The 103973-nt window shown below is 41.3% G+C and overlaps 1 protein-coding gene and 1 long non-coding RNA gene across 3 annotated transcripts; one reads left to right on the top strand and one right to left on the bottom strand.

Moving 5' to 3' along the window:
* Window positions 1–10340: 10340 nt before the first annotated feature.
* LOC108717245 lies at window positions 10341–36669 on the bottom strand. Its single transcript, XR_001935831.2, has 5 exons — window positions 36522–36669; window positions 32960–33069; window positions 13103–13189; window positions 11645–11869; window positions 10341–10554 (listed from the first exon to the last, which is right to left on the bottom strand). It is a non-coding gene; the product is annotated as an uncharacterized LOC108717245 (long non-coding RNA).
* A 132-nt stretch (window positions 36670–36801) lies between these two features.
* hmbox1.L (homeobox containing 1 L homeolog) lies at window positions 36802–88944 on the top strand (the record flags this gene model as incomplete). 2 transcript variants are annotated; one of them, NM_001093630.1, is given in 11 exon segments in its annotated part: window positions 36886–37024; window positions 58848–58999; window positions 63424–63473; window positions 64497–64967; window positions 73034–73119; window positions 73896–74006; window positions 78064–78220; window positions 81872–81954; window positions 84854–84949; window positions 85930–86018; window positions 87468–88944. In NM_001093630.1, coding segments are annotated over 8 exon segments (1086 nt in total). In that variant the 3' UTR covers window positions 87474–88944.
* Between the last annotated feature and the right edge of the window lie 15029 nt (window positions 88945–103973).

The following is a 103973-nucleotide window of genomic DNA, read 5'->3' as shown; positions in this document are numbered from 1 at the left end:
TATTTAAGGACAGTAAATAAGTAAAGCAAGTACAGTACGTAAAGTACAGTAGTAAATACAGTAAGTAAGGTAAATACAGTAAATAAGTATGGTAAGTACAGTAAGTATGTAAATAAGTAACATAAGTACAGTAAGTAAAGTAAGTACAGTAAGTAAGTATAGTAAGCAAATTAATTACAGTAAGTACAGTAAGTAAAGTAAGTACGTAAGTAAAGTAAGTATGAATGTAAAGTACAGTAAGTAAGTACAGTAAGTAAAGTAAGAACAGTAAGTAAAGTAAATAAGTAAAGTAAGTACACAAGTAAAGTAAGTACACAAGTAAAGTAAGTAGGGATGTAGCGAACGTCGGAAAAAAAGTTCGCGAACATATTCGCGAACTTGCGCAAAAATGCGAGCGGTTCGCGAACGGTTCGCGAACCCCATAGACTTCAATGGGAAGGCGAACTTTAACATCTAGAAAAGACATTTCTGGCCAGAAAAATGATTTTAAAGTTGTTTAAAGGGTGCAACGACCTGGACAGTGGCATGCCAGAGGGGGATCAAGGGCAAAAATGTATCTGAAAAATCTGCCTGTGTGTGCTTGGAAGAGATAGTGTAGGGGGAGAGCTGTTAGTGATTTCAGGGACAGATGATAGTAAGTTTGCTGGCTAGTAATCTGCTTGATACTGCTCTGTATTGGAGGGACAGAAGTCTGCAGGGATTTGAGGGACATTTTAGCTTAGGTAGCTTTGCTGGCTAGTAATCTACTGTTCTCTTTAAACAACTGCCATACGTTGACCTTGTAGGCATTGTTTGCCCAGTTTTTTTGGACGCAGCCACTGAAGCACAGTTGCCAGAAAAAATATGCCATATAAATGCTGAAAATAGTCATTTTTCGCCATACGTTGACCTTGTAGACATTGTTTGCCCAGTTTTTTGGACGCAGCCACTGAAGCACAGTTGCCAGAAAAAATATGCCATATAAATGCTGAAAATAGTAATTTTTCGCCATACGTTGACCTTGTAGACATTGTTTGCCCAGTTTTTTTGGTTGCAGCCACTGAAGCACAGTTGCCAGAAAAAATATGCCACATAAATGCTGAAAATAGTCATTTTTTGCCATATACGTTGAGTCAACGTATGGCAAAAAATGACTATTTTCAGCATTTATATGGCATATTTTTTCTGGCCTCTGTGCTTCAGTGGCTGTGGCCAAAAAAACTGGGCAAACAATGCCTACAAGGTCAACGTCGTTGACCTTGTAGGCATTGTTTGCCCAGTTTTTTTGGCCACAGCCACTGAAGCACAGAGGCCAGAAAAAATATGCCATATAAATGCTGAAAATAGTCATTTTTTTGGTCGCAGCCACTGAAGCACAGTTGCCAGAAAAATTATGCCATATAAATGCTGAAAATATAAATTTTTTTGGTTGCAGCCACTGAAGCACAGAGGCCAGAAAAATTATGCCATATAAATGCAGAAAATATGCATTTTTTTGGTCGCAGCCACTGAAGCACAGTTGACAGAAAAATTATGCCATATAAATGCTGAAAATATAAATTTTTTTGGTTGCAGCCACTGAAGCACAGAGGCCAGAAAAATTATGCCATATAAATGCAGAAAATATGCATTTTTTTGGTCGCAGCCACTGAAGCACAGTTGCCAGAAAAATTATGCCATATAAATGCTGAAAATAGTAATTTTTTTGGTTGCAGCCACTGAAGCACAGAGGCCAGAAAAATTATGCCATATAAATGCAGAAAATATGCATTTTTTTGGTCGCAGCCACTGAAGCACAGTTGACAGAAAAATTATGCCATATAAATGCTGAAAATAGTAATTTTTTTGGTTGCAGCCACTGAAGCACAGAGGCCAGAAAAATTATGCCATATAAATGCAGAAAATATGCATTTTTTTGGTCGCAGCCACTGAAGCACAGTTGACAGAAAAATTATGCCATATAAATGCTGAAAATATAAATTTTTTTGGTTGCAGCCACTGAAGCACAGAGGCCAGAAAAAATTAAACCAGTAGGGTTTGCACCCTAGTTTGTAACGGTGGCGGAGGGAGGAGGAGGACGCTAAAGGACAGCTGTGTGTGGAGTCATGAGGCTTGAAGAGAAGGACAGCTGCATAGAAGTCAGAACAAGTCTTCCGGCGTGCAGTAACCCTCCGAGATCCACCCCTCATTCATTTTAATAAAGGTCAGGTAATCGACACTTTTGTGACCTAGGCGAGTTCTCTTCTCAGTTACAATCCCTCCTGCTGCACTGAAGGTCCTTTCTGAGAGCACACTTGAGGCTGGGCAAGACAAGAGGTTCATGGCAAATTGTGACAGCTCTGGCCACAGATCAAGCCTGCGCACCCAGTAGTCCAGGGGTTCATCGCTCCTCAGAGTGTCGATATCTGCAGTTAATGCCAGGTAGTCCGCTACCTGCCGGTCGAGGCGTTCTTTGAGGGTGGATCCAGAAGGGTTGTGGCGCTGCCTTGGACAGAAAAACATTTGCATGTCTGACGTTACAGACTGGCCAAAGGGCTTTGTCCTTGCAGGTGTGCTCGTGGCAGGATTACTGGCACCTCTGCCCCTGGAATGTTGATGAGTTCCTGAAGTGACATCACCCTTAAAAGCATTGTACAACATGTTTTGCAGGCTGGTTTGTAAATGCCGCATCTTTTCGGACTTGTGGTATGTTGGTAACATTTCTGACACTTTATGCTTGTACCGAGGGTCTAGTAGCGTTGCGACCCAGTACAGGTCCTTCTCCTTAAGCCTCTTGATACGGGGGTCCTTCAACAGGCATGACAGCATGAAAGACCCCATTCTCACAAGGTTGGATGCAGAGCTATCCATCTCCGCTTCCTCATTATCAAGGACTGCATCATCCACGGTCTCCTCCCCCCAGCCACGTACAAGACCAGGGGTCCCCAAAAGGTCACCACTAGCCCCCTGGGAAGCCTGCTCCTGTTGGTCCTCCTCCTCCTCCTCCACAAAGCCACCTTCCTCCTCTGACTCCACTTCTGGCACCTCTCCCTGCGTTGCAGCAGGTGCCTGGGTTCGTTCTGGTGATTCCGACCAGAAATCGTGCGCTTCCAGCTCCTCGTCACGCTGGTCTACAGCCTCATCTGTCACTCGTCGCACGGCACGCTCCAGGAAGAAAGCGAAGGGTATTAGGTCGCTGATGGTGCCTTCGGTGCGACTGACCATATTTGTCACCTCTTCAAAAGGTCGCATGAGCCTGCAGGCATCGCGCATAAGCACCCAGTAACGGGGGAAAAAAATCCCCAGCTGTGCAGATCCAGTCCTACCACCCAGTTCAAAAAGGTACTCGTTGACGGCCCTTTGTTGTTGCAGCAGACGTTCCAACATAAGGAGCGTTGAATTCCAGCGAGTCTGGCTGTCAGAAATCAAACGCCTGACTGGCATGTTGTAGCGCTGCTGAATGTCAGCAAGGCGTGCCATGGCTGTGTAGGAACGTCTGAAATGGGCCGACACCTTTCTGGACTGGGTGAGAACGTCCTGGAATCCTGGGTACTTGGAGACAAAACGTTGGACTATTAAATTTAACACATGTGCCATGCAGGGCACATGTGTTAAATTGCCTAGTCTCAACGCTGCCAACAGATTGCTTCCATTGTCACACACCACTTTTCCGATCTGCAGTTGGTGTGGGGTCAGCCACCGATCGGCCTGTGACTGCAGAGATGACAGGAGTACAGATCCGGTATGGTTTTTGCTTTCCAGGCACGTCATCCCCAAGACAGCGTGACAACGGCGTACCTGGCACGTCGAATAGCCTAGGGGGAGCTGGGGGTGCACAGGTGTGGAGGAGGAGAAGGAGGACCCAGCAGCAGAGTAAGAAGAAGAAGAAGACGAGTAGAGAGCGATGGAGGAGTAGAGGTGGTGGCAGAACCGCGTGCAATCCGTGGCGGTGACACCAACTCCACTGTTGTTGTTGAGCTACCCATTCCCTGCTTCCCAGCCATTACCAAGTTCACCCAGTGGGCAGTGTAGGTGACATACCTGCCCTGACCATGCTTGGAGGACCATGCGTCAGTAGTCATATGGACCTTTGGCCCAACACTAAGTGACAGAGATGCGGTAACTTGGCTCTGCACATGTTGGTACAGGTGTGGTATTCCCTTTTTAGAAAAAAATTGCGGCTGGGTACCTTCCACTGCGGTGTCCCAATTGCTACAAATTTGCGGAAGGCCTCAGAGTCCACCAGCTGGTATGGTAAAAGCTGGCGGGCTAAGAGTGCAGACAAGCCAGCTGTCAGACGCCGGGCAAGGGGTGACAGTCAGACATTGGCTTCTTACGCTCAAACATGGCCTTCACAGAAACTTGGCTGGTGGCAGATGACTGGGAATGGGAACAGGTGGTCAAGGTGGAAGGCGGAGTGGAGGGTGGTTCAGACGGGTCAAGGAGAGCAGAGGTAGAGCAGTAAGATGCTGGACCAGAAGGAGTGTGGCTTTTAGTTTGCCTGTTGCCTTTGAGGTGTTGCTCCCAAAGTGCTTTGTGCTTGCCGCTCATGTGCCTTCGCATAGAAGTTGTACCTATGTGCTGTTGGCTTACCAAGGCTCAGTTTCTGACTGCACTCATTGCAAATTACAATGCTTTTGTCAGAGGCACACACATTAAAAAAATCCCACACTGCTGACTTTTTGGAAGTGTGCGATCTGGCGGTAACAGTAGAAGTTGGCGGAGTTGGCGGTATTGGCGGCAATGGCGGGTGCGTTGGCCGGCTGAACACAGGTGCCGATACATGTTGTTGCCCTACTGATCCCTGCGGGCTGTCCTCCCTGCTTCTTCTAAGTCTTATTCTCCTACTGCCTCTCTGACTCTCCGTCTCTCCATCTGAACTACCCTCCTCTTGCTCTCTTCTACTAGGCACCCACAAAACATCAATCTCCTCATCATCATTCTCCTCAGATGCATCAATTTCTTCTGACACATCACAGAAGGAAGCAGCAGCGGGGACCTCCTCCTCATCACTCATTATGTCCATCTCTATCGTGTTCTCTGCCAGAATTAAATCTGGTGTAAGGTCCTCATCTCCTTCATCTTCTTCTGGCAATAATGGTTGCGCATTACTCAGTTCAAGAAACTCATTGGAAAATAACTCCTCTGACCCCAGTGAAGAAGGGGCACCGGTGGTGGAGGAAGTGTTACGTGGGGTGGCCATAGCAGTGGAGGATGAGGAGGATGTTGTGGTAAAGTTAGAAACGGTAGAGGATGGGGTGTGCTGTGTAAGCCAGTCAACTACCTCTTCAGCATTTTGGGAGTTCAGGGTCATTGGCTTTTTAAAACTGGGCAATTTGCTAGGGCCACAGGATTGCATAGCAGCACGGCCCCTAGCACGGCCTCTGCGTGGCGGCCTGCCTTTGCCTGGCATTATTTTTAAAAAAACAACAACAACAACAAAAACTCAGTTGGTTTTTCTGGAAACGATAATACACACAGCTAGATGGCGGGTTGAAGAAAACACTGTGCAAATAATGCCTACAAAGTCAACGTATACACTACTACAGCGGTGGATACGGATTACGTAAAATATATGAATGCTGCTTGAAAAAAGTAACTCAAGTGGTTTTTCTAGAGACGATAATATTATCAATATTTAGACAAAATGTGAACAAGGTCACACAGCTCGATGGCGGGTTGAAGAAAACAGTGTGCAAATAATGCCTACAAGGTCAACGTATACACTACTACAGCGGTGGATACGGATTACGTAAAATATATGAATGCTGCTTGAAAAAAAGTAACTCAAGTGGTTTTTCTAGAGACGATAATATTATCAATATTTAGACAAAATGTGAACAAGCTCACACAGCTCGATGGCGGGTTGAAGAAAACACTGTGCAAATAATGCCTACAAGGTCAACGTATACACTACTACAGCGGTGGATACGGATTACGTAAAATATATGAATGCTGCTTGAAAAAAAGTAACTCAAGTGGTTTTTCTAGAGACGATAATATTATCAATATTTAGACAAAATGTGAACAAGGTCACACAGCTCGATGGCGGGTTGAAGAAAACAGTGTGCAAATAATGCCTACAAGGCCAACGTATACACTACTACAGCGGTGGATACGGATTACGTAAAATATATGAATGCTGCTTGAAAAAAGTGACTCCGGTGTTTTTTCTGGAGACGGTAATATTATGGATATTTAGACAGAATGGGAACAAGGTCACACAGCTCGATGGCGGGTTGAAGAAAACAGTGTGCAAATAATGCCTACAAGGCCAACGTATACACTACTACAGCGGTGGATACGGATTACGTAAAATATATTATGGCTGCTTGAAAAAAGTGACTCCGGTGTTTTTTCTGGAGACGGTAATATTATGGATATTTAGACAGAATGTGAACAAGGTCACACAGCTCGATGGCGGGTTGAAGAAAACAGTGTGCAAATAATGCCTACAAGGCCAACGTATACACTACTACAGCGGTGGATACGGATTACGTAAAATATATGAATGCTGCTTGAAAAAAGTGACTCCGGTGTTTTTTCTGGAGACGGTAATATTATGGATATTTAGACAGAATGGGAACAAGGTCACACAGCTCGATGGCGGGTTGAAGAAAACAGTGTGCAAATAATGCCTACAAGGCCAACGTATACACTACTACAGCGGTGGATACGGATTACGTAAAATATATTATGGCTGCTTGAAAAAAGTGACTCCGGTGTTTTTTCTGGAGACGGTAATATTATGGATATTTAGACAGAATGTGAACAAGGTCACACAGCTCGATGGCGGGTTGAAGAAAACAGTGTGCAAATAATGCCTACAAGGCCAACGTATACACTACTACAGCGGTGGATACGGATTACGTAAAATATATGAATGCTGCTTGAAAAAAGTGACTCCGGTGTTTTTTCTGGAGACGGTAATATTATGGATATTTAGACAGAATGGGAACAAGGTCACACAGCTCGATGGCGGGTTGAAGAAAACAGTGTGCAAATAATGCCTACAAGGCCAACGTATACACTACTACAGCGGTGGATACGGATTACGTAAAATATATGAATGCTGCTTGAAAAAAGTGACTCCGGTGTTTTTTCTGGAGACGGTAATATTATGGATATTTAGACAGAATGGGAACAAGGTCACACAGCTCGATGGCGGGTTGAAGAAAACAGTGTGCAAATAATGCCTACAAGGCCAACGTATACACTACTACAGCGGTGGATACGGATTACGTAAAATATATTATGGCTGCTTGAAAAAAGTGACTCCGGTGTTTTTTCTGGAGACGGTAATATTATGGATATTTAGACAGAATGTGAACAAGGTCACACAGCTCGATGGCGGGTTGAAGAAAACAGTGTGCAAATAATGCCTACAGGGCAAATAATGCCTAAAAGGTCAACTTATACACTACTACAGCGGTAGTAAAATAAAAAAAAGTAAAATAAAAAAAAATGAATATTAAAAAAAAAAATTAAAGTTGGTGCTGCTGAACTACTAGGAGCAGCAGATTAGCACACCAGTCCCACTCCCCAACACTGCTAGACTAATAGCACTGGGCTCTTATAGTAGTAGTAGTAGTAGTAGTAGTAAAACAACAAAAAAATAAATAAAAGCAGTCCTTACAAGGACTACTGTTATTGCAGCAGTCAGCAGATGAGATCAGAAGCAGGACAGCTGCCCACTGCAGCTACATACAGAGCACTGCAGTAGAAGGTAGATTACTAGCCAGCAAAGCTACCTAAGCTTAAATGTCCCTCAAACCCCTGCAGACTTCTGTCCCTCCAATAACAGAGCAGTATCAAAACGATTACTAGCCAGCAAACTTTCAACTGTCCCTGAAATCACTAACAGGCAGCAGCTCTCTCCCTACACTATCTCTTCAGCACACACAGGCAGAGTGAAAAAACGCTGCAGGGCTTCGGTTTTTATAGGGAAGGGGAGTGGTCCAGGGGAGAGCTTCCTGATTGGCTGCCATGTACCTGCTGGTCTGGGGTGAGAGGGCAAAAAAAAGCGCCAACAATGGCGAACCCAAAATGGCGAACGTCGCGCGACGTTCGCGAACTTCCGGCGAGCGCGAACACCCGATGTTCGCGCGAACAAGTTCGCCGGCGAACAGTTCGCGACATCTCTAAAAGTAAGTACAGTAACAGTAAGTAAAGTAAGTACAGTAACAGTAAGTAAAGTACGTACAGTAACAGTAAGTAAAGTAAGTACAGTTAGTAATTAAAGTAAATAAGTAAAGTAAGTATGTAAATAAAGTAAGTTAATAAAGTAAGTACAGTAACAGTAAGCAATGTAAGTACAGTAAGTAAGGTGAGTACAGTACATAAATAAAGTAAGTACGGTGTGTACAATAAAGTAAGTACAGTAAGTAAAGTAAGTAAGTAAAGCAAGTACAGTAAGTAAGTAAAGCATGTACAGGCAGTACAGTGAATATGTATGTAAGTACAGTAAGTAAGTACAGTATGTAAGTAAAGTACAGTAAGTAAAATAAGTACAGTAAGTAAGTATAGTAAGCAAAGTAAGTACAGTAAGTAAAATAAGTACAGTAAGTAAGTATAGTAAGCAAAGTAAGTACAGTAAGTAAAGTAAGTACGTAAGTAAAGTAAGTACGTAAGTAAAGTGCAGTAAGTACAGTAAGTACAGCAAGAAAGTATAGTAAGTAAAGTAAGTACAGAAAGTACGCAAGTACAGTAAATAAGTAAAGTAAGTACAGTAAATAAGTAGAGCAAGTAAAGTAACTACAGTAACAGTGAGCACAGTAACAGGAAGTACAGTAAATAAGTAAAGTACAGTAAGTAAAGTAAGTACAGTAAATAAGTAAAGTAAGTACAGTAAGGTACAGTAAGTACGTAAAGTAAGTATAGTAAGTACTTAAAGTTAGTACGTAAGTAAAATAAGTAAAGTAAGTATGTATAGTAAGCAAAGTAATTACAGTAAATAAGTACAGTAAGTACGTAAAGTAATAAGTAAAGTAAGTAAGTACAGTAAGTAAAGTAGAGTAAGTAAAGTAAGTACGTAAGTAAAGTAATTACAGTAAGTAAAGTAAATACAGTAAAATAAGTAAAGTAAGTACAGTAAGTAAGTAAAGCAAGTACAGTAAGCAAGTAAAGCAAGTACAGTAAGTACAGTAAGGTAAGTACAGTTAGTAATTAAAGTAAAAAAGTAAAGTAAGTATGTAAATAAAGTAAGTTAATAAAGTAAGTACAGTAACAGTAAGCAATGTAAGTACAGTAAGTAAGGTGAGTACAGTACATAAATAAAGTAAGTACGGAGTGTACAATAAAGTAAGTACAGTAAGTAAAGTAAGTAAGTAAAGCAAGTACAGTAAGTAAGTAAAGCATGTACAGGCAGTACAGTGAATATGTATGTAAGTACAGTAAGTAAGTACAGTATGTAAGTAAAGTACAGTAAGTAAAATAAGTACAGTAAGTATAGTAAGCAAAGTAAGTACAGTAAGTAAAGTAAGTACGTAAGTAAAGTAAGTAAGTACGTAAGTAAAGTGCAGTAAGTACAGTAAGTACAGCAAGAAAGTATAGTAAGTAAAGTAAGTACAGAAAGTACGCAAGTACAGTAAATAAGTAAAGTAAGTACAGTAAATAAGTAGAGCAAGTACAGTAAGTACAGTAACAGTGGGCACAGTAACAGGAAGTACAGTAAATAAGTAAAGTACAGTAAGTAAAGTAAGTACAGTAAATAAGTAAAGTAAGTACAGTAAGTAAAGCAAGTACAGTAAGTAAAGTAAGTACAGTAAGTACAGTAAGTAAGGTAATTACAGTAAATAAGTACGGTAAGTACAGTAAGTACGTAAAGTAAGTATAGTAAGTACTTAAAGTTAGTACGTAAGTAAAATAAGTAAAGTAAGTATGTATAGTAAGCAAAGTAATTACAGTAAATAAGTACAGTAAGTACGTAAAGTAATAAGTAAAGTAAGTAAGTACAGTAAGTAAAGAAGAGTAAGTAAAGTAAGTACGTAAGTAAAGTAATTACAGTAAGTAAAGTAAATACAGTAAAATAAGTAAAGTAAGTACAGTAAGTAAGTAAAGCAAGTACAGTAAGCAAGTAAAGCAAGTACAGTAAGTACAGTAAGTAAGGTAAGTACAGTAAGTACAGTAAGTACAGAAGTATGTAAGTAAAGTAAGTACGTAAGTAAAGTACAGTAAGTAAAGTAAGTACAGCAAGAAAGTACAGTAAGTAAAGCAAGTAAGTAAAGTACAGTAAGTGCAAAAACGGAGTAACGTAAGTAAAGTAAGTACAGTAAGTAAAGTATGTACTGCAAGAAAGTACAGTAAGTCAAGTAAGTACAGTAAATAAGTAAAGTAAGTACAGTAAGTAAACTAAGTACAGTAAGTAAGCACAGTACCTGTGGGTGTGGTGAGGAGAGAGGAGCCAATAAACTGTCTCTGTAGATTTCCTTTTCCTTTAAGTGCCCGCTCTTATAAATAGCCTAAAAATGTGGCACCGGATTTACATTGTTTCTGTGTGGGACTGGTTTTGGTGCATCGGTGCCATTCCATTTATCGGGTGGCTATAAACCACAGCATCCTGTGTGCCATTCTCCTTCCCTGGAGTCTGAGTGGCCCCTGTACGGAGGGAAACAACAGTTTGACAAAAATGTAATGTATAAAGGCTGGAGTGAGTGGATGTGTAACATAATAGCCAGAACACTACTTCCTGCTTTTCAGCTCTCTAACTCTGAGTTAGTCAGTGACTATAAGGGAGCCCACATGGGACATAACTATTCAGTGAGTTTGCAATTGATCCTCAGCTCAGATTTAAAAGCAACAGATATGTCCCATGTGGTCTCCCCTCAAGTCTCTGATTGGTTACTGCCTGGTAACCAATCAGTGGAAACCAAGAGAGCTGAAAAGCAGGAAGTAGTGTTCTGGCTATTATGTTACACATCCACTCACTCCAGCCTTTATACATTACATTTTTGCCTAACTAACTATATTAGATACATTTTTTATTTTGCACAGCCTATCTATTTACCCAGTGTTTATTTTTATACTGAACTGTACCTTTAAAAGCAGCAACTTTCAATATATAATGTATAAAAAGATAAAGCCAGCCTCCCCAGAAGCATATGTCTGCCCCATCTAATCTGTCAGAAATCCAAGCGGAGGGCTGCACTACATAATATATATATAATACACAAAAGCCATGAATATCTTGTAAATTATATCCTTATAAACAGTGAGTTCTGATGTCATCAGTTATAAACAGTGAGTTCTGATGTCATTTCTGTCACATGACTCATTGAAATTTGTGTATTATAATAAATAAAGTACCCCCAGTTGTAAAATATAAGGATATTAGAAGTTACCTCGGAGTTCCATGACCTGTATAAAAACACTCGGCCTTCGGCCTCGTACTTTTATATGGCCATGAAACTCCTCGGTAACTTATAATATCCTTATAATTTACAAGAGGGGGTACTTTATTCACTATATATTGAAAAGTTACTTCTGTTAAGTGATCCTAATTGAATCCCTAAACTTTCTAGGAAGCCTTTAATGGGATTATTTACTGTGGGCACTAATGATCTTAGAATCATATTGTTTATGGCACAGTAAAAGTGAATAGTCATCAAAAGGTGAGTTGGGGGCAACTGGATAGGGAATCGGTGCAAGAGCTGACAGCTATTTAAGCATAAACAGCAGCATTACTTACTTTATTTTGGGAGTATCCAACGAGCTGGATCTTGCTTAAAGCTGCATTCACCTCCTGCATTCACCTCCTGCATTCACCTCCTGCATTCACCTCCTGCATTCACCTCCTGCATTCACCTCCTGCATTCACCTCCTGCATTCACCTCCTGCATTCACCTCCTGCATGCTGTAGCATTTCCTCCAGGTGAAAACCTCGACTGCGTCCTTCAGCGGTGCGGGCAGCAGCCTAGAACATAGTAAGTCAGGTTGAAAAAAAGACTCACGTCCATCAAGTTCAACCTTTTAAGTCTATATATAACCTGCCTAACTGCCAGCTGATCCAGAGGAAGGCAAAAATAACGAGCCATACTGATAATGACATCATTTAAGTTCAGCCTTAATCAAACATCCATAATTCCCAGCATCCCCCAGATTCAGGGGTTAACATCCCTGTGCATTTCCCAAAAGTACCCACGGGGTTAAGAGGGCACTGCTCTTTCTATTACTCACACATCCTCTCTTAAACAGCCAATCGATTTCTCTGTCTGAGCCTGACTGACGGGCCGTAGAGCTAAATACTGAAGCCACAAACCTCTGCCAAGGACTACAAAGATAAATGGCTGTGTGATACATTAATACCGAGCCCATTAGATGCTCAGCCTCCCCTTGTACAGTAGTGAGTCGTTACTACCTGCACAATCTCCAGCGCTGTGTCCTTTTATTGCTATTGATCAGCCAACAGACCCAGCGATGATGTGCAGAGGGGCAGAAACGGAACTAGAGGGGGCCCTGGCACAGGATGCGCAGCCGGGCCCCCCGTCCCCCTCCGTAAACCCATAACTGGCCGGGATATGCACGGCGCGCGGACTGCCGGGGGGGCCCTGAGGGGGTGCGGGCCCTGGCCCGCTCGCACCCCCTGCTCCCCCGGTAGTTCCGCCCCTGCAGAGGGGTCCCGGATGAAATTATTTGCAGGGGGACCCCCGAAATTACACCCCTGATGTATAATCTGCTGTGAAATCTGAATAAGGCATAATACTAGGGATGCACCGAATCCAGGATTTGGTTCGGGATTCGGCCAGGATTCTCTCTTTTTCAGCAGGATTCGGCTGAATCCTTCTGCCTGGCCGAACCGAATTTGCATATACAAATTAGGAGTGAGGAGGGAAATCGTGTGACTTTTTGTCAAAAAACAAGGAAATAAAATATGTTTTTCCCTTCCCACCCCTAATTTGCAGATGCAAATTAGGATTCGGTGCGGTATTTGGCCGGATATTTCGCAAAGGATTTGGGGGTTCGGCCAAATCCAAAATAGTGGAATCAGTATCATAATACTACTACTTCTCCTGTACAGCGCTGTGTACAGAAGAAGCACTATATGAATATTTATATATAATATATAAATAATAATACACGCATGTTATTAATAATAATAATAATAATAATAATAATTCTACACCTCCGCAAAATGGATAGTGAATACCTTTGTACTTCTTTGTGCTTCCACAAGGTGGCAGACTGAGCCTTGGGTACCCGCTCAATGGAATTCACGAGTTCTTCCATGAAAATCCTGCAGAAATACAAGTTTATCATAAGAGGGCGCCAAAGAAAAAAAAAACCCACTAAACGCATCCATGAAATTATTATTAAAAGGAACAGCACCCAGCCGTGGCTCACTCCCAGACTCCTCCACTGCAACATACACATACCAAAAGTTTTGGAATTCAAAAAAGTGGTGATATTGAGACAAAATAAAAATGGAGATAAAAATGTCCACCAAATTCACAAACCTCTATCTCCACTTTTGTCTTTTAAACAGACACTTTTCAGATTTTGTCTTTTGCACAACATTTTGTCTGAATTTGTCTTTAGCTCCTACTAAACCCGACAGTCAGCCATTAAATTGGAATTTCGGGTTATTTTACCTAGGACAATTATTAGGGATGCACTGAATCAACTATTTTGGATTTGGCCAAACCCCCGAATCCTTTGGGAAAGATTCGGCCGAATACCGAACAGAATGTGAATCCTAATTTGCAAATGAAAATAGACGCAGCCGGATAAAGAGAGGCGTCCCTTGTTTTGCCATAGCAAATTAGGGGTGGGAAGGGGAAAATGTTTTTTACTTCCTTGTTTTGTGAAAAAAAGTCATGCGATTTCCCTCCCCCCTAATTTGCATATGCAAATTAGGATTTGGTTCGGCCGGGCAGGAGTAGGTTTTATTATTTTAGGTCAAGTGTCGAAGTGCTGCTAAAACTAAAAAATTGACTGGGAGGCTTTACTTTTCCTTTAGATTTTTTTAATATTTTTTTTAATATATATATAATTTCTCCTACTTAATGTAACTGAATCAGTCTCATGGGACTTGGCTTTTACTATTGAGTGCTGTTCTTAGATCTACCAGGCAGCTGTTATCTTGTGTTAGGGAGCTGTTTTCTGTTGTTAGGCTGCTGGGGGGGGGGTGATATCACTCAAATTTGCAGTACAGCAGTAAAGAGTGACTAAAGTTTATCAGAGCACAAATCACATGACTGGGGGCAGCTGGGAAACTGACAATATATCTAGCCCCATGTTAGATTTCAAAATTGAATATAACAAAATCTGTTTATTCTTTAGAAAAATGGATTTCAGTGCAGAATTCTGCTGGAGCAGCACTATTAACTGATGTGTTTTGAAAAAAACATGTTTTCCCATGACCGTATCCCTTTAAGATAAAACTAATGCAACTGTAAGTTAAAAAGATATAAAATACACTTTTTTGTTTTGAGACGCAACATGCTGCATTTTTCCGGCGTTCGGCACCTACACGCGCCTGTGTGAGTACAGCCCCATTTGAAATAATGAAATACGTCTATTCCTGCGCTCCCCTGCGGCTGAACGCCGAAAAACGGAGCGCAGGTAAAAACGCTCATGAGTAAGAGCCCTAAGGGTAGGATTACACGAGCGATTATGACAAGTCGCATGCATTTTTTTGCAGCGTGTCGGATCGCCACATAATCGCTCGTGAAGTCCTACCCTTACATTGGGTTTTACTCGATTTTTAAAATGTTGGGAGAAAATGTTGTTTAAAATGTTGTTTTTTTGCCATATTTATTTTGTTTGAAAGACAAATTCATAAAAGTGTAAACTGTCTCTTTCACTAAAATATGAAAAATGGTGGTTGAGTCAGAATTTAGGCGGATTTTTGTTTGTGAATATGGAGAAAGTATTTTACACAGTTTACCATCACTTTTACTCCAAAAATGGGCTCTTTCCACTAGATCAGAGCAGGGCCACCATCAGGGGGAGGGGACAAGTGTCCCGGGCATGAAGGGGGGCCCGGCAGTGGCGCAGTTTTGAAAAGAGTCGGGCCCCTCTCGAGAGCACCGAAGCCGTGCGTGCGGCCATCCTGAACAGCCGAAATGTGGAAGTGCCGAAGGACCCGAAGCCACGAAAACAGCCGAAGCGGCGAAAAGACCCACAGTCACGAAAGGAGGCGAAGTTGAAGTCCACAAGTTCAATTCTACTGAACACCAATGTGTTGTTTTTTTTTAATCCCCTGGCCACCAATGTATTATTTTAATATTCTATAGGCCCCTGCCACCAATGTTTTTTTTTTTTAAAAAAATTTAGGGCCCTAATTTTTTTTAACTTGTAAGGGGAGCCCTGGCGCCAATGTTTTTTAAAAAAATATATATTTGGGGCCCGAATTTTTTTTTACTTGTAAGGGAGACCCTGCCACCAATGTTTTTTTTTTTTTTAACTTATAAGGGGCCCTGACCATCAATAGCTTTTTATAACTTGTGTGTGGGGGGGTTACTTTTTTAGCGCTGATGTCTGTGTGGTCTTTGGGCAGGATGGAGTGGGGCTTGGGTGGAGTGGGAGGGATCTGGGGTGGGGCTTGGGTGCTAGTGTGGGTGGGGCCCAGGGGGCCCCCCGAAAATTTTGTTGTACAGGCCCCGTGATTTCTAATGGCGGCCCTGGATCAGAGTTAACTATTCTCATGCTTGAACATGGCTCTGTACCCATGATCAACGCTAATAGTAATTTATATTCCAATCCCCTGAATACAGAGCCTTTGGGAATGTGTGAAAGGGGTTGCTCACCTCTATTTTAACTGTTAGTATGATGTAGAGAGTGATTTTCTGAGACAATTTGCAATTGGTTTTCATTTTTTATTATTTGTGGTTTTTGAGTCATTTAGTTATTTGCAATTTCAGCAATCTGGTTGCTAGGGTCCAAATTATCCTAGCAACCATGCATTGATTTGAATAAGAGACTGGAAAATGAATAGGAGAGGCCTGAATATAAAGATGAGTAATAAAAAGAAGCAATAACAATACATTTGTAGCCTTACAGAGCATTTGTTTTTTTAGATGGGGTCATTGACCCCCTATTTGAAAGCCGGAAAGAGTCAAAAGAAGACAGCAAATAATTCAAAAACTATAAAAAAAAGAAAAAATGAAGACCAATTGAAAAGTTGCTTAGGATAAGCCATTCCATAACATATTAAAAGTGAATGTAAAGGTGAACCACTCCTTTAAGTTAACACATCCATGTGCTGTAGGGCAAATTCCACAAGGAGGGGAGGTGAACAAAGTAGTCTCTGCACTTGCTATGTCTGCTGTACTGGGTGCTCCCTGCACTAGTTTTGGTTCTAACTGTAGAGCTGGCCAATCATAACTGGGCCTGAAGCATTGATTCCTGGTTTTCTGGTCAGTTCTGGAACAATAGAGAAGCACAAGCCAGTGGTATAAAGGCCAATTAGGGTGAAAGCTTTTATACAGTCTGATATGATTGGCCATTATTTACCATCTCATAGAGATAAGGTGGGGTCCAACCAAATGTTTAACCACAAAGGGGTGGGTGTATCAGACAATCAGTCATTTCACAGCATTTTATACTACAGATATGGGATCCGGAAACGCATTATCCAGAAAGCTCCAAATTACATAGACTCCATTATAATTAGGGATGCACCGAATCCAGGATTCGGTTCGGGATTCGGCCAGGATTTGGCCCTTTTCAGCAGGATTCGGATTCGGCCGAATCCTTCTGATTGGCCGAACCAAATCCAAATCCTTATTTGCATATGCAAATTAGGGGCGGGGAGGGAAATAGCTTGACTTTTTGTCACAAAACAAGGAAGTAAAAAACGTTTTCCCCTTCCCACCACTAATTTGCAAAAGATTCGGCCCGAATCTTTTGAGAAGGATTCAGGGGTTCTGCCGAATCCAAAATAGCGGATTCGGTGCATCCCTAATTATAATGAAATAATCCAGGTTTTTAAAAATGATTTCTTTTTTCTGTGTAATAATAAAACAGTCGCTTGTACTTGATCCCAACTAAGATATAATTAATCCTTATTGGAAGCAAAACCAGCCTATTGGGTTTATTTAATGTTTACATGATTTTCTAGTAGACTTTAGGTGTGAAGATCCAAATTACGGAAAGACCCCTTATCCGGAAAGCCCCAGGTCCCGAGCATTCTGGATAACAGATCCCATACCTGTATAGATATGGGATAGCTAAATGATTATTTTTATCTGGGTACTAGACAACCATTAGGAATGAATATTGACTATAACGGTTCTTGTTTTGTGTAATTATAACTGTTTATAACACTGAAGTTGTCACCTACACACTTATTATCTTGACCAGGATCTATTGATACAGAAAATATTTCTCAAATGTAAAAACTTTTTTTTAAAAAAACAAAAAAAATCTTTTAGAGCTTATGCCTCTATGTATAACATTGGACAGTCTAACTTATTTAATGTTGACGACTGTGATTGGCTGTCCTATGCTTGAATTTGATTGGTTCAATTTCATTTAAAAATCTTTGTGTGTTCAGAAGATGTCCAGTAGTGATGCGCGGGCCCCATGGTTCGAACCGACTCCTGCACAAAATCTTCATGACCTTGCACTTCCAGCGCCAAAATGTATAGACTTGCGCCTGTCCCACCCCTTTTGTGATGTCACTGTGGAGCGGGCGAGGGTCTATAAATAGAGGGCAGCAGCGGACCTGGCCAGATGCGGATTGGGAGGGGGTTAGGGTCCGGTGCGGATGGAGAAATTCTCGACCCGCACATCACTAATGTCCAGCCTATGATTAAGTGCCCACAAGGCACGAAACGCGTAAGGCTACATCATTTGTGATGTTTCTTTGTTACATAAAATCTACTTGTAATCGCATGAAGCATTGGAGTGAAGTCCTACTATGAATATCGAATCGCATTTATTGCCTCCCAAAAGCTGAAAGTCTGGGGCTTGTGCACCTGGTCCCCCCATCCTTATTGGTAAGTCAAATGTTTACATGATTTTCTAGTAGACTAAGGGCAAGGCCAGACGTGGCGTTTTTGCGACGTTTTTACGTTGCGTTTTTAAAAAAGAACAACCAGGCGTAATTACGCATAAACTGCACTACCACTGAAACTAATGGAAAACGCACTATGGCAATTCACACAGGGCGCTTGCAAGCTGAAATCCGCCACAGGATGCGAGTATTGGCGTTTTTTAGCAGAAACGCCAATACGTCAAGAAACTACCAAATCAATAGACTCTATTTGAAACCACACCTTGTGTAAATACGCAGTGTATTTTAAATATGGCGTCCAAATTCTCAATGAAAACAATGAGAAGTGCATGTTGGGAAAAGAATCCTACGTGATGAAAAACGCATGTTGACGATCGCATGTGGTTTCAGTGGCGTATTTACGCCTGGCTGTTCTTTTTTAAAAACGCAATGTAAAAACGCCGCAAAAACACCACGTCTGGCCTTGCCCTTAAGGTAAGAAGATCCAAATTATGGAAAGATTCATTATCTGGGAAACCCCAGGTCCTGAACATTCTAGATAACAGGTCCCTTTTTACGTGCCAATCTGAACTGTCGGCTCGGTGGCATACACGGTGCCAGTGAAGCCGGTGCGCTCGGTGATGTATGGCAGCGCCACCATACAGTGATAGTTAGAGATGAGAATCACATCTACAGTAGACAAATCTATCAACTGTGTCTGAAAAGAGAGAACAGGAGAATATTAACCATGTCTGCGGCACTGGCTGGTGTCTGGCATTTACACTCCACTCACTGAGCACAGAGCTGGAATATACCACCCGCACAACATCAGTCCTGGAAGCAAATGGGTTACAACTACCCCCCCCCCATCACCCCAAATCAATTATTCTGCTGGGGGGGGGGCAATGATGCTACGAGTACAGTGTTGACTCTACTTAGATAAATGGAGAGAAAAACAAAGCTTCAATGCCAAATTAATATCTAAAGCCTCCAAAGTTGCTCACAGATAGTCTCTCCAAGCGGCAGTCACTCCATCTTGGTGGTGGCATAACAGGAGGGACTGTGTATTAAAGCATAAGTAAACATTATAAATAAGTGAATGTAAAATTGACGACATTCATTAATTATTTATTTTTTATTAACTTCTGCTTAGGAAAACAATTAGAAATCTTTCGCAAATCTTTCCTAAGCAGAAGAACATCAGCCTCTTTCTTTCTCCTGACAACTTCCTTGACTACTTGCTGGTCAGACTGGTGGGAAACTGACCAGCAGGTGGCGCTGTTGTAACAAAATTCATTCATATTAACAGTACATGTATCCCTTAATATCTTGAAAATTAAAACAAAATAAATAATGAATGTACATTGCAAAAGTGCTTAGAATAGTCCCCTCATCAATTTTACTTTCATTTATTTTTAAGCATCTAAAATAAGTAGTTCTAAAACAACTGGACTTGCTGAGTAATCAATGAAGACGTTTCACTACTCATCCGAGCAGCTTCTTCAGTTCAACTGGTGTGGGAAGTCCTCGGCATATAAACTCTTCCACTCTATTGGCTCACACCCTTCCATTTTCCATCCCCTTTTGTGACATCATAACCCCGTCTCTCTATGGGGCAAATTCACTAACCTCCATAAATTCGCCAGCGACGGGTTCGCTCACATTGCAACACTTCGCCAGGCGTAGATTTGCCAGGACAACGCTAATTCACTAAAATCCGAAGTTGCGTCCAAGGAGCCAAACTCTGGCTAAGTTGCGCTATCTGCGGCAAGCAAAGCGAAGTTGCGCTAGTGTTGGCTAATTTGCATAGGGCGGGACTACACAAGTCAAGGGAACCTTAATAAAATGAATTTGAGTTGTTATATTGCCCTACACATGAGTCCACTGTATAGTTTATGTGCCATATGTGCGAAATGTATGGGGGAGCCCAGGTACCCAAAAAATTTTTTTACAGACTTTTGCAGCCTATGACCCTTAAAAAAACCTGAAAACACTAAGGGGGTTATTTATCAAGGGCCGAAGTTATCTCAATATCGGCTGCTACAAACTCCGATTTAACCCGCTCAGGTTTTTTCAACGCTTATTTATTATTACATTTTCCCGAAAATCAGTTTTGCGGGAAAGCTCCGATTTTCAAGATTTTTTCGTGAATTTTCCCCGAAATCTCCAAATTTTTCAGAGTTTTCACCCGAAAGCTCCGAAAATATCGTGAAATTACCCGAAACCCCCGACACAACCAAAAATCAATGGGACTGTTCCCATTCCCATTTTATGCAACCTCGACAGGTTTGAGATGCTGTGTTTTTATATTGGGCTTTTTAGCCCTCGGGGTTTAATAAATTCCGAAAAATTTATGATTTTTTTTTAAAAGTCCGATTTTATAAAAAAAATCACACATTTTTTGGATTTCGGGGAATTACGGGTATTTGGAGCTTAGTAAATAACCCCCTAAAAGACGCCAGCATTTTTTGGGACTTAGAAAAATTTTCAGCTAAAAATTGAAGAAGCCCTATACATTCCATTGCACTTCGCCTGGTCTGAGGTGGCGAAGGCAAGTCTGGCGCAAGAGGTAAGGTTCAGCAAAATCCGCATTTTAGTGAATTTGGGAAGTACTGCTCTTTTGCCAGAGCAAAACTTTGCCTAGCGTAAGAGAGCGAAGTAGCGCTAGAGTCTATCTCCATCGCTAGCGAAGTTACGGCAGTGCCAGTTAGTAAATCGGCGAAGTACCGAAATGACGTTGGCAAATTTATGCTAACGTTAGTCACGTCGCCCTTTAGTAAATTTGCCCCTATGGCTTTTGGAATGGCGGACTAATTTTTTGTAATGACAATCGTTCAATATAAAAAGGACTACTGTATTGGCTATTTTCAGTTGGTGATGAAATAAAGTTCAGTGCACCTCGGTCACATAAACCTGCCCTGAGTTTTTTTGTGTTTGTTTTTTTTTAAATGTAATGCGATTGCATCAACACAACAACCTGTAAATTAATAAATCTGCCCCTAATGTTGGGACATGCTTTTTTCAGTTATTATGGGAAATATTTTAGTTTTAATTTTGAACACATTTTCAAAGTTGGTTGGCAAAAGCATTGAATGTTTTTTATAATTTCCATCAACCTTTTAAGGAAAAACTACTGGAAAGGGCATCTGGAACATTTATCAACATCTGAATTTTTGCTGTAATTCGATTTTTTTTTTTTAGCTAAAATAAACATTCAAATGATAGTTTCAAAAACTTACAAATGTTTTATGTGTTAATCACTGAAAAAATTAAATGCACCTAAAAGTTTGCAAGTAGAGGTCAATCAGAGCTGTCCTAAGCAAAATTCAGGCTTTTTTCTTCAAGATTTTTTTTTACATGTTTCTAATAGTTTGTAGACCCATTGAAAATAAGTAGAATTACTCAAGTATTTTTTTGCAGTTTTATTGAATAAAGGTTTTTTTTTTTAATTTTTAATCAATACACAAACATTCAAGTTCATTTCAAGCACAAAATTGAATTTTGATAATTAGGCCTTCCCATGTATAGTGTTTCAGGAGGGATAAGAAATGCTACATGTGTTTTGTTGGAGCTGCTTTATTTATTTTTTTTTTACTAGGGAATCTGGTAACATTATGTTCTTTATCTCACTTTCACTTTTGCTTTGGACTCACTTTTTATTTCCTGTATTTTTTTTTTTTGCTAATTATGGTCTTTCCATTAAAAAAAATAAAAGAGTTAAAAAAAACCAGCAAGACAAGATAAAGAACTAGCTCACTTTTTTTTACGGGGAGCCAAATTAATCAAAATCTGAATTTTTACTTTTCTTTAAATGAAAAATAGAAAAACTTATTTATGGAAAAGTGCAAAATTCAAACGTAAAACATGATTTAGTGAAATCAGATTCTCAAAAACTATTTTATTCCTTTATTCATCTTACATCAACAAGAGCAGGAGGAGCCCTCTATGTCTATTAAAGGGGTTCTTATATATCGTCCAGATTTCATCAAATATTATTCTTATTCTTTGTGTGTGTATAATGCCATGAGATATGGTAGGGAAATCATATACATATATTAAGGCTACCCCTGTGTGTGGGAAACAGCCCATAGCCCTGAACTGTTAAAAATGATTCTGTGGTGTTGTTTTTATTTCTGTTTACACTGCAAATAATTCATTCTACCATATAAAATTTAATTTAAGTTCTTTGAGAAAGAGTCAGCATCTCATGATGGAACTGCTTTCAGATAAGCTATTGTTTCTCCTACTCCACCTAACTGAAGGAGTCGCAGCAGGACTTGGATTTTTACTACTGAGTGCCGTTCTTATATAACTTTACCTTCCCATTGTTCTGCTGATGGGCTGCTGGGGGGAAAGGGAGGGGTGGTATCACTCCAACTTGCAGTGCAGCAGTAAAAAGGGTCAGAAGTTTATCAGAGCACCAGTCACATGACTGCGGGCAACTGGGAAACATGTCTAGGCCCATGTCGGATTTCAAAATGAAATATAAAAAATCTGTTTGCTCTTTTGAAAAATGGATTTCAGTGCAGAAGTATCCTGGAGCAGCACTATTAACTGTTGTGTTTTGAAAGAGACATGTTTTCCTTTTCATCATACATAGATGCAGAACTGCAGAGTTGGAAGCAATTTTGCCTGGAGTACCTGTACCGGTACTTGGAGTCTGAGTTGGCAAAAATGTACTGACTAACTCCCAATACATTTAAATTGACAGAGTAGCAGTTGCAGAGTAGCAGTTGAAGGATTTCTGTGCCAACTCCACATCCCTCCTGCATAGCTGTGTTACAATGACATTTTAATGGAAACTTATTTATCAAAGTCTGAATTTATCTCAATATTTTCTACTACAAACCTCGATCAAATCCGCTCTGGTTTTTTACACTTATTTATTATTACTTTTTCCCGAATATTTGCTTTGCGGAAAAAAAAATCAGATTTTGCGATATTTTAAATTTTTTTTATCTGAATTTCACCCGAAAACTCTGAAAACTTTGGGGTATTGCACGAAACTCAGCGCAAATCAAAAAATTATTGGGACTTCTCCCATTACTTATATGAAACCTCGACTGGTCTGAGATGCCGGATTTTCAGATTCAGACTTTTCCATCCTCGGGGTTTAATAAATTCCCGGGAAAATTTGTTATTTTATAAAAGTCAGATTTTATAACAACGTGATTTTTGCATTCGGAGTTTAGTAAATAACCCCCTAAACCTCTTCAAACAAAAACCAAAGCATTTCCTACAACAAACAGAATGGAGGTATTAAATAAGGAATGGGCACTGAATTTATCCTGCCATGTATTCTGGGGTTATTAAACATAAATAACTGCCAATATCATTATTCTGCCATGTATTCTGGGGGTATTATAAATTACACTGAATTTAACTTGGGTGTTCTGGGTATTCTAAATTAAATCACCATTGTATTAATACTAATATGTCTTCTGGGGGACATTTTATATGGAATTAGCACTGTATTTATCCCGACATGTTTTCTGGGGATTGTCTCTATATTTATCCTGATCTGAGGGGTTCAAATTGCAGCTGCTCCCACTGGGTATTATATGTGCAACTAGGCCTGGAATATTATGAAGACGTTTATAGAAAATGTCTTAATTAGCGCCCCCCAACACAAAAATTACCTTCCACCTATATGTATACCCTATATTTATTCCCAAACCTAAGCCGAACAAAAATCAAACCTTGCTGTAAACTTTTTTTTTTTAAAAAAATGAAAATGGCAAAAGTGACCTAAAATACAATACTTGTCTAGTTTATGTTTATATAAACTTCAGTTTCCCGGTTTAAGCCAAGATATCAATGTCATAAATGAAAAAGAGTCAAATGTGAATTACTTCCAAGCATCTCCAATCGACATTGTTCCAGTAAATACAATGAGAAGCCATTAACCCCGTTGTGCCTGGGACTGACTCTAGGTCTACCTGGCACGGAAAGGTAAAAAAACATACGATCAAAGCGGCAAATGAGGACAGGGAGCTCTAATGGCTTTATTTTATCCATTAATGGTGTTTAGTAAATGCTTTAAATTAATAGCTCAGACACATATTTATTAGCCACAGTAGCATTTGCTAACCAGATTCAAGCTGAAATTGCCAGAAGAGTCATTTTTAATAGCTGTAATTAGCGACAGAAACCCAAGATAACGGAACAGAGCTCTTAGTTTCTGTCGACTAATTCTCAGGTTACCTCTGAAGACAGTTCTGTAGGTCAACGGAAAATGTTTGCAAGGCTTCATAATCTTGTTTCTTTTCCTAAAAGTGATCAGACAGAAGATCATATACATAGACATATATATTTTATAGAAAGGATAACAAACTGTAAACCACTAAAGTAACTCTGCTGGACCAGCAGGCTCTTCCCCAACACCTTCTTGGATTATGTACTAGAGGAAGATACAAACAGGCTATGGTGACCACAGAGAAGACTGGGAAGATCTAGCAAGTAATATAGATTTTAAAGTATGACATATGCCATCAATGAACTCTTGAGGAATCACTGATGATTCCTGAAGAGACTATTTTACAGGGTAAATCAATTTAACCTACTTTATTCTTGTGTATGGAGGACCATCCAACTGTCCCACATTGACTCAAGACATGGGGACCATCAAATAGATCTACGATTACCTATTTTTAAAGCAATGGGGTCTATAAAAAAGTCAATTTTATCATCGCTTTGTCTTGGAAACAACAGGACTATCTTGGAGACCAACCCATAATGATCATTACCTAAAATACACTAGGCAAGAACTTCTTGTGTTCAGATAAGGTACCACAACTCAAGTGACTCATTTGAACTTAAAAAAAGAGGCAAGTTACAAAAATAAAACTCTTGAGGAACCAAAGTCCTGCTAGTCTAGAGATTCAGCGCCATTCTTGAACAAAATCATTCTTTTGACACTGCTTCAAATTTTCCTTGTCCAAGAAGAAACATCTATGCTGGGGGAATAACCCCGAACTATAAAGAGTAACCTCTCTTTTGTTACTGCAGTGAAAGCCCACCTTTCTTTTTTTTTATTCGTTTTTACAAGATCCAATAGAGAATTCCTAGTAGGTTCTTGAACGAGCTGAAATAAAAAGTTGTCATTCAGCAGATTTACAAATGCATTCACTTTTTCAGTTTTGGCAACCCCATTACCCCAGTCAATGTCTGGATAATTGAAGTCACCAATAGTAATAACTTGACCTAATTGTGAAGCCGCTTCTATTTGGCTTCATTCTCGTCACTTATACAAGATGGTTTGTAACATACACCAATGATAATTCTCTTTGTAACCTTTTGCCCAGTCAAAATCTCTTCCCAGAGTGATTCTACACCCTCACCAGTGCCAGCTATTGTTATTTCTTTAGTGCATGGCTTTAATTCAGGCTTTACATACAAACACACTCCTCCACCCTTTTTATTCCCTCTGTCCTTCCTAAAAAGGGTTTAACCATTTAAATTCACAGCCCAGTCACATGTTTCATCCCACCAGGTCTCAGTGATACCAATTATATCATAATTTTTAAAGCATGCAATTAATTCTAGGTCTCCCATTTTACCTGAAAAACTCCGTGCATTTGCCAGCATACAGCGGAGGTTACTACTTTTACCTTTGAAATTTACATTGCTTAATGGAGAATTATATCTAGAGTTATTATTAGCCTGTTTTCCTTGTAACAGAGGGACCTCCTTAGCTGGTGAACTGTAAGCCCCCTTCACTCCTCCCCATGACCCCTTACTAATCCCACTGCCAGTCTACCCTAGCTTCCCCAAAATACTCTGGCTCACCCACCCTTGCCTAGTTTAAACACTCCTCCAACCTACTTTTTGCCTAGCACAGTGGACCCTTCCATTGAGGTGCAATCTATCACGACTGTATATGTTGCACCCCAAGGAAAAATCAGCCCAGTGCTCTAGGAACCCAAACCCTTCCTTCCTATACCAAGACTTGAGCCACACATTTAGCTCCCTAAGCTCCCGCTGTCTTCCTAAACTTGCACATGGCAGGGGCAAAATTTCAGAAAAAATTTAATTAAGGACTGCATTAACAAGCCCATTCAGACCTTGCCAATTTTCCTTCAGTGATTTGTAAGGCCAACATGCTGCTGACATGGTCTAAAGGGCCTGAGGTAAGAACTTCAGGTGGCCAAACATTAAAAGATCCACTTGTTTGGAGAGGTCACCAAATGTGTGGATCTTTCCCCAATACAAACGAGGATCAAAGGTTCAATTCACAACAATGAAAATGCTGGCTGTTGGGACAACGACTCCATTAACAAGCCAATGTGGTCCTTGCCAATTTTAGACCAGAGATTGGCCGGGTCGGCCTGGGGGGGTCCCAAACATGGGCCAGAACACTTCCAGCTGGGTCTAAGGGGCAGAATTGTCAGCTTTAGTCTTCCCATGTATGGCCACCTTTACTCTTGCCCAAACATGTGCTTAATCATGCCTAATTCACACCCAAGCAAAGATTCCCAAAGATCCGCCAGCCAAGACATTACCCCCAATGAATGCCACAGAAGAAGTGACAGCCTTTGTAGTGAGCCTGATTTGATACAAAGATGTATCACATAAATATTACAAGCTTAATGGGAATTGTACTTTTGTGGGCTCCTGAGGGCAAAAGCTTTTCTACTTCCCATCATTCCCCAAGGGCCCCACACACAGAGAATAAGGCAAAAACTAGTGCAAACACCTGCACTTGGAGCTGAAACCATTTTTTAATAGCATATGCCATTTTCTTCTCCATACTTTCAAGGAAACCAAATCCTCTAGATGGATATTTACATTTTTTAGACAATTTGGGAGCAGCCTGATTCACTTGAAGAACTTTGTTCTATAGCTTAACAGCTCCCTCATTAAAAGGATACATGGCTTTAAACAGCCTAGTTAATGAAAGCTTTTTGTCAGGCTTTAACCACTGAGGCTTAATTAGCTGCAAAATTGTATCACGAACAGGAAAGTTCTTATCTAACTGGAGAGGACCCCCCTGAACAGAATATCTTCCGTAGTGAGGACTATTTTGTCCACTCTAATATCTATCATTTCAACAATAACAGTCTGCCCCAGTTAGCCACATTAAAAGTAAATTACCTTCTGGCTCAGTATCAGACTAATCTACCGCTGAGGGATTTAAGGCAACATTAACATCTCTAGACTGAAGACAAGATAGACACCACTCACCTTCACTGACATCGAGCAGAGGCGAGTGAAGCAAAGGTAATTGGGGAGTTAATCCACCAAGTGTGTTTTCAAACTGACATGAAAGTAGGGATGCACCGAATCCAGGATTCGGTACAGGATTCGGGCTTTTTCAGCAGGATTCAGAAAGATTTGGCCGAATACAGAGGGGAGGGAAATTGCATGACTTTTTGTCACTAAAAAACAAGGAAGTAAAAAATGTTTTCCCCTTACCATCCCTAATTTGCATATGCAAATTAGGATTCAGATTTTTTTCGGTATTCAGCCAAATCTTTCTTGTAGGATTGGGGGGTTCAGCCAAATACCAAATAGTGGATTCGGTGCATCCCCACTTGAAAGTCTGTAACGTCTGCTTTTAAGCTGCATTAAAAGTGGAAATATCAGTACGACAATATACAGCCACACACTAATATTTATCAAGAAGGGGGATCCACCAACAAAACATATTTTTTCATGCTTCTTACTAGTGATATGCGGGCCGTCCCGACTTCCGCACAAGATTGACAGGTCGCAGGCAGGTTCGCTCTTCCTTCCGCTCTCCCCGACCATACTCTGCCAGTTTCCACCATCAGCTGGCTCTATTTATAGGCGCGTGTCTGCCCCACCCCCTTTTGTGATGTCAGCGACATTGGGTCGGGTCAAATCGTGACCTGCACCCGACCCAACCAATAGGTCCTCTTCTACTTATATAACTTTGCCTGATCCACCTCCTGCCTCTATCACGGAGGGAAGGAAGAGTCCATCCAGAAGATCCAGGCACTGGGGATTAATAGGAAATAGGTCTTCTCTTCACTACTGAAACACCATTTAACGTCTACTCTTCTGGACAGGCTTTCTACTAGATGTTTGAACATTTCTTCTGGGATTCACTCTCATTCATACTTAAAGGGTAAGACGCACAGGGAGATCTTCGGGTTCTCTTGGTTGCTGGGGCGAAGGCACGCCTGTTGCTGACATCACGCGTCTTGTACTGACGCCAGCATCACTGCGCTGCTGTTGGAAGCTGAGCATCAGGACGCTCCCGTCATTATGGCGAGCGTAAGGACGTCATCTTTTGTATTTAATTTTGGCGCCACAATTCTTTTAAAAGGCCCATTCTCCATTTTGAAAGTGCCCAAGCTGGCTTCAGTTTACTGATCCTGCCCAAGCGTTTACTCTGCCTGAATTCCTGGTTTTGACTCCTGCCTGACTCTTTGACAACGGTTTCTACTGCCTGCCTTGAACCTTTTGCCTGAATCTCGTCTTCCCTAAATCCTTGCCGGTACCTCATTTACAGACTTATTTCTAGTTACGCACTTTCCTTGTTGGTTTCCGCAGCAGAAAGCCCGGGCCCCCACAGAGTTTACCCTGTGCATTTGAGTGTACCCATCACTGTGCAAGGTTCCTAAAAAGGCATTCTGTCATCATTTTATGGTGTTTGTTTTTTCTAAATTACACTGTTTACACCGCAAAAAAAAATGATACCATGTAAAATTTCATTCTTAACCCCACAAGTGTATTTTTTAGTTGTAATATTGCTGTGTAGGTGCATCTCAGGTAATTTTGCCTAGTCAGGTGCTTTCAGAAAGAGCCAGTACTGCACAATGGAACTGCTTTCTGATAGGCTATTGTTTCTCCTACTTAAAGTAATTGAAAGAGTCGCAGCGGGATATGGACTTTTACTATTGAGTGATAGTCTTATATCTACCAGGGAGCTGTTTTCTGGTTACCTTCCCACTGTTCTACTCATGGGCTGCTGGGGGGGAAAGGGAGTGAGGTGATATCACTCCAACTTGCAGTACAGCAGTAAAGAGAGACTGAAGTTTATCAGAGCACAAGTCACATGACTGGGGGCACCTGGGAAACTGACAAGATGTCTAGCCTTATGTCAGATTTTAAAATTAAATATAAAAAAATCATTTTGCTCTTTTGAAAAACGCATTTCAGTGCAGAAGTCTGCTGAAGCAGCACTATTAACTGATGTGTTTTGAAAAGATTTTTTTCACTTTAAGAGGTTCCCTTTAGGTTCCCAGTATCCCTTTAAGAACTTGATGTTAAATGATCAGGCCTGGCTCAACTCGCAAGATATTATCCCACTAAACCAGGAAAGGGATGGGATAATGTAGGCATTTTTTGGTTACTCAGTCTGTCCTACACAGAGGAGGAAGTAAGGTGTGCGGAAGGATGTAAGAGAAAAGTACATCAAAAAGTAAAACTCAGAAAAGCGTAGAACAAAAGGAAAATAAAACGTTACAAATATGTTTCATTTCTCAGAATTCAGATTCTGCTCACTTAGCAAAAAGCCAATTCACAAGTCTTGTTTCCTTTCTGATGTCTGGCTTTACAGTAATGCTGATGAGGGATAAAAGAGTGATTGATGGAGAGATGTCACCAGGAGAAATTCTCATGCTGTTTGTGACAGACGACAGATGAAACTGCAAATGCTACAGACTTCTCACCGGCAAAGCCCGACGAGATCAAACGGTAACATTTCAATGAAAGGAGAAGAAAGATCTTTCTGCAGAAGTTGAACTCCACTGGGGTAAAGGGAATAAAAGGAAAGCTTCTGAATTTCATTCTGCAGTTCCTACCCAATAGCACTCAACACATTTAGACCACAGCCTTATCCACAATCCAACTGCAACCGCCTCCTATGGAATCACATTAAAACTCCATTAGGGGAGATTTCCATGCAAAATGGTTCTTTTTTTTTTTTTAATGTTAGCTTTATCCCCACCTCTTTTTTCTCACTCTCTCTTTAAAGAACGGGGTTTCTTTACAAAACTATAACTGCACACTTATTGCTCCAACAGAAAATACCATGCAATAAGCATCACAAATATGTAAATAATATACAGGGCCGCCATCAGGGGGGCACAGGGGTACAAGTGTAACCAGGCCCAGGCCTGAAGGGGGCCCCACAGTGCTGAACTTTTTAAAAGAGCTGGGCCCCCCTTGACAGCGCCAAAGCCATGCCGTCTCCTTCCGAAGTCCTGAACAGCCGAATTGCGGAAGTGGCGAAAAACCGAACACCCGAAGTCCAGAAGCGGCGAAAAGACCCAAAGTCATGAAAACAGCCAAAATTGAAGTCCAGAAGCAGCAAAAAGACCTGAAGTCACGAAAACAGCCGAAATTGAATCCCTGAAGCGTTGAAAAGATCCGAAGTCACGAAAACAGCCGAAATTGAAGTCCTGAAGCGGCAAACAGATCCGAAGTCATGAAAACAGCCGAAATTGAAGTCCTGAAGCGGCAAACAGATCCGAAGTCACGAAAACAGCCGAAATTGAAGTCCTGAAGCGGCGAACAGATCCGAAGTCATGAAAACAGCCGAAATTGAAGTCCTGAAGTGGCGAAAAGATCGGAAGTCATGAAAACAGCCGAAATTGAAGTCCTGAAGTGGCGAAAAGATCGGAAGTCACGAAAACAACTGAAATTGAAGCCCTGAAGCGGCGAAAAGACCCAAAGTCACGAAAGGAGGTGAAGTTTAAATCTTGAAGCCACGAGTTCAATTCCTCTGAACACCAATTTTTGTGTTTTTTGGGTTTTTTTAAATCCCCTGGCTACCAATGTATTATTTTAATACTCTATAGGCCCCCTGCCACAAATGGTTTTTTTTAAAAAATATTTTTTGGGCCCCATTTTTTTTTTAACTTGTAAGGGGTAACTTCTGTGTGTGGGGGAGGGTTACCTTTTTTTAGCGCTGATGTCTGTGGGGTCTTTTAACTGTGATGTGGAGTGGGCAGGATCTGGGGCGGGGCTTGGGTCCGGGGTGGGCAAAATGTTGTGATTTCTAACGGCGGCCGTGATAATATATATGTAAACAATATGTATGTAAATAATATATATGTAAATGATACATGTTTGCATGCTACAACAATACTCCAATTAGTTGTGTAGCTAGGGCTCAGCTTAGGAAAGTGTTGCTGGTGAACACCCACTGCTCTGTAGGGTTTATTTATTATAAAAGTACTGCAAAGAGCACCCACGTTTTTGTACTTTGTCCCCATGCTATTCTGATGTTGCGCCTAAATCTCCAAATCTAGCACAAAGAGTCATGGGTAGTGATGAGCGAAATTTTTCACAACGTTTTGCCACGTAAATGTATATATATTTCCCCATTATCTGGAAACCCGTTATCCAGAAAGCTCTGAATTACAGAAAGGCCGCCTCCCATAGACTCCATTCTATCCTAATATTCTAAATTTTTAAAAATGATTTCCTTTTACTGTGTAATAATAAAACAGTAACTTGTACTTGATCCCAACTAAGATATAATTAATCATTATTGTAGGCAAAACCAGCCTATTGGCTTTATTTCATGTTTACATGATTTTCTAGTAGACTTAAGGTATGAAGATCTGTTATCCGGAAAGCCTCAGGTCCCGAGCATTCTGGATAACAGGTCCCATACCTGTATATATAGACAAGACATGGGTGAGATGAGATGTGATCCTGCAGATGTAGCTGCCCACTGCCTGCAAATATCCCCACACACAATCTCCAGTAAGTGGCCATAAGAATGTTCTAGTCAAGCCCATTGTCTAAGTAAAAACTCCCTGTCCCTTTTCCTGTGAGAGGCCCCTGAGTGTCTGATTCTGCCTGACCGAAGTCCTGTAGGGTTCCATTTGGGAGTTGTAGTTGCAAGCCTCCCTGTCAGATATAAGCAGGATGATGTGATGTGCATATGCAGAAGTGACGTAATTTGCATGCGGATGATATTACTTCTTTCTGTCACAGGTCAACTAGGTACCCCCAACCCCTCACCCCCCTCCTTTGCCACGAGATTCAGTTGGAGAGTAACTGGCAGTGGTATATGGTAAACCAGCCCTGCTCCTAGTGTAACCTGCGTTCATTGAATTTCAGCCTGTCTCTGGGTCTCAGTAATTAACTTGCAGCCTCCAAATGAAAGCTGCTACTTAAATATAGGCCCTGCCTAGGGTTGCCATCTTTAAAAAAAATCTCTACCGGCTGGTGGAGGGAATAAAAGGATGGGCCCTGGCTGCAAAGGGGCTGATCGCGACAATTAAGGGGGTGGTTCCATGGCGCGTGATCGGCTGGGCCGGTCGTGACGTCAAAGGGGGCGGGACCACAGCTCGCGTTTGGACTCAAGCCAGCACCAAAAAGGTTTGTTTTTACTAGGCTGGGTGCAGGCCATGGGCATTTGTTTGATGTATTACAAATTTACCGGCAGCTACATTGCCGGTAAATTTGTAATACCGGCCCCAGCTGGTGTTTTACCGGCCAGGTGGCAACACTAGCCCTGCCTCTTCCTGTGAACTACCATCATTGTATCTTAGAAATACCCACTGCTTGAGTTCCAGACTCCCTGTCAAAACCCCTGTAAGCTGCATTCATTGTGGTCTAGTCCCTCCCACTGCTTGAGTTACACTCCTTGCCCCTCCCCTGTAAGCTTCCATCAGTGTTCTAGTCCCACCCACTGTTTGAGTAAAACTCCATGCCACCCCCTGTAAACTTCCCTCAAAGTATTCTAGTACCTCCAACTGCTTGAGTTACACACTCCCTTCCCCTCTTCTGTAAGCTGCCATGAGAGTGTTCTTGTCCCTCCCACTGCTTGAGTCACAGACTCATGCCCCTACCCCTGTAAGCTGCCATGATTGTGTTGTAGTTCCTCCCACTGCTTGAATATCTAAATTGACTGAATCTGACCTTGAATATGGCGTGAGGCGATGCAGATAAACCCCTACCAGGATCCACACAATCATGTTTAATTTACCGTCATGGTTGTTTGTTAACCCTATGCTTTAAGGCATAAATATCAAACTTATGGATGTAGGGGGCAGTGAACTACAACTCCCAGAATCCATTGCTAGTGCAGCGTGGTCTGACAGAGATGCCTATGGTGTAAGAGGTGACAGTTGCTGGTACCTGTGCACAAGTGGGGCGGAGGTCATGTCCAGGCCGCAGTCCAACATGATTGCGCTCGACTTGAACTTGAAGACGTTTCATGGGAGCGTGGGATGCCCCGACAGACTGTACTGAAAGGAGAGAAATAAAAACCCAACGTAAGCAGTCTGTTAACAGTCTGGAGTAATAAGCCCATGAAATATTAAAGACTTTGCTTTGAATAGCAGCATAAAGAGGAAGCCGGAGGGTGAGAGATGAAAGCCTAGAGCTGGCGGCGTGACAAAGCCGGAGTGCTACGGGCTAATGCGCTGCTGCTCTAATGCCGAGCCCTAATTATCTGTGCATTAACTGCTGCGAAATTGTTTCACGGCACTTAACCGGACAACACTTTATTCTCTCATCCGTTTCGGCTGCCCTTTCCGCTAGCTTCCTGCGAGTGTCTCCTTTAAAGGGGAAATAATACTCGAAACCTTCTTCTGATCAGACCCGAGCACAAGGGGTTAAACCTAGAACAACCCTCCAGTCCCGAGATCAATCTGTAATAGATTCTGCTCTGCTTCGTTATTATATCACCATTATTAATATTGTAATTGAACAGGAAAAATAGACTCCCATAGACTCCATTTTATCCAAATAATCCTGATTTTTTTTAAAAATATTTCCTTTTTCTGTGTAATAATAAAACAGTGGCTTGTACTTGATCCCAACTAAGATATAATTAATCCTTTTTTGGAAGCAAAACCAGTCTATTGGGTTTATTTAATGTTTAAAGGAAAAGCAAACACAAAAGTTAAAAATCCCTACATAGACCCCCCTCCCTCCTCAGGGAAACACTTAGGCTGGGGGGAGGAGGGAGGGGGGTCTATGTAGCGTAGGGGTATTTTTAACTTTTGGGTTTGCTTCTCCTTTAAACATTCAATAAACCCAATAGGTTGGTTTTGTTTCCCATGTACGGTAGTTTTTTTTTTAACTTTTGGGTTTGCTTCTCCTTTAAAGGAAAAGGACTGCTCTGAGTCCTCTGTCAATAGAAACACCACATTTCTTTCCTTCTATTGTGTACCCATGGGGTATATTTATCAAAGAGTGAAGTTAGAGATCACCACAATCTGCCAGCATGAAGTACCGCCTCTCTCTATTCCTTTCTATGGGATTTTTAAAGGCGTATTTATCAAAAGGGTGAAAGTGAAAATTCACCATATGTTACATACGCCTTTAAAAATCCCATAGAAAGGAATAGAGAGAGGCGGTACTTCATGCTGGCGGATTGTGGTGATCTCTAACTTCACTCTTTGATAAATATACTCCATGGGCTTCTGTATCAGACTTCCTGTTTTCAGCTTAAACCTCCAGGGCTAAGGCTTGAGCATGCTCAGTTTGCTCCTCTCTCTCCTCTCTGCTGTAATCTGAGCCCAGAGCTATGAGTGAGCAGGGAGAGACTCAGGCAGGAAGTGATGTCACACCAAGCTAATATGGCAGCTGCTATCCTAAAGAGACAGAGCGCTTCTAGAGCTGGTTACTCAGGTATGGTAAAGCATTCTGCAGAATAAATTTAGTGTTATAGCTTGCACTATTGTGGTTATTCTATTGGCATTAAACTGCCTCGGTAGCTTTCCTTGATGTGTCTGGATGCTAGTTTAAAACACATATGTATTATTTCCTATTATATATATATGATGACTAAAATTCAACCCGCACCCGACCCTAACCATATCTGGCAACAACCTGGAGTGCTGCCCTCTTTATATACCTGCACCCACCCGACGTAACGGAAGGGGGCGGGGCCTGCACAAGTATATAAAAAGTCGCACACAGAGACAGAAATGGGGCAGAAGGCTGCGGTGGGACAAAAGTGCAGCGTGAACCCCGTCCACAGTCGGAGGACATCATCTGGAAGTTTGCCCAAACCCACCCATCCCGCGAGCTTCGGGCCAGCACATCAATAATATATATACACACACAGTATATTGTGACATTTCTATTCTATGTGTACTTTATATTGTGAGTGGGTCCCTAAGCTCAGTAAGTGACAGCAGCACAGAGCATGTGCAGTGAATCAGCAGAAAAGAAGATGGGGAGCTACTGGGGCATCTTTGGAGACACAGATCTTTACTGTTAAATAATAGGTACAAATAGTGCCTGACCAGATCTGGGCATTATAAACCCAACTAGTGAATAATCCGCTATATCTCCAATGAATGACCTTGCATGACTTGTTGCCATAGAATTGGGTGCAATTTGCAGTAATCTGTTGTCCGCCAATTTAGCTGGAGATCATTCAGACTACAAAATATCTAGGGATGCACCAAATCCAGGATTCGGCCTTTTACAGCAAGAATTGGATGAATCCTTCTGCCAGACTGAACTGTATCCTAATTTGCATATGCAAATTAGGGGCGGGAAATCACTTGGCTTTTTGTCACAAAACAAGGAAGTAAAAAATGTTTTCTCCTTCCCACCCCTAATTTGCATATGCAAATTAAGATTCAGATTCAGTTCGGTATGCGGCCGAATCTTTTTCGAAGGATTCGGGGGTTTGGCCAAATCCAAAATAGTGAATTCAGTGCATTTCTAAAAATATCCTGAATCAACTCATGTGCCCAGTGGCGTAACTTGAGTGCGCTGGGCCCCCCTTCAAAAAAAGCTTCAGAGGGGCCCACCAAACTCCGATCCACATTGTCCCGCCCACTATCCACTTTTGCCCTCTCCCACTTCCTGCCCAGACCCCACCCACTCCCCGCCCAGACTCCGCCCTGTGCCAACACGCTCTGCTTCCCCGCTGCAGGTAAGAGAGCGGCTGGAGGGGGGGGTTCTTGTTGGCTATAGAGGTAGTAGACCCCACAGACTGGGCCCCCCTTTTCCCCGGGCCCCACTGTGACAACGGGGTCTGCTTCCTCTATAGAGTGGCTAATTCTGAGCAATATTTCAATTGGTCTTCATTATTTTTTTGTTATAGTTTTTAAATGGTTTGCCTAATCTAACTCTTTCCAACTTTCAAATGGGGGTCACTGACCCCACCTAAACGACAAATGCTCTGTATGGCTACAAATGTATTGTTTTCATTACTCATCTTTCTATTCAGGCCTCTCCTATTCATATTCCAGTCTCTTATTCAAATCAGTGCATGGTTGCTAGGGGAATGTGGACCCTAGCAACCAGATGACTGAAATTGCAAACTGGAGAGCTGCTGAATAAAAAGCTAAATAACTCAAAAAACACAAATAATAAAAAATGAAAACCAATTGCAAATGGTCTCAGAATATTCCTCTCTACATCATACTAACAGTTAAAGGTGTACAACCCCATTAATAATATGTACATAAAGATTTCTCAGGAGCATTTAGCAACAAACACATGGGGGTCATTCGCTAGCACTGGGGCAAAAGAGCAGTAGCCATAGCAACCAGTCAGACACATAAGAGACAGAGCAATGGGCACAGGTGCTTCAACTCGCAGAACCTCCTCAGTCCTCTCTGTTGGGGGATGCTGGGAGCTGTAGTTTAGACATAGGAAGCCACGCGGGTAGCACATCGCAGACACGCCAGATATAAAGGTATGAGAGAAACTATAAGAACAGTAATCTCACCAGCTTCATCTCTGGCTTGTTGTCCCCTGCCTCAACACCGAGCGCCCCTTTTTCTAGCTGCGCAATGCTTTCTGGGACTTGTAGTTTCTCTGATCCTCTGTTCGTTGCGTCAGCGTGACGTACAGTCAGTGAGGCGGGATAGGGCGGTAGGCGTGTAGCGGCGCTCGGCATGCCGGGTCATGTAGTTTTCTTGCTTTCGGCTTCCGCTCGCTCCCCGGGGAGAGTCTGACTGCGCCGAGAACTACGACTCCCAGACTCCCGCGCAAACGTTTGGCTCGGAGCTGCGCGCTGCTGAGTGCCAACATGGCGGCCGGGAGGCAGACAAAGACGGGTCGGGTTCCGATGTGAGTCCGGGAGGCGGGTGGGGGAAAGTCAGCGTGTCGGGCATCGAGGGTTGGTATTGGCAACTCCATTGGGATATATACTCGTTCTGCCCGCCGGCCGTGGGCTCGGGAACCGGACTCATGGTGTCTGGGAGAGAGTGAGCGCTGCTCGGTACTCAGGTGAGGGACTGGCACCCCCTGCACTCCCTGTACCCCTTGTACTCCCTTCACCCTCTGCACTCCCTGTACCCCTTGTACTCCCTGCACTCTGGCAACTCCTGACTTTTCCCTACGACACTCACTTTCCTCTCACTGACTCTCTGCGCTCTCTATCATACTGTCTGTGTCCCACACTCACTGACACCCCCTGCACTCACTCACTCACTCTCTCTCACTAACTGATTGACTGACCCCCTGCACACTCTCTCTCTCACTCTCTCAATAACTGACTGACCCCCTGCAATCTCTCACTGTTGGCTCTATTGCTTTATCTGACACTGCCCCGCTGTACAAGTCCGGATCCCCTTGTCTGCACTCACTCAATTTGCCCAACTGCACTTTTCTGCACTTTATTTTGCGCATCCACCCCCCCCTTCCCAACTGTCACTTAATTGACTGTCCCTTGTGCAGCTATACATTCTCTCAGGCTTTGTTTATATATATATATCTACCGGTATATATATATATATATATAGATATATATACATCACCCTCCTACACTGTCCCCTCTAACTACTCCATGTACAGCTGCTCATTTACTCTCAAACACCCACACTCTTCCTCTGCCCCATATAAAACCCGGCCCTAACATCACCTCTTCTCTTGTTTGCCCCAAACATACTCACTGCTGAATGGCATCACTGCTCCTTTATCATTCATGTTTCTTTCTTCCTCTCTGCCCTGTCATTTGCACCCTGACTAAGCTGCACCCTCACTAACCTGCACATCATTTGCACCCTGACTAAGCTGCACCCTCACTAACCTGCACATCATTTGCACCCTGACTAAGCTGCACCCTCACTAACCTGCACATCATTTGCACCCTGACTAAGCTGCACCCTCACTAACCTGCACATCATTTGCACCCTGACTAAGCTGCACCCTCACTAACCTGCACATCATTTGCACCCTGACTAAGCTGCACCCTCACTTACCTGCACATCATTTGCACCCTGACTAAGCTGCACCCTCTTGTGCACTCACACATTAGGCTGATAGAGCAGGTATACAGCTTTCATTTGGACAATAGTTAATGGGCTTGTGTCTGTTATTCTACCATGGTTACTTTGTATGTTAGTCTGTTGTCCAGAGCAGGCCGATACTGTTTGGCACACACATCTTATCCTTCCTCAGTGCACCTTTACTTCTCCGCTACACCAACATGTTTCCCTGCACTCTTGCACATCTGTTCTGCACTCTGCCCCTATTCAACTGCACTCACACCTCCTTCCCTCATTTGGACTTTTATTCTACCCAGTTGCCCTCGCTCACTCTCATCTGTCACACTGACTCTGTCTGCCATGGCTTCCAAATGAGTGGGGGTGTCCTAGGTAGTAGGTCAAATTAAGATCATCTATTTGTATGACCCAGTCTCATAGGGTGGCCTGTACAGTTCTTGGCTGATGGCATTATTAAGCCTGCTGTGCTGACACTCTCCACCCCAACAGCGCACTTACAACCCTGCCCATTTGCTGCATGTTGGTACTGTCATCCCCCCATACCCAAGTACAGACTCTCATTATATCTGCAACACTCTAACCCATACACTGTGCAACTGCACTCTCTCAGTAGCACCCACTCACTATCCCTGTCCCAATCCTGAATGTTTCATTGCACTTTCATACTACCTGCCTGTCACACTCTACCTGCCCCTCCCACCCTTGCGCACTAATATCATTCTTCCCTCACCTGTACTTAATACTTCCTTTCTTCTTGCCCCACACTGATATGTACTTGCTAAACCTCTGATACCCCTTCTGATCTTCTGTTATTTACTGTGGAACTGTATGTGAATGTGTAGGAGTCACTTCAAATGACTAAAGTGTGTATATGAATCTTGTTTCCGATGGTCTCTGCAACTGTCATTTCTAACATTTATATGCAGTGTGGGTGCATTTAAATCTATGCGGGATATCCCTCTCGGCATGTTATCTGTCTCATTAGAGCAAAGCCACAGTGTTATTGCATGTTGTGCACTTAGTGATCATAGCTGCGGGCAGCAGAATGGATACGCTTGCATGCCCCACGCTGGTTGTACACATAGAAGGTCCAAGTTCATTAGAAAGTCTGCGGTTAACCCCAGACTCAGAGAGTCCTAGAGTGATTTCCCTATGGGGCTACTGTTGATTTGTGTGTCTGGGATAAAATAAAATTGTTTGGGATTTATTGGCGGCACCTGGGCGCTGTTGTGACTTGGGGACACGGCGCTTGGATAGTAGAACCCACATTTCACCTCTTTCATGGGACCAGGAAAAAAGGTGAAATCCGGGAAAATGTAAAATCAAGGAATGTGTTAAAGTGACTTTTTCTTACTGAAAGGATATAAGCGCAGGAGTCAGTTTTACTTTGAGATACAATATTTAGTGTGTTAATAACAAGGGTTAAACATTGCACTGTTAATGTTACACTATGGGGGGCAAGTGCAAGACACAACCTAAAATAATAAGTGATTGGTGCAGGACTGCATAAGGGACAGACTTAATTGGAGTTGCCACCTGCCCAATATTTTATGGGCCTGGCCGGCAAAAAGTAAGCTTTATCCCAATGTTATTAATAGGGGAAATGCATAAAAATATAGGAAGGCCGGTATTTTTTCAAGAAAAGGTGGCAAACCTGATTGAAATTGACCATTTACAGGCAGAACCATGACAAAATATACCTCTGGTTAGTATTTTAAACCTCTTTATTTCACAAATAATAACATTCATAGAGGGGAAGAAAAGCAGTGTTTGGGAACATCAGCACAACATTTTAATGTAAAATCCGAGAAAACATAAAATCTGGAAAATGCACCCATTGAAATGCATTATAAATTGGTGGGACCACAAATAAAAAATGTAAAATGTGGGGAAACTTAAAATCAGGCGACTTAAAATTGAGGTTTCACTGTATTAAGTTCTGGCATCAGGCAGAGTGCTTGTGGCTCCCCTGAGCATAGAATAATTAGGAACCATTGCTCATGGCTGAAGCTATGTCGTCCTTCAGGTTTCCCTTCTCCGGGTTCATCTCAGTTTTTATAATGATTCAGAGTAGACTTGTACAGATATCGGAGCTGATCTCGGCACGGCCAATTCATCCGTAACCTCTGGGTGCACAGACACTGCCCCATTTATGCATTTACTGGTTAAATATATGGATACATATCATAGAATAGTAACGGGATTCTGTGTTTCCTCTCCCTCTACTCACTCGTTATTTTGTATCTTCTGTAAATGTAAATGGCAGCATTGACCAGGCAACGTTATCTGCAGTTATTGATTCAATTTATTAACCGTACAGCCAATTGCATGTTTGTTTCTCTCTAGACCCATGAATGGACTCTTTTTTTTTTTTTTTTGTTTTTGCACAGGGCAATATTAATTGTCCTTTAGCCCTGATGCCCACAACATGCCAGTTGTCTCCCGCTGTTTGGGTGTAACCCCGTTCTTTGTGATTTGATCAATCGCGTTATTAAAGGGATTGTATCATGATTTTCATGGTGTCGTTTTTATTTCTAAATTACACTTTTCACACTGCAATTAATTTAACGTGTAAACTTTCATTCCTAACCCAACAAGTATATTTTTTTTACTTGTAATATTGGTGTGTAGGTACATCTCAGGTCATTTTGCCAGGTCATGAGTTTTCAGAAAGAGCCAGTGCGACACAATGGAACTGCTTTCTGGCAGGCTGTTGTTTCTCCTACTAAATGTAACTGAAGGAGTCGCAGTGGGACCTAGATTTTACTATTGAGTGCTGTTCTTATATCTACCAGGCAGCTGTTATCTGGTTACCTTTCCATTGTTCTGCTGATGGGCTGGCGGGGGGGGGGAGGGAGAAGGGAAGGGGTGATATCACTCCCAACTTGCAGTACAGCAGTAAAGAGTGACTGGAATTTATCGGAGCACAAGTAACATGACTGGGGGCATCTGGGAAACTGACAATATGTCTAGCCCCATGTCAGGTTTCAAAATGAGGTATAAAAATATCAGTTTGCTCTTGAAAAATGGATTTGGTGCAGAATTCTGCTGGAGCAGCCATATTAAAGGAACAGTTGCACCAAAATATGAAAGTGTAATGAAAATATCATGTAGTGTTGCCCTGCGCTGGTAAAACTGATGTGTTTGCTTCAGAAACACTACTATAGTCCATATAAACAAGCTGCTGAGTAGCAATGGCGGAATTTGAAAAAAGTCTATATGGCACAGGATAAATAGCGGATAACAGATAACACAATGATGTTCTACAGAGCTTATTTGCTATCTGCTGTGTAACCTGAGCCTTTTCTGCTTTGAATGGCTGCCCCCATGGCTACACAGCAGCTTGTTTATATAAACTATAGTAGTACTTATCTGTTATCTACTGTGTACCCTGTGCTTGAATGGCTGCCCCCATGGCTACACAGCAGCTTGTTTATATAAACTATAGTAGTACTTATCTGTTATCTACTGTGTATCCTGTGCTTGAATGGCTGCCCCATGGCTACACAGCAGCTTGTTTATATAAACTATAGTAGTACTTATCTGTTATCTACTGTGTATCCTGTGCTTGAATGGCTGCCCCCATGGCTACACAGCAGCTTGTTTATATAAACTATAGTAGTACTTATCTGTTATCTACTGTGTATCCTGTGCTTGAATGGCTGCCCCCATGGCTACACAGCAGCTTGTTTATATAAGCTATAGTAGTGTTTCTGAAGCAAACACAGCAGATTTACTAGTGCAGGGCAACACTGCATTATATTTTTATTACTTTAAAACAATTTCATTTTTGATGTTACTGGTCCTTTAACTGATGCATTTTAAAAAATATATATGTTTTCCCATGACTGTATCCCTTTAAATAGGGATGTAATTCATCTTGTAATGTGCGTTAACTTTGAAGTTCCCAGGCCCAATGTGGGGCCCAATGTGAAGTGCATTTCCCAGAAGCCCTGTGACATCCAAATATTTGCCTGTTTAGCATGCATGGTATTTTGGCACAATATCCATACCCACCCCATTCCCAGTATACAGGTGGGTCTCCAGCTAGAACTAAACCCAATGTAATCCTGTCTGACATCTATTATTAAACATTAGTCAGCATGTCTGGCCCAACTTGCGAGACGTTTGATGGCTTATTAGCAAGAAGGATCGCTACATTTTAACCGTCTGAAGAAAATCTGCTTCAGTTTTTTTTTTTCTTTTCCCTTCAATACTTCCTGTGCTAAATTTGGATTTTTCGTCATTCACTGTTCATTTGGGTCACATTTGCACAGAGAAGTCCTTGAGACGCGGGGACACATTGTACTCTTCGCTTTGGCGTTCCTATAACACAGCAGTGCAAAAAAAATCTGAATAATTCATGAATTTTTATTTTCCTCCTTAAACCGATATCATGGGCGCTAGACCTTCTGTTCATCATAATTCATTTTAACTCTTTGCAGGGAAAGCAGCCATCGTGGTGCTGGGGATCCTTCACGTGTGTGCGTTCTGTGGTCACGGACTGAGTTGTTTGCTTGTTGTACTAAAAAAAGCCAGATGTTTTCATGCTTTGCATCTTTTATTGCGCCACACATAATAAACAGTTTTTTTAAAACAGCACAATGTGAGCAGGAGCATTACAGCATGATACTTATTGTTGGGAGCCTTGTCTACCCATCTCAGATACCAGCAAATGCTTGTGAAAGCCTCTGTCGTCTTGTTGAATTAATCCGGTACTAGGGGAAATGTTTAGAGGGGTTTCCTCTTCGACCTATGGCTCCCAAGGCATTTTGACTGCTGTGGCTGCAGTCATAGGGAGGATAGTAACAATCAAAATACTGTGGTTCCCATTTAAATAAGTAGTACAAGTATGGGACCTGTTATCCAGAATGCTCGGGACCTTGGGATTTCCAGATAATGGATCTTTCTGTAATAAGTCTACTAGAAAATCATGTAAACAATAAATAAACTTAATAGGCTGGTTTTGCTTCCAATAAGGATTAATTATATCTTAGTCGGGATCAAGTACAAGCTACTGTTTTATTATTACACAGAAAAAGGAAATCATTTTTTTTTTAAAAATTTTGATTATTTGGATAAAATGTGGTAGATGGCCTTTCTGTAATTCAGAGCTTTCTGGATAACAGATCCCATACCTGTTGAAGTTCTGTCAATGGCAGGTGCTGTTAGAATGGCTTGTATGCTGGCGTTAAGATTTGCAGCTTTTTGGGTTCAGGACCACTTTCCTTAGCTCATTACAAGGTTATAGATATGTAGAAACATTGGGGTAACAGTCACCCTGCTATAGTTCCAGGGGTACCCAGGGTACAAATAATCACTCACCCCAAATCTCCCCCTAACTGGCCTTCAGACTGTGCCCCCTTAGTTCATAACAAGGTTACAGATATATAGAAACATTGGGGTAACAGTCACCCTGCTATAGTTCCAGGGGTACCCAGGGTACAAATAATCACTCACCCCAAATCTCCCCCTAACTGACCTTCAGACTGGGCCCCCTTAGCTCATAACAAGGTTACAGATATATAGAAACATTGGGGTAACAGTCACCCTGATATAGTTCCAGGGGTACCCAGGGCACAAATAAACACTCACCCCAAATCTCCCCCTAACTGGCCTTCAGACTGGGCCCCCTTAGCTCATAACAAGGTTACAGATATATAGAAACATTGGGGTAACAGTCACCCTGCTATAGTTCCAGGGGTACCCAGGGCCCAAATGAGCACTCACCCCAAATCTCCCCCTAACTGGCCTTCAGGCTGGGCCCCCTTAGCTCATTATATCTGTCATTGCATGCACTCAAGTTAGCTCAGACTTGCCCTCTGTACCTTGTAGTTTGACTTTGCTTTGCTGCACTGCTGTGCTCTATAGACTTTGTGAAAGTACTTTATGTTCAACTGAAGTGCACAGATTTGGCATGAAGGACAGAAGTTTAATCAGCCTTGAATCTCCAGATGTTATTAGGGTACAGGTATCCAAAATGCACAGGACCTGGGGTTTTCTGGCTAATGGTTCTTTCTGTAATTTGTATGTTTATACTTTGTCTACTGGAAAATCATAAAATAAATCCATCAGGCTTGTTTTGCTTCCGATAAGGATTAATTATATCTTAGTTTGGATCAAGAACAAGTTACTCTTTTATTATTATAGAAATAAACCATTTTTAAAAATGTGGATTGTTTGGATAAAATGGAGTCTATGGGAGATGGCCTTTCAGTAATTCGGAGCGTTCTGGATAATGGGCTTCTGGATAAGAGATCTTGTACCTGTACAGCTCACAGCGTGCTTTGAGACTGATCTGGCCTCTACATGAACCTCCAGTTAGGTGGCAGTAAGCTGGGATAATAAGCCTCAAAGTGTTTAAAAAGTTTGGTCAGGTAACATTGTGAGATGTGCATATTAACCTTTCACTTTGCTTTGCTGCTGCTCTCGGTTCAGTTTATGTGCTTTTCCCACTATATTCGTTATGTTCATTAAATGGGTTGTTCACCTTTAATTTAACTGTTCGTATGATGTAGAGAGTGATATTCTGAGACAATTTGCAATTGGTTTTCATTTTTTATTATTTGTGGTTTTTCAGTTTGCAATTTCAGCCATCTGGTTGGTAAGGTCCAGATTACCCTAGCAACCATGCACTAATATGAATATGACTGGAATATGAATAAGAGAGCAGGATGAGTAATAAAAAGTAGCAATATCAATACATTTGCAGCCTTAAATAACATTTGTTTTTTTAGATGGTGTCAGTGACCCCTTTTGAAAGCTGGAAAGAGTCGGAAGAAGGCAAATCATTTAAAAACTATAATAAATAAATAATGAAGACCAATGAAAAGTTGCTTATAGTTGGTCATTCTATAACATAATAAAAGTTTATCAAAAGGCGAACTACCCCTTTAAGTCTGTTGAGTGCCGCGTGTGGCTATAGGGCTGTATAAATGACAACGTGTGTAATAGCCGTATCGTTACTATCGGCGTATCGTTACTATCGGCGTATCGTTACTATCGGCGTATCGTTACTATCGGCGTATCGTTACTATCGGCGTATCGTTACTATCGGCGTATCGTTACTATCGGCGTATCGTTACTATCGGCGTATCGTTACTATCGGCGTATCGTTACTATCGGCGTATCGTTACTATCGGCGTATCGTTACTATCGGCGTATCGTTACTATCGGCGTATCGTTACTATCGGCGCATCGCCACTATCGGCGCATCGCCACTATCGGCGCATCGTTACTATCGGCGCATCGTTACTATCGGCGCATCGTTACTATCGGCGCATCGTTACTATCGGCGCATCGTTACTATCGGCGCATCGCTACTATCGGCGTATCGCTACTGTGGCCGTATCGTTACTGTAGCCCTACCGTTACTGTAGCCCTACCGTTACTGTAGCCCTACCGCTACTGTAGCTCTACCTTTACTATAGCCGTAGCGTTACTATAGCCGTAGCGTTACTATAGCCGTAGCGTTACTATAGCCGTAGCGTTACTATAGCCGTAGCGTTACTATAGCCGTAGCGTTACTATAGCCGTAGCGTTACTGCTTCTTAAACATACATGGGGCTCTGGTGCGCCAGTTCCGATGTGTCAGCATTAAGTGAATAGTTTCCTATTTTGACGCTTAGGCAGGAAACAAAGCGTAGTGACAATTACCATATGCCTGCAATTTGGGCTATTAGCCAATCACATGGCTAATGGGACGTGACCGAATGCTAGCACTAGTCTCACATCACTTTATAGTTAATAGGAATCTCTGGCCCATGGAGAAAACTGTTGCCAGAAAACACTGAGATCTCAGGCAGTTTATAAGGTTTTTCGTTATTTCCTCCGCATTTATTTCATTTTTTTGTCTGGCATTAGCCCAGGACCATATGGCAACTGAGCGACCCAGACTGGCTTTATATGATATAATTTGTGCAGCAGCATTCAGTTGCGGGTATCGTGGCATTCAGTAATTCCGATGGCATCGACGTTGGGAGGCTTGAAGTTTGTTACATTCCTTGATACATTTCTCAGGATCAGGGAGTCGGGGGGAAAAAATCACAGCTGTGAAGTAGTGATGTACAGGTTTTTTACCCGCCCGAGCCCAACTTCCGGGTTCCTTTTATACACCCGAGGGCGGGGAAAGCAGGAAGAAGAGCTTAACCCGCCTGACACCCGCAAATGGGAGTGCGAGGTCTGCCCGAACCCGACTGACCTGCGGGTTTCACGGGTATCAGGTAACAGTGAAGGTATCTGTTGTAACAGTTTCTCCAACGCTTCTGCTACTATTGTGTCAACAGTCTGTCTCCCTGAGCTAATAGTGGGATGTGTGAGAGCCGAAGTAAAAAAAAAAAATCCATTTTTAAAGTGTTACACTTTAGAAAAACTTTATAACATAATAGAAAGTTAAAGGGATACTGTCATGTGAAAAAAATTTTTTTTTCAAAGCTCATCAGTTAATAGTGCTGCTCCAGCAGAATTCTGCACTGAAATCCATTTCTCAAAAGAGCAAACAGATTTTTTTATATTCAATTTTGAAATCTGACATGGGGCTAGACATTTTGTCAGTTTCCCAGCTGCCCCTGGTCATGTGACTTGTGCCTGCACTTTAGGAGAGAAATGCTTTCTGGCAGGCTGCTGTTTTTCCTTCTCAATGTAACTGAATGTGTCTCAGTGGGACATGGGTTTTTACTATTGAGTGTTGTTCTTAGATCTACCAGGCAGCTGTTATCTTGTGTTAGAGAGCTGCTATCTGGTTACCTTCCCATTGTTCTTTTGTTTGGCTGCTGGGGGGGAAAAGGGAGGGGGTGATATCACTCCAACTTGCAGTACAGCAGTAAAGAGTGATTGAAGTTTATTAGAGCACAAGTCACATGACTTGGGGCAGGTGGGAAATTGACAATGTCTAGCCCCATGTCAGATTTCAAAATTGAATATAAAAAAATCTGTTTGCTCTTTTGAGAAATGGATTTTTTTTTGCCATGACAGTATCCCTTTAAACAATGTGTGTTGTGTCCTGTGCCATTGGGAGAGCTGTAAATCTGACCCCTTCACATACTTCCTCCTAAACTCATGATCCTAATTCTCTGATGTGACCCCAGTGGGCCGTGCCCTGTAGGTTACTCTCATTAAAGGGCAACTAAAGTCTAAAATAGAATAATGTTAGAAATGCTGTATTTTGTATACTAAATATAAAGATGAACTTCCTGCACCAGAAGCCCAATTAAACAAATGATTTATGCTTTTAAAGTTGGCGCAGGTGGCTGTCATCTTGTAACTTTGTTATACATCTTTGCAAGACCAAGACTGTGCACATGCTCAGTGTGGTCTGGTCTGGGGATCATCATAAATTATCAAAACAGCACAAATCAAATAATATCTGCCAGAAGCCGATACAGCAAGACTGATCAATAATCAGAATATACAGACTGCACTGGGTCTGTGGATACAAATCCTAACTGCAGCTATCCGAGCAAGTAAAACTAAGGGAGAATTTCACTGCATACAGTCAGATTTCTTATCAAAACTATACACATTTTTTTATTAAAGTATATTTCATTATATATTTTTTCGATTTTAGTTTAGTCGAATTACATTAGAGTTTTCAGGTCGGTAATATTCGTTTGAGTTTTAAATATGAGTTTTTTGTTAAATAAGATACTATTCGAATACAAAAAACAAAAGTTAACATTCGACCTTTGATAAATCTGCCTCTAAATAAAATAATTGGCACATCTCTATTAGCAAAAATTGAAACCTGTGGTTGTGAGAGTGAACGAGCAGGATTCTACTGCAGATTATTTGTTCTTATGGGGCTGCCAACTCTGTGCTGATCAGATCACTCTGATTCAGGTATGGGGTCTTTTATCCAGAATACTTGGGACCTCTGGACTTTCTGTTATTTAGAAACCCGTGCCTTAAGGCTGCTGCAAAAGAAATGATAGATACATTTTATGTAAAAATAGAAGAATGTGCCAGTGCATTAAACTATTTTAGATATAGAAGGAATGTGCTGTAAAAAGTTGTGTTTCTGGTTACTTTGTTGAAAATTTCTGCAAAAACCCTACTAGTCCCGCCATCTGTTCCACTTCCTGCTGTTTCCTTTCCCAGGCTGCACAGGGGAGCCGGCAGCACTCGGCACACTGCACTGTAGAACAGGAACCAATCAGCAGCTAGCAGGACCTGATAGGGAACTGAAGCCTGTCTTTACTTGTGCAGCTGCAGGGCTGTGATTGGCTGTCCCCCTCCTACTGTGCTTCTGGCAGGGACTGTTAAGACACACCCATCTCTCATTTGAACAGGAACCAGAGAATATCTATGGGGAGCTCCAATTAAAGGGGACCCGTCACCCAAAAAATTATTCAAAATCCTATTTTATCACATTAGTCAAGCAAAATGAACTTTAATGACACTGTATAAATTATTTGAATCTTGTTTCCTTCAGTCTGGGAATTCATAATTATAACAAGCAGGCAGCAGCCATTTTGTGGACAATGTTATTAAGGCAAGTCTTGTATCATCTCAGAATCTTGTTTGTGCACCAGAATGGGGGACCTGATGTCCATCCCCATGTCCTGGCTACACAATTAAATGGTGAAGAGAACGGGGGAATGTGGGGAGAGCAGTGACATGTAGGAAGTGCTGAATGGAAAGTGAAAGTAATTGTCTAAGGCATAGAGGAGGGGCAGACAATATTTGACTGACAGCTGAGATTTTAAAATGAGCTTACAACAGCTATGAATGCTTTAATAAAAAATATAAATTGGATTTCATGTTTAATTTGAAAAGGAATTATACAGCTTTTTGTGTCTGGGTGACAGGTCCACTTTTAAGGGGTTAATTTCGAAGACTGTATTAATTTACAGTCACAAGCAAAACCAATACCATATAGTATACATTATTGCCTACAAATATAGGTTTTTTTTTTTTTTAGTCTTATTTCAATATTAAAAAGGGGAGAAAAACAAACTAGTAGGAAAAAGTATAGATTTGTTTGTATAAATAGACTTTCTGTTGATAGAGAGAGAAATAGAGTTAAAGGGACACCGAGAGGGAGAGAGAGAGTTAAATGCACAGAGCGAGTGAGAGAGATAAACAGAGTTAAAGGAACACAGAGCGAGAGAAATAGAATTAAAGGGAAACACAGAGATAGAGAGAGTTAAAGGGACAGAGAGAGTGAAACAGATGGACAGATAGACAGCAGAAGCTGTTACCAGGAATCAAACCCAGAGCCTACCACAGGCCTTTTCCCTACCTTTACAGATGCCTACAGACCAGCCAAAACTCAATCAGGGCATCTCCAGCAACTATGGATGTGTACCAACCACACCACCTCAAAGCTGCTATCCACGAAGCTTCCTGGCTGCCCACCTGACCAGTCCATAAACAGGTGCTCTGATGGCTTCCCAAGCCTCATGGACCTTCATGGAATGTTCTCCTCAGTGTTGCTGTCCCTCTATGATCATTGGGTAGTTCAGATAGCCACAGGTTTCCTTTGAAGTGAATTTAAATGTGTTAGTTAATTATTTAGAACTCTATAGGCAGTGAAATGCTGAGACACTTGCAGTTGGTCATCATTTTTTTTTTTTTTACTTATTTGGGTGAATCACTGTTCACTAAAATAAAAGAGTAGCCCAGTTTTGACCAGTGACCCTTTAGTTGTACAAGTCATTTGCTGATGAGCTTGGCCTGAGCAGCCATAGTGTTTAGTTTCACTGGTGTGAAGGTGTAACGCTGTATTTCCCTTTGTCACATTATGAAGAATTTCCCTTGTTCCTGAATTTTCTAGTTGATACCATAATCTCTGTGAGCTTTTGGCTGTTAAGCTTGAAGCACTTGCTACCTGCACTGGCGCACGTTAATAATTATAATAAAATTGAATTAGAGTTTATTATACGCTGTATTACAGTTCGCCCGAAGCTTTCTGCACAGCCAATATGTATAGCAGCACAATACTCTGAATAAATGTCAGCCTTTCGCTCCTATATATATTGTAATTATATCCAGCCGTCATTTCTATCATTGATATTCTTTAAAAGTGATTGTGTATTAGCCTGTGGGGCGATTAAAGAACCTCCTTATTGCCATTGCTATAAATACAGCCTTCTTATAATACCCACTATAGGAACCAGGCCCAGATCTTTTAAAAGAGGTTGTTCACCTTTAAATTAAATTTTAGTATGATGTAGAGAGAGATATATGTGATATATACATGATTTTCTAGTAGACTTAAGGTATGAAGATCCAAATTACGTAAAGTTCTATTATCCGGAAAACCCCAGGTCCCGAGCATCCTGGATAACCGGTCTCATGATGTAGAGAGTGATATTCTGAGACAATTTGCAACTGTGTTTTTTATTTGTGGTTTTTGAGTTATTTAACTTTTTATTTCTTCAGTTTCAGCTAGGGGCTGTATTACCCTAGCAACCACACATTCATTTGAATAAGAGACTGAAATATGAATAGGAGAGGCCTGAATAGAAAGATGAGTAATTACAATACATTTGTAGCCTTACAGAGCATTTGATTTTTAGGTGGGGTCAGTGACACCCATTTGAAAGCTGGAAAGAATCAGAAGAAGGCAAACCATTTAAAAACTATAAAAAATACAAACCCCAAAAATCCAGGTCCCACTGCGACACATTGTTACATTGAGTAGGTGAAACAACAGCCTGCCAGAAAGCAGTTCCATCCTAAAGTGCTGGCTCTTTCTGAAAGCACATGACCAGGCAAAATGACCTGAGATGCATCTACACACCAATATTACAACTAAATACACTTGTTGGTTCAGGAATGACATTTTCTATTATAGAGTGAATTATTTGCAGTGTAAACAGTGTCATTTAGAAATAGAAAATAACATCATGACACAATCCCTTTAAAGGAAGAGTTCGGTGTGAAAATAAAAACTGGGTAAATAAATAGGCTGTGCAAAATAAAAAATGTTTCTGATCTAGTTAGTTAGCCAAAAATGTAATGTATAAAGGCTGGAGTGAGTGGATGTGTAACATAATAGCCAGAACACTACTTCCTGCTTTTCAGCTCTCTAACTCTGAGTTAGTCAGTGACTATAAGGGGGGCCACATGGGACATAACTGTTCAGTGAGTTTGTAATTGATCCTCAGCATTCAGCTCAGATTCAAAAGCAACAGTTTTGAACCATGTGTCCCCCCTCAAGTCACTGATTGGTTACTGCCTGGTAACCAGTCAGTTAAACCGAGAGAGCTGAAAAGCAGTAAGCAATGTTCTGGCTATTATATTAGCCATCCAGTCACTCCAACCTTTATACATTTATACATTTTTGGCTAACGAACTATATTAGAAACCTTTTTTATTTTGCACAGACTATCTATTTACCCAGTTTTACACTGAACAATTCCTTTAAGCTGCTGGGGGGAAGGGAGGGGGTGTTATCACTCCAACTTGCAGTACAGCAGTAAAGAGTGACTGAAGTTTATCAGAACACACGACTGGGGGCAGCTGGGAAACCGACAGTATGCCTAGCCCTATGTCAGCTTTCAAAATTAAATGTAAAAAAACGGATTTCAGTTCAGAAGTCTGTTGGAGCAGCACTATTAACTGATGTAAATCAGTTTTTCCCATGACAGTATCCCTTTACAGGGAATTGTGCTCTAACAGCGTGTGCCCAGAGTGCAGTTTAGTTGGAGGGAGTGTATAGTGTATTAACAGGAAGGAGCCAGGACTAATGACACCCCATAAAGATTCATGAGAATAGACACAAATCTATTCATTCTGTAACACGGCTAACCTTATGGTGCTTAATAGGTGTAAATTTACTATTGATTTGTCATGTACTTATGCAGCATAATGAGCGCATTATCCTCCTGTAACGCCGGGGTCACTTCTTTGGGAATAGTGATATTTCATATGCATTGGGCTTTGCTGAATAAATGTCTCTTTTTCAAATTAGCCCTGATAATCTGTAACCCCCAGGACGTATTATCTCTCCGATGGATTGGCAGGGGCCAGGGCAAGCGAATTCTTCTGCAAAGTGTCCCGTAATTATGGAAATGGCAATATTTGTGAATAATGCAAAAATTAGGCGTCCTCGTACTTCCTCTTATGTTCTCATATATTTTGGGAGAGATCCAGAAACTGCAGATATCGACTTGAAAATTTCCCTACTTTGCACATTTGCTGATGACGTGATACCTGCTATATATAAAGGTGCAGCACCCTGTTACTAATCAACTGATAGAATGTCCTGTACTTGCACCTTTTTACTGACTTTTACTTGGATAACTTTACGAACCCAAATCATAAAACTTTTCCCGATGAAAGACCGTCTCCAGTCTAAGCAGATTTCCAGTATTCATGCGTTAGATATTGTCAATGTCTTTAAAGGGGTTGTTCAGCTTTCAGGTAATTTTTAGTACAGGTATGCAATCCGTTATATGGAAACCCGTTATCCAAAAAACTCAGAATAACGGAACGGCCTTCTCCCATAGAATCCAAATTTTTATAAACGGTTTCCTTTTTCTGTGTGATGATAAAACAGTCGCTTGTACTTGATCCCAACTAAGATATAATTAATCCTTATTGGAAGCAAAACCAGCCTATTGGGTTTATTTAATGTTTATATGATTTTCTAGTAGACTTAAAGGGGTGGTTCAACTTCAGGTTAACTTTTAGTATGTTATAGAATGGCCAATTCTAAGCAACTTTTAAATTGGTCTTCATTATTATTTTTTTTTTTTATAGTTTATGAATTATTTGCCTTCTCCTGATTCTTTCTAACTTTCAAAATGGCGTCACTGACCCCGTCTAAAAAATAAATGCTCTGTAAGGCTACACATTTATTGTTATTGCTACTTTTTATTACTCATCTTTCTGTTCCAACTAACTCCTGTTAATATTCCATATTCTCATTCAGATCAATGCATGGTTGCTGGGGTAAAATGGACCCTAGCAACCAAATTGCTGCAAGCTGGAGAGCTGCTGAATAAAAAGTTGAATAACTTAAAAACCACAAATAATAAAAAATGAAAACCAGTTGCAAATTGTCTCAGAATATCACTCCCTACATCATACTAAAAGTTAACTCAAAGGTGAACAGCCCCTTTAAGGCACAAAGATCCAAATTATAGAAGGATACGTTATCCAGAAAACCCCAGGCCCCGAGCATTCTGGATAACAGGTCTCATACCTGTATGATGTATAGAGGGATATTCTGAGACAATTTGCAATTGGTTTTCATGTTTTAGTATTTGTGTTTTTTGAGTTATTTAGCTTTTTATTCAGCAGCATCTCTCCAGTTTCAATTTCAGCAGTCTGGTTTCTAGGATCCAAATTCCCCTAGCAACCATGCATTGATTTCAATAAGAGATGGAATAGGAGAGGGACTGAATAGAAAGAGGAGTGATAACAAGTAGCAAAAACAATACATTTGTAGCCTTACAGAGCATTTTTATTTTAGATGGGGTCATTTGAAAGCTGGAAAGAGTCGGAAGAGGACTGGCAAATAATTCAAAATCTATAGAAAAGGAAGGCCAATTGAAAAGTTGCTTGGTTTCAGCCATTCGACAACATACTAATAGTTAATAGTAAAGGTAATATAAAGTAGCAAGAAAATACATTTCTAGCCTTACAGAGGATTTGTATTTTAGACTTGAAAGCTGCAAAGAGTTGGAAGAAGAGTCGGAAGAAGAAGAAAAAAAAAAAAAAAATGATGACCAATTGAAAAGTTGCTGCGTATTAGCCATTCTATAACATACTAAAAGTTAACGTAAAGACGAAGGTTATTTATAAATACCATTGCTATTGAAGTCAGCATATGTCTGTTCATTTCCTATTCTATTCTTTCCCTTTCTAAATATTGTAACAGATCTAGGTGGAAGCAAGCAAGGCTGCCCACTGCTACAGGTATGGGACCTGTTATCTAGAAACCCTTTATCCAGAATGCCCTGAATTACGGGACTCCATTTTAATTAATTTAATTTTTTAAAATGGGTTTCCTTTTTCTCTGTAATAATAAAACAGTATCTTGTGCTTAATCCCAACTAAGATATAATTAATCCTTATTGGAAGCAAAACCAGCCTATTGGCTTTATTTAATGTTTAAATTAATTTGAAGCAGACTTAATGTACAGAGATCCAAATTATGGAAAGATCCCTTATCCAGGAAATCCCGAGGTCCAAAGCATTCCGGATAATAGGACAGAAAGACACTGCTTTCAATAGCAACTGCATTTACAGGGACAACTTTTACTAACGGTAAGTGTTGATTGAGCTGATGGGTTTTAGGTTAATTAAGGGCAATAATGAAGTACAGGTAATGGGGTTTATTTGTGGATGAATTAATTGGCCAGTACAAGTTAAACAGCGTAGAAGTGTAGTCTCTGGATTTACCATGTCTCTCCTGGGACTGTATTTACATAATAAGAGATTGACATGGGGAATATTTGCTCACTTTATTACACTCACACTTACTATAATCCCTTGCTTTGGGCTGGAAGAGTATTATTTGCTTTTTATTCATGTGAGAGGGGCGGCTCAGCTGGTGTCTAATCTAATGGGTATTTTATGTTCCTCCAAAATTAAAATATTACATTTGGCAACAGTGCAATGATACCTAAGCCGGAATTTACCAAAAGAGTATCTCCACAAGCACAAAGGCACACCAAATCAAAAATTATTTACCAAATGGTATTTATACTCTTTAGTACCAGCGGAATACTACTCATTACTTTATTTTATGCTCCTCCCTGAGCACAACAATTGGCAATTGGAACTTAAAAGGGGAACTTTGCCAAAAGCTTTTTTTTCTCCTTAAAAAAAGTGTATTTCTAAGCATTCTTCCAATATATGTTCTTTTAAAATGTTTATTTTGGAGCAATTTTGTAAATGCAGTTGTTATTGAAATGAGTGTATGTCTGGTCAAAATATCTGTCGTATTTATGGCTTGTGATGGTCATTAAAGGGGTTGTTCCTTTAATTCACCTTTTAGTATGATGTAGAGAGTGATATTTTGAGACAATTTGCAGTTTGTTTTCTTTTTTTATTATTTGTAGATGTTGTTTCAGCCATATGGTTGCTTTGGTCCTTACTTATTACCCTAGCAACACGCATTGATTTGAATAAGAGACTATGAATAAAAGAGGGAGATGAGTAATAACAATCAGCAATCACTTTAAATTTGTAGCCTTACAGAGCATTTGTTTTTTAGATGGAGACAGTGACTCCAATTTGAACGTTGGAAATAGTCAGAAGTAAAAGCCAGATAATATAATAATAATAAAGACCAATTTGTGCACAAAGTGAATCTGTAACCTTGTTATGAGCTAAGGGGGCACAGCCTGATGGTCAGTTAGGGGGAAATTTAGGGTGAGTGCTTATTTGTACCCTGGGTACCCCTGGAACTATAGCAGGGTGACACCCCAAGGTTTCTATATATCTGTAACCTTGTTATGAGCTAAGGGGGCCCAGCCTGAAGGCCAGTTAGGGGGAAATTTAGGGTGAGTGCTTATTTTTACACTGGGTACCCCTGGAACTATAGCAGGGGGACTTTTACCCCAAGGTTTCTATATATCTGTAACCTTGTTATGAGCTAAGGGGGCCCAGTCTGAAGGCCAGTTAGGGGGAGATTTGGGGTGAGTGTTTATTTGTACCCTGGGTACCCCTGGAACTATAGCAGGGTGACACCCCAATGTTTCTATATATCTGTAACCTTGTTATAAGCTAAGGGGGCCCAGTCTGAAGGTCAGTTAGGGGGAGATTTGGGGTGAGTGTTTATTTGTACCCTGGAACTATAGCAGGATGACTGTTACCCCAATGTTTCTATATATCTGTAACCTTGTTATGAGCTAAGGGGGCCCAGTCTGAAGGCCAGTTAGGGGGAGATTTGGGGTGAGTGCTTATTTTTACACTGGGTACCCCTGGAACTATAGCAGGGGGACTTTTACCCCAAGGTTTCTATATATCTGTAACCTTGTTATGAGCTAAGGGGGCCCAGTCTGAAGGCCAGTTAGGGGGAAATTTAGGGTGAGTGCTTATTTTTACACTGGGTACCCCTGGAACTATAGCAGGGGGACTTTTACCCCAATGTTTCTATATATCTGTAACCTTGTTATGAGCTAAGGGGGCCCAGTCTGAAGGTCAGTTAGGGGGAGATTTGGGGTGAGTGCTTATTTGTACCCTGGGTACCCCTGGAACTATAGCAGGGTGACTGTTACCCCAATGTTTCTATATATCTTTAACCTTGTTATGAGCTAAGGGGGCCCAGTCTGAAGGTCAGTTAGGGGGAGATTTGGGGTGAGTGCTTATTTGTGCCCTGGGTACCCCTGGAACTATAGCAGGGTGACTGTTACCCCAATGTTTCTATATATCTGTAACCTTGTTATGAGCTAAGGGGGTCTCATTATTACAGCAGTTGGGCGAGGGTCAGAATAGCACAAAGATAAGTCTGAATGAGACTCGAGGGGTATCATGGCTGACACTGCTGGGTTTTTGTTTGAAGCTTTCTGATTTGCTGTATTTGTAAGTGGCAAGAAGTTGCAGAGAATAAAAAGGTGTTTGAAGTGGAAGAGGTGCCGGGGGTTAGGCATTAGGGAGAGGAGGGGGAACTCTCATGTACAGGATAGAAGATAAAATAGATCTTGGTGCTACTTCTTTGGTGACTATCATCAGCTTGATATAATTTGGCCCCCAAACATGTGATAGGAGAAATAATTGCCTCTATCAATTATCTATTAATAGTTTTGTCACACAGAATTTTTTTTACAGTCAGAACCCCCAGTGCTGCTGCAGATGGAAGTGATAATAATAAGGCCTCTCTGCCCTGTAGTTGCAGGTACATATGTACTCGTGTCCCAAGAGCCCACCCACTTACCCATCATGCTGTGCATGTAGGTCACATGATATAACTGGATGAGTGATGTCCCATGATGCTCGGGGGCACATATGCTGATGCCTTTGTTATGGGCAGAGTAAGTGTCGTATTTGCCCCGTCATTGATTGGTTGAACTGGGGTGATAGTGGGACAGGCAGGAATAGGAATGTAATGTTTCCCAAATGTCTCCCCTCCTCCTGTCTCTCTATGGGCCCCGCTGCTTTGCTTTTCAATTATCTGCTATCTCACAGCCCTATTGACATCAATCTTCATGCCTATGAGATTCTTCTGCCTTTGTCTCATTTCTCTGAGATACAGCGTTTTTAGCCAAGTCTGTCTGATTTTTATTCCAAATATCTCCCCCCCTCCTCCAAACTCCCAGCATGTGCCTTCCCTTTATTATCAACTGACGTGTACATACCTGCACTGGTGCCCGACTAGGAGTCTATATTTAAAGGGCATGTAAACCTGAATATAACATTTTATTTTACTGCCTCATGAAAGAAAATATAATTCCAAACCAATTTTTATTATACATTCAGCATTTGAAATGAGCTGTTCATACAGGTAAAATCTGCCTCTATGGCTGGGTGTGTTGGGGCAGAGACACACGCTCAGATTTGGGGAGATTAGTTGCCCAGTGACAAATCTCCTCTTCTTTGGGGCCACTTATCTCCCCAAACTGCCTCCTGCCGGCTAGAATTTAATTCGCCGGCAGGATGGCAATCGGTGCTCTTTGTTTTCCGAAGTTGCCTCACGAGGAAACTTTGGGCGACTTTGGAAAAGAAAGCACTCCGAGTGCTATTCCTCCGGCGAATTAGATTCTAGCTGGCGGGAGGCAGTTCGGCCCAGAAGAAGAGGCGATTTATCGCTGGGCGACTAAATCTCCCCAAATCTCTGCCCTAAATCTGTCAACTGCTGTTTTACACACTCTACTGACATGTGAGTTTTAAGCTCAATGTGTAATCATTCCCAGTTAAAGTACATCTAAAGGCCCCTATACAAGCAGGTATAAGCTATAAGTCACAGCTTATTGCCCAGTGTATAAGGCCCTCCTATGGGCTTCCCTGATTCATATGTGGCCGGAAGTCAGCCAAATGACGATCTGTTGGGCTTAAAAATCCCATCAGATGGAAGACTGCATCGGTTTGTCCATATTGGGAAAGATCTACTGGTTTGGTGGCCTCGCCAAATTAGCTCCATGTATGGCCAGTTTAAGTTTGCTCATAGTCTGTACAGAGAGATCCCATAAAACTATGGCAGCATAGGTATTCCCTGTACTAAGCACAATTCAGCAGGAACAGTCCCTAAGTTTGCTCATAGTCTGTACAGAGAGATCCCATAAAACTATGGCAGCATAGGTATTCCCCTGTACTAAGCACAATTCAGCAGGAACAGTCCCCTAAGTTTGCTCATAGTCTGTACAGAGAGATCCCATAAAACTATGGCAGCATAGGTATTCCCTGTACTAAGCACAATTCAGCAGGAACAGTCCCCTAAGTTTGCTCACAGTCTGTACAGAGAGATCCCATAAAACTATGGCAGCATAGGTATTCCCTGTACTAAGCACAATTCAGCAGGAACAGTCCCCTAAGTTTGCTCATAGTCTGTACAGAGAGATCCCATAAAACTATGGCAGCATAGGTATCCCCTGTACTAAGCACAATTCAGCAGGAACAGCCCCTAAGTTTGCTCACCTTCTGCTGAGCAGTTGGTGTTTATTAGAAGCGTTCCATAGAGCATCTAGTCCCCATTCAGCAGAACATGGTACTGCTGGCAAGTGGAAACAGGACTGTATCTTTGGACTAATATGGACCATGTATTTTCTCATGGACTTGTGTCTAGAGCACTGGCAGTCACTGGGAGAAGGGGTGGACTAAGTTCCCGTGCCATGGGCAACACTGAACCTAAGTATTAATATTCATGTTTTGTACTGAAATTTACTTTGTAACTTCCTTCTTCTTCATCTCTCCAATCTGTTCTCTCCCTCTAGATCTCACTGAGCATAAAGGCAGATAGGGAGGAACCCGTTACTGATATATCCCACCCAGGACAAGAACCCAAGGTTCCCCGGCATGGTGACCCGCAGCCTGTGGCCTCTCAAACAAGTGATATGCGTCCTGCAGCAGACAGCAGTGCTGTGAGGTACGGACATCTTGCTGCCTATTTACTCACATTTCCCTATACTGTGCATTTGTTTGTCTGTTTGCTAAATGCAGGAATTTCCAAAACCGTCCAATTTAAAATGATCGATCAAATTTATATTACCCCTGTGAGGCTCAAAGCTATGGGTAGATCAGAGGGAGCCACATGTGTGAAATGCAGTAGCGGAGAAGCCGGATTCCTCCACTTGTTATGGAATTGCCCAAGAGTAGCAGCATACTGTGCAGAAGTCATCTGATAACATATTCCTATCCTTTCCTGGAGTCCCCTGAGACCTGCTTATTAGGTACAGGTATGGGACCTGTTATCCAGAATGCTTGGGACCTGGAGTTTTCCTGATAACATCTTTCTGTAATTTGAATCTTCATTTTAGTTTACTACAAAATCATCTAAACATTAAATAAACCCAATAGGCTGGTTTTGCCTCCAATAATGATTAATTATATCTTAGTTGGGATCCAGTACAAGTTACTGTTGTATTATTAAAGAGAAAAAAATCATTTAAAAAAATTTGGATTAATTGATTATAATGGAGTCTATCGGAGACGACCTTTCAGTAATTCAGAGCTTTCTGGATAACGGGTTTCTGGAAAACTGATCCCATACCTGTATTAAAGATGAGGCATTTTGTTCTACGCAAAAAAATTTGTAATATTGAAATGGATGAATCCCAACCCCCCTACACTTCAGCAATTGATCGACTGAAAGGGGTTGTTCACCTTTAAATGAACTGTTAGTATGATGTAGAGCAGGGATCCCCAAACTTTTGAACCCGTTGAGCAACATTCAGAAGAAAAAGGAGTTGGGGAGCAACACAAACATGAAAAATGTTCATGGGGTGCCAAATAAGTGCTGTGATTGGCTATTTAGTAGCCCCTATGTGGATTATCAACCTACATTGAAGCTCTGTTTGGCAGTGCACCTGGTTTTTATACAACCAAAACTTGACTCCAAGCCTGGAATTCAAAAATAAGCTCCTGCATTGAGGCCACTGGGAGCAACATCCAACAGGTTGGAGAGCAACATGTTGCTCACGAGCTACTGGTTGGGGACCACTGATGTAGAGAGTGATATTCTGATTTTGCAATTGGTTTTCATTTTTTGTTATTCATGGTTTTTGAGTTACCGTATATACTCGAGTATAAGCTGTCCAGAGTATAAACCGGTACCTAATTTTACCTCCAAAAACTGGGAAAGCTTATTGACTCAAGTATAAGCCTAGGTTGAGAAATGCAGCAGCTTCTGGTAAGTTTCAATCAAAAAATTGAGGGTTTCTGCTCCCATTGGAGGTGCTGGCGTCTCGTTTTTGGATGCCGGCGACCATTCTTGGTCTTTTGCACTTGACCCAAGTATAAGCCGAGGTAGAGTTTTTCAGCATATTTTGGGGGCTGAAAAACTCGGCTTATACTCGAGTATATACGGTATTTAGCTTTTTAATCAGCAGCTCTCCAGTTTGAAATTTCAGCAGTCTAGTTGCTAGGGTCCAAATTCCCCTAGAAACCATGCACTGATTTGAATAAGAGACTGGAATATGAATGAGAGGCCAGAATAGAAAAATGAGTAATAAAAAAGCAGCAATTACAATACATCTGTAACCTTACAGGGCATTTGTTTTTAAGATGGGGTCAGTGACCCCCATTTGAAAGCTGGAAAGAGTCAGAAGTAAAAGGCAAATAATTCAAAAACTATTAAAAATAAAGGCCAATTGAAAGGTTGCTTAGAATAAGACAGTCTAAACATGCTAAAAGTTAACTTAAAGGTGAACCACCCCTTTAATAAATGGTACTTTGCCTCTAATCAAACTGAGGTACAATGCTAGGGGAACACCCGGGAAGTTTGAGAAAATATGGGAGCTCTAGGTTTGCGCCGGTTTGCCCAAAGCATACGCTGATAACCTGTATATATGTTACATGCTCCTCTACTTTTTAAAACTGTCGCTAAACATACAAAATAATTGTAAACCGTAGTCACGTAAGTGTCAAGCTTGTTTGTTTGCTTCATTTTTGTTTCCGTTTGTCTTGTTTTAAAAATGCAAAAAAAAACAAAAAACCTTTTAAAAATGCAAAATAAAAACCTTTTTTTTAAAAAAAAAAATGCAGGAAATTCTTCTCTACTGCACAGATACCTACAAGCTGAGTTGTTGATAACCTTTCAGTTATATGTATATTTATGTCTGAGACATCTTTAACCCTTCAAATGTTATTAAAGGGATACAGGTGCTTCACCTTTAAGTTAACGTTTAGTTTGTTATAGAATGACGTTCAATCTTTATTTTTTCTTTATTCCTTCTTCTGACTTTCTCCAACTTTCAGGTGGGGGTCACTGACCCCCATCTAAAACACATGCTCTGTAAGGGCTTTAGCAAACGGGCAGATTCGGGGAGATTTAGTCTACTGGCGACTAATCGCCTTTTCTTCGGACGACAATCTCCCCGAACTGCCTTCCCCCAGCTAAAATGAAAAATCGATTGCGGCAATGCACACACAGCGCTTCGATTTCTGAAGTCACCCTAAGTTTCCTCGTGAGGCAACTTCGGAAATCGAAGTGCCGCAAGTGCATTGCCGATTAGTCAACCAGGCGACTAAGTCTCCCCTGAATGTGCCCGTGTGCTAAAGCTCTTAGCCTACACATTTATCGTTTAATTTTTATTACCCATCTTTCTATTCAGGCTGCTTTCTATATTCCAGTCTCTTATTCAAATCAATGCCTGGCAACCGAATTGCTGAAATTGCAAACTGGAGAGCTGCTGACTAAAAAGTGAAATAACTGAAAAACCACAAATAATAAAAAATTAAACCCAACTGCAAGTTGTCTCCGACTGTCCCTCACTACATCATACTAGGGATGCACCGAATCCAGGATTCGGTTCGGGATTCTGCCTTTTTCAGCAGGATTCGGCCGAATCCTTCTGTCCAGCCGAACCGAATCCTAATTTGCATATGCAAATTAGCGGCGGAGAGTGAAATCGCGTGACTTTTTGTCACAAAACAAGGAAGTAAAAACATGGTTTCCCCTTCCCACCCCTAATTTGCATATTCAAATTAGGGTTCAGAGTCGGTTCGGTATTTAGGGGTTCGGCCGAATCCAAAATAGTGGATTCGGTACATCCCTACATCATACTAACAGTTAATTTAAAGGAAAATAACCCCTTTAAGGTCCTATAGGCTCATGGATTTTATCATAAAGATAAATATGAATTTCCGGTATAAATAAAGCAGGTTTGCTATCAGGTTGGGATGGCAGTAATTCCATGGCATTGTTTGATGCCTCTCTTTGTGAACCAGCAGTTGATCCGGGTGCTGTCGGCTCATAACAAGGTTACGGCTAAACGAAATGAAAACATTTGCTGTTCAGTCAAAACGCTACGGATATCCAAGGACTCGTTCACCCCATTTCTCACCCCAATTAACCTTCAGGCTTGCCTTCAAGGAGTGTTTAGGAGATCAAGATGCTCCCCCCCCAACCTCTCTGTTGTGCCCCAGCCCTGCTATGGGAAGCCCTGCTGTAAAGCACATGCAGCAACGAGAGGAACATATGTCCTTGGGGCTGGGATTAATTGAAAAGCATAAATCTCACACGTACCTCACCCAGATTGGCATCTCCTGACAGACACCCAAGATAAATAGTTAACCAGTTAATTGGATTTAGGCAACATGTTCATTTTCTGAAGTGTCGGTGTCATCCGTTTATCTCATATCAACTCCCGTTCTCCTTACATTGCTTTTAGCCCACCCATAAATTGTCTCTAACACAGACCCCCCCCCCCACCATTCATCTCCTTTATGACAACTGGCCACGTTTCCTATTATATTTAACCCGACTCTACTAGTCTTTACCCAGGGGCTGGGACACGGCACCTGAGAAGAGGTAAGTGAGAAGGAAGGGGTTAGTCAGCATATAAACCATCCTTGCTATTTTCGGGATTATGCCACCAGACTTGGCCTTTAAATTTGCTCCCCACATTTACAGCCCTCCAAATATTATAGGATACTAGAGTCCTGCTGCAGGTCAGGTACCCTGGGTGGGGATTGAACGTATGGTGCTGCGACTCATAAATGAATAATGACATCACTCTCTGACATCATTTGTGTAATCCAGACTATTCTCTTTTATGCAAACAAAATACTTTTCAATATACAAGAATTAAATATTATGAATGGTTTTAAGGTGACATTCACATTTATGTTAATTTTTACATTTATGTTCTAAATAGACCTATTCTAAGCAACATTTCAGATGCTAGTTTTTGTATTTTTTTATTTTTATTTATTATACTTCCTTTTCTGCCTCTATCATGCAGCCTGCAACTGAAATTACTGGTTTATTGGCTGGGTCACAGGTTGACTGTGCCAGTTCCCCTTTATTGTTGTTTTTTTTTTTTTGATTGCTTATTGTTTTCTTTTCAGGTCCTATTCATCTTTTATTTTGATTTCAAAACTTCTCCTTGGTTGTTAAGGTAATACCCAGGGTACAAATAAGCACTCACCCCAAATCTCCCCGTAATTGGCCCTCGGGCCGGGCCCCCCATAACAAGGTTACAGATATATAGAAACATTGGGGTAACAGTCACCCTGCTATAGTTCCAGGGGTACCCAGGGCACAAATAAACACTCACCCCAAATCTCACCCTAACTGACCTTCAGTCTGGGCCCCCTTAGCTCATAACAAGGTTACAGATATATAGAAACATTGGGGTGTCACCCTGCTATAGTTCCAGGGGTATCCAGGGCACAAATAAACACTCACCCCAAATCTCCCCCTAACTGGCCTTCAGACTGGGCCCCCTTAGCTCATAACAAGGTTACAGATATATAGAAACATTGGGGTGTCACTCTGCTATAGTTCCAGGGGTACCCAGGGTACAAATAAGCACTCACCCCTAATCTCCCCCTAACTGACCTTCAGTCTGGGCCCCCTTAGCTCATAACAAGGTTACAGATATATAGAAACATTGGGGTAACAGTCACCCTGCTATAGTTCCAGGGGTACCCAGGGCACAAATAAACACTCACCCCAAATCTCCCCCTAACTGGCCTTCAGACTGGGCCCCCTTAGCTCATAACAAGGTTACAGATATATAGAAACATTGGGGTAACAGTCACCCTGCTATAGTTCCAGGGGTACGCAGGGCACAAATAAGCACTCACCCCAAATCTCCCCCTAACTGACCTATATATAAATTTCAGGACTATTTTTGTGTGGATTCTTGTACCCAGGCATTACGTTTGTAAATAGAGTGCCAGCTAATCACATTTATTTATATATATATATATATATATATATATATATATATATATATATATATATATATATATATATATATATATATATAGTACATTAGAGCTTAGTCAGTGAAAGCGGGGAACACAGAGTACAGGAGAGCATTAAGTGCATTGCCCCCTGTAGCCCAGAGCTGTGTGATTGAGAGGCATTTAGTGTTTATTATAAGGATAATAATGACTTTGCTTTTAATCTGCAGCCTGACAGAAACCATGTCACATTACACAGATGAACCTCGATTTACAATAGAGCAAATAGACCTCTTACAGCGGCTGCGGCGCACGGGAATGACCAAGAATGCGATTCTCCACGCGTTGGAAACGTTAGAGCGGCTCGACCAAGAGCACAGTGATAAATTCGGCAGGAGGTCCACCTACGGGGCTAGTTCCTACAGCACCAACAATGTTCCAGCCTCTTCCTCTACAGCCACCGCTTCCACCCAGACCCTTCATGGTGGGATGTCTCCCTCCCCAAGCAACAGCTGCGACACCTCCCCACAACCTTGCACTACCAATCAGAACGGGAGGGAAAGCAGCGAGAGAGTTGCCACGTCCAATGGCAAGTTGTCCCCAACGCGGTATCATGCAAATAGCATCGGCCCAAGGTCGTACAGCTTCGAAGCCTCCGAGGAAGATCTGGATGTGGATGACAAAGTTGAAGAACTTATGAGGTCAGTAAAGTTCATTGGGCAATAGTTATACTGTTGGTTGCTGGCTATTGGGGTTGCCACCATGGTGGTATTTGACCATCCAAGCTGATAAATCACCAGCTAGTTGCCAGTAAATTTGTCTTGCCCTTTAAATTCCTCCCTTCTTTTCACCTCTCTGCTGCCAGTCTTGCCTTCTAACCCCAGATCCCCCTTTTTCTCCGCCCAGTAGTGACACCCCGACACCCGCGGGACCTACAGGTTGGGGCCGGTTCTAGCTGACCTCAGCACTTCCTTATCGGTTTGTGGGCGGGTTTAGGTTCAGCTCTTCTGCATGCTCTCTCCACTCCGTGGCCTTACACTGCTGGCTTTCAGCTTCTGTTTTTATAGGCACGTGCCTGCCCTGCCCCTTTTGTGACATCATCTGCACTGCTGGCCTATAAATAGAGGGAGGAGGCGGGTGTGGGCGAGTCTGGTTCGGATAAAGAAAAAACCCAACCGCATATCACTACTGCCCAGTCTGCCCATCATCTGGCTACAATCTCCTTTTATCCACCAGCCCACCAATTCTTCCACCCCTATATTTCATAGCCCCGCCCCTAAGTGGTCGCAGCCTGCCCCCAACCTAAAGGCCTGTATTTGGAGGGAAAAATTTAACAAAAAACTGGCACTAGACACTATTTCACAGAGGGACTGTTGAAGTTCATTATCTGGGCTGCCATGGGGACCTTTAAAGGATAAGTAAACCTTAAAAATAAGTGAATATAAAATTGATGAGGGGGCTATTCTAAGCACTTTTGCAATCTACATTCATTATTTATTTATTTTTTAATAATGTACTGTTAATATGAATGAATTTTTGTTACAACAGCGCCACCTGCTGGTCAGTTTCCCACCAGTCTGACCAGCAAGTAGTCAAGGAAGTTGTCAGGAGAAAGAAAGAGGCTGATGTTCTTCTGCTTAGGAAAGATGTGAGAAAGGTTTCTAATTGTTTTCCTAAGCAGAAGAACATCAGAGCAGCCTCTTTCTTTCTCCTGACAACTTCCTTGACTACTTGCTGGTCAGACTGGTGGGAAAATGACCAGCAGGTGGCGCTGTTGTAACACAATTCATTCATATTAACAGCACATGTATCCCTTAATATCTTGGAATTAAAAAATAAATAAATAATGAATGCAGATTGCAAAAGTGCTTAGAATAGCCCCCACTCTATTGAGGTGTTATACAGGCATTTCCAGGATTTATTATGTTGGTTTTTAAAGGCCACTGATCCTAAAAATAGAGGTTATGAGTTTGACTTGATTAGGGTTTCTGTAGGATTCTGTATCATTTCTGTTTATGAAAAGTCCTGGTTTTTATCGCAGTGGGATTGTTATCAGTGCTGCTGTGTTTGGCCATATTTAGTGATGGGTCACAAGCCCCGCCCAGTTTATTATGTTCAGTGGAGCCGTTGATAACACAGAAGTCCTATGAGAAATATAAATCTCTGCTGAACTGGTTGTATTTCGCCTTACTTGGCTGCCTGAGATGCTGATCATGATTGGCCGGGGCTCTGGCCGGTACTTTATAAGGAGGAGGAGTAATTAGCGTAAGATGAGTTAAAGACGATCACTGCTTTCTCTTTGATCCCTCATTTCAGACCCGCAGAGCAATAAATCACAGACCTGAGCAGTCTCAGTGCTAATGAGTTTTACATTTTCCAGTTAGCTGCCTGACTCCTGACATCACACACTCCCATAATACTGATTGAACTGCGCGGCTCCTGCTGGATCTTCTCTCCTCTCTTCTTTGCTGCTGTCCTGTTAAAGGGGCAATTTGCTTTAACTTCTGGGAGCATGATGGCTTTTAATTTAATTATTTTCTAGTTATACTGCAAATTTCAGGCTTGGAAAATTGTCTCACTAGTTGCTAGGCGTTTATGACTATAGTAACCAAGTTGCAGCATTGCCCCCCCCCCCAAAGGCACATCAGATACTATGTTAATTTGCATGCATAAAAGTAGAATGAGAGGGAAGAAACAAAATAAAAAATGAAGACCAACTGGAATTATCCATATGTAACATACTAAATGGTTAATGTTGCTCTTTAATAAAGATTTTCTTACATGCATTACCCTGTGCTAAGCATAATTCAGTATGTACATTTTATGTATTTTGCTGCTTTTATAGGCAGTGTGCTACAGGTATGGGAAGCATTATCTGGAAACCCATTATCCAGAAAGCTCCTAATTATGGGACGGCCATCTCCCATAGACTGTATTTTTTCCAAGTAATCATAATTTTTCAGCAACATTTCTTTTTTTCTCTGTAAAATTAATAGAATATCTTGTACTTGATCCAAACTAAGATTAATGAATCCATATTGGAGACAAAACAGTCCTATTGGGCTTGTTTAATGTTTAAATGATTTTATAGCAGCCTTCAGGTATGAAGATCCAAATTAGGGACAGACCCCTTATCCAGAAAACCCCTAGTCCAGTGCATTCAGGATAACAGGTTCCATAACGATACTATCATGGCATAGTTTTATGGGATCTTTCTGTACAGACTATGAGCAAACTTAGGGGACTGTTCCTGCTGAATTGTGCTTAGTACAGGGAATACCTATGCTGCCATAGTTTTATGGGATCTCTCTGTACAGACTATGAGCCAATTTAGGGGCTGTTCCTGCTGAATTGTGCTTAGTACAGGGGAATACCTATGCTGCCATAGTTTTATGGGATCTCTCTGTACAGACTATGAGCCAATTTAGGGGCTGTTCCTGCTGAATTGTGCTTAGTACAGGGGAATACCTATGCTGCCATAGATTTATGGGATCTCTGTACAGACTATAAGCAAACTTAGGGGACTGTTCCTGCTGAATTGTGCTTAGTACAGGGGAATACCTATGCTGCCATAGTTTTATGGGATCTCTCTGTACAGACTATGAGCCAATTTAGGGGCTGTTCCTGCTGAATTGTGCTTAGTACAGGGGAATACCTATGCTGCCATAGTTTTATGGGATCTCTCTGTACAGACTATGAGCAAACTTAGGGGACTGTCCCTGCTGAATTGTGCTTAGTACAGGGAATACCTATGCTGCCATAGATTTATGGGATCTCTGTACAGACTATAAGCAAACTTAGGGGACTGTTCCTGCTGAATTGTGCTTAGTACAGGGGAATACCTATGTATGCTGCCATAGTTTTATGGGATCTCTCTGTACAGACTATGAGCCAATTTAGGGGCTGTTCCTGCTGAATTGTACTTAGTACAGGGGAATACCTATGCTGCTATAGTTTTATGGGATCTCTCTGTACAGACTATGAGCAAACTTAGGGGACTGTTCCTGCTGAATTGTGCTTAGTACAGGGAATACCTATGCTGCCATAGTTTTATGGGATCTCTCTGTACAGACTATGAGCAAACTTAGGGGCTGTTCCTGCTGAATTGTGCTCAGTACAGGGGAATACCTATGCTGGGATAGCTTTACTGTATGTCTCTGTACAGATTATGATCACACACAATAGTTCCTGTGGAAGCTGCTGTGCCAGGGCTAGTATTAGGCAACTGGGGGCTGTTAGCGAAACAAATATGCGATTTCCCACTCAAACACTGAAATCACTTTGGACATTTCTCATTTCTTTTCCTTAATTAGAAAATAGATTAGTTCAGTTTTGGCCTTTACTTGCCGTCCTATTTAATTTCATTGTATAATTAAATGCTTTTGTTTCCCAACCTTTCCACGAGCCCCGCTGGCTCACACAATCCCTCTGACGCATTTACTAGCCGCTTTGCCGCGTAACCCTGTGTATGTGGGGCGCCCGTGAGAAGGACTCGCTGTGTGACTGTGGGAGATGCCACTGTGAATGGCCAGTTAGATATTAACGCCAGTATAAATAACATTATAGAGGAGTACGAAGCTTTTTGGCAGCCATATTTTATCAAGTGCAGCTCGGGTTAAAGAGGCACCTCAGGGGTTAAATGCCCGTTTGTGATGGGTTTATGTTGCCTCACTAACTGCCAGTTCTTTGCTCTGTCCCAGTGCCAACTAAAACGTTGCCATTTTCTGCAATTCTAATTTATTGCTCGGAGCGGCTCACATTAAGTAGAGACTGCAGAAGGGCATTACCTGGATTAGGAACATGCACAATCGTATCAAGTCTTTTTCATTAATATAAAAAGAGAGGAAAAAAAAAAAAACTCCCTTCCATCAGAATTCGGCTGTAACCGCCCAAGGAATGTTCAAGTACTGCAAGCAATCAATAAAAAAAGTCTCAATAAATCTAATTTTTCAGCTCGGATCCCAGACAGGTTATATATTGGCTTTCTGCGCAGACACACGGCTATGTAATGCTACCTGTGATTTATTGTGCCATTATTTAACTGGGATGTGGCTCATAATGCTAAATCTGCTGTTTATTTCTCCAAATATTCTACTCAAGGACTTTCTTATACGGGAAAAGATCTGCTTAAAGGAGTAGTATATTATGGAATGGCTAATTCTAAGCAACTTTTCAATTGGTCTTCATTTCTTTTCTTTTTTTATAGTTTTTGAATTGTTTGCCTTCTTCTTGTGATTCTTTCCAGTTTCCAAATGGGGGTCACTGACCCCCATCTAAAAAAAAAATCAAATGCTCTGTAAGGCTACAAATTTATTGTTATTGCTAGGGATGGGCGAATTTAACCCGTTTCACTTCGCCAAAAAATCGCCGAAATGCATTACAGTGTATTGTAGACACATTTTTTTTGACGTGCAGCAATTTTTTTTCTCAAATTGAAGTCTATGGGCGTCATTTCCCTAACGAAACACTGCAAAAAAAATAAAAATTGCTCATCCCTATTTATTACTCCTCTTTCTATTCAGGCCTCTCCTATTCATATTCCAGTCTCTTATTCAAATCAATGCATGGTTGCTAGGGCAATTGGGACCCTAGCAACTTGATTGCTGAAATTGCAAACTGGAGAGCTGCCGAATAAGAAGCTAAATAACTTAATTTGTGAATTTCTTTCGTTTTTGCTTAACAAAAATAGCAGCTTTAGTTACATGCACAAGAACATTATACAGGGTGAATGTCTTATGTATTAAAGGACAAGTAAAGTCTAAAATAGAATAAGGCTAGAAATGCTGTATTTTGTATACTAAACATGAACTTACTGCACCACAAGCCTAATCAAACAAATAATTTATGATTTCAAAGTTGGCCGCAGGGGGTCACCATCTTGTAACTTTGTTATTTTATACATCTTTGCAAGACCAAGACTGTGCACATGCTCAGTGTGGTCTGGGCTGCTTAGGGATCAAAACAGCACAAGTCAAATAATATCTGCCAGAAGCCGATACAGCAAGACTGATTAATAATGAGAATATACAGACTGCACTGGGTCCTGTGTTGTCATGTAATGTGGATTTTATAGTTTTTGTATTGTTTAATACAAACTTTCTCCAACTCTGCAGAACCAGTGGCTGCAGCAAAATAATCCTCCAAATAGAATCCCAGTTTATCTGTTTAAATCTGGTTCCATGATCTTTGTCCCTGCAGCTGGAGTTGGAAACAGTAAAGGGGGTGTAAAGGCAAAAATAAAATCCAATACAAATCTCTACACAGTCGCCTACTGCTCTACAGGGAAACAAACAAAGCTGCTTGAGTTCTGCATGGCTGGGAAGTAAGGCGGGGGCTCCCCCTGCTGTTCATAAGTATGATTGTTTCCCTGCTCAGCAGTTAGGGACCGTCTGCCAATTCCTATCCACAGCAGTAAATGAAGGGAGAATTTCACTGCATACAGTCAGGTTTCTTATAAAAACGGTACACATTTTTTAATTAAAGTATATTGGAGATAGGTTTCTTTTTCATTAAAGAAAGTAAACATTGTTTTTTGTTTTTTTCCCTTAACATGCCCTTTAAAGGGGTGGTTCACCTTTCCGTTAATTTTTAGTAAGTTATAAAATGGCCAATTCTAAGCAACTTTTCAAGCAACTTCATTATTTAATTTTTTTATGTTTTTTAAATTATTTGCCTTTTTCTTCTTATTCTTTCCAGCATTCAAATGGGGGTCACTGACCCCATCTAAAAAGGAATGCTCTGTAAGGCTACAAATGTATTGTTATTGCTACTTTTTATTACTCGTCATATTCATAGTTATATTCCAGTCTCCTATTCAAATCAGTGCATGGTTGCTAGGGGAATTTGGACCCTAGTTACTAGATTGCAGAAATCGCAAACTGGAGAGCTGCTGGATTAAAAGCTAAAGCCAGAAATAATAATAAGTTGCAAATTGTCTCAGAATGTGACTCTCTACATTATACTAAAGGTTAATTTAAAGGTGAACCACCCCTTTAATGTAAACCACAGTTAATGTCACAATCTGTTTGTACTGTCCAGACCCCACTATTATTGTGAATATATTATTAAATAGCACTTGTCCCCCTGTAGAACAGGTTTAAATTCTGCTGTGGCCCCAAGCCCAGTGTTTGTGGGGCCAATCAGGAAGCGGCAGCACCCATTGGTCCCACAGATAATACCACAGTGAGGGGCTTGTGTTTAGCGGCAGTACATTTGGGGTTAAATTGCATGTCCCCCGACTCCCCGTAATAAGCGGCCGCAGCAGATCCAGCGCTTACATGACTTTGTTTTGTTTCTCTGCCGAGCGACTCCTGAATTATTTACCAATAAATTACCCCAGCGCTGCTGCTGCTTTAAATCCTGCTTTTTCTCCCCTCCATCTAATTTTACGGCTCAGGTTTTTATGTGGAAGTAAAAGATTGATGTCTCCCGTCAGTAATGAAACATTCTCCATGCCATATGGCAGTCATACACCTTATTCACGGTGCCTACAATTACCCTCATCCATCCTGCTGTTATGACACTTCTGATCAGATATGACACTCATTAAAAGAAATGTCAAGCAGTCGGATGCTTTATGCCATTTCTCTTTCCTGGCTTGGCCCCTGGCTCTGCTCGCTCCTATTATTTCCATTTCTAACCCATTTTTGGAAATCGCCCCACAATCCACTTTAATGTGACGAATTCACATTTTCCAACGCCATTTATTATGCCAGGTACCGGCTTAGGCTCTCGGCTGCGTAAATACCCTCACCAATGCAGGGCCTCGGGGTAATCTCACCTTTTATTCCATATATGCACTGACTTTATGGCTGCTGGTTCCTCTGCTTGGCCTGGGGTTTCTGATGGGTTAAATTATAGGCAATTACTCAGTGTCGGACTGGGATGCCAGGGGCCCACCAGAGACCTTAGGCTGAGGACCCACTTCCCAAACTATTATACCTCCTCTCCTCACTCAATCTCTTTAATCTCCTAGTCTCTACATAATAGACTCTATTCTTCCATTATTTAGCCTCTTTTTCTCATATATATATATATATATATATACTTGTATTGTGGCCAATGCACCGAATTCAGGATTCAGCTGGATAACGAACCAAATCATAATTTGCATATGCAAATTAGGGATCGGGGAGGAGGGATATCGCGTGACTTTTTTGTCACAAAACAAGGAAGTAAAAAATGTTTCCCCCTTCCCACCCCTAATTTGCATATGCAAATTAGGGTTTGGTTCGTTATTCAGCCGAATCTTTCGCAAAGGATTCAGGGGTTCATCCGAATCCAAAATAGTGGATTTGTTGCATATTTACTGGAGAAAAAGCCTGGGTGCGCTCTGCTGAAAAGTCATGAACATCATTTAAAGCAAGGCACTGACAGGACTTAAAATATGGTAAAAAAAATGAGTTAACGTTTATTTATTATTCCAACGTTTCGGTCTCAAGGAAGACGGAAACATTGGAATAATAAATAAATGTTATCTACACTGTGTCAGTGTATATCTTATTCCGTGCAACAATGCTGCTTCTCTTTCTGTTTGCATTTAATTCATTCATTAGTAAGTTAAAATAACAGAGCTTATGTTGTATTTAAAATTATTCCTTGTATATTTGTATTTATACATTTGGGTGGGAGCTGCCCTATTGTTTCCCTTTGACAGATCCAGCCCCACTAAGATATGGCCGTTGTCCATTAGGATTTCATATCTTGTGCATCGGCCTGTATCACAATGATAGACATCACACTTCAACTGTCTGTCTGTCTGTCACAGGAGGGATAGCAGTGTCATCAAAGAAGAAATCAAGGCATTTCTTGCCAACAGAAGAATATCCCAAGCCGTGGTTGCACAAGTGACTGGTAAGAAAGTCCTCCGTCTCTGTGCCCCCCAGATACCCCAGATGTTTCCCAGTTGCTGGATTTAACATGGTTGTTTATGCCTGAGATTTAAGACCCATTGTCCTAAACATCATGATACATTTATGGATTCATAAATTCAGTTTTGGCACGTTTTCCTTTCTCTCTTGCACGATTTTAAAGTAACATTTTTAAGCAGATTAAAGGGGAACTAATGGGAAATGCCCCCCATGTGTGATGTGGGTTGTTTAAAGGAAAACTATACCCCCCAAACAATGTAGGTCTCTATAAAAAGATATTGCATAAAACAGGTCATGTGTAAAATCCTGCTTCATGTAAATAAACCATTTTCATAATAATATACTTTTCTAGTAGTATGTGCCATTGGGTAATCATAAATAGAAAATTGCCATTTTAAAAAATAAGGGCCGCCCCCTGGGATCATAGGATTCACTGTACTCACAAACATACCAACAAACCATACATGTTAGGTCACATGAGCCAATTAACAGACAGAATTGTGTCTTTTGTTTCCACACTTCTTCCTGTTACAGTTAGAGTTGTAGTATATCTGGTCATGTGATCTCTGAGGCAGCACACAGACCATCACGAAATGGTGGCTCAAGGCAAGAGATGTAAAAGGGCAATAGTTACTTAAATATATATTCCAGTTTGGTAAGATTCTTTAATAAGCCACTTAATATGATATGAACTATCTGTTGCTTAAGTGTTCATTTTGGAGGTATAGTTTTCCTTTAAGAGGGTTTTCTGTGCTTCAGGTATCAGTCAGAGCAGGATCTCTCACTGGCTGCTGCAGCAAGGCTCCGACCTGAGTGAGCAGAAGAAAAGGGCGTTTTACCGATGGTACCAGCTGGAGAAAACTAACCCTGGTAAATGTATAGAGCATTTCTCTAAAACTTGAGTATTGTAAAGAATGTAATGTTTGTAGCCCAACTTGTGTTTCTCATATAAAATCACTGGTGAAAGTATAACCCTGCTATAGTTCCAGGGGTACCCAGGGCCCAAATGAGCACTCACCCCAAATCTCCCCCTAACTGGCCTTCAGGCTGGGCCCCCTTAGCTCATAACAAGGTTACAGATATATAGAAACATTGGGTAACAGTCACCCTGCTATAGTTCCAGGGGTACCCAGGGTACAAATAAGCACTCAACCCAAATCTCCCCCTAACTGACCTTCAGGCTGGTTCCCATTAGCTCATAACAAGGTTACAGATATATAGAAACATTGGGGTGTCACCCTGCTATAGTTCCAGGGGTACCCAGTACACAAATAAGCACTCACCCCAAATCTCCCACTAACTGGCCTTCAGACTGGGCCCCCTTAGCTCATAACAAGGTTACAGATATATAGAAACATTGGGGTAACAGTCACCCTGCTATATTTCCAGGGGTACCCAGGGTACAAATAAACACTCACCCCAAATCTCCCCCTAACTGGCCTTCAGGCTGGGCCCCCTTAGCTCATAACAAGGTTACAGATATATAGAAACATTGGGGTAACAGTCACCCTGCTATAGTTCCAGGGTTACCCAGGGCACAAATAAACACTCACCCCAAATCTCCCCCTAACTGACCTTCAGACTGGGCCCCCTTAGCTCATAACAAGGTTACAGATATATAGAAACATTGGGGTGTCACCCTGCTTTAGTTCCAGGGGTACCCAGGGTACACATAAGCACTCACCCCAAATCTCCCCCTAACTGACCTTCAGACTGGACCCCCTCAGCTCATAACAAGGTTACAGATATAAAGAAACATTGGGGTGTCACCCTGCTATAGTTCCAGGGGTACCCAGGGTACAAATAAGCACTCACCCCAAATCTCCCCCTAACTGACCTTCAGACTGGGCCCCCTTAGCTCATAACAAGGTTACAGATATATAGAAACATTGGGGTAACAGTCACCCTGCTATAGTTCCAGGGGTACCCAGGGTACAAATAAGCACTCACCCCAAATCTCCCCCTAACTGACCTTCAGACTGGACCCCCTCAGCTCATAACAAGGTTACAGATATAAAGAAACATTGGGGTGTCACCCTGCTATAGTTCCAGGGGTACCCAGGGTACAAATAAGCACTCACCCCAAATCTCCCCCTAACTGACCTTCAGACTGGACCCCCTCAGCTCATAACAAGGTTACAGATATATAGAAACATTGGGGTGTCACCCTGCTATAGTTCCAGGGGTACCCAGGGTACAAATAAGCACTCACCCCAAATCTCCCCCTAACTGACCTTCAGACTGGGCCCCTTAGGGGTGACTGTTACCCCAATGTTTCTATACAAGTTTACAGATATATAGAAACATTGGGGTAACAGTCACCCTGCTATAGTTCCAGGGGTACCCAGGGTACACATAAGCACTCACCCCAAATCTCCCCCTAACTGGCCTTCAGTCTGTATTATCCCAAGCCATGCTTTGTAGCAGCCTTACAGTTTGGGGATTCCTTTCTGTTAGTATTTGCTCAGGGGCCTGTGTTTGGCTTATTCCAATGTTAATAATAATGTTTTCCCCATAACAAAATAAACCTGTTTGGTGCCCAGTACCCCCACAATAAAACCTAGGAGGATTTGAAATCCTCAAATAGAAAACACTGGGGGGGGGGGGTAAAAGGGTTCCAAGTGTTCCAGAGCATTTATTGAGAAATATTGGAGGCAGTTGCTGATGCATTTTGTGCATGCTGCGTGCTTGGGCCAGTCATCCATATTTCAGTGCCGGGGGTAAACACCACATTACATTATTGGGTCCGACACTGATTTTCTGCTCGTATTCTGCTGACTTGTAGTCTTAAGTGGCCGCCGTGCACCCAGGGCAATATTTTTGCACAATACAATGAGTTGTTCTCTGTTTCTCGGAAGCTCAAACAATGCTCGTGATTTCATCTGCAGCAGTACCTTGTGGGGTTAGTAAATCACATTTCCAACCAATTAGGCAGCCTGATGCTGTGCAGCTCCCGTAATCACATTGCTGCCTGCTAGAAGCAAGACTCCTCATATTCTGTATGAACTGCACCCAGAGACCTCCCGGCAAACAAGGGCTCGTCCCTAATGTCATGTAATCTGTCTGTTCCTCTAATTACCCCCCATTTCCTTCTTTTATCCTGAAGAGATGATAGCCAGCATGCAGAGCTAACGACCCCACTGCTGATCATTGGATCACCTCTGTTAGAACTCATTCATTAGCGGATCCGATGCCTTTTCCCTGTCTTTTATCCTTTTAACTATCACAGTAGCTAAACCATTGGGCCTTGTATTCACACAGGATAAAGAGGGCATTTGGCAAGGAAATAGTAACCTAGTAAGTTAGGTTGAAAAAAGACAATGTACAAAATGGGGGTGTGGAAGCACTCTAAAGGCTAAGTAATAATATATTTAAAGGGATACTGTCATGGGAAAACATTTTTTTAAAAAAATGAATCAGTTAATAGTGCTGCTCCAGCAGAATTCTGCACTGAAATCCATTTCTCAAAAGAGCAAACAGATTTTTTTTTATATTAAATTTTGAAATCTGACATGGTGCTAGACATTTTGTCAATTTCCCAGCTGCCCCTGGTCATGTGACTTGTGCCTGCACTTTAGGAGAGAAATGCTTTCTGGCAGGCTGCTGTTTTTCCTTCTCAGTGTAACTGAATGTGTCTCAGTGGGACGTGGGTTTTTACTATTGAGTGTTGTTCTTAGATCTACCAGGCAGCTGTTATCTTGTGTTAGGGAGCTGCTATCTGGTTACCTTCCCATTGTTCCTTTGTTTGGCTGCTGGGGGGGGGGAGGAAGGGGTGTGATATCACTCCAACTTGCAGTACAGCAGTAAAGAGTGATTGAAGTTTATCAGAGCACAAGTCACATGACTTGGGGCAGCTGGGAAATTGACAATATGTCTAGCCCCATGTCAGATTTCAAAATTGAATGTACAAAAATCTGTTTGCTCTTTTGAGAAATTGATTTCATTGCAGAATTCTGCTGGAGCAGCACTATTAACTGATTCATTTTGAAAAAAAATTTTTTCCCATGACAGTATCCCTTTAAGTATAATTGAAGTGCTAGTTTTAATGCACATTCCCTTGTCCCCTGTCTCAAAAGTAAGTTTACAAAACAGGGGTTTTTTAGTTACAAAGTTATGATCATAAAGTTGAAAAGCCACATTACCACATCAAGGTAAACCCCATATGGCGGTCCCTAACTTGTTTGACTTTCAGCCATAGTATAAAAAGTCTTACTTCTCTGCATAGTAGCATTATCTGTGAATCAGTGTATGTTGAACCTTGGTTTCAGTGTAAAGGATCTATCCTCCCCCACCAGTATGTGGCTTTTAAGGGAGAGGAATTGTTCAAACCAATGCCCATTTTTAAAAGTATAGGGCCCCATTAGTTTAAGGGGGGGTATGGGGTGCTATTAAAAACCACATGAAGCTCAGCTACAGCTTCCTGCAACAATACAATGTACAAAAAGCCACATAATGGCGGGGGAGGATAGATCCTTCACACTGAAACCAAGGTTCAACATACGCTGATTCACGGATAATGCTACTATGCAGAGAAGTAAGACTTTTTATACTATGGCCAAAAGGCAAACAAGTTAGGGACCGCCATATGGGGTTTACTTTATTAATCTGAGTTGAGAAGAATTGAGCATGCTCATGAGCCAACAGGAGCCAAAGGAAATTCTTGAGGGAGGGTCAGAGTGGGTTAGAGGAGCAGAAGGAATCCTAAGTGATTAAGGGGATGCTGCAGCCTTACTATTAACCTTTGAATAACCAGAGTAGCAGGTATTTAGAGATTTCAAAGAGACTCTTCAGTGATTACATTTTTGCGTGGGGGGTTTACATGTCCTTTAATCATAGGTTCAATCAAGACTGGTGGTTCCAATTATTACCCAAGAAGCCACATGCAAACCCTGCTGGTCACTTTTGTTTCCCCCTCCTTGGTTTCCAGGTGCAACACTAAGCATGCGACCTGCCCCTATCCCCATAGACACAGACGCAGAATGGAGACAGACCCCACCTCCCGTCACCGCTACTTCTGGTACCTTTAGGTTACGGAGGGGAAGTCGCTTTACCTGGAGGAAGGAGTGCTTGGCTGTGATGGAAAGGTACGTCCCTAGGCAACCGCTTTACTGTGCTATCTATGTTTGTCATAGATCGGAAACCATACTTATTAAAGGGGAAGTAAAGTCTAAAATAGAATAAGGCTAGAAATGCTGTATTTTGTATACTAAACATAAACATGAACTTACTGCACCACAAACATAATCAAACAAATGATTTATGCTTTCAAAGTTGCCCACGGGGTCACCATCTTGTTACTTTATTAAACATTTTTGCAGGACCAAGACTGTGCACATGCTCAGTGTGGTCTGGGCTGCATTAGGGATCCTCCTAAATTATCAAAAAAGCACAAGTTAAATAATATCTGCCAGAAGCCGATACAACAAGACTGATCAGAATATACAGACTGCACTGGGTCCTGTGTAATCGAATGTGGATTTTATAGTTTATGTATCGTTTAATACAAACTTTCTCCAACTCTGCAGAATCAGTGGCTGAAAAAAAATCCTCAAAATAGAATCTGTTTATCTGTTTAAATCTGGCTCCATGATTTTTGTCCCTGCAGCTGCGGTTGGAAACCTTAAAGAGGATGTAAAGGCAAAAAATAAAATCCCATTTTTACTTTAACTGAAAAAGAAACCTATCCCCAATATACTTCAATTATAAAATCTGTACAATTTTTATAAGAAACTTGACTGTAGACTGTAGGCAGTGAAATTTTCCCTTCATTTACTTGCTCTGACTGCTGCAGATATCAATCTCTACATGGTCGCCAGCTGCTCTACAGGGAAACGAACAAAGCTGCTCGAGTTCTGGGAAGTCCCTCCCCCCTGCTGTTTGAAAGTATGATCCTTTCCCTGCAGAGCCGTTTTAGGGACCGACTGAAGTTTCCTATTTGCAGCAGTCAGAGCAAGTAAATGAAGGGAGAATCTCACTGCATACAGTCGGGTTTCTTATAAAAACGGTAGACATTTTTTAATTACAGTATATTGGAGATATATTTCTTTTTCATTTTCCTTTTAACTGACCCAACCATTAAGAAGATGGGAGTTCCTTGTTTGCACCCATAATGGCAATAATGTCTCCAGAGACCCCATCTTCTTATTGGTAGAGCCCGGTCTCTCTCTGCAGCTCCCAGTATCAGACAGGAGGGATCAGAGAAACGTAGTGTTAAATAACGAGATTGGGCCCAGCCGTGCTGTTATTATTGGTTTAGCTAACCCTGCCGTCTCCTATTGATTGTTTCTCTTCCAAAAGCATTAGAAGCCGGTTTTGGGCATTGCATGTACCGTGGCCGCTGGCCAAGTGTCTGGTGTAATAACATTATACCTTGATCATAAAATGTACTGGATCCAATTTAGTCCTGCACACAGCGCTGAGGAACAGAGGCTCGAAGGAAAGGGGGAAATCTTGAATAACTCCTTCCAACAGAGTTTGAATTTCAGAGTTCCCGGTAGAAGCATCTCAATAGAATAAGAAAAGATTGATTGGCTGGAGAGCAGTCTAAAGCAGAGGGTGTACTTTTAAAAGGAATCGAAACACAGTTGTAATGGTTTCTGCAGTTTTAGAGCGCTAATACCAGGCTTTTGATTTAGGAGGTGTTTGCAGACCAGAGTGCACATATGTGTGTACTTATTGTACAGGTGCTGATTCTCTGGCTATGGAACTAAAAGCCTGGTATTAGTAGTCTAAAGCTGCTAGTGTGTAATAAAACACATGGAATGGAAAACAATTGCAAAAGTGCTCAGAGAATCACTAAATCTACTCGGCTACTAATCGACTCATTTTTGGTTTAGATCCTCTTTCATGTTCATAGGCACGTCTAAAGGTTTGGCAATGACGAGCGGATCTCTCCCACCTTGAGGTGGGCAATATCGGGCTGATCCGATCGTTGGCCCTAACATTGGCTAAAGGCGGTCGGATCGTGGGACCGCATCAACGAACAGATGCAGCCGCGATCCGATGGGATTTTTAGTCCCGTCCGATTGACATCTGGCTGGCCAAATATCGATCGGGGAAGCCCGTCGGAGGGCCCCATAGATGGGCCAAGAAGCTGCCGACTCGGTCTGTCGGCAGCTTTTATCGGCCCGTGTATGGCCACCTTTACCCAAGTCAACACTCCTCTGAACCTTTAGATACAACAACTGCCTGTCATCAACAGGCCCAGGCATTATGTCAGGCTAATATATTAGTTCTATTAGTTACTAACTTTCCAGTTGCTCTCAATAGTCATTTTTTAATTATTTACCTCTTTCCAGCCGGCAGATGGGGGTCACTGACCCCGGCAGCCAGGAGCTATGGCTCTGTGAGGCTACAATGCTGCTGATTTATATAATTTCATCTTTATATTCAGGTCCTCCTCTCCTATTCATCTTCCAGTCTCTCATTCATGCCACTGCCTGGTTGCTGGGGTCAATTGGACCCGGACACCAGATAGATGCTGAACTCCAAACTGGAGAGATGCTGAACAGAAATAAAATAAATAAAAAGTATAAGTAAAAAAACAAAAACAAAGCGCAATTGCAATCTGTCTCAGAATGCTACTGCATCGTATTGAAAGTTAAAGGGGTTGTTCACCTTTAAATGAACTGTTAGTATGTTGTAGAGAGTGATATTCTGAGACAATTTGCATTTGGTTTTCATTTTTTTTTTATTATTTGTGGTTTTTAGCTTTTTATTCGGTAGCTCACCAGATTGCAATTTCAGCACTCTGGTTGCTAGGGTCCAAATTCCCCTAGCAACCATGCTCTGATTTGGATGAGACTGGAATATGAATAGGAGAAGCCTGAATAGAAAGATGAGCAATAACAATACTAGGGATGCACCGAATCCACTATTTTGGATTTGTCTGAACCTGCAAAAGATTCGGGCGATAACCAGATCCGAATCCTAATTTGCATATGCAAGTTAGGTTTCGGTTCGGCCGGGTTAGAAGGATTCGTCGTCATCAGAATCCTGCTGAAAAAGGCCGAATCCTGGATCCAGTGCATCCATAAACAATACAAGCAATAGCCTTACAGAGCATTTCCTTTTAGATGGGGTCAGTGACCCCCATTTGAAAGCTGGAAAGGGTCTGAAGTATAGGCAAATAACTCAAAAAATATAAACGTATAAATAGTGAAGACCAATTGCAAAGTTGCTAGGAATTGTCCATAACATACTAAAAAGTTACATCAAAGCTGAAACATCTCTTTAATTTAATGGTAGACTACCCCTTTAATTTCAGTTTTTCACAGGTTTTAAAGTTGCAGTATATGTTACATATAATTGAAAAGCCATGTCTGTATCTCCCTTTCTATTTTCTGTTTCCGACTCTTTAAAAAAAAATGTAGCAGAAATCCGTTCTCTTCCAGATGTGTTAATGATCTGGTTTCCGCTGCGTTGAATTAGGAGTCAGAATCAGCAGTGCAGAGAATAAAAACAGCCAGACAGATACAGGTTTCATTAGCTCTACTGTTAAAGCAAAGCAGCGAGTATTTGGCCACCAATGGGTTAACATACGGAATGCTTTTCATTTAAAAGGATATCAGGAAACCATTTGGCTGCTGCCCCAAAATATCTTTCTCATCTGTGTCCCACAAATCCTCAGTGATGTCAGAAAAGTATGCGGGAAGTTTCCGGTATCTCGCCCAGTTGGGGCTGTACTTTGCCTTTATCTCTGCGCTGCTCTAATATTTAACACTTGTATTTTCCAGCTATTTTAATGAGAACCAGTACCCGGACGAGGCCAAGCGAGAGGAGATTGCAAACGCCTGCAACGCTGTTATACAGAAACCAGGTGAGTTCAGCACGCGATGACATCAGCAACGGAATCGGCGGTTTCTGGATCGTTTTACAGCATCCGAGAAGGGAATATATGTGACAGAATTGAGCAAATGAATCTGATTGGCTGAAATTATAAACTTATTCTATTTAAACTTATTATAAACTGGAATAATGGCCGCAAGAATCTCATTGGTCTGTGGAAGATGATAAAGAGCTAGAGCAATATCTTCATAAACAGGTATGGGAGCTGTTATTCAGTTCGGGACCTTGGGCTTTCTGGATAACTGATCTTTCCGTAATTTAGATTGTCATACCTGCAGTCTACTAGAAAATCATGTAAACATTAAATAAACCCAATAGGCTGGTTTAGCCTCCAATAAGGATTAATTATATCTTAGTTGGGATCAAGAACAGGTATGAGACCTGTTATCCAGAATGCTCGGGACTTTCTGGATAACTGATCTTTCCGTAATTTAGTTCTTCATATTTGAAGTCTACTAGAAAATCATGTAAGCATTAAATAAACCCAATAGGCTGGTTTTGCCTCCAATAAGGATTAATTATATCTTAGTTGGGATCAAGAACAGGTATGCGAACTGTTATCCAGAATGCTCGGGACCTGGAGCTTTCTGGATAACTGATCTTTCGTAATTTAAATCTCCAAACCTAAAGTCTACTAGAAAATCATATAAACATTAAATAAACCCAATAGGCTGGTTTTGCTTCCAATAAGGATTAATTATATCTTAGTTGGGATCAAGTACAAGCTACTGTTTTATTATTACAGAGGAAAAGGAAATCATTTTTAAAAATTTAGATTATTTGACTAAAATGGAGTCTATGGGAGACGGCCTTTGCATATTTCGGAGCTTTCTGGAAAATGGGTTTCCGCATAACAGATCCCATAGCTGTACAAGGTACTGTTTTATTACTACAAGGAAATAATCTTTTTAAAATTTGGATATAATGCAGACTATGGGAGACAGCCTTTCCGTAATTTGGAGCTTTCTGGAAATGCATTTCCAAATAACGGATCCCATACCTGTAAAAGGTACTGTTTTATTATTACAGAGAAAAAGGAAATCATTTTTTAAAATCTGGATTATTTGTATATAATGTAGTCTATGGGAGACGGCCTTTCTGTAATTTGGAGCTTTCTGGATAACTGATCCCATACCTCTAGTACATGTTTTAATGCATGCAAAGACCTCTTATCTTTTGGTGTTTACCGGCCCTTTAAATAAATGATTTAAACCAGTGATGAAGGGGTGCAGAGAGTGGAAAGGGTTGATCTGGAGAGGAAGCACAGGCAGCACAGAAATCTCTCAATAGAGGATCCCAGGCAGACGGATGTTTGCGTCCCTGACCTCCTGTTGTTGTGCAGTCATGTCCCCGAGTTAATGCACCTGTTAATGCAGATAGTAGACGGTTTGTTTATCTTTACATATTATTCAGCAAAGACCTTGAAATGTGAAGTAGAAATCACGGCTATCTGCATAATTCATGTCTGCACAATAATTCATTTGCTATTAAAGGCCTTGGTAGGGTGCCAGGGTGCTCGGTGCCAGGCCGCTTGGCTTGTACAGTGACGGGAGAATGCTCGCTACATACAGACTCACCCATCTGCTGCACTCTTGCACTCTCAAGGTTACAGTGGCTTTGGCACTATCAAAGGGGAACTTGTCCTTAAAGGGATACTGTCATGGGAAAAAAAAATGTCAAAACACATCAGTTAATAGTGCTACTCCAGCAGAATTCTGCACTGAAATCCATTTCTCAAAAGAGCAAACCGAATTTTTTTAATATTCAATTTTGAAATCTGACATGGGGCTAGACATATTGTCAGTTTCCCAGCTGCCCCCAGTCGTCATGTGACTTGTGCTCACTCTTTACTGCTGTACTGCAAGTTCGAGTGATATCACACCCTCCTTTTCCCCCCCAGCAGCCTAATAACAGAACAATCGGAAGGTAACCAGATAACAGCTCCCTAACACAAGATAACAGCTGCCTGGTAGATCTAAGAACAACACTCAATAGTAAAATCCAGGTCCTGCTGAGACACGGTATTCAGTTACATTGAGTAGGAGAAACAACAGCCTGCCAGAAAGCAGTTCCATCCTAAAGTGCTGGCTCTTTCTGAAAGCACATGACCAGGCAAAATGACCTGAGATGCACCTACACACCAATATTAATACTAAATACACTTGCTGGTTCAGGAATGACATTTTATATTGTAGAGTCAATTATTTGCAGTGTACATCACCGTATTGTTTGTAGGGTAGTTACTCAAAGAGCAGTACTACTGCCTGGAGGACTGCTCTTTTAGTAACTAACCTACAAACAATGCGGTGATGTCCGCTCCCTTATCGGTTCAAGGATTCGGTTCAAGATTCTGTCTTTTTCAGCAGGATTCGGATTCAGCTGAATCCTTCTGCCCAGCCAAACCTAATCCTAATTTGCATATGCACATTAGGGGTGGGGAGGGCAATCATGTGACTTTTTGTCAGAAAACAAGGAAGTAAAAAATGGTTTCATATGCAAATTAGGGTTCAGATTTGGTTCAGTATTCGGCCAAATCTTTAGCAAAGGATTCGGGGTTCGGCCGAATCCAAAATAGTGGATTCGGTGCATCCCTACCCAGGAGCCTGGAAGAAGTTGTGGTACAAGAATGGAAGGCGAGTATTAGAGGATCATTATAAAATAAGAATATTTACCACTGGGTAAAGCCGATTGTAGGTACAGGGCCCCCACCACCAAAGTGGGGGGTGACAGTCAAATTGCAATAAAGGGCTAGTGTAGATGAGAAGCAGTAGTCACCATATTGGGTGCTTTTGGGGTGGGTCATACACTTACACATTGTAATTGATCCCCAGTGTCTTGATTCATTGTGTTTTCTCTCTGTGTTTCTCCAGGCAAGAAACTGTCGGATCTGGAGCGGGTCACCTCCCTGAAAGTGTACAACTGGTTCGCTAATAGGAGGAAGGAGATAAAAAGACGAGCCAACATTGGTAATGTGCCAGGACACACAACACAATCTGCACCTTAACACCCCTATATCATTGTCCTCTATAGTTTGTTCAGTCTCTCTATTCCTGCAGCCATCTTTCATTATGCCTGCCCTGCTTATCATGGGCCACAGCGCTGTTACTTTGTGGCTTCCCGGGCAGATTTGCCTCCTAGACCAACACAAGCAGCACTGTAAGGGCCATACGCAGAGTGATTCTTTTGCTCTTAAAGGGGTGATTTGCCTTTGAGTTTAATTTTAGTATGATGTACAGAGGGATATTCCGAGACAATTTTTTTTAGTTATTAAGCTTTTTATTCAGCAGCTCTCCAGTTTGCAATTACAGAAATCTGGTTGCTAGGGTCCAAATTATCCTGGCAACCATGCATTGACTGGAATAAGAGACTGGAATCTGAATAGGAGAGACCTGAATAGAAAAAAAAAGTAATAAAAAGTAGCAATTACAATAGATATTTAGCCTTTAGATGGGGTCAGTGACCCCCATTTGAAAGAAGAAGAAGACAAATAATTCAGAAATTAAACAATTAAAAAATGACCCTAGTAACCATGCATTGATTTGAATAAGAGACTGGAATATGAATAGGAGAGGCCTACTTAGACTGATGAGCAATTAAAAGTAGCAATAACAATAAATTTTTGTTGCCTTACAGAGCATTTGTTTTTTAGATGGGGTCAATGACCCCCTGTTTGAATGCTGAAAAGAGTCAGAGGAAAAAAGGCAAATAACTCAGAAACTCTAAAATATGAATAAAGAAGACCAATTGCAGTGTTGCTAGCAACTGGATATTCTATTACATACTAAAAGTTTCCTCACCTCTTTAATCTCTACCAAACATTTGCTTTGCTTCCCCTTTATCGATGGATACAATTGTCTCCCGCCAGTTTCATTCACACCCCCCTAGGAATATTGGCATTACCATTGCAGATAAATTAGGGCCATATTTGGTTTTTTCGAAGAAGCAGCAATCCTGGAGAGCCATGGGATCGACGTACAGAGTCCCGGGGGTCATTCAAACAGCGACGACGTGGATGGAAATGATTATTCGGAACAGGTGAGGACCTGTGCTTTTCCTTTGTGCCCCCCCCCCCCCCATGAGAGCACTGCTGGTTATGACTCCCTCCCAGCTAGCTGCCGCTGAGAGGAGCTCCTCATTTGCTTATATTTAGATAATTCATATTAAGAACCTGGAATTGCATCATTTCATTCTGCCAGTGCTAAGAAATAATTAGGGATCTCCCAACAATGTCTTCCTCATCTCTCCGGCACATTTCCCTTGATTTAAGAGCAGCCATATTGGGACTAAGGAAATCTAAATGTGCATCTTTATTTCTATGATTTAATGAAACACAACAGAACATGAGCCCTTTATTACACTGGCCTGGGGTAATAACCACTGATATAACTGTGACTAAAGGAAGCTCATATTGTGTTATACATCCAGGGGCCGACAACTAGTATTCTCAGCATTCACCCCATCAGTTCCCTGACATATACTCCAAGTATCACTCAAGTATTACCAGGCTGTGTCTGTGCTATAAAACCAGCGGTTCTGCATGCATGCTTGGCCAAAGGGACATAAAGGAGTGATTTGCATGACTCCTCCCATGATGCCTTATGGTATTTAGGCAGTGCTGTGTGTATGACATGAGACTACTAAATACCTTCTTATTTCAAAAGGCTTTACTTTTTTATGTATTATAAGGGATAATGTACCCCCTACTGTAAATAATAAGGATATTAGAAGTCACTGAGCGGTTCTGTGACCATATAAAGGCACAAGGCTGCAGGCTGAGTTATACAGTGAACTCTGAGTATCACTCATGTATTATAAGGGATAATGTACCCCCTACTGTAACTGATAAGGATATTAGAAGTCACCGAGGGTTTCTGTGACCATATAAAGGCACAAGGCTTCAGGCTGAGTTATACAGGGAACTCTGAGTATCACTCATGTATTATAAGGGATAATGTACCCCCTACTGTAACTGATAAGGATATTAGAAGTCACAGAGGGGTTGTTCTGTGACCATATAAAGACACAAGGCTGCAGGCTGAGTTATACAGGGAACTCTGAGTATCACTCATGTATTATAAGGGATAATGTACCCCCTACTGTAAATGATAAGGATATTAGAAGTCACTGAGGGGTTGTTCTGTGACCATATAAAGACACAAGGCTGCAGGCTGAGTTATACAGGGAACTCTGAGTATCACTCATGTATTATAAGGGATAATGTACCCCCTACTGTAAATGATAAGGAAAGATATTTATATAAAAGTTCTTTAATACAAGTCCTGTAATTAACAGTTGGTTTCAAATATCTCTAGAATGTAGATTATTTATTACATTATTTTTTCTAATAGATCCATTTAAACTAAGCAAATATATGAGAGACTTTTGCGTATGTATAAAAATACAATCTGGAAATACCTGTTTATTTGATATATTGTGTTCGTTACTTTAACTCTCATTTAACAGCTTTAATTTCCCCCTCTACATACTTAGGACGACAGTACGAGCCATAGCGACCATCAAGACCCAATCTCATTAGCGGTGGAAATGGCAGCCGTCAATCACACCATCTTGGCACTGGCCCGGCAAGGCACCGGCGAGATCAAGACAGAGGCTCTGGACGACGACTGATCGAAACCATTCGCCTACGGGAAGGGTCAAACACGAAAATACTTAGACTTAGACGTAGCACCTTAGCAATCTTTCCTCAGTCCTTAATATGTGTTTCTCTTACAGTAGAACTGCAGTCTCTTGTTCTTCCAGTTATCTGGTAGGGTCGTGTTCTGTGCAGGTGCCACAGCCTCTGTGTTTGCTCTCTCAGTATTAATCCCAACAATAACCCCCTGTCCCAGGTCCCACACACACGTCCTATTAACTAGACTGCTCCATCTCGGCATTCCAATTTAAAAGTGCTTCCAGCCTTAAAGGAGAACTAAAGCCTAACTAAAGAAGTAGCTAGAAATGTTGTACATTGTTTGGGGTTTCTGCACCAGCCCAAGGCAACCACAACCCTTTAGCAGTAAAGATCTGTGTCTCCAAAGATGCCCCAGTAGCTCCCCATCTTCTTTTCTGCTGATTCACTGCACATGCTCTGTGCTGCTGTCACTTACTGAGCTTAGGGACCCACTCACAATATACAGTACACATAGAATAGAAATGTCACAATATAAGGCTGATTAGTAATTAATACACATAATTACTACATGGCAGCACAGAAACCAGTGCAATTAGCATCAGAATTTAATAATCAGCAAACCTGTAGCATCAGCTTATATTACAGCCAGGGGAAGCTCATTTTCTGCTGGATAATTAGTGACGAGCCCTAAGCTTAGCTTCTCAACAGCCAATCAGAGCCCACTGAGCATGTGAGTGTCACAGACACTTTCCAAGATGGTGACCCCCTGTGACAAGTTTGAAGTCCTGGATCATTGCTGCTATTGACAAGCTCAAACTTTAGCCTCGTGCAATAAGTTCACTATATAAAATAGGCCATTTTTAGCCATTTAATTTTTAGGGTTTAGTTCTCCTTTAATGATATCTATACATACTCTGGCTTCTTTTTCTGTCCACACACACACTTGCCTCAGTCAGATTATATAATGTTTCCATGGCATGTACCACTATCAGTACTGTTTGCTTTCAAACCCAATCTCCTCCCACTCTAATGGCAGACTACCCAGAATCCTCAGCCTTCCCAATGATCTAGAGTCTTGGCAGCCAGCGCTTGGTATGTTGTATCTTCTTATTAGTTGCTTATTATGTTATGTTAATTGGAAATGCTTGGTAGTGTTATTTCAGTTTTTGGTATTCTCTGCTGTATTATTAGGATATAAGTGTTTAGAGCAGAGGGATAAAGTCCCCCTATTAGAGCAGTGGTGCATGGGGAGATGTCTGACAAGCGCCATATTGGTGTCATTGGGGCAATGGAGGATCAATTGTGATCCTTTGATCGAGTAAAAAAAAACAAAAAAAACATGGAGGGTAAACTTCCCTAATCCCCCCCCATTTGGCATTGCCTTTAACAGTATCTTTATAAATATCAGGAATAAAGTCATAGGACTTGCTAAAGAGTCTGAAATGTGATCTAAGAGCACTCGGTTATTATCTCTGCTGAAGTATCAGAAAGTGTCTCCAGACACTTAACATCCCTGAAAATCACAGGATTTTAAATGCAAAAAGGGATATTAAAGTAGCATAAACCCCCCATTAGCTGCAGAGCGAGGAAGGGAATGGCTGGCACCCAGGAATTAGCTGTGAAAAAATGGAGGAATTCATTAAACTCCAGGAGAAGCTGCTGGAATAAAGCCATTGTTACGTTTAACCCCAACACACACACATATGGGAGGGAATTGTCTAATTCTGCGCAATTGGCTTATTATCTGTATTATATATATTATCTTATTATCTTTAATTCAGGCTGGGATTTAATGTAAAGATCCAATTGTGTTCTTGTGCCAAACATTTCCTCATCTCCATTCTCTGGGAATTAGACTGAGCTTTCCAATGCCGTGCTGGTCACTAGTCACAGTGGGATTGGCTATTTACGTTCATTGTGGTCCGACATTATTGGCTGATTGTGGTTCTGGCCAAAATGACATTACCATTTAGTCCATTAGACAAGCCCATGGACTAAGACACCTGTGTAGAAGTGCGGCCAGTGAGTGGGGTTTTTTCATTGGGGGGTTGTTATAGAAGAGCTCATAACTATTTGCTTCTATATGGTAGTTATACCTTCATTATTCTCTACCTATAGAACCCCCATTCTGTTCCGGGGCACCACGTGGATCTTAAAGATCCAAAACAATAGCATTTTCTAACCAGACCTTTTAGTCACCAACTTACAGACTAAAGTGGGGTTTGCTAAATAAAAATGGCGTTGATGTGCCTGTGACTCGTATGAAATATACAGCCCATAGTTATGGAACGTCTCCATTCAGTGGGGTCATTCTCAATCATGATCTTTACTGCCCATTATCCCAGTTGCCTAAACATTTACAGAGCAATTACATATACCCTTAGCAACATGCATTTTTAGTGACTTTAGGGGTGCAAATGATTAGTTGGAATGCTGTGGGCTTGATGGTGCAACACATTAATATTCCCCATTGCCCCTCTCTGTGCAGAGTCAGACTTGCTAGAGAAACTATCTTATAAAAGGGTTTTGAAGTTGGTGGTATAACCAAGAAACAGGCTTGTAGCCAACCCTAAGCCTTACCTCAATAGGGTTGGGGTGACTGGTTCCCCCTAGTTTCTCTGCAAGGTCTGAGCACAGATAAGGACAATTGGACACTTCAAAGCAAAGTTTCTTATCCAGCACTTTATGAGATATTATATTGGTTAATAAAATTGTTTTTTAGGTCACTGGTCATATTTGTGTATCCCAGTGGAGGGCAGTTTACCAGTTAATATTAAGCTTGGGTGGGTGAGGGGCAGCACTGTTATTTCAAATAAGGTTTAACCATGCAGCTTAGTAGGGATCGGGATAATGGCAACTTTTTCCGAATAAGAAAAGAATCAATATTTATGCATAAGACTTCCAAATATATTCACATTTTATCACTGTCAAAGCAGTGCATTAGATAAATCACGAGAACCCAGCCAGGATTTTACATATTGTACTGAATTTTAATCTCCTCATCTGTCTGATATCCCAAACCAACTGCCAGTTTCAGGCGACTTTGGAATATTGTAAACCTCGCTTGTGGCTTCACCCCAAATCTCCCCCTAAATGGCCTTCAGGCTGGGCCCCCTTAGCTCGTAAGGTCACAGATATATGAAAACATTGGGGTAACAGTCACCCTGCTATAGTTCCAGGGGTACCCAGGGTACACATAAGCACTCACCCCAAATCTCCCCCTAACTGACCTTCAGACTGGGCCCCCTTAGCTCATAACAAGGTTACACATATATAGAAACATTGGGGTAACAGTCACCTTGCTATAGTTCCAGGGGTACCCAGGGTACAAATAAGCACTCACCCCAAATCTCCCCCTAACTGACCTTCAGACTGGGCCCCCTTAGCTCATAACAAGGTTACAGATATATAGAAACATTGGGGTAACAGTCACCCTGCTATAGTTCCAGGGGTACCCAGGGTACAAATAAACACTCACCCCAAATCTCCCCCTAACTGGCCTTCAGACTGGGCCCCCTTAGCTCATAACAAGGTTACAGATATATAGAAACATTGGGGTAACAGTCACCCTGCTATAGTTCCAGGGGTACCAGGGCACAAGCACTCACCCCAAATCTCACCCCAGATGGCTTTGAAAAACTCTAGTGTATTAGCCATATATCCAACATTATATTGTAAAGCAAATAATTTCTCGCCCCAAAATCCTCTCTTTAACCTTCATGCTAAGCTTAGAGGAGCATCTAGAAGAGCAACGAGAAAATCTCCCAGTTTCTCCCTCTCAAGCTTGAGGAGTGCGTTGTTTAGAGTTTTGGTAGAACATTCACTGTAATGCCATTGGCAGATCAGCCTGAATGATATTTGCCTTGTATCAAAATGTCTTCTCCCAGATAGTGGATGTGCTGGTACGGCAGATCAGGGCTTCCCCCAGTACTTCTACACCACTTACTTCTGGGGAACCAACTGTAACTTAACCACTGACACCCCATTAAAGTGAACCCCCAAGGCACATACATATAGACATACATTCAAACCTCTTTCATTTCAGCTTGTAAATAAAATAAAAAGTTACTTTGTCTTTTTGCAAATTTTTTTTATAAGTGAAACAAAGTTTTTTTTTTATCTATTTAAGTCTATCCATGTATATATATATGATTAGCAACCAAACCTCATTACGTCCCTAAGCTCCATCCCTTTCTTTCACTAGTGCGAATCTTATTAAGTATCACTGACTGTATATTGCACTGCCACGAGTTACCCAAGTGCTGGCCTTATATCGGGGGGGTGGTCATGGCTTTAGCAACACACCCCAGACTGGAGGAGGCCAAACAATCTCCTATTAACATCTGCTCCCTCAACCTAACAATGTCCTCTGATACAACTCATCCCATGTATTGTTAATCCTGCCTGTGTATTCTCTTGGCAAAGGTAGTGTATGCCATTGGGTGGGGTCCGGCAGTATGGGGCTCATCTCATCGTGTATAGCTGGTTGCACACAGCCATTCTGTTGTATGAGATGTTGTTTCATTCACATGAAAATGGGGTGTGCATTTATTTTTGCATGCAGGGCTTTTCCCACTTGTAAATTGAGGGTTTGGCTCCTAGATTTTGGGGTTCATAAACAGCCATGAAGCTGCTTATTCCTTTCTTTGTCAGTGACCTTGTGTGTCTGGAGAATCCATCACACCAAGCAGTTGGTTGCACCAAAACAAGTTGCAGTTTTAGTCCGTTTAGGACAGACGGATCATATTCATAAGCAATAACATGGGCACTGTCTGCTTGCACCTCGTAAAAACTGTCTGCGGCAATGGATAACTGAATATCTACATCACATAAATAGATATGTTCTAAAGAATGATGGAGATAGCAGGGCATAATAGAGACAGCATGGGACAGATGGAGATAGCCGGGCATAATAGAGACAGCATGGGACAGATGGAGATAGCAGGACATAATAGAGACCGCATGGGACAGATGGAGATAGCCGGGCATAATAGAGACAGCATGGGACAGATGGAGATAGCCGGGCATAATAGAGACCGCATGGGACAGATGGAGATAGCAGGACATAATAGAGACCGCATGGGACAGATGGAGATAGCCGGGCATAATAGAGACCGCATGGGACAGATGGAGATAGCAGGACATAATAGAGACCGCATGGGACAGATGGTGACTGTAATTGAAGGTGATGAAAGTAACTGTTATTGCTCAACCTCTAGCCTTTCAGTTGTTGTTGAACAAACTCCCAGCTGAAAAAAATTGGGAGTGGTTAAAATTGTTGTTTAAAGTGCACGGTGCCGCGAGTTGGACAATCTCACTTAATAAATTCAAACAGGAGCCCCAAAAAGTCTCTTCCCCTTGATACCACCATAACTAAAGATGAACCTATAGCCACTGTGTTTTATTACCCTCTGATGTCTAATTAAGGTACAGCCTCTTAATATACACAATACATTGTATATCTACACAATACATAATATTCAATGTATTCCTTTCAATTTAGAATCCCTTTTAAGACTGGAATGCCTGTACGGGATGCAGTTTAATCACCCCATGGGGGCAGTTTTGGCTCCTGCTATAAGAAGGGTCAATGACTTCCTAGTCGGTGGTTGAGACTGCCATTCTCTGGAAGTGACTGCCGCAGTCGCGTTTTGGAAACGAGCAACACACAAGTAAAAGAGAGCGTGGGGCCTGTAATGCACTGACACCGCCAAGGAAAACTGGGAAATGAGGCTGGAAAGTTCAGTCGAATAAATTCTGTTATTTAGTCTTAACCATTTCCTGTGCTCTAGACGTCCGGCCATTGTTGAACGTTCATCCTAAGGTGGTCCCGACCACCCCATCTTGTAACTCATCTTGTACAGCCATTCAGATCCCCCTTTATATTATATACGGAGGGGGCACAGACTCCTGACCCTTCTCCCCCCCCAAGCAACTGCTCCTACTGCGAATTGGATGCTGCTTTTTAATGCAAAAACCAGTTGTGTGAAAGCTAAACAGAAATACAATTCTGAATGAAAAGCTAACGCTGAATTTATAGTAAGCCTTGTTGCGTATGAGCCAACAGTACAAAAAGCTCTATTATGAACTAACCTGCCACTCATATAAATATAAATATATATATAAATATATTAAGATCACACTGTTCTACAAAATTGTGTATTTGTATTTTTGTGTACGTACAATTTTCTGCTAAGCAGAAGGAGGGATGTAGTATAGGATGAGCATTGAGAAAAGGCTTTCTTTTTTTAAATCATATTTCTTTGTTAATTGTATTGGTTACCCCCACCCTTTGCTGCCAAAGTGGGTCCCGGTTCTGACTGTAAAGGGGGGATTAACCAGCTGCCTGTCCTTGTCTTCTATATGTATGACACTGTTATTTCCAAGGTGCAGTACTTCCCTCCTGCTACAGAGGGCGCTCCTCACAAAACAGCTTTCTTGACTGCCAACTCTGTACAAAGCAATCAATAACAATAAGGGTTCAAAGGACCAAAGTGTGCAGGGGAGGAGGCTGAAAATTTTCTTTGGGGAGGTTACCAGTAGAAGGCTTTCTGCTGCAGAACGTATAACTATATATATATATATATATATATATTATATATATATTATATATATATATTATTCACCGAAAATCGGCACTCACCACTCAAAATAGTGATGGCCGGGTGCTAATCAAATATAATGTAGTCCAAATGGTAGAAAGCACTCACGGCACACGATTTTCATAAAACCGTGAATGTCGATATGGAGATTGAATAAACGTTCACATTTTTATAAAAATTGTGTGCCGTCAGTGCTTTCTACCATTTGGACTATATGTATGTATATGTGTGTATGTATACACACACACACACACACACACACTGTTTTTGTGGTGGGGAGTCTGAGCCTCTATAAATCTTCATTATGTTTCACTTAATAGTGTAGATGTAGAAATCTACACTATAATTAGCATCAACTATTGGGAATCCTAGTGCCAAAAATATAGCAGTAGAAAGTTTGGGGATTAGGGAAAGGGGATTTCCTAATGCATTAATGCACTTTAATAGAATTGTTTTTTATTTCTGTTGGTCACTTTAACATGTATGGTAGAACTTCCACAGACACATAAGTCATTTCTAAGACCAGCTCTGTGGTGGCTTCACCCAAATAAAAAAGTGGATCCTGCCGGCTACGCCAAATAGTGAAGTTTGGGTGTTTCTTTATGAAATCACATTTACAATATATGAACTGGGTGATTAAGTACAGAGGGAAAATGTGCATCAGAACTCAGCTGGTTCCGAGCTTAAGGTTGTTTAAGGAATGGCCGTTTAGTCCAACCTCTAGTTCAAAATAGGTTTCCACAAACAATTTAAAGGGACACGATTAAAAGGGACATTATGCTTTTAAAATATGTACATATTTGACTTTTAAATCCAAAACTTATTCTTGCAGGGAGAACTGGAACATATTTTAATATATGAAGATAAAGTTCCTTTTCATGGCAATGAGACGCATTAGAGCTTGTATGGGACCTGTCCATCCTCATTTCCTTCAGATCCACTCTTCTTTTTTGGGATTAGAAAGTGCTTTTAAAAAGTTTACCAATAGCAAGGTGTGTTTTGTTTTATTCCAGGCAGGGCCACTGGTTTTCTATATTGGCATATCTACTTCTGTGCAGAGACCTTCTGTGGGGATTATATATAGTGACATTCTGTGGAAGTCTATGCCTCATTAGAGTATGTAGCAGAGTATGGCAGCTCCCATCTATGTATAATTGTAAAGCTATCTGCACATCCAGGCTCCTTGTTTAACTGATGTTTATTAAGGAAATAATCTCCTTTCTGTTGGCCTCACACTTCCCAGGTAACTGTGGTTCCAACCCCCGGGCCTGTCGGGCCCTTCTTTATGTGTGGACAGCAGGAGGGAAGCACTGCACCTTTGTGGGTAGGACTCTCAAATATAACAATGTGTAAGTGTAGGAAAGTCCTTGTTTCTGTATGTGACTGGGCAGAGAAGCAAGCACTCTATTGTATTGAGCATTACTAGTTAAAGCGAGTCCTGTATCATTGTATCTCCTATTCTGGATTAGTGCCTTTTGGACAGTAGACTGTTCTGTAATTACAAATGTAGTATAACGGCTTTTTTGTACAGTTTTGTTTTAAGAATTTTTTTTTTTAATTTGTGTTTATTTTAGTATTGTACCTATTAGGAAATAAAAACATATACCGAACCTCCGTTGTGTCTGCATGCTGATTGGTCGGCCACTTTTAAGGGTCGCTAAATCCTTTATAAAAAAGCAAATAACATTATGTGTTGCTAAAATTGCCCATTTGAAAAATCTCAGTGTCATCTTTACGGGTCCTTCAGGAAATCTGAGGTTCTCAGAATAAAATATATATTGTTATGTAAATGGAACTTTCATAAAAAACAAAATCTTATGGAAGGCTTATCTCATGGAAATAAGAATCTTTCTAAATATAATCAATTACAATTTCTGTGTGTTTTTCTGAAATAAGTTAAAGGGCATGTAAAGGCAAAAAAATAAAATCCCATTTTTACTTTCTTTAATGAAAAAGAAACCTATCTCCAGTATACTTTAATTAAAAAATGAAACCTGACTGTATGCAGTGAAATTCTCCCTTCATTTACTGCTGTGGATAGGAATTGTCAGGCGGTCTCTAACTGCTCTGCAGGGAAACAATAATACTGAACAGCAGGGGGAGCCTCAGTAGCACAAAGCTTTTAGTGAGCCAAGTTTTAGAACATACAGCTACTTTAAGTGGTCAAACTATTTTGTCAGATGCAACCATTGTTCATTGAGAACATGAAAATGCCTGAGCATTGCTTGGGGACTGAAAGAACTCAACCGGCACAAAAGGTCTCCTTTTGCATAGTATAAAGGTATCTTTGAAGAACCTACACAACTTAAAGGCAAGTTTAGATTTTATTTACTTTTGCTGAAAATTTTCATGGACTTAATTTGGGGTCACTACAGCCAGTAGGTTGATGGTGTGAATCAGTTTAGAGAAACTAGGGTTATAATAATGAAACTCCTAAAATTCGAACCTAAAAAGCAACCTTCCAAACAAAAAACCTTGGTATTTTGGACCAAGATCACTAGAAGTGAAGCTATTAGATGCCTACAACGTGTTCTCTCTCTCAGTCGAAAATTAGGATATTGCAAAACAATTTACGGTCCCTCGTGTCTACACCAACAAGCAGGTATTTAGGAAGGCTCATAAAAACCTATGACCAATGAAAAGTTGCTTAGAATCGGCTCCTCCATATCAATATTTTCTACAATATTCCTTTAGAAACCTCTACCAGATAATTGTCTTTTTTTTGCCTTTTAAAGAATGAACTTTGATCCCTGAACTAATTCTTCCACTTAGAGGTCCATTTATCAAAGGTCGAATTTCGAATTCATGTGATTTTTTTAATTTGAATATACTCTCCATTTGACTTTGTTTTAAAATTTTGAACGTCTAATATTCGATAGAATGGTTCTGACCTGAAAATTCGAATCCCATTCGTTTCGTAGTCGATTCGTACAGGTCGAATTTTTCTCCTGACAAAAACTTGAATGTCAGGAAGGCTATTAACATCTCCAAGTGACTCAACAAACCTCTGCCACTGACTTGTACATGAACTCGGCAGGTTTCTGGTGACGAATATTCGAATTAGGACTGTGTGATAATTTACATTTGAACAGGAGGATTACAATTTTAATGTGTGAATTTTGAAACTCAAAAATACGAATTTACTATTCGACCCTTGATAAATTTGCCCCTTACTGTTGCCTCTCACAAAAAGTGAAAGGGTCCACTGATATATCCATACATATAACTTGGCCAATCTTGATTAATAATTATGGTTCTTTATGAACTTTGTGACACTTCTTTAACGTCCTCCCTGTGTATTGCATTCTACAAGAGAGGCCTGGCCAGTTGCTTTATACACAACATAACTCTCCTAATGTGCAGCTTCTTTCACGACATGAGATTTTCATGGCCTCCAAGACTTTCTGATTATTTCATAGACTTCAATAACATTTGGCCCCTTAGCATATGTATATTAGATATTTAAACCCCCAATCAAACATATATTTAAATAGTCTCAGTGCAAATTATGGAGGCCACCAGGTAAGGTTTAAGGTGATTCCTTAAAACAAAAGCAGTGCCACTTCTAAAGACCCTTTGTTGTTGGAGGTACCACGTTCAGGTTCAACAGCTGAGGGGATGCCGTACCCCTAGCAGGTTTGTTGAGTAGATATGAGTGATGTCCTTGTCTGCATTAGATATCTGCAGTGCAGGGAATGACTGATCTCTTGTCTCTGCGTTGCCTGCCTTGGATACCCATGACATCAGTGTTTATTTTCTGAAAGCCTCGGAGATGAGGAGTTGGCATTCAGCCTGGGCTTACTGCTTGGAATGGAAATGCTCCCGCCTCCTAGTTAGGACCGAAATAAATATTTTGTGAAATGCAAGATGTCCCTCTGCTGTTTTTGGTGGGAAGTTTGCTTCCAACTGATCAACTTCTCCTGAACGATTTCCCTTTTAGATGGAGCTATGGGTATATGGGCTCTTTCCTACCACACCAGCAAATACAGATGATAATAATTGTCTTGCTTTCATTAATGGCGTGAGAATTGCGCCATTACCCGCATGGTATTGCTCTCAATAGGTATGTGTGGAGACACAACACGCCAAGGAAGTTACGTTTCCTCAAGGCTGGTGTTAATCCCAAGCCTCACCTTTCATCCATTGTGCACCTTGTACCTGATTCAACAAAGAGGACAAAATCAGCAATTTGTTTCAAGTATAGAGGAGACGGTATTGTGGCAACATATCTGGTGGGCACAGGTAAGACTGGGAGAGCAATGGGCAGATTTATATCTTCTCTAGATCTTCATCAGTGCAGAGACACAAAACACTGACTCGCCATGTACAGTTTCCAATAACCACCAGGACAAAGCTCATTGCTGATTGGGCTTTCTGTTGCCGAGCTGGTTCTGGAGACCTTGTCATGAGGCTAAACCATTCACCTGACAGTTACACCCTATGTCCTCTTTAATCTACACTACCCCTCATTTACTTCAGCGATGAACAATCCCTAAATGCCCCAAAGGAATTCCCATCAACTCCACTCAGTGGAATGTTTTAGGGTGACAAAATTATATACTTTACTTTAGATGGCATTTAACGCTAAATAGGATGGCATGAGTACTTGTCCCTAGCAACCCAAACTGCTTTAGACTGTGTGAACTGGATCCATGTAGCCAGCCTGGTGGTCCTGCTCCTTTAAATCAGAATATCCAACGTGTGACCTTACACAATTCCCTCATGAGATGCCCACAGGAGGGCCTTGCGACAGAAGCATAATGTAGCAAAATTCTGGTTTACATGGAATATTAGTATTAGCACATTCCATAGTTGTCAAAACATGGCAGTCATTCTTTTTTTAATTAATTATTAAATATATGGCAGTTGTGATAGTATCAAGGATCTCTAAGGATTGATCTTTCTCATTCAGTTCCCCAAGGGAGGAATCCAAATAAGATTACATGAGTGATTTCTGTAGTTTAGAAGAACAGAGAGCTCACCCCAATGTGTTCTTCCCCTTTCTACCCACCCTCCACTTTCTTCTTACTTGTTTCCCCAATAAAATAAGACAATCTACATTCATAAATCTCTTAGGTCCCTCAGATTTACTATATAGGGACAGCAGATCTAGTGGTTTCTGCCTTGCGTTATTTTTGTAATGATTACTAATAGAATCAGCTTTGTGCAGGAATGTGTCTGGACCTCCTATTCTACATAAATAAAATGTAAAAATGTGGATTAATGGAGGGAAGCTTCTCAGTTTTTTCGAGGAGATGCCAATGATCACAATAATCCTTCAGAGAAATTCTTAAAGGGCATGTAAAGGCAAAAAATAAAATCCCATTTTTACTTTCTTTAATGAAAAAGAAACCTATCTCCAATATACTTTAATTAAAAAATATGTACCGTTTTTACAAGAAACCTGACTGTATGCAGTGAAATTCTCCCTTCATTTACTGCTGTGGATAGGAATTGTCAGACGGTCCCTAACTGCTCTGAAGGGAAACAATCCTACTTATGAACAGCAGGGGGAGCCCCCGCCTTACTTCCCAGCCATGCAGAACTCAAGCAGCTTTGTTTATGACAATCCCTAAGCAGCCCAGACCACACTGAGCATGTGCACAGTCTTGGTCTTGCAAAGATGTAGAACAAAGTTACAAGATGGTGACCCCCTGTGACCAACTTTGAAAGCATAAATCATTTGTTTGATTAGGCTTGTGGTACAGTAAGTTCATGTTTATGTTTAGTATACAAAATACAGCATTTCTAGCCTTATTCTATTTTAGACTTTACTTTCCCTTTAACTTGAGTACTTACTATTAGGAAACCCAACATTGGGTTTATTCTACTTGTGGTACATAAACCCCCCAGCACTTGGCCTAGAACGTCCCTTAACAGAAAACAAAATTCTCTATCCTTTAAGCAATTGATCATTGCTAAATAAATATACCTTGTTACCCATGAAACTAAGACTCAAATCAACCTTTTCATAAAGGTTTCTCTAAAGTTACTCACTAGTGAGATTTTGGTAGTCTCTCTTTAAGGGATTCTGTCATGATTTTTATGATGTGGTTTTAATTTCTAAATGACACTGTTTACACTGCAAATAATTCACTGTACAATATAAAATGTCATTCCTGAACCAGCAAGTGTATTTAGTTGTAATATTGGTGTGTAGGTGCATCTCAGGTCATTTTGCCTGGTCATGTGATTTCAGAAAGAGCCAGCACTTTAGGATGGAACTGCTTTCTGACAGGCTGTTGTTTCTCCTACTCAATGTTACTGAATGTGTCTCAGTGGGACCTGGATTTTACTATTGAGTGTTGTTCTTAGATCTACCAGGCAGCTTTTATCTTGTGTTAGGGAGCTGTTATCTGGTTACCTTCCCATTATTCTGTTGTTCGGCTGCTGGGGGGGGGGTGATATCAGTCCAACTTGCAGTACAGCAGTAAAGAGTGATTGAAGTTTATCAGAGCACAAGTCACATGACTGGGGCAGCTGGGAAACTGACAATATGTCTAGCCCCATGTCAGATTTCAAAATTAAATATAAAAAAATAGGTTTGCTCTCTTTTGAGAAATGGATTTAACTAAACTAAAGACTAAAGTTACCCACCAGAGAGGTCTTGGTAGTGTCTCTAAAGTAATTTATTTATAAGACTGTTGTACTGTAGGCCGGGTGCTGTTGGATGTGTAGAGTTCCATGTCATGTACTTGCTTGTGGTTGGCTAGGGGTGATGGATACACTGAATCCCTTCCATCTATTGTTCTTGATTGGCCAATGAGTTTGACAATTGCCCTTATTCCCCAATAATGGACCTGCACCTCTTTCGTCTCAAGCCCCCATACGGAGGCACAAATCTCACCTGGGAGACAATAAAAACAAACCAATTGTTTAAAAAAATTTATTATGTTCATGATTTAGCCAGGTATGTATATGATACAATATTACAGTAGTTTTAGTATTGTACAATAAAAAAATCATTAAAAACTCCTCATTATTCTGCGTCTTTGGAATTGAGCTTTTTCATTAAGTACAATAATCATTTAATCATTGGAGAAAACCAAAATAAAATTCATGCAAAGAACCCCCCCCCCAATACAGTTGTACAAATACAAGTGCAGGATTCCACCCCCCCCCCCAAAGAACAGGCAAGAGGGGGGCAGTGTTCACTGTGGATGGAAACACTTGTCTGATGAATAAACAGTGAATGAGAGAAGAGGAGAAATAGTGGCTAAACAAACGACACAGGGAATGTGCCTCAGATCTAAATATCGGCTATTAGAGAAGGGCCCCAAAATCCCGTTACTACGTGCCGGCTGCTTAACTACAAATAAAGCGGCTTCATGTGATGAAATACTGCTCAGGGCTCTGTGAGAATGGCAGGACGTGTAATTACGGTAATGTAATTACGGTAATGATAATAAACACCCAGCCTTGAGCAGCAGCCAATGGCAGTGCGGGGGAATAAAACAAAAAAAAACCAAATACAAAAAAAAGTGTGGAAAAGGCACAGAAATGATGAGTCTGATAAAGGCAACTCTGGATCCAGTGATCACTTTAAAATCCCATTAAAACCAGTTGGTTGTGAGAAGCACTTGGGTGTAACCAGTAGCCTCATATCCAACTAATACGGCAGCCGTGCAGAACTCCCAGCATGCCTGAGTACAACAATAGGATGTTCTTGTCGACACCCAGTTTCACCCAGGCCCACCTTGTTCTGCTCAATACCCCACCCAGTTATCATGTCCTGGACTGTTCCGCCCAAATAAGGACATGTGACATCACAAACACATTCTATGAACAAATAATGTTTCTACTTGAACATTCGCAGAACGGGGAGAACCTTCTGCACCTTGAAAGGCAAGGAAGACACACACAGACTTCTCATAAAAGAATAGACTTTGCCTTTAAGCACAAGGGAGATTTGGCAGTGTGAGATAGAGAATATACAAGATTAACAGCAACACACACTTATACAAACTCACACACTTATACACACACAATTATTAACAAATTCATACGCAGTTAGATTTTATGAGATGTTTAGAATTTCCGTATCTTGCCCCAAACCCAGGCCTTTTGCAGTAAGTAAAGTGCATTAAAATATGTACAACTCATTGTATAACACACACACACACCAGTTGTATATACACAAGGCAGAAGCAGTTAGAGACTCCCATTGGGAAACTGATGCAGCAACAGACTCACCTGCCCCATTGAACCAACACACCTGCCTGGAACCTTCTAATGGGCTGGACAGTGACACAACTCTCTTTGTAAAGTCCAACTACCTATTGTTTTTATCAGTTACTAGGCTATTATAGGAATTGCTCTACTATTGGCTGTACTGCTACTAAAGCATTGCTCTACTATTGGTCATAGTGCTACTATAGCATTGCTCTACTATTAGCCTCCTGCTACTATAGCATTGCTCTACTATTGGTCTTTGTGCTACTAAAGCATTGCTCTACTATTGGCCCTATTTATACTTTAGCACTATTCTACTATTATTCCTACTGATACTATAGCATTGCTCTACTACTGGTCTTAGTGCTAATATAGCATTGCTCTATTATTGGCCCTCCTGTTACTTAAGCATTGCTCTACAATTGGTCTTTGTGCTACTAAAGCATTGCTCTACTATTGGCCCTCCTGTTACTTAAGCACTATTCTACTATTATTCCTACTGATACTATAGCATTACTCTACTACTGGTCTTAGTGCCAATATGTATAAATTGAAAGGAAACCAAACACATAAGCCGGTGTAGCGGGGAAACCCCTGCGCGTTTATTAAGTCACATGATGTAAAATGTTTGGTTACATCTTGTGACCTAATAAACACGCAGGGGTTTCCCCGCTACACCGGCTTATGTGTTTGGTTTCCTTTCAATTTGTACATATTGGGAGAGGTGCCGACTCCTCCAACCAAACACCGACCTACTATCCATTGGAGAAAATTGGGGAAAGAGGATACAACTACTTAGTGCTACTATAGCATTTCTCTACTATTAGCCTCCTGCTACTATAGCATTGCTGTACTATTGGTCCTACTGCTACTATATCATTGCTCTACTATTGCTTTTAGTGCTACTTTAGCACTGCTCTACTACTGGCCCTCATTACTTTAGCATTGCTTTACTAATGTCCCTTCTACTACTACCAGAGAGTTGACCGCCGCCAAGTATTTCCAGCCCTGGCCATTGGGCCGAGTGATTTAATGGGGTAATTAGCCATAACGGGGGACAGTATGAAATATCATGTGATGTTTCTCTAGATTTCATGGCCCTTTATTCCCCACAGTTGCCCATTTGTTTGTTATTTAATATGCCGGTCATTGTAATAGTCAGACACTAAGACTGGGCCTGAGCCAATAAAGTTTGTTTCTCAGAAACACAACAGAACCATTTGCTGTAAATGCAGAGACACAAGAACTACTCTTCCCAGCATCCTCTGCTTCCTGACAACACAATAAGGCACTGGCATGTCAATCATATGATCATGAGCCCATTGACTACATTACAGAGGTGCAATTAACATGTCATGTGGTTATTATTTGTGGGAATAACTCATGTGAATGGACTATACCAATATGCAACGATAGGGGCTAAAACAAGAGGAGAGAGAGTGAGAGAGAGAAGAGCCTATTTATTACTATTGCCCCTTTACCCCAGGTATAAGTCTGGGATACGACCAGTAACAGTCGGATGCAGTTATAGTTAATTTTAACTATAACTTCACCCCCCCAGTACATAAATATTCTGATACAATA

The sequence above is a fragment of the Xenopus laevis genome, chromosome 5L, assembly GCF_017654675.1.
Source record: "Xenopus laevis strain J_2021 chromosome 5L, Xenopus_laevis_v10.1, whole genome shotgun sequence".
NCBI lineage: Eukaryota > Metazoa > Chordata > Amphibia > Anura > Pipidae > Xenopus > Xenopus laevis.
Note: the sequence above shows the minus strand (reverse complement) of the source record. Positions and strands in the feature narration are given on the sequence as shown.